General features: G+C 42.3%; 2 protein-coding genes across 4 annotated transcripts; one reads left to right on the top strand and one right to left on the bottom strand.

The window, feature by feature from the left end:
* Positions 1-1993: 1993 nt before the first annotated feature.
* Pitx2 (paired like homeodomain 2) lies at positions 1994-16779 on the top strand. Of its 3 annotated transcripts, none has more exons than XM_035451926.1 (4): positions 1994-2039; positions 2537-2635; positions 13606-13811; positions 16216-16779. In XM_035451926.1, the coding sequence occupies exons 1-4, from the start codon at positions 1994-1996 to the stop codon at positions 16777-16779; spliced, it is 915 nt and encodes a 304-aa protein (XP_035307817.1). The 3 variants fall into 3 exon arrangements, with proteins under 3 accessions (XP_035307817.1, XP_035307816.1, XP_027251219.1); XM_035451925.1 differs by having other exon boundaries at positions 2498-2635; XM_027395418.2 differs by lacking the exons at positions 1994-2039; positions 2537-2635 and adding an exon at positions 12513-12717.
* Positions 16780-63660: 46881 nt separating this feature from the next.
* On the bottom strand, positions 63661-136250 carry Enpep (glutamyl aminopeptidase). Its single transcript, XM_027395690.2, has 21 exons — positions 136078-136250; positions 135558-136004; positions 126734-126875; positions 124691-124822; positions 112241-112361; positions 109883-110037; positions 109074-109187; positions 105242-105376; positions 103072-103137; positions 98294-98359; positions 98037-98188; positions 92376-92455; positions 81750-81883; positions 81571-81626; positions 78941-79091; positions 77201-77274; positions 76984-77088; positions 76722-76892; positions 73515-73655; positions 65427-65505; positions 63661-64450 (listed from the first exon to the last, which is right to left on the bottom strand). The coding sequence occupies exons 1-21, from the start codon at positions 136233-136235 to the stop codon at positions 64298-64300; spliced, it is 2832 nt and encodes a 943-aa protein (XP_027251491.1). The 5' UTR covers positions 136236-136250; the 3' UTR covers positions 63661-64297.
* Positions 136251-144179: the final 7929 nt, after the last annotated feature.

Here is a 144179-nt window from a genome sequence, read left to right as displayed (position 1 = left end):
GTATCATCAGATAAGGCTTGAAAATCCCTCTTTTAAAAAAAAAACTCTTCCTCAATTATTTTGACTGGACTTATTTATTAGGCCTGGCCATTATATGGAACATAAAATTAAAGTCTCCCGTCTCACATTGCTGCAAAATGCATCTCAAAGTGACAAGGACATGTAGCAAGGAACTAAGGGACACCGACTTGGTCTTTTCATTCCTTGGGCTGAAGCCTACCAGTTCTTGAAGGTTTGCTTCCTATTGCTTTGTTTGGTCTTCAGCACCAAAGCATGGGGGTGGGGGAAATGTGTAGTAACCGACTTTACACCCAGGGATCAGGTCTTTCTCTTCTGTATATTTCAGTCCTTAAAAAATAAATAAATAAATAAATAAATAAACTATTTGCAGTTACCATCTGCAATGCTGTGGCTACCGGCTAATCATGCAGCCAGTTCAGAGATATAAAAAAAAAAAAGAAAGAAAAAAAAGATTATCAAAATGATGATGACATGCAAATTTCCCCCGAAATTATCATAAGTAAACATTTGAAGTCTGGACTAATAAAATCCCATCTGTGTTACTTCATATCGAGTTAGTAGAAAGCTGTGATAATGAATTTTGTAATATCTCCCGAACAGACATCTCAATCAGGGACTAATCCTGTGATTTTACTGCAGAATCGCTAAATCTGGAGCCGCCAAACTGCTACTTCTGGGCCCACGGGTCCACAAGGATCGGCAGAGTCCCCACCCCGGTGCCCACTAGCTGGTGGGGGGAACTGTGTGTGGCTCCCGATTCTTGGATCCCTAGGCCACCACACCGGGCGGCCCCTCCTCCAGCAGTGCCACCTTGGCCAGAGTCGCCTGGAGCTTGGGTTGCTCCAGGAGAGGCTGAGGAGGGCTTGGAAATGCAACTCGGCCCTCTGCTCCCAGGCCTGCTTCTGCCCCTCGACCAGCCTGGCAAAGCCGGCTCCCACCTCCAAGCCCTGAGCTCTAGGAGAAATGGACCCTCCGATTGCAGGCATACCCTGGTTAGCAAGAGTCAGGAGCAGAGATTCCAGGGGCCTGAGAAGCCCAGAGCCTTCTTTCCTTTCTTGTACTAAAAGTAACCACTCCATCTAGCCCTCCGCCACCCACCCCACCCGGTTTGCCTGTGGCAAAGAAAAGGGGCCTCGTCAAAAGCCTGGCTGTCTGAGCTGCGGTTGGAAATTTGAAAAGGATCTAGCTTGCCTGAGACGGGAAAGGCAGAAACTGGAGGAGCAGCCTCCCCAGTGCTGTTGCTTTGGGCTTGGAGGCCCCTCCACAAACGCTTGTCCGGGTCTCCCGGCTCGTTCAGCCCGTCTCGTATCTCAGCTCTGAGATCTTAAATCATACTTTAGGGTAAATAAACGGCTGGATGAGTATCTCCAGGGAAAAGCGTGGCTAAATATGGAAACGCAGCTCCTGGTGGATGAGAGGCCTTAATTCAGCTCGCTCCTGGAGCACCCTTGGCCGAGATTCCCTTTCTTTCCGAATTACAGAAAACGGAGGGAAAGTTGCTTTGTGGGACGGGGCGAGCTGTTTCTGGCCTTCTGCAAATGTTTGCTGAGCTCAAACTGACTAACACGGCATTGAATGCTGATCTTTCTAAAGACAAGTCCATTCTACCCACCCACCCCCCCCCAATGGCGTATAAGCTTAAGGTTGTTCCCGGGCCTAGGCGCCCTTGGACGTAGTCCCCACAGCTTCTCCAGAAGCCCTCCGTTTTAATGGCCTCCTAACCTCTGGGCCTTTCCCCCTGCATCTGGGGATATAAATCCCTCAATGTAAACATCGGCGGGAGTCCTGGATTCGAAGCTGGGAAGAGCTGCTCTGGGGCGGGAGAAGCGTGCGGAACCCCAGCACCTAGTAGGCGGTTAACAGCTGGAGTTGATCCTGACCTCCCCACAAGCAGCCGCCTTTGAGCCTCTTGCTCCCAACCACCGCCACCTCTCAAAGTCGTGCCTCTCTTCTGTTTTGCAGGTAACGGGGGATGGAGACCAATTGTCGCAAACTAGTGTCGGCGTGTGTGCAATTAGGTAAGAGCCCACTTCTCCTGCCCGGGTCCCTGGAAGGGAGACTGCGCCAAACTAGGGCGACAAGAAGGCTCCGGCTCGGCAGAGAGGCCCCCCGCAACTGGAGCTTTCTCGGGGGAGCAGGGAAGTGGCTATGCAAACAGGAAATCAAAAAACTAGTACATCCGCGGCCTTGTCCTTTGGGGGAAGTTTGGGATCAGGTGAACCAGCGACGACTGCCCTGACGCTCTTCCCGGCTGCCGAACGGGTGGCACAGGGACAGATCACCGCCCGCACTGAGTTGCTAGGGGTCCCGGGGCTGGGCCTGCGGTCGGTCCTTCTCTAACGGGGTCTTTGCTCTCTGTCCCTCTTTCTCCTTCGTCCCGCCTCGCCCCCAACCCTGGCCCTTGCCCGGGGCTCCTTTCCGCCGCCCTTTGGCGTCCCCTGCCACCGCACGTGGGGCGGGTGCACTCGCGGCCCAGGCGTGCAGCCGGCGGCCGTTGAATGTCTCTTCTCCAAAGACTCCGAAATCAAAAAGGTCGAGTTCACGGACTCTCCCGAGAGCAGGAAAGAGGCAGCCAGCAGCAAGCTGTTCCCGCGGCAGCATCCCGGCGCCAATGGTAAGGGGGAGGGAAGCGCAGGCCGCGCGCCGGGCTCCCGCCTCCGGGACTCTGGGCCTCCTGTGAAACACTGGAGGGCGAAGCCGCCACAGCCTGTGTCCCCGCTGCAGAATTTAGACAATTGGCTTCTGGGTAGAACGCGAAGCAGCCGTCCCAGGGACTTTAATTCCTTTCCACAAATTATACTGCACTCCTGAGACCCAACACCTCTCCCTTTTCTCTCTCCCTGTGGTCTGATCCCCTGCGCACGGCCCAGCCTACCACGACCTCTCCAGCTGGCGTGCAAAGTGGTCCAACAGCGACCTCTGTCGCTCGCCCGGTCCCACTGCACGCAGCACCGCCAGGTCCCTTGCAGCTCACAGCCATACCCCACCCAGGCCGGTGAACGCAGTTTAAGGCGTCAGGCAAACCCGGCAAAGCTGTGTTGAAGGCTCGCTTCGGAGGGTCTGGGTTCGGACAACAGCCCTGCAGAGCCCGAGACAGCAACTGTGAGCAGCACACAAGGGCCGCTGGGATTGTGAGCTTCTGTCAGAGAGCCCCAGCTGCTGTACTAGCTACTAGGTCTTGCTTGGGCTTGGATGATGTGGTTCTTTGGTTGGCTGATTTCATCCTAGACCAGCTAGTCTGCAAGCTTGAGCTAAAGGGGAGAAAAATGTCTCTGACACACAGCCAAGGCCTTGGGAGAAGTAGAAATTTGTCCTTGGACAATGTATGTGTGTATATAAGAGATGGGGAAGCCTTCATTTGGAATACATGTAAAATTCCAATTTACGATTTTTCTATTCTCCGGGTTTTCCAGCCTCCGTACTAAGTGCCCAACCTTAGGAGCTTGTTGACCTTTGATAGTGAGAGGAGATAAAACTCCCCACAGCTCTAGGCCCCAACCCCCTCCTTCCGGATTAAAGTGTAAGGACACAATGTAATGTGTGCCAGAGGGGGTAATTTGGAACTCCCGTGAAGTAAACAAAAAGTATTACTAAGAAAAGAAGCAAAGGCTTTCTGTGGGTTTCTGAGAGAAAGGCGTCATTTGTTGAAATAACCGGTCTAAGACAGGCTGCTGCTTGGCTGCCGGACACTGCGCACATCCGCGGTCGTCCTGCTGGGCCAGTTAAACGCTCACTTGTCCGGGATTAACCCCAAGGGGTTAAATAGGGGCAATGCAGAGATAATGTCGGGTGATTTCTGTCATTAAGATTGTGTTAAATTCTTCTTCTGTTTGATAATAGGTCGTAAAAATAAATTATTAGACCGGAGAATGTTTGGGATATGGTTAAAAATCAAGAGCAGCGATGACTCCCAGGCAGAATTCTTTGTGCAAGCTCGGCCTCGGCTCTGACCGGACCAGGGGAGCTCGAATGTGACTTCGCAGGGGGCGGGCCAGCCTTTGCCTTGCGTGGGGCAAGTTATGTCCTGCAGGCTGTGACCCCAGGACTCGACCCCACCCCCAACCCTGATTTCGTTGACCCAGAGAATTGTTTCTGAGGCTAAATGGCCTGCCTTCTAGCTGAGAGGCGCAGGACCCCTTCAAAGAGTCCCTGGTGGGATAAGAACCTTGTAGGTGGGCAGGATGCGTCTGGAGTCCAGTCCCCATTGTCAAGTGCCCTGGAGTTCGCTTTTGAGAATAGGAAAAAGAAAGGAAATAGAAAATGGTTGGTGGAGAAAATGGAGAGAGAGAGAGAGAGAGAGAGAGAGAGAGAGAGAGAGAGAGAGAGCCTTTACTTGCAATCCTGGTTATTTTAGAGCATATATGAAAGGTTCTTCCCCCCACATTGCCAAACCATATGTTTTCCTATCCTTTGGACCAAAGAGGAAAAAAAAATTGCTGTCCAAACGTGTTTGATAGCATTGATTTAAAAGAGGCATGTGACGGGAAGAGATACTGAAAACCTTGATTTTACTGTGTGTGTGTGTGTGTGTGTAAATTGATATATTTTTAAAATGTCATACACTCATACACAAAGCAAAGGCAGGAAAGTCACCAGAGTTAAGTACCTTTCAGAGTTAAAGTACCTTTAAGTACCTATTATTTAAATAGTTTATGGAATATGCAAACTTCTGATTAGGATTTATTTTCTGTACTTTTGAGGTTCCTTTTATTTTAAATAGGAAAGCATGTTTTTAAATGCCATGCGATGACAAAGAGAGAGCCATGATATTCAAGGATAGCACCTACCTCTCCTCCCTCAAACACCCTGCCTGCTCCTTAAGGGAGACCTCAGTTCTATCCGACATAAGCCAGGTTTCTCAATAACCACCATCAGGCAGTGTAGGGGTTGAGAGAGTTAGTAGAGGAGAGAGATGGCCTAGCAAGAGGAAAGCATTTTGGCCTATCCTTCAGAAAGGAGCAGAGGCCAGCTGAGGACTCCGCAAGTTTTTTAGGAACTCTTAAAATGGTCTTGACCTTCAGGAAGAGAACAGAGTGCAGAATGTTTGGGAGTTGCTTCTGTAGAGTAGGGCAGAAAGCCCACAGCGCTGCTACCCGCTTGGCCTCAAGCCTGTCCAGTTTGCCCTGTGACAAGGTGGCCAGTACGTCACTCGCTTCTCCCTACCCCCAGCCATGCCATTAATTTTTAAATAGCTTTGACAGAATGGCTGGGCTGAAAGTATTCTGATCGCACCAAGTCCCAGATTTTCCCCGCCTAGGAAGAAAAGTAAGGTCCCTCCTGATACCCTGGGTTCCCTACAGGCCCCTTCTCCCGCCTACCAGCTCAATACTCCTTGGAGGACATGGGTAAACTCTGACCCTTGACTGAGCGCAGTTTCCCCAGTCCCTTAGTCAGAAAACGTTGGCGAAGCTCGAGGACTCCTAATTTCAGCCACAAAGGAACACGATTTGGTTTTCCGTCGCCATTATGAAGCCAATTAAATGGGAGACCTACTAACAGCACCCGCTTAAACCTTCTATAGCAAAATGCAAATTGGTGGTGCCTGGGGCAGGGATCTGAGCCCTGAGAAAGAAGGTTACATACATGTAGAAAAGTGGAGAGATCTTGGCTGTGACTAGGAGGCAAGGTACAGGCGCTAGCTGAAGGAGAGTTGAGGCCTGCAAAAGCAAAGCCCCGCAGGAGAACTGGGTGGTGGCAGGTATCTATTTTCTTTTCCCCACTGAACACCACCTCCACCACCGTTAAACCTGCAGTTTATTGGCAGAAGCTGCCTCTCTACCTGTGGTTTCCAACCCCCAGTCCCAGCGGGAAATTGTACCAGATGTCCAGGTAGTTAGTCCCTGATGATCGGCGGCAGCGAGCATTCTTTGCAGGTGGCGTTCCTCCCGACTGCCTCCCTTCTCACTCAAAGTTTCTTTAGACTGCCTAGGCTGTTACTCCGCGCAGACTGCTGTTAATATATGCCGCAGTTGTTAGAGCGACTCCGGGGAAAAGGAAATGTATAACGAAAGCTTATTCGTGAGCAGGAATATACTAATGGAACAATCTGATGTCTTCTTAATCCTATGTAAAAAGCTTTGTCGTCTTCCTAATATTGACTGAATGGGTAATTAATGGCTCTTCATCTAAGCGAATACCCTGTAATCCAAGATAGGCAAAAGACAACAAGCCCAAGTTAGAAGACAAAAGGCTGAACTGCAGCCGCAGGCCCCTCCTCAGGGACTCCAACTGGGAAAGTTTCTTCCCCTGGGAAAGAAGGCAGGAATGGTAGACAAGACCCACCCTTTCTGGGTTTCGATACCCACTATACTTGACCGCTCAGGATGCAGCTTTGCTCTCTCTAGCTTTTCTCTCTTCTAAACTGCTTTAAGATGTACCCATCCAAAAGCCATCGAAGATCACCCACCCCCAAGTCGATTAATACCCACGAGCAACACAAAGGGTCCCTAAAAAGCCTCAACAGAGCACTCCCTTCTTTGACAAACCAGTGATTAGAGTCCATTAAGACTAAAGTAGTTGAGATGGAGGGAAGAAAATAGTATAGCAAGCATATGCACAAGTGTGTGTGTGTGTGTGTGTGTGTGTGTGTGTATTGAACAACCATTGGGAGTGATGGAGTCAACTTCTTTGTGAGGATCTGATGTGGAGTGCCCAAGATTCTGCCAGCATGTTTTGAACAGGCTGACATTTTAATTTAAACCTTTAGAGTAATACATTACTAAGGTTACTACAATGAGGTGGGTTCCTTTTTTTGTCAGCTGACAGCTTTTAAAATATTATTTCGCTAGGGAAATAAAAGCTTCATCTCAGATTATAGGTGGGTATTTTTGGATTTATGTGATTTATGGTCACCATGGCAACTAATGCCGAATGTTAGCTACCAGCATGTCTGGGAGAGAAAAAACAGAAAGAAGGAAGAGGGAGAGAAATAGGAAAAGGAGGTGAACATGAGCTGGAGAGAGGATTGATTTAATCCAATTATTTTTTAAGTGACTTCAGTTAGCCCCTGCACCTCCTTTTCTCCAAACCTGCATGTCTGTATTTATTTTCATTTTCGTTTTCTTCCTGCCCTTGCTTTTCTCAGCTTCCTTCTCCTCTCCTGTCTCACTGTCTCTATTTCCTTTTCTCCTTCTCTCTCTTCTCCATGCCTCTAAGTCACATTTAACTACACCAATCTCTTGGTTAAGTAAAGTCATGCTTTCTAGAAATGAAATGAGTGCCCAGTGAACCTGCCATGCTCACAGGCAGATGTGTGAGGGGACATTAGCTGCTCTTGGGTTAGTAGTGTCAGCACCCCGCCCCCATCTCTTTCATTTTTCTCACTGGGCAGTGGGAGATACCTCCCGGTGGCACCATAATGCCCCCTTAGGTTATCACTCTAAACCACTTCAAGAGGTTGAGCAATTAGAATAGAGATGAGGAACTCTACCAGCTCTTGTCTACTAGGTATGTTTTTTATAGGACCGCAGTGTTGGTTGATCTTCCGCCTTCTGATTCACAGCAGAATCCTCCCCTTTAGCAAACCTGAACTTTTGTTGCATTTAGGGAATGAAAAAAAAAATTATCCACACTGAAGAAGCTTTTAATTTGGGAGGGGTAGTCACTTTCATGAGTGTGTGTGTGTGTGTGTGTGTGTGTGTGTGTGTGTGTGTGTGTGTTGGGGGGGTGTCTTTTCAAGCCTGGTATGAAAAAAAAAAAAGCCCACTCAGTTCTAGGTACGATGCCAGGTCTCCTCTGACCTCTGTGCCTCATAGCACCCATGCACACACTCACTACCCATCACGTGGCCAAGTCCTGGCCAGGCCTGGTCATTGAGACACCTGAGGCTATGCAGCACCCCCTACACACACACACACACACACACACACACACACACACACACACACACACACCTCCTTATGAACTGACAGCTCAGGGAACCCTCTAACTGAGCCATCTTCCAGGTGAGTTCTGAGGGCAGAAGCTTTACATTTGAGGATTGGTTAAGTCCCAGCCCATACTCTGCAACTACTGCCCAGATAGACCTACTGCTCCCCGGGATGGAATAGCTGGAGGGAGTTTGCTCAACTAACACTAAAGAGTGTGAAATTAAATAAGACTTTAAGATGGGTAATCGGTGGCAAATACCAGCTCAAAATACGCCTGACCCTGCATCACACACTTCCCTCCTGGAGGGTCTTTCTTTGAAGGAGTAAGCAAGAAAACCCAGTTGATGGGACCACTAGTGCCTTCTAACACTGGGCTTCCTTTCCTTGGCCCCAAGGAAAACACGTGCCAGAGCCCAGCACATGCCTTTCTTTCTTTCTTTCTTGCTTTCTTTCTTTCTTTCCTTTTTTTGTTTGTTTCTTGAATAGAAGACTTCTCTGATGAAGGCTGTAGCAACCATCATTTCTAGAGTTGACCAAGAAGAATCCACTTGAGTTCACAGTAGTACCAAACTCATTGAAAGTATGATTTGACTTCCGAACATCTTGTTCTGTCTGTGTCATCTGTGATTGTCCACAAATCTCAAATACTTGATTACAACTCCAAACTTGGTCACCACCCTTGAATCTTCATTTCAAAGCCTTTCTTGGTCTCCATCACACACCTCTACAACCTACTCTGGCATGAACCCTTTTGGTCCTGAGAAGGCTAACATCCTATCGGGACTGATAGCATGTACACAGCAAGTAGGAAAGAGTCAGATGACTGTGAAAAAAAATTAAAAATATATTTGCATCAGTTGTTTGTGTATGTGTGTGCCCACATATGTACATGTGTGTGCACAGATGTATATATGAACATACCTCAATGATATTAGATTCTGTTTTTACTTCAATCAGCATTCTCCAAATACTGCTTGGATGTCTTTATTCTCGTGACCTCAGTGGTTCCATGCAATCTAAAAATTTGTTTTGTCTATTAGACTTGGCTGTCTGTACACTTGTGTCTTTCCCAAATCTCCCATAATTTGGCACTATGGGAAGCAACCACTTACCCTTGGGTTTTCCATCCATGTGGGGTTCTCCTGAGCCCCTCCCTCCCTGATTTTCCATATGAATGTTCTGCTAGAAGAGTGAACCTATCAGAGCTTAAACTGAAAGTCTCTGGGTTGAATGTGAAATGATCTTGAAACTCTATGTGGCTCTTTGCACCTGCTCAATTCTGCAGGAAAAAAAAAAAAAAAAAAAAAACAAGCCTTGAAAAAGATTTCTAGCCTCAAAAACAAACAAACAGCAAAAAAAAACAACTGGTTTTGACACTTCAGCATTCAAATCTTAAGGCAAAGAAGAGTATGCCCACCAAAGTAGAGACTTTCATGCTTTGATGCAATGGAGTCTATCATGAAATGAAGCACTCTGGGCTATGGTATTGTGACACCCACAGTGATGGTAAGGTTTCAAAGAAGAAACTAGAATATGACTAGTAAACATATTGGCAGGAAAGAGTCGTATTGGCTTAGTAGTAGGTCATTCGCTGGCAAGTGCACAGGAGAAAATATTTACTTTACACATATACTTTATGATCTTGAGGGAATTAGAGGAAATTCAATAAGAAAATGGCTAGAAACATTTAAAACCCTTATTTAAGAGACTTAAGCAAATTAGAGTCTTATCAGATTAAAATCCACTACAAATGTAAGAACATTGTCTTCAGTGAAACACTGTGGGGTCTGAGAAGGAGATTGGCCCGCCAAATCTCAGGGATAAAATGCGTCATCTAAGCGCCAGATAATGAGTAGAATGTAAATTAATTTAACCTTCTTTACCAACAGGCTGATGGTGTAATGTGTATAATTTAGTGATAAGGTTGGAGGACCTAATATAGCTGGATGCATGAGCCTCAGTTAGTGCAGACCTGTCGCAAGGGCATGTGTTCTGCTCTGAGCAGGTGTGTGTGTGTATGTGTGTAATGAGATGAGTTAGAATAAAATGTTAAAAACTAAGAATGCTGACCTAAAGCTTATGAAGAAATACCTAAATTCTTAAAATGGCCCGATGGTAGTGTGACAAGACTGGAAGCAATTCTCTGTTGGTCCTTTGGATGGTCTTGTGTATTTAAGATGGGAGGAATTGTTGATAGCGTGTGGGGGTTTGGGGGAGTAAGAATAAGAGAGACAAATGTTATAAATATGTCTGTAGTCGGCTTCATCTGCTTAGTGCCAGGCTAAGTCCCCCAACCTTGTGAAAAAGGGCTAGGAGGGAGTTTGCTGAAGATTCCTTATACTGGTGTTGCAAATCATTGACTGTAACGTCAAACAAATTACGTTCCATGATGATAACACTAACTCCACAGTAAAACAATCACCAATGCAGAGCCCAGAGGAGAGGGTAGATTACTTTGTGTTCTTCTGCTGACCTAGACTGGGGCACAAAAGGTGTGTGTGTGTGTGTGTGTGTGTGTGTGTGTGTGTGTGTGTGTGTGTGTGTCACTAGATCTCAAACCCAGAACCTCCTGAGAGCTAGGTAAGAACAACTCCAAGACTGAGCGAACTTCTCCCTTCCAGTCCCACAACAAATTCAGAAAAAAAAAAAAAGTGTTTAAATTTATTTCTTTGGAACTTACATTTCCTTTCGAATAATGCTGCACCATGCTGATTCCTCCATGAGTGATCTGTTTTGTTTTATATAAATGAAAAAGACTTTGCTTGTCCTGGTTGGGCAGTCCTCTGGGCTCCCCCCACCCTTAGCGCAAACCTACTGTTTCTGCCTATGTTTTAATGATTCAAGACAGCCTTGAGCTCCCTAGGAAAAGAAAATGACTGTTAAAAATTATCCTTGAAATTGGTCATTTGGCAACGTCCTTAATTGTATGGAAATTCATTAAGGCATATTTTCTATATAATTAGCTCAAGGTTGTTGATTCTACGGGCTAAAGCCTGGATTTGAATCTGATTGATAATAAAGTAAACAAGGGAGTCGAATTTAAAGCATAGCTCTCTCTGGCTAGGACGAACTTAATACAGTGTACAAGGAATTTGAAAGATCTAGGATGTGTCTTAATCAACGTTAAGTAGAATGGATAAGCTTTCAGCATTTCGAAAGCGCTGGGTTAGGGTTTCTACTCTATTGTGAGTTTTCTGTCTGGGGACTAATAAGCATTACAGCGGACGTGATTTGAGGCGACTTTTTATTCATGTATAAATCCAGAGTGAACCACCAAGCAGTTGTTCTACTAAAGTCAAGGTAATTTCCTTTTGACGGGTCCATTTTCTTCTCGATTTCTAATTTATTAGCCTGCCTTTTCAAGACTCTGTCTTCTTTGCAATTAAAGTAAAGCTTCCTCAGATTAGCGCGACATTCACCTGACAGGCGAATGGGGTGGGGGGCGGAATTAAGACGGGAAAGGTGATTTGCTGATGTTTTTAACTTCATAGCTGTAGGTAGCGCATCTCCTTTCTGTCCTGGCCCGGGGTGGTGGCGGGTGGGGGGGTTTGGGGGGGGACTTTGATGTAGAAATGGATGCGATGAGACACAAAGGGAAGGGTACCGGGTGCTTGCTGAACCTTATACCTTTCGGTCCTCGACTTCTCTTCCTTTTCCCCAACCCTCCGGCTCCAAGCCTCCTCTCTCCACCTTTCTCCACCAATCCTAACCAAAAGCCAGGTCGCCTTTGGCCAGGCGGGAGCAGAATTCCCAGGAGCGCGCCTGTGTAGACCGGGTGGGCACAGCTAGGAATTAGTTGGGCCTCTCACTGCTGATAGGTGCAGACAGAACCATCCCTGGGCCGCGGCTCGGGGCCTCGCGATTGGTGTGGAGCCACGTCACTCCGACCCCGAGAAGGGTCTGGGAGGAGGCGGAGGCGGGGAGAGCTGGGGAGGGCCGCCGCAGAGTGACGTCTCTCCACCAGGAAGCCCGCCTCTGGTTTTAAGATGTTAGGCCAACAGGGAAGCGCGGAGCCGCAGAGCTTGCCCGTCACTCGCCGGGGTGTCTGGAGCTGAGCTGCGGCGGGGCCCGGCTCCAGCTCGACGGCCCGCGGGGGTGTGCGTGCGCGCCGCGGAGGGTGTGTTCGGAGGCCAGCGCGGTGGCCGTGGCGGCTGCAGCCGCCGCGGGGGATCTAATATCAGCTACCTGTCCCTGTCACTCTTGACACATCGCTGTCAGGGTTGCAGCGCCGGGGGCGGGCAGAGCGCGCCCTTAACTGTCCTTATTGGAGGGGTATCTGGGGGAGGGAGGGAGGCAAGAAAAGGGTCTTTGCCCATTCTTGTTTCGCTCTGGATCGTGGAAGTCAGCTCCCTAAAGAGGCTCGCAGCGGTTCCCTCCTGCCCACGTCCCCAAGTCTGCGTTGGCTCCCTGACTTTCGGCTGCCGAACACTTTTGGCTGGAACCTGCAGCTAGAGAAGACAGGGGGAACTTGGCTCGAGGACTCGGCTGGGGTTTTGTCCCCTAGCACTACCGTATCGGCTAACACGGGGACACTCGGTGCCTAGAGTGCTACCCAGAACCTGCGGCTATTGGGGCACTGCGGGCGCTAGCCCTGGACTCCTAGGGCGTCACACTCCCTCGTCCATGAACTGCATGAAAGGCCCGCTGCCCTTGGAGCACCGAGCAGCCGGGACTAAGCTGTCGGCCGCCTCCTCACCCTTCTGTCACCATCCCCAGGCGATAGCCATGGCTTCGGTCCTGGCTCCTGGTCAGCCCCGCTCCCTGGACTCCTCCAAACACAGACTGGAGGTGCACACAATCTCTGATACTTCCAGCCCTGAAGCCTCAGGTAAGGCGCCGCGCTGCCCCACGGACACTTGAGCGCAGCCCCCCGGCGCCTCCTGGTCCTCTTGATACCCGAGGAAGTCGCCCCCTCCTGGGGGAGGCGTGGTGGGAGTGGTCGTTTCGTTAGCTCAACGCAGAACTTCCGGGAGCCCGGATTCTAGTGACCCTGTCCCTTCCATTTGGTCTACATCGGCTTGGTTCCTGTGGCTCAAGTAATCCGGCAAACGCCACCGTGCCTACCTTGGTCTTCCTTCAGTTTCTTAGATCACAAATGCCTCCGCATTTCGTTCCAAGGACGTTCAGAGGCTGCCCCACCATTCTATCCCTAGTCTCTTGTTGGCCTTTACCTCCCAAGGAGCCTCGCTTCTTGAAAAAGTATTTCTAAAACTACTTAGAAAGACCCTTGGCAACGAGGCTTACCTCCCCACCCCGTGAAGAGCTGGCCAACTTGCTTTCCTACCTGTATCCCAAAATCCACTTTCCTGGCCTTCCAAAACCGTAAGGAAATCTGAGGTTGGGGGGTGGGTTGTCTGTAAAACACGCACATGTGCGTGTATTAGAAGATACGTATCTTCTCAAGGCTGTATACTTGTGAGCAAAGGCTATAAAAAAATGAGTGTATCGCCTCGGTGAGATAAACGTGTAAATAAAACGTGCAGCGCTGGGGGAGGGGAGGAAATGGGGCGCACACACCCACACTTCCACCGCTCACCCTCAGACACAACGCTCCCTAGGGAACTGAGCCGCAGCTCACAGCCCTGTCCCGGTCCTTCAGCAGCCTGGCTCTTTCTACGGTTTCTGCTACCCGATCCTGTTAGGAGCTCACGTTTTGCAAATAGGAATCTGACCGAAGCTGTGTTTCTTTTTGTTTTGTTTTGTTTTGTTTTCTCAGAGAAAGATAAAGGCCAGCAAGGAAAGAATGAGGACGTGGGCGCCGAGGACCCATCCAAGAAGAAGCGGCAACGCCGGCAGAGGACTCATTTCACAAGCCAGCAGCTGCAGGAGCTGGAAGCCACTTTTCAGAGAAACCGCTACCCAGACATGTCCACTCGCGAAGAAATCGCCGTGTGGACCAACCTTACGGAAGCCCGAGTCCGGGTAGGAGCCAGCACCCAGTCTGGAAAAAACTAGGGGGAAGGCCTTGCCAAGCTTCAGACCCTGCAGATCGGGGCTGGTGGTAAGAGTGGTGGTTGGAAGGCAGTGTCGCCCCTCCAGGGCGCCGGTGGGAAGCAGTTTTACAAGAAGAAAAGGCCGAAGGCCTCTAGTCGGCAAGTGTGCCCGGGGTTACTGCTCCGGGTTCCCAGGCAGAGCGGCTTGCCTGGCGCAGGCGCCGAGAGCTTCACCCGCTCTCTGCCCGGCCATCCGGCGCCCTCCCAAGCTGAGCCGCGCGGGCATTCCTCAGCAAAGGGCATTGTGTTCCCGGCTTGCCGTCGCCAGACGAGCGCCAATAAAATCCCTCCCCGCCAGGAGCTGTGAACAGGCTCCAACCTGTGCGCCTAGAACAAGAAACCCCTCCAGAAACACGCAAGGGTTGGCCTCACTGGAGAACCTTCGCGCCCAGCCCGGCCCAGCCCTTTCTCCCTTTGGCTAGCAAGAGTTGCTCTCGGGTCTTTTCCCGGGCGGGGTTTTCAGCCATTCAGACTTCTCCCGCACTCTACTACCTAGTTTTGTAATCCTTGGAAGTAACGACTATTCTGCTAGCACTTTTAGAAAGAAAGAAGAAAGACGTTTCAATTTGGTTTATTTATCTTCTCGAGGAAGTTCAGCTCTTTGAAAGCTGTACTCACACCCCTCGCCTAATTATAGTTATAGGTTTATAAAGAGAGCTTACCTTCACTCTGTAGCAAATCTGCCCCTTTACGGATTGGCGAAAAAAATAAAAAGCTTAAATTACCCAGTAGCATCATCCTGGTTTAACACCGGTCGGTAGGCATTTCCAAAATAGTTACGATCCTGAAAGAGGAAAACAGAACCCAGCAGACTCAAGAGACCGCCGTTTTAAAAAGAGGCGGTCTGGGTAGAAGTGTAAGAAGGCAAAGGTGGGAGGGGTGGGGGCGGCAAAAAGAAAAAGAAAGAGAATATTAGACAACAAGGAAAATAAAAACTCAAGTGCATTCCCAAAGCAAAGAGAAGGAAGACACTGTCCGTGCGGCACAGCTGCAGGCTAGGCTATGCCAGCAGATAAAGGAGCCCGGAAGAAGTAGAGAGTGGTTTTAGTTTAACTGCGAGGAGCCAGAGCTCGTGCAGGGGGCCGCCTGGTTTTGAGCAAGGTCAGTCTTTCTTTAGCTTTCTTTAGCATCAGGGAACAGTGGGCCTTGCACGTATTCTTCTCTCCTGGTCAAAGTTTAGAAGGCCTGCAGTAGAAATGACAATTAAAATAAAGACACAATTTGTCTTTCACTGAAATCCCCAGGGAGAGCCCTCCCACCACACCCGCTTTTCTGAGGCCCTGTTCCTCTGCAGCGGGTGCTTGCTCCAGTTGCCTCCTTCCAGGCGCTTAGTTGTTCAGCCAAGTGCGTAAGGCTTTCTTTTTATAGCAATCGGGTGCAAAAAGGAAGGGGGAGAAAAAAGGAAATCAGGACTAAAAGGAAAAAGAAAAAAAAAAAGCGGATTAGACGGCTGGGCGCGACAGAGATGTGTAATGTGGAACATCCTCAGTGTCAGCTCTGGGCTGCTGGGCCAGGCCTCGCTCCAATACACAAAAGCCGCTGTCTGGGGCGACCGGCGGGGCCAGTGTGGATTGGAAGAGGGGTTGCGGCGGGGCCACCGGACGCGGGCTGGGGGCTGGCCAGCTTGAGTAGCCTCCCGCAAAGCCAAAGGACTGCTTCGGTCTCGTCCAGAGCTGAGCCGGTAGCTGGTGAGGCCTGGGTAGGAGTGGGGTGCTGCAGAGCAAAGAGAAGGGAGGTGCAGGATTCCCAGTTTGCCTAGCGCCTAAAATTTAATGAGCAGATTAGGAAGGTGGTCTTTTCCGTTTTATTTGGTTGTTTTTCTAGGAGAGGAAGGGTATCGCAACCGGGTCCTAGCGCGTTGGGGGATGGGGGGAGCGTGGAGGTACTGGAGGGAAGGGAGGGGCTGTGTGGGAGGAGAGTGGATGCCCTCTCAGTCCCTCTGGTCCTCATCACCACTTCTGTGGCTTTGGAATGGAAGCAAGTTTGCAAGGTTCGGGAAGGGTCCCGTTTATCTTACAGTGTGTTTGGACCCCAAATAGGCCTTAGGTTGGGGGACCAAGCGACCTATAGGCGGTTAGGCGTTCGGCTGGGCTTTGTGACACAGCTCAGAGCCCAGGCTCTCAAGCTGGAGCGGACTAGGCCTCAGAGCTTTGCCAAGGCCTGGGACAAGCACCGCTACTGTTTTCACTATTCTCAGTGGCTTGCGCGCCATGTAGACTGCAGGGAAGAGGGACGGCCAGGGTGCGACCCGGGTTGGCTTCTGGTACTTTGTGTGAACGAGTTTTTCACTGCCTCTGTGTCATCTGTCTCATCCTTTATCCCCACCACCCCAGGTTTGGTTCAAGAATCGCCGGGCCAAATGGAGAAAGCGGGAACGCAACCAGCAAGCTGAGCTGTGTAAGAATGGCTTCGGGCCTCAGTTCAATGGGCTCATGCAGCCCTACGACGACATGTACCCCGGCTACTCCTACAACAACTGGGCCGCCAAGGGCCTCACGTCGGCGTCCCTGTCCACCAAGAGCTTCCCCTTCTTCAACTCTATGAACGTCAACCCCCTGTCGTCACAGAGCATGTTCTCCCCGCCCAACTCCATCTCATCCATGAGTATGTCGTCCAGCATGGTGCCCTCCGCGGTGACCGGCGTCCCGGGCTCCAGCCTCAATAGCCTGAATAACTTGAACAACCTGAGCAGCCCGTCGCTGAATTCCGCGGTGCCGACGCCCGCCTGTCCTTACGCGCCGCCGACTCCTCCGTACGTTTATAGGGACACTTGTAACTCGAGCCTGGCCAGCCTGAGACTGAAAGCAAAGCAGCACTCCAGCTTCGGCTACGCCAGCGTGCAGAACCCGGCCTCCAACCTGAGTGCTTGCCAGTACGCAGTCGACCGGCCGGTGTGAACCGCGCCCAGCGCGCGGGGATCGGAGGACTGTCGGAGGGGGCAACTCTGCCCCAGAAAGACTGAGAATTGTGCTAGAAGGTCGTACGCACTACGGAAAGAAGAGGAAAAAGAAGATATCGGAGGAAAAGAAACCACTGAATTTAAAGAGAGAGCGCCTTTGATTTCAAAGGAATGCCCCCAAGTATCTGACATCTTTCTCTGAAAGAATTTCCAACAGTTGCAAGAACGCGTACACCAACAAATGTTTGACTGGATATGACATTTTAACATTACTATAAGCTTGTTATTTTTTAAGTTTAGCATTGTTAACATTAAAATGACTGAAAGGATGTATATATATCGAAATGTCAAATTAATTTTATAAAAGCAGTTGTTAGTACTATCACGACAGTGTTTTTAAAGTCTAGGCTTTAAAAGAAAGCATGTTATACAGAATCAGCTAGAATTTTTCGCTTGCGAGCAAAGGAATGTATATACTAAATGCCACACTGTATGTTTCTAACATATTATTATTATAAAAATGTGTGAATATGTTTTAGAATAGTTTCTCTGGTGGATGCATTGTTTCTGAAACTGCTATGTACAACCTATCCTGTGTATAACATTTCGTACGATATTATCGTTTTACTTTTCAGCAAATATGAAAAATGTGTTTTATTTCTTGGGAGTAAAATATACTGCATACAAATTGGTCTGGATTCTTTCTCCTTTTCTCTGTCACCTGGCCAGGGTGTCTCAGTCACTGCCTCCTAAACAAACCAGTTTCCTCTGCCTGCCTAGTCAAATATACAGGGTAGTATTTAAATTCAGTCAAGATAGTTTCTAGCCATTCATCAGAACCTAAAGGGGGGGGCACTGGGGAAATAGGGAAGCTGTAGCATGTTTTGTGCCTAGGATTTTTCTTTGGCCTAAATCCACAAAATGTCATAGTTGTTAGCAAATAGTACCAGAGAAAGAAGAAAGGTGAAAGAAATTTTGAGGTAGTTCAACCAGCTTGGAATGATTCCGCAGCTTACTCAGTCAGAGAGAAACCACACCTCCAGTAAACTGTTCCAGAGAAATATGGGAGTGTATACATATGTACAGTTTATACACATAAACTTCTTAGAAGGGACACAGCTATAATAAATTTACAAGGAAACACCTCAGTTCAAAATATTTAGGCCTCGGCGTTTATCTTGGAGGCTTAAGTAGAGAGATCCTTCATTTATATTGTATTACTATTTCCAAGTCCTTTGGAGACATTAAAAGAAACAAAGCCCATTTCTAATAACTACAGCCGTTTCAGTGTGTCAAAGAACCCAGGGGTCGAGGGTTAGATTGGAGTTTCCTGAGCCTTGTAGAGCAATATGTAGTTGAGGCAAAGGTCATGCTCCCTGTGTTTTGTTTTAAATAATATTGACCCATTAATTCTAAACCTGCTTGTTCCTGAAATTATACAGGATTATAGTTTGCAAACTGCAGGACAATGAAGCAAATCAAGATGAATTACAGCTTGGGCCCTCCCCCCCATCCTCTGACATCTAAACAGGGAATGAGGTCCATGTGAGTGTTTGAAAGAACCTTAAGCCCCAGCCTCCTCCTTCCAGCACAACGTTTTAGCTCCTTTTTGTTAAACGTGAAATTTGATTTCGTAACCAATAGTAGCGAATAAGGCTTACTCCCCAGGACTTCGCAGCCTAGGCGCTGGGAGGGTCACCAAAGGGTGTGCCGAGGTCTTTTGTTATTCTTCCCCCACCCCACCCCCACCCCGACACAGTATGCTAGGACAAACACCAGCCAGGGAACTGGTAGAGAAAAGTGGCCTCCGGTTTTCTGAAGCCGAGAAAGCCGGCGTTTTTTACGTTTAAGTTCTTTTTATCTCACCGAAACTCTACCTAGGAGCTTTCGGAGCTCAGACACCGAGCCTTTGTTCTGCGAGGATCTGCTGCTGCCACTTAAACAGACCGCAAATAATATACCCGATTTAAGATCAAGTGCTTCGAGCACATTAACTTTCTTTTTCTTTCTTTCTTTTTAAAGCTTTGCTTCTGTCCCGGGCCGGATTCACGCAGCGGTGGGGGGCAGATAGAAGGAGGCCTTTGGACGAGGGTCACCTCCGTCCTTGTTCACTTGAGAGCAGTGGAGAGGAAAGCGGTCACCCAAGGCGGACTTTGCCTTCTGGAACAGGGAAGGGGGGCAAGGGTGCCTCTCTGCGCCTCAGTGTGGCAGGGGAGAGCGGAGAGGGCTTTGCAAAGTGGGTGGAAGATTTGGGGACCCTGCCTGCAAGTGCGGAAGAGGGCAGCTGGCCCTTTTTGCTTCTCTAGTTGCTGGACTGACCCTGGGTGACTTGGGAGCCCACGTTAAAAAGGTGAATCTTGGCCTAGTTTGTTGGCTTAACTAGAGGAAATCAAAGTGAAAATAAATAAATAAATACATAAATAAAAGAGTTATCACTTCCCTGACTTTAGAGGTTCAGACTAGGGGCGGAGCCTTGGGACAGAAGATAGGCCTTGTCTCAACCACCTCAGCTACCTCTCTGGACTTCCATTCCGCCTTCATCCAGGATTCACAGGCAACACACTCTCCTGGCAGCTCCTCTCTTTCCCCAGGAGCAAGAGAAGACTAGTTCCCGAGCGAGTGGAGCCCGCCCCCTCGCCCCTCCCGCTCCTACCCAAATCGCCCCCCCACCCCCATCCAGCCATCGCCACCTCCACCACCTCAGTTCCACTCAATCGATTTTTGCTGCATGTCAACACTTATTACCGGTGAGTGTGAGGGTATTTTTTCTCCTTCTCTAGGTCTCTTAATGATTTCTGAGCTAGTTGTGTATTAAAGTGCTTAAAGGAAACTTTAAGGTAATCTATAGCATGAAGATCAACCTCCCCCGCGTGGGTTCAAACATGGCGAGCGCTTAGAGGGAGAGTCAGGCATCGGTGGCCTGGGTGCCCAGCAGAACACCTCCAGGGAAGCCAGAGCAAACCCAGCTTAAAGCAAAGGAGGCCTTGCTTAGACCCGCAGTCGAGTAGGCTCTAGTTCCTACTCACCCATTTGCTATAGACTAGAACTTTCACCCACCTTGATGGCTACATTCAAACTGGGTTTTTATTTTATTAAAAAAAAAAACTTTAAAAATCTTCTTAGGGTCTCCAAACTCACCATTCTTCTAATACGGAATTCGGGTTGGTGAAGGCTGGGAGAAAGGTGTATACAGCGCGCACGTTCCTCCTCATCACTTCCCAGTCCCTAAATCTCAAATGCAATGCCCACAACTTACTTACAAATGTAATTGTAAGGGAAATACGGTGGCAAACCCCAGCCCCACAGGCAAGCTGAGCAAGAGAGGAGGCCGCTTCTCCATGACCTGGTTTTTCCCTCCCCACGAGGTACTGAAACCCGGAGTCCTCTTAGGAGTGTAAGAACACCACCAACAAATTAATGGGGAAAAACAGTATCTTTAAAGTCCCAATATTCCTCGAAAGCCCTCTAAATTAACCCATGGAGAGCAACGAGCCCTTTCAAGGAGCGTCTATAAAACTCCTGCGCGTTCAGGAAAGAGGACAGCCTCCCCGCCCCCTGTCACGGAGGTGACCAAAACAAAGGTCTGTCCTGCAATCCACATCCAAATCCACGAGTCTCTGAGTCTCCGACGCCTGTCGCCTGTCGTCCAGCTTAGTAGGCCCTGAGTCCCGGCTGGGAGGTTTAACTTTTTTTTTTTTTTTTTTAAGAGGTGAAGAGAGAGCGAGGGGTGTAACCAGATCAGAGTCTTTATGAATATAGACTTCCCATTGATTGATTTATAAACCCCCAGCGAACTGCAGTTAACACAAGTAAGCACACTGATATGCAAGAGACAGGGTGGGCTTAGTGAAGCAGGTCTGAAAAGAAATGGACAGGAAAAATCTCGTAGCAGATTTTTCAGAAAAAAAAAAAAAACACCTCCACCATCCTCCCAGACTATTGTGTTTTAATTTAACGTGGAAACAGATAATTCTAGAGGAGACTTTTTTTTAATGACCTGTTAGAAATATCTCTGTGAACACATAACTGATTCACCTAGTCAGATTTTTAGCAGATGAGATGGAGGAGGGTTCACGCTGGTCTTCAAAGTTGTCACTTCCTCCTTTCTCCTGGTCTCCCTCCCCAGACCTTTACATTGTTGATTTTTCTATCTGAAAAGATGGAAGTAGAATTTATTGTGTTCAGGATTCGTACCTTCATTTTTGTACTGAATATTTTATGTTTTATGTAAATGTTGGTTTTAGGTGTTGTTTGAGGACTAAGGAAGTCCTGCAAGAAATAAATGCCCCATTAAAGTAGTTAATTCTACTTAATTACTCTAAAAATCACAGCCACTCCTTTCCTGAGGATGCACTGTGGCAGTTGTGGAAAAAGTCAGATACTCAAAGCTTAAGCTACTTAGCTCAAGAATGCCTAACAAAACCATCTAGCTTCCTTTTAATTTAAAACACGCTTTTAAAAACATTCAATGTCTGTGTGGAGAAGGTATTTACTTTGGGGTGATAGTGTTGCAGGATTGCCTTTCTTCTTCTGTCTTTTTAAAAGGAGCCTAAATGAAGTTCAGACTAATTAGTTGCTCCCCAACCACTGTGTGTGTAAGTGGGGAGTAGTCTGTGATTTTGATGGATCTTTTCCCATTCCTCCTAATCTTCTGGTAAAAATGTTCAAGGTCTCTTTGTTTTTTGGTTTTTGTTTTTGTTTCCCCACCCACTTTCCTTAGACACTCGGCCAAAGCTTTCTTTTTCAAGATTTAGCATGGCTTCTTTGCTTCCTTCAGTGAGTAGCAGCGCTAACTGTCGGGAGCTGGAACCCTTCTGCTCGTCGCCTTGACATGACAACATCTAGAACCCTCCTAACTGTCCCCAGTAGAACAGTGGAGCAGGGTTTCAGTTGTGACTCGGAACCCAATTCTCCTGGTCTGCCTCTGTCAACAGCCCCAGCAACTAAGTATCACCGCTGGGTTCATTCCTGCACAGGAAAGAAAGAAAGAAAGAAAGAAAGAAAGAAAGAAAGAAAGAAAGGAAGGAAGGAAGGGAAGGAAGGAAGGAAGGAGAGGAGGAGGGAGGGAGGGAGGGAGGGAGGGAGGAAGGAAGGGAGGCAGGAAAAAGGGAAGGAAAAGAAGAAAAAAACTTCGATGGCATCCTTCCCTATTCTTCAGGATGGAGAGGCAGGGCTTTCTGGGGCGCCACTGATGCCTGCGTTTGGTTGACCTCCTGTCTCCCAGAGAGCTTCACCTCGCTGTGTGCGGGCCCGGGGGGCGGGGGAGGGGAAGTCTGCGGACAGAGGTGGAGACCCTGCAGGCCATCCTCGGGACAGGGCTTTGCCTGCCTGAGCCCAGGCTACAGATCTCTTTGAAAATAAAGTAAAATCAAACAAAAGAAAGTGAAATAAAAGCCTTCCGCATGCTCTGGACCTCAGGCGAGTGTTCATTCCCAGGACTTCACCTTCCTCCGCGCCTCGGGTCACCGCTGAAATCCAGAAATGGAGGGGGGGGGAGTTGATCTTATCTGATGAGGTGGTGTCTTGTCTGTTTCAACGACAAAGGGGTGGATCCCGTCTGCGACTGTTGGACTCCCCTTCCAGCCTCCAGCTTCCCCGCGGAAAGTTCCTAGCTTCGACCTCCTTCTCCTGCATAGCTGGACTTTGCCAATTACCAGACACCAGGCCCTGGGCAGCAGAACAGGACCTTTTGGATCCTCGAGTTCCGTTCTGCCCGACCCACTGAGCTTGGCTCTTCGGATGATCCCCAAGCCGCGGCTCCACCTGAGCGTGCCCTCAAGGCCAGCTTCTAGAGCCCCTGGACCCGGTGGCTCGGTACAGCCCAGCATGGTGGCTGTCCGCCAATCCCCGCAACCGCTTTAGTTCAATGCTCTGGCTTTTTTGTTTTATTTTGTTTTTGCCGGGAGGTAAGAACAAGGGGCTGTGGTAAGAGGTCGGACCTCCCTTTAATTTTTCTGATACTGTAGGAGGAGAATATGGACCCCTGAGGGCCGCCTATGCACGTCCAGTTTCGCTCTATTGGGTCTCAGTATGGTTTCCGTCTGCCTCCAGATAACACAATCTGACCTAATCGGTAGCGGGACCCACTTCCCTGCTTCCCTCCCGCGTCCGCAGCCAGTAGCCCTGGATCCGGGGTCCAACACCTTTGGCTGGGGCACTTAGGGTGACCTCAGGGTACAGCTGTGGAGGTTCGCGGACCCTAGCCCTTGCGCCTGGATGGCCCTGAAAACCCAGAGGGGCCGGGACCGCTGCCTGGCAGGCGGTTCCCAAACAGTCGGGGACCTTGTAGCAGCCACCCCAGAGGCTGAGGTCTGGGGCAGAAAGAGCCCTCCCCTTTACATCCCTTCTCACCCTCTCCCGGCCTCTGCGTCTTCACTCCCGAGCGGCCATATACCTTCAGTGGGTCACCCTTGCCTGCTTCCTTCAAGATGTCTCAAGCCCGAGGGTTAAATATTAACCGTCCAGAGCTATAGAGTGAGGTAAAACGTTACATATAAAAATGAATCATCTATCCGATCCCAGGACAGACAGCCTATAGCCAGCTCTGCATCTAGGAAAAATCTGGCCACATCCCATGTACCCACTCCACTGACTGCTTCGACCCACGGACCACTCTGCCGCAGGTGGCCAGGGACAGACACCGGACAGCCAATCATTCTCCTCGCGGAGCCTGAGGTTAATTGAGGGTTTTGAACACAAGCAAAAGTCCTTTCGAGAAAGGTCAGCGACAGCATTTCATCTCTTATAAGAGTCAGTGGAGACAGCCTTTAATTTAAGAGCACTCCCTGGCCTCAGGGTGAAGGGGGAAAGCCCCGTGGTCGCTTCTGGCATAGCTGGGAGACTGGGCTGAGTGGGTATCAGAGTGGCAGGCAGAGGAGAGCAGAGGCCAGCGGTGGGTGGCTCCAAGTTTATAGGGCTGGCCTGGGCCAAGTGTCCTGGCCTGAGGTGCCTCAGGAAACGACTCATACGCCCCCCACCCCTACCCCTCATCCTCCAGCCTCAGGCTTTACCTTTTCTTTCTCTGACCTACTTATTTCTATTAACAAAAAGTAACCAACTATGCTGACTTAGGAGGTAGGCCAGACATCCAGTCACTCAGAACACATGTAAAAATAGTCAGAATTGAAAGAATAAGGGACTCTGCTCTTTCTAACTTCTTTTGCCCTTACCTGGGAAACACTAATGACTCTGGCGATGGGCAAATTCAAACTAATCCTCCCTTCCCCTCCCAATTAAGGCGGGGGGGGGGGGGTGCTCCATGAAGCTCCCAGGCATTGCCAAGAAACTGCATGAAAAGTCCCTGCCTCCTTAGAAAATTGAATCATTCCTACCCCCAAATACTGCCTTGATTAAGAATGCAGTGTCTGGCCTGGCTTGTAGTAATTGTTTAGCATCTTTGTCCTGGCAGGTGGCAATCTGCATTCTCCTCAACTTGGACCCTCCTCTGACCTAGTCACTGAAGCAACCCCATTTTCACTGAAAGTATTTACCTGAGTCTTTGTACTTAGTAGGTACCAAAAAAAAAAAAAAAATGGCTTTAGTGGTGTGCCTGTCTAATCTGAACCCAGCACCACCTCACGTCCTCAGATCCCCTCTTAACCTCTTCAAAGGCGGATACTTCTTCACTGTGTTCACAGCCTGTATCACTAGTGGTCCTGTGTATTTCTGGAAAGGTTTAGAGGCTGGCAGCAGGGATGTCTAGTTAAGAGGGATTTTCAGAGACTCCCCAGGTGTACTCATCAAGCTGGTGATGAGTCCTGTGTACATACAAGCATTAATGGGATGTCTCCATTCAGTTAGTTCTTAGCGAATATGGCTTGAGTTTAAAATGTGGTTCCACACTTAATCTCGTCACTCATGGCCTGTCACTGCTCTTACTTCATTGCACACAGTGTTCTATGTCATTCCAGTACAGCCGTGACAGCCCAACTTTGTCATCATCCAATTTTGTGTTACATCTCTTCCCCAGGAAAAATAGAATTGACTCAAATGTTCCAGCAGTTTGCTCCAGAAAGATAATGAACACATCAAAGCAAATAAATAAAAGGAGGTATGAATCATGCACTTGGTTGCCCTTCTCAAAGTGAATTTGAGACTGAGGAATAGGTCGGGAAGGACATTTACTCTTAAAGGTACCTGATGGCAGGGGAAGGGGAATTACGGAGGGCATAATAGCCTCAAACAATCTTCTTCCTCACCAAACTACCATGTTATCTGACACCCTAGATCTATTTGTGTCCCGGGCAACAGAAGGTTTGACTGATAGGTCACAGACTAGAGGGCTTGGGTGCCTGGAAACAAGTTTGACAAGTAAGGAATCTGGGTGGGGTGCCACCATGGAGGTGGAGAAAGGATGGGCCCGGAGTTCCAGGAGCAGTCTGACAGCCCGGGTTTGGCTGGATCCTGATTTGCACAGAGCTTTTCCTCAGAGAATAGTTGCAGGTACAACATCACGGAGGAGAAAATTTTCCATCTCTGTGGACACCTTTACCTTCCCTTCATTTCCCACTTCCGTCTGACATCCCCATAACCTGGGCTCCTCCTGGTTTATCCTCTGCTTGTCCCCTTTTAAATTAGACTTTGGGTTAGTTTCAGTTTTCTTTCTTTTTTTTTTTTTTCTGGATAAAAAGTTGTATTGTGCAAATAGGAGTCTACCTGTAAACCGTTCCTTGTCAAGCACGTGGAGAGCTCAATGGAACCACAGAACTTTTGGGACGAGCAGGCGCTGCATACACTATCCTTGTCTTTTAAGAGCTCAAGAGGGACCATGGCTGTTCTTCAGTGATGCTCCCTGGCATACTGGGCATCCTGGGCAGTCGTGAGCACAGTCCTTCCAGGGGATGTTGAGACCCTTCGAAAGAACACCAAAGTGAGACATCTGCCTTCAATTTGTCTTCTTTATTTCAAAGAGCAACAATAACAGCAAAAGCACATATCTGTGTGTGCCAGTGTACATGTGTGCACATGTGTGTGGAGGCCAGAGGACAACTTAAGATGTACTGGTTAGGAACACCACCCAACTTTTTTTTTTTTTTGAGACTGTGTTTCTCTGTGTAGCGCTGGCTGTTCTAGAACTAGCTCTGTAGACCAAGCTGGCCTCAAACTCACAGAGATCCACCTGTCTCTGCCTCCCAAGTGCCGGCATTAATGGCATGCACCACTACTGCTCAGCCCAACTTACTTAAAAAAATATATTGCTAGCGTGTCTTCAGCCATGCATGTCTCGTCATGTATGTGGAGGTAAGAGGACAACTTTTGGAACCAATTCTCTCATTTTTCTCTTTCTACTTTTTGGTGGGTTCTGGAAATCAAACTCAAGTTGTCAGGCTTCATCGTTAGGCCTCAAGTGCCTTACCATTGAGTCATCTCTCTGTCCTAGCCTAACTTATTTCAGACACAGGGTTTTCCATTAGCTTGGGACTCCAATTAAGATAGGCTAGTGGCTAGAGAGCCCCAGGTAACACCTATCTCCACCTCCCTAGTTCTGGTATTACAATCCTGTACCACCACACTTGGCATTTTCCCAGGGTTTGGGGCAAGCAACTCAGGTTCTCCTGCTGTCAAGGCTGGCACTCCAATGACTAAGCCTGTCTCTCAACCACACTTTACTGTCTTACCTTGGAAGTTTCCTCCCTAGAAACTACCACCTGTGGACTTGTACGTTGTCTTCCAGCAAAGCACACACAAACCTTTGTTGAGCTGATATGTGCTCATCAGTTCCTCTCTCCATCTTCCTGTACAAAGGCCCTTGGTTTGTAGTGGTGCAGGCTTATTGGATTCTGCTTTCTTTTGTGATTAGAAAACCCTTTCATCTTCATGCTGTAACTCTTTCAGACTAGAACTTGGTTAGAAGATACCCTTCCTCCATACACAAGTTGTTCCATTCCCCTTTCTTCTGATCTCTTCTCTGCTTTTCTAACCCTTCCAAAGTCTTAGCTGATGTCATCTCAAATCAGTCCCATGCTCCTTTTGTTAAATCTAGTTTCTATAAAGTTACTGTTCTCATACCTCAAAACTACCTTTTACCTGAATGACTCCTTTGGTAGTTAGTTCCTATATAGGGCATTGTACTGTGAGCTAAGATTTTGGAGGTCATTTTTTAGCTTTTTTGTTGGAACTTGGCACAATACTTGACATGATAGTAGATGTTCAATAAATGCCTATTGATCAAATGGTATAATTAAAACCTTTGTGCACAGAAATAAAACATCAAAGACATTAAAATCTATTTGGTTGCATGAATTAAATCTCAGATTAGTTCTAATTAATTTTTAAGCTTTTTCTCGAATCAGATGTGTAAAAGAATCCTGCAGAAGTTTCTCCTAAATTTTTCATCATCTTCATGATGCCAGAGTGTTTCTAAGATATTGAGTCATAGTCTGGGTTCATAAGATGCCAGACAAATGCTAGCATATTGACTTTATCTATAAAGATGTTTCTAGAAAATTTAGCTTGAGAAATAGATGTGATGGGTAGAGAAAGGGTGTATGACTGGTTTGGAGGGGGGTGGCTCTTGTTGGTAATTGCAGGACTTAGGAGGCTGAGATAGGAGTGATGCTACAAATTCAAACCCAGCTTAGGCTATAAAAATGAGGCCCTGCCTCAAAAAGAGAGGGAAGGGAGGTGTTAGAGTGGGAGAAACAGACTGAGAAACCCAGACTATCTGCCGGTAAAGTGAGGAGCAGATGAGGCAGATGTTCTCAGTTTGTCCAGGTAGAGGGTTATAATAGCTAATCCCTATAATTATTTTACTATTTAAGCAATTTTGCTATTTAAAATAGGATGAACAAATATGATGATTCCCAAGAATATAAAGACAATTCCATCAACATAATTGGTCCTTCTCTGCCTTTTTTCTTCCTTTTTCCTTTAGTATTTTGAAGGAGCCTTGGTTTTTTTCTTTAAGGTTTATTTATTTATTTTTTACTGTATATAATATTGTGTTTTATTTATTTTTTTATTTTAGAAACAATCTTATTTTACATATCAATCTCCCCTATTCCCTCACCTTTCCATTCTCCCATCCTCCCATGCCCCCCACCTGCGCCCCCACCCACCCTGTACCCACTCCCACAAGGGACCATCAAAGTCTGTCCCATCATTTGGGGGAGGGCCTAGGCCCTCTTTCGTGTTTCTGGGCTGTAATAGTATCCCTCATTAGGGAATGGGCTCCCAAAGTCCATTTGTGCACTAGGGATAAATACCAGTTCCACTGTTCGAGCTCCCATATACTGCCCAGACCTCCTAGCTGGCACCCACATTCAAAGGGCTTGGTTTGGTCCAATGCTGGTTCCCCAGCTTTACAACTAGGGTCTCAGTGCTCTCATTAGGTTAGGTCAACTGTTTCTGTGGGTTTCTCCAGCCTGATCTTGACCCCTTTGCTCATCCCTCCTCCCTCTCTACAACTGGATTCCAGGAGTATGGCTCAGTGTTTGGCTGTGGGTGCCTGCTTCTGCTTCGATCAACTACTGGATGAAGGCGCTAGGAGGTTTATTTATTTATTTTATGTATATTCATGCTTTGTCTTCATGTACACCGGAAGAGGCAATCAGATCCCATTACAGGTGGTAGAAAGCCACCACATATGTGCTGGGAATTGAACTCAAAACCTCTAGAAGAACACATAGTGCTCTTAACCACTGAGCCATCTCTCCAGTCCCCAAGCCTTTGTTCCTTCTATATGTTAGACAATTGCTCTTTCACTTAGCTATGTTCCAAGACCTTGATTTTTCATTTTTATGATTAAAAACAACAAAATATGTGTGGTCAAAAATACTGGCAAGAAAAGAACAACATAGATACTTTACTCAATCACTTTGGAATTGCAAATAAAACTAATCACATTTTATTTTTGCTGATCCAAATATGTATCGCATGTAGTAGGACTCTTTGTTCTCGATTGTTTGATATATGGTCTCTTCATGTAGCTAGCACTGGTTGTCCTAGAACTTGCTATATAGAACAAGTGACTAGACCAGCCTGCCTCTAACTCCTGAGCGAAATGAAAGGAGTGCACCACCATGCCCTGCATACTCACATACTTTTTATTCTCTTACTGGTGGCAAGATGCTCCTTGGACTAACTGTATGCATTCCGACTTTCCAGAAGTTACCATGAACAGTAAACAATTGACATTGCCAGAAACATGGGAACATTAATGAACCATCTATGAAGCTTTGATAACTCTTGATAGTTACCAGAAAAAAAATCACCTTCTCACTAAATAAATGAACAAAAATACATACATAGATAAACAAGTAAATGGTAAGGTCCAGAGTTGTAAAGAATACAGGGAAACGCACCGTTTCTAATAATGAATCCATCTTGGTCATGATGTTTCTTACAGGACTCTGAGAGAGAACTCACTGCTAGAGAGTCAAAAACCAGGAAGATAGTTGTTGGAAAAGCAGAAAAAAAATTGCAATCTTGTGAAGTAGGTACTATCATTTTCTTATCTGTTGGATTGATGTTGAGGATTAGTTTGCTTCAGATTGCTTGGTTAATCAATGGTAGACTCAAGCCTAGAATAGAACTGGTTGATTGACAACATGATTCCCAGTACACTCTTCCAAGAGGTGTTTCCAGAGATGATTAACTAGGGGAGAGACCTATCCTCCCTGTAGATGGTGCCACCCAAAGTATTGAAAGCCCAGATGAAATAAAAGGGGCAGGAAGAAAAGAAGCAGTACACTAATATGGGTATTCTCTTTCTCCCTCCCCCTCTCTGTCTCTGTCTCTCTCTGTGTGTCTCCCCTCTTTCCCTCCCTCCTCTCTCTCTCTCTCTCTCTCTCTCTCTCTCTCTCTCTCTCTCTCCCTCCCTTCCCTACTTCCCTTCCCTTTCTCCCCCTCCCTGTTTCCAGGTTGCCATGAGGTAAGCAGCCTCTGCCATATGCTCCCACTCTCACGCTGGTCTGCCTCACTGTGGCCTAACCCTGCAACCAACTGTCCTTCGAAACCATGAGCTAATATGCATATGTCCTCTTTAAACTATCTCTTTCAATATTTGTCATAAGTTGAAAGAGTCTAGCGCAGGTATTAAACAATCTTGCAACCCTGGAATTATCACTATTTTTCTCTGTTACCCTTTGATGCCATGATTGGAAAATGCCACTTATAAAATCAAAGAATGATGTTGAAAGTGATGTGAACACAACAGCACTTACCTATCTTCTGAGAAGAACAAGGTTGGAAAAAGTGATGGTTTCTTCTAGCTCCATCCATTTGCCTGCAAATTTCAAGATTCCATTGCTTTTTTCTCCCCCGCTGAGTAGTACTCCATTATGTAAATATATCACATTTTTCTCTATCCATTCTTCAGTTGAGGGGCATCTAGGTTGTTTTCAGGTTCCAGCTATTACAAATAATGCTGCTGTGAACATAGTTGAACAGATGTCCTTGTTATATGAATGTGTTTCTTTTGGGTATATGCCTAAGAGTGGAATTGCTGGATCTTCTGGTAGCCTGATTCCCATTTTCCTGAGGAATCGCCATACAGATTTCCAAAGCGGCTGTAAGAGTTGGCACTCCCAACAGCAGTGGAGGAGTGTTCCCCTTTCTCCACAACCTCCCCAGCATAAACTGTCATTGGTGTTTTTGATTTTAGTCATTCTGACAGGAGTAAGATGGTATCTCAAAGAGTTGTTTTGATTTGCATTTCCCTGATGGCTAAGGATGTTGAACACTTTCTTATGTGTCTTTCAGCCATTTTAGATTCCTCTATTGAGAATTGTCTATTTAGTTCTGTACCCCACTTTTTAATTGGATTGTTTGATGTTTTGGAGACTAACTTCTTGACTTCTTTGTAAATTTTGGAGATCAGCCCTCTGTCAGATGTGGGGTTGGTGAATATCTTTTCCCAGTCTGTGGGCTGTTATTTTGTCTTGTTGACTGTGTCCTTTGCCTTACAGAAGCTTCTCAGTTTCAAGAGTTCCCATTTATTAATTGTTGATCTCAGTGTCTGTGCTACTGCTGTTATGTTCAGGAAGTGGTCTCCTGTAACAATTTGTTCAAGGGTATTTGCTACTTTCTCTTCTAATAAGTTCAGTGTGGCTGGGTTTATGTTGAGGTCTTTGATCCATTTGGACTTAAGTTTTGTGCATGGCAATAGACATGGATCTATCTGCAGTCTTCTACATGCCAACATCCAGTTATGCCAGCACCATTTGTTGAAGATGCCGTCTTTATTCCATTGTATAGCTTTGGCTTCTTTGTCAAAAATCAGGCATTCATAGGTGTGCAAGTTAAAATCAGGGTTTTCAACTCAATTCCATTAGTCAACCTGTCTATTTTTGTGCCAATACCAAGCTGTTTTCAGGACCATAGCTCTATAATAGAGCTTGAAATCAGGGATGGTGATGCCTCCAGAATTTCCTTTATTGTACATGTTGTTTTGGCTATCCTGGGTCTTTTGCTTTTCCATAGAAAGTTGAGAATTGTTCTTTCAAGATTTGTGAAGAATTGTGCTGGGATTTTGATGGGGATTGCATTGAATCTGTAGATTGCTTTGGCAAGATTGCCATTTTACTATGTTAATCCTACCTATCCAAGAACATGGGAGATCCTTCCATTTTCTGGTATCTTCTTTACTTTCTTTCTTTAAAGACTTGAAATTCTTATGATACAGGTCTTTCACTTTTTTGGTTAGCATTACCCCAAGTTATTTTATGTTGTTTGTGACAATTGTAAAAGGTGATGTTTCTCTAATTTCTTTCTCAACACATTTATCATTCATATATAGTAGGGCTACTGGTTTTTTGAGTTAATCTTGTATCCTGCCACTTTGCTGAAGGTGTTTATCAGCTGTAGGAGTTCCCTGGTAGAGTTTTTCAGTTCACTTATGTAGACTAACATATCGTCTGCAAACAGTGAAAGCTCCACTTCTTCCTTTCCAATTTGTATCCCCTTGATCTCCTTTTGTTGTCTTATTGCTCTAGCTAGAACTTCAAGGACAATATTGAAGAGATATGGAGAGAGTGGACAGCCTTGTCTTGTTCTTGATTGTAGAGGAATAACTTTGAGTTTCTCTCCATTTAGTTTGATTTGGCTGTTGGCTTACTGTATATTGTTTTTATTATGTTCAGGTATGTTCCTGTTATTCCTGATCTCCCTAGGACCTTTATCATGAAGGGATGTTGGATTTTGTCAAAGGCTTTTTCAGCATCTAGTGAGATGATCATGTGGTTTTTCTTCTTCAGTTGTTTATATGGTGGATTACATTGATAGATTTTCGAATGTTGAACCAACCCTGCATCCCAGGGATGAAGCCTACTTGATCATGATGGATGATTTTTCTGATATGTTCTTGGATTTGGTTTGGCAGTATTTTATTGAGTATTTTTTTCATCTATGTTCTGAACGAGGTAACCCAGTCACAAAAAGACAGGCATGTATGTACTCACTCATATGTGGATTTTAGACATAGAGTAAAGGATTTCCAACCTGCAGCCCAGGCTGCCAGAGAGGCATACATGGTCCCCTGGAGAAAGGGAAAGGGACAATGTCTCCTGAACAAATTGGGAGCATGCGGGGAGGGAAGAGGGAACTAGGAGAATGAGAAGGGGAGAAGGGGAGGGGTGAGGAAGCCATGATGGGGCAGGGAGGGTGAGCTGGGGGAAGAACAGAAGAGAGCAAGATAAGAGATAATATAATAGAGGGAGACATTATAAGTTCAAAGAGAAATCAGGCACTAGGGAAATGTCTGGAGAGCTACAAAGATGACACCCACTAACAATCTAAGCAACAGAAGAGAGGCTACCATAAATGCCCTCCCCTGATAATGAGATTGATGACTAATTCATTTGCCATTGTATAGCCTTCATCCAGCAGCTGGTGGAAGTAGAAGCAGACACCCACAGCTAAACCTTGAACTGAAATCTAGATGCAGAGAAGGAGGAGTGAAGAGCAAAGGGGTCCATACCAGGCTGGTGAAACCCACAGAAACAGCTGACCTGAACAGGAGAAAACTCTTGGTCCCCAGACTGATAGCTGGGAAACCAGCATGGGACTGATCCAGACCCTCTGAATGTTAGTGTCAGTGAGGAGACCTTGGAATCTATGGGGTCCCTTGTAGTGGATTAGTACTTATCCCTAGCATAGGAATGGACTTTAGGAGACCATCCCACATGAAGGGGTAATCTCTGAACCTAGACACAAGGGGGTTGTCCCCATCCCAAAGAATATGACAGACTTTGAAGACCCCCTTATGGAAGGCCTCATCCTCTCTGGGGAGCAGAAAAGGTATGGGATAGGTAGGGCGTTATTTGGGGGGGCAGGGGAGGAGAGGAGGGGGAGGGACCTGGGATTGACATGTAAAATAATTTTCTTTCTAATAAAAAAGGAAAAGAAATACTTAATGCAGTACACAAAACCAAAAAAAAAAAAAAAAGTGATGATTACAATGACTGAGCCAAAGATTAAGCTTTACTCTTTCTTGTGTATTTCAACACACATCTTTCTTTTTTTTTCTTTTTAAAATTTTTTTATGTGCATTGGTGTTTTGCCTGCAAGTACATCTGTATGAGGGTGTCTTATTCCCTGGAACTGGAGTTATCGACAGTTATGAGCTACCATCTGGGTGCTGGCAATTGATCTGGAAGAGCAGCCAGTGCTCTTAACCTCGAAGCCATCTCTCTAGCCCCTCAACACACATTTCTTAGGGTAAAAAAAAATACACACAGTGTCTCATGATATTTGAACATGTAATATTCTAGTGGGAAAATCAGTACACGCTCCCTGGCATCTATCAATCAATCTATCTATCTATCTATCTATCTATCTATCTATCTATCTATCTATCTATTTATCTATGTATACATATAATTGCCTATCCCTACACAAATGTGTAACAATCAGAAATATGGTATATGATAGTAATTTTTCCACTTCATTTTGTATGTATGCTACATCTTTCTTGTATGTATGTCCCACTTTCTTGCTCTTCCTTCTCTGTCTGCACTGTCCCTTCTTAAGGCTGTCTGAAGGTCTTAGCTTGTACATCCCTACCCTGGGAAAAGCATCCCTAACATCCTGGCAGTAAACTTGGACCAGCCTACCTCTCCTTTGTCTTCATGGTGTTTTAGTCCCATGTCTTCTTGCTATGACAAAAGCAGTTTAGAAGATAAATAATTTGTTTTATATCACATTTTTTCCATGTTATAGATCATCATAGCAGAGAAGTCACAGTGGTGGGGCTTGAGAGAACTGGTCACATTTTGCATTCATAGTCAAGAGCAAGGACCAGTGAATTCATGCATGCATGCTTACACTCATCTCTCTTTCCTCATTCCTATATAGCTCAGGATCCCAGGCCTAGGGAATTCTGCCACCCATAGTGGATGGGTTTTCACATCTTAGTTAACATAATCAAGACCTCCACCACAGACATGCCCACAGACCACCCTGACCTAGAGAATCTCTCATCAAAGTCTCTTTCCAGGTGATTATAGATTGTGCCAAGTTAAAATATGTGATCATATCAAAGCAATTTCATAAACTCTGAACTTTTGAAGAGCATAAACTGAATGATGAAGTTTAGAATGTCTCATTTGGGACTTTTCACTACTCTCACATATTCAGATTACACATTTTCTATGACGTTCAGGATATCAACACTGGCCTGTTGCCAGTGTCCTGTTTGGGTTAGTAGGTATTGTCTCTCCAGGAAAATTCATCCAACAAACTATGTTATTGAGCCTGGGACCATTCTTCAGCTCTTTAAATATATGCTGCTATGGTCAACAGCTTGACTCTCCTCAGAACGCCAGTGAACGCAGTTCCCAGATTCCTGACTCTAAGACACTGGATGGCGTAAATGAGAGTAAGCGACTGCTTCTTCCTAGCTGGGTTTAAGGCCTACAGAAGGGAACTAATGTCGGGCACTGTAGAGTGTGTGAAAAGCCCAAGGCTGGAGAGGTCAGAGGCCCCAGTGATAAAGCTATTGCTGTTGTTTTGCTAAATGGACACAAAATGCTGGTCAAATTACTCTCTGAATATGTATGCTTATGCACACAGATCAGTACCAATTTCAGCTTTGGTCAGAGAAGCTGCTTTTTTAAAAAATTAACTTTATTTATTCTTTATGTCTTTCACATCATGCATCTTGAACCACTCATTTCCCTGTTTCCTTTGCTTCCACCCTCAGCCCTTACAACCCCCCAATAAAATAAAATTTAAGAGAAAAGGGGGGAGGAAAAATCACTTCATGGAAGCTGCTGTATGACACAGTGAATCACACAGTAAACCCTTTTGTCCATATATCTTTACTTGCAAGTGTTCAATAAAAGAATCATTGGTCTGGTTCTAGGCTCTGGTTTCTGTTACACTAATGAAAATGATACTGGACCCTCACTAGGACTACTCTTAGATAGTCTGTTGTTGCCCTGTGTCATAGAGTCCCTGCAGCTTTGGGTCTACAGGACCAACCCCTTCACATGCTCCCGAAGATCATAGGTGGGATGGACGTTGGAATGGGCTAACTCATAACCGTGCTTCTGGGTCTAGGTAGTTGCAGGATTGGTCAGCCCATCAGTTCTACCCTGTGCTCGCCACCAGGGTGAGCTATCCAGCATTGCCCTGTCTAGTTCACCCCTTGCAGTGATGAGCAAGGGGCAGGACCAGTTCCCCTGCTTTCATGCCAATGCATGGACCGACAGGGCCAGCTCTACTGTGTTGCAATTGGTGAGGGACAGGGATAGCTCTCCCAGTCTTATGACCTCAGGGCCAGCTCTCCCACTCATTACAGGCAGCAGGGGTGTGTGTTCTCTCCCACTACCACACCACCATATGGCAGATGAGGGGTGGGGCCCCATCTCCTGCTCAGGTTCTCGAGGCTGGTTCATGGGTAGCCTTGTCAATAGGGTCAGCTCTACTGTGCTGCCCAGGTGGGGTGCAGGGCCCACTTTCCTGAGTGCTGCAGTTGGTAAGGGGGAGGGTCAGCTCCCTTGTCCTCCACAGGTGGCAGAAGCGAGGGAAGAAGGGCAGATTTCCCTGGTCCTCTCCACCACATGGCAGACAAGGGAGGTTCGGCTAGCTATCCCGCTCTGACACCCTCAGTGCCAGCTCACCTGCCCCTCTGCCAACAGGATCAGCTCTACTGTGCTGCCCAGGCAAGGAGCAGGGCCAGCTTTCCTTAGTGGTACAGGTGGTAAGGCAGAGGGTAGGCTCCCTGGTCTTCAGAGAGGTTTCTTTTGCAGTGAGTGACAGCTATTACAGAGACATATAACTGTCCAAGTGTAGAGAATACAAGACTGCTGAGTGCTTAGCCCTAAAGCGGATGTCTGTACTGGCCCCTCCAAGGCTCGGAAAACGTTGTGGAAGGGGGTCTGGAAAGAATGCAGGAGCTGGAGGAAGTCACGGAGTGTTGTAGAATGCTCCAGAACATGCCATGTCCTTTGCACAGAAATTGTGTTTACCCTCATAAGAGATTTGAGCCATCAACATTCTCTCACAGAGGGAGCCAGGACTTCCTGAAGACTTACACATAAGGAGTTATTGGTTACTGGGGAATGGGGACAAGAATTCTTCAGTGGTATAGCTAGTGGCAAGTTGCCCCTCCTACTATAGATACCTGTCATTGAGACCCCTGTAAGCAACCTTAACTAAATTCACTGGGTAGCCCTCTCAAACTCTTAAGAATAAAAAAATTAAAGTAGAAACAGGACTAAATGGGAAGAGGACTGGGGCCATTAGGAGTGGAAGGGGAAGAAAAGAGAGCCATAGGGGGTGAAGATGATCAAAATTATTACATACATGTATGGAGATGTCATAATGCATCTCGTTATTATGTATAATTTATATATGCTAACAAAAAACTTTAAGAACTAAATTCGGAAAGCCTGATGGGATAGGCTTATAATCCCAGGTACTCAAGAAGCTAAGACAGGAAGATTGCAAAGTCAAGGTCTGCCTGATCTAGGAAGCAAGTTCACTGCCAGCCTGAGCAATTTAGTGAAATTCTGTCTTAAAATAAAAAGTAAAAATAGTACTGGTGACAACCTCAATGTTAGAGTACCTGCCTAGTTCATGCAAAGCCCTAGGTTCAATTTCCCAGAACACACACACACACACACACACACACACACACACACGCACGCACGCACTGGATGAGATAACTTTTTAAAATAATGTTGTATTTTAGAATAATTTGTTATGTTACAATAGATAACTAATACACTATATATCTACCTTTTATAGTGAAATATTTGCCACTTTTCATCTTTTGCAATCTCCTTTACACTTATTGTGCTACTTTAAAAACATTCTAGGGGCACTAGAAATAAATGTACTCAAGTAACCACACTTTAAAATATGTCAAGGAAACACATCTCAGGCAGAGTCAAAATGGGGAAGAGATGGGAAGTGGTGATATTGTGCTTGAGACGAAAGAAACACAAAATCAACGACAGGAGGCAGAGTACCAGGACATTTTATAGACAACAAAAACGAGCTTTCAAAAGGTGTCTTGATTTCAGAGTTGGTAAGACTATCTCTTACAGTGCCCAGATTGACCTTTAAGTCCTAAGCTCATGAAATTCTCCTGGCCTCCACAGTTCAGAAGACATTGTGAAAGAAGGGGCTGAAAGAGTGTGAAGGTTGAGTAGCTGGGGCTATAAGAGTGCCTCACCACCCTGGCTTATTCCTGACTTTCAAAACTATAATTTTAACAGTACTTACTTTTCTCAATGTCATTGATTTTTTTCTGCAGATAATCATCTTCCTCTGGGGTAAAGCTGCCCTTCCCTTTATTCCAACCATATTGGTCTACTGAAGGCTGCCCATTAGAGTGGCTCCCAAGACTAGGCAAGTAACCTCAGTGGCCCCTGTACGTTCCTCACAATTTTTCAAGTAGAAATTTAAAAAAGAGAAGCAGTTCATGTTGAAGAGATGAATTTTCAAAATCTGTGTCCCTGAAGAGCAGAAGACTAAAAGGGTCCTGATCCCTGCAGGGCAGAAGACGGAAGCATCTTGTAAGACTGAGAGCTGACTTTGAGAGAAGCATACATGGAAGGCAGAAGAAGACAGGGTACTGGGGGGAGGCACTGTTGTTAGGATGCGTGTGGTCCCTTTAAAGCTGTGCCCTTCCTAAGATCCTGCTACTTAGGTCCATATATATTTGCCGGAGGTAGGACACAATGAGTCTCTGCCACTTGGAACCACAGAGTTCCTGTTTCAGTAGACACAGCCCTTCCCCTTATTCATGCATTTCTCTCTTAGAGAGAAGAGGACATTTTTGGAATCAAAATTTGACACTATCTGTTGGGGTCCTCAGAGTTCAACAGTAAGTAGATGAAATATCTTCTAGCGACTTTCGGCTCATGCTGCCTGGGTGGTTTTAAAGGGATGAAGGAGATCATGAAGGAGACACATATATACACAAACACACACATACTAACACATACATTCACACACATGAATACTCACACACCAATAAACATACACATATGCACACACACAAACATGCCTGTTAAGCTACTTTTCTTTTGTTTTTGTGATTTCTTCTCTGCTGTAACACTTATTGAAGGTTTATTATGTTTCCAGTACTTGCAAAAAACGTCTGCTCTGCATTAGTTCAAGACACTAGATTTTCAAACGATATCTAAGTATAGATAAGATAACATCTTTAAAAATGAAACAAACTGAGTATTATCCTTTACAAAACTGGAAAATCAGGGGTGAAGGTCCTCTGTACCTCTCCACACCTTATCTGGGTTTGGCCACTGCTTAAGTGTCTTTTCTGGAGTTTTAGGGAAAGATTATCCCAAGGAACTTGAAACATGATCTTACATGTGAAGGCTGTGCAGTGATACAGCATGGGGGGGGCTTGGTTCTAAAGACATTTTGGAGAAAGGTTATTTCAAAAAAAATAAACTCAAACTCTGAATTAACTATAACTAAATAGCGTGACGTGCCCTGAAACTCTAGCTTTCCTCATGGGAAGTTTTCCTCCTCCCAAGAAGCAGGCTGATACAAGCCAGCCCGAACCTATACACAGAGGCCTACACTTAGGAGCCCAGCGGTGTTAAAGGTTTTAATCCCAGCTTTGGTTACTGCCTTGAAACAAACAAATAACGTTTGTCCAGTAGTTCCTCGGGTGCCTTTCTCCGGGAGACTTCCTGAAGGCAGATGGTTACAACCATTAGAGTGCTGAAAATACCGATGTGGACAAGGAGCGAGACTAACGTTCGCTTTCGACATGGGTGGTCCAGCACAGCCCTGTCCTGTGGCTGAGCTCTAGAGCTGCCTAGCCTTCCCATAAGCCCAAGTGTTTAAACATCTTAATTTGTAATTTAATATGCAAGCTCTTGGAAATAATAATAGGTAATTGGCTGTTTCCCATTAGAAAAATGTAAGGACGTCTCATCCTATTCTGTAGTTAAGACTGGGCTATAAATTTATACAAGAAGTTAGAAGGCAGAGGTGGCAAGATGGCTCCGAGGGTAAAGGTGTTTGTGATCGGGCCTGACAACCCAGGTTTGAGCCCGGGGACCCGAGGAAAGAACAGATGATCGCTGCCAGTGCCCTCAGGTCTCCACCAGCGCACCCTGTGCTGGAACCCCTGTTTTTGGTTTCATGAAATGGTCTCATATTAGCCTTGAACTTACTGAAGTCGCTGCCCTGGTCTTAAATTCCGACTCCCTCTGCTCGTTCCTCTTACAGGCCTGGATCACAGGTGTGGACCACCAAACACAGCTTAAAAAGCAAACTAACAAGCAAGATTAAATTTCTTCATGCTTACTTCTAAAAAGTCTTGTGGCTTGGGATCAGTGGTTAAGAGGACATGCTGCTTTTGCAGAGGGCCTGGATTTGGCTCCCAGAACCCACAGAGAGGGCTCACAAGCATCTGTAACTCCAGTTTTAGAGGATCTGTTGCTCCCTTCTGACCTCTGAAGGCACCAGGCACAGGTGGCACACACATATACATGCAGGCAAAACATTCATAAACATAAAAATAAACTAAAACAATTAAAAATAAATTTAAAAAATCTTCATTCTTTGCCTTGCTCTACTGTCTTTATGTTTTCCCCATATGTTTCCAATATTTTTCTTAGTTGTTCTACAACTCAGAATTCTTAGTTTGCTCTTACTTTTGAACAATTTGGTTTATTTTATAAATTATTTATTTGTTTGCTTTTTGAGACAGGGTTTCTCTGTGTAGCCCTGGCTGTCCTGGAACTTACTTTGTAGACTGTCTGGCCTCAAACTCAGAGACCCGCCTCCCTCTGCTTATTCAACACTCAGATTAAAGGCGTGTGTCACCATGCCTGGCAACACAAATTTTATTTTCATTAATTGTCATTTTATCAAAATATATTGAGAGCTCTTACAAGATTTCTGCTAGGTACAAGAAATGAAAAGAAGATAATTACTTTTTAGCACTGTTTGTTTTGGAAAATAACTCACTATGTAGCTCAGGTTGGCCTTGAACTTTCAATTCTCCTACCTCCTAGTACTGAGTACCGGTGTTACTGGCATGTGGCAGGAAATCTGGCACAGAAGTGCCTTACAGAGAGCATGTTATTTAATTGTGATAATTATGATAAGGCATGCTATTCTAATTTTGGTAATGAAGAACCTGAGGTGTAAAAAGATGAATTGATTTACCCACGATCGTCCAGTTTAATTAGCCCTAGGATCGTTCGGACTCCAAAGATTTTTCTCTTAACCACACACAGTACTGCACTACTACCCATCACCCAAAAACAACAGGTGAGGCTTATTTAATTAGGCCCATTCCATAACTCACGAAGAACCTCTACACAGGGTAGATGTGCTAACTCCTGTACATGGAATGTTGCTACCCACGTCCTAAGAAGCTAACAATATACAGGTGAAATCACGCAGTCCAATGACTGAATCTGTTACAGCATGGTTCATATTCCATGAACCTTCGAGGGGAATAAAAGCAACACTTTTTAACAGTAAAGATTATGTTTCAAGTCCTTCTTCCTTTTTCATTAAAAGTTGAGTAGAATTTTAATGAAAGTGGAGAGAGAACATTTGAAGCAGAGGAGGAAAATGCAAACTAGAGACTTGATGGAGTGTAGGATGAATTTGGTGAACCAAAAATAATACGGTGTGGGGAAGATGCATTTTTTGAAAGCTAAATTGTGGCTAGAATGTGGCAGACACTGAAATATAAACTATATTGGCAGTTGATCATAGAATTGGTGAGGAGTTGGGACTGAGGTTTTTGGGAAGCAAGATGAGTGTTGATTTTGTGTTTTAAAGTGGTGAGGATATGTGGCCGGATGACCTTCTGTGAGAAGTAAGCTAAATAATTTAAACTGGGGTCACAGTAGGAAAAAAATACATAAATTTTAACTGAATAGAGTTTTTCATTTCAAATATTTATTTTTATTATTAATTTTTGTTTTTTGAGACAGGGTTTCTCCTTGTAGCCTTGGCTGTCCCAGAACTCACTCTGTAGACCAGGCTGGCTTCACACTCACAGAAATCCACCTGCCTCTGCCTCCCAAGTGCTGGGATTAAAGGCATGCAAGCACCACCACCATCCTGAGAATATGATTTTTATTTAAATTAAAAACAATCTTATTTTACATAGTATTTGTTATTTTATGTGTATGTATTTGTGTGTGCCTGCATGAGTTCATGTATATCATGTTTATGGCCCACAGACACATGGGCATAGAATCCCCAGGAATTAGGGTTACAGCCATGACGGTTGGGGGAACAGAACCAGGGTACTATGAAAGAGCAGTAAGTACTCTTAAGTGCTGAGCCACCTCTCCAGCTCCAGAGTGGGGTTTTAGGAGATACCCAGGTTAGAACACCAGGGACAGGCTTTGGGTATCTAGGGAGTGTCCCTAGTGATAGGAGAAATTGGGTACCAAAGGGGGATTTATACCTGTTAATAGTTTATTAACCAATTTAGCACTTAAGAAGCATCCATTGGGTAATAGCTATAGCTTCATGATGGAGCACTTGCTTAGCCTGTGTAAGGTCTCAGGTACAAGTGGGGAGAAAAGTTAAGATCTGTGGTATGTCAGTCATAAGGCAAAATCTATTATGTGTGTGGTCTGTGTATGTGTGTGTGTGTGTGTGGGGGTCAGAATAACAACAAAAACACTGCCTCTGCTCTTAGAAAGATTAATGGGCAAAGGATAATGAATTTACCAGACCTTATAATTTTGTCAGAGAGTATCTATGTTTACAGATCCCAAATTAGAAATCATTACTTGTAATCATTAGTACTCATTTGTTGAGGGCTTTGGCAGCCTAATGCAGTCTTTGAAAAATGTGTTAGAATTCGTAAAGAAGTTGGGGCTATGGCGTACATGGCATACTATAATGTAGGTTCATTCCTGCAAATTATTCTCTGACTTCTACACATGTACCTTGCCCAGTGTGTGCCCCCACATGCATACCCCTACAAATACAATAATAAATAAATGGATTCCACTATTTACCATACTAATAATTCAAAGTTCAAGAATGTTGTTCATATAACAGAAACACAGTTCAAAAAATCTGATTAGGTTGGAATATGAAAGTGAATTTGATCAGACTCTAGTGATTGACAGCCAGGAAAGGCGTCAGTGGTTGAGTGCCTGCCAGCATGCATGAGGCCTTAGATTCAATTCACAGAATTGCACAAAGCAAAATAAATAAATGATAAATAAGGGTTAATTTAAACAGTAAAAATCCATAAGTACCTAAAGAGATGAAGCTGGATTAATCAAAGCATCTAAACATTAAGGTATCAGTGATTTTACTGAGCATGGCCACTCATTTCTATGATAGTGCCAATGATTCCTGGATCCTATGATTGACATTCTTCTGTAGCCTTCTTTCACAACAATTAAGAGTTGATCGAGTACCTAGAAAACAGTGAGGGTGGCACAGGTATGTATTTTACCATAGAACACATGTTTAGTATGTACACGGTCCTCAGTTCAATCCCTAACATGTTAACTGAAAAAGTGATATTGAAGAAATGATGAAATGTCACTGCTTAGGCTAAGACATAAGAGACACACAACTTTTACTCAGCTTTCCTGTGACTAGATCTCTGACAATGACACAGGAAGTAGTTGTCACGTCATGCGGTCACTCTGACAGTCCTATGAAAAAGTCCATAAGATTTGAGAAGTAAGACTGACTGACAAGAACCAGCAGGAGCTTACCAGCCATGTAGGAAAGTGTCTGGGAAGCAGACCTACAGCCACTATCACTTTATAGATGGTTACAATGGCAATGAAATTGCCAATGAAAGTCCCTAGAAGACCTTATGAAAGACCCTGAAGCAGAACCACTTGGATAAGCTGTTCCCCAATTCCCGACTCTCAGACACTGAGATAGCAACTCAAGGAGTTTGGTAATTTGCTGTGTGTTAATAGTTAACTAATATATCTGGAGGTGGGTTGCTGCCAAACAGCATGACAATAAAAGCAAACCAAAAAAACAAACCAAAGACAAAGCAAGACTGGGGAAGAGTCAGCGGTAGAGGATTTCTGTCCCTGCTCCCCACAAAGTTGAGAGTTCCATCTTCAGCATCACAAGGAGAAAAGGGAAAGAGGAAAAAAATGGGTTGTTTAGGTAACAGATTTCCAATTAGAGTTTTGAAGATGTTCCTTGGCTTATTTTGCAGTTCATAGCGAAATGTGAGAAGAGGAAGTCAAATGAATGGAAGAATTGTCAAACCAACACAACCCAAGAATTGTTGACTTTCAAAATGACCAGGCTTTCCAAGATGGAAAACAATGCCAAAACAAAGAAGTGGCTTCTAGACCAAGATTCAATGCAGGACTGCCAGACAATCTTGGCCTGAAAGTGAAGCTGAGGATAGGGTTGTGAAACTCTCTGTGAAAACCTTAGGAAGGTCCATGGTAGTGCTTCAGAGAACCTCTGAGTCAAATGTGGTGTACTTCATTAGTTCATTGATTTCAGCAGGATCTCTAAGTAGAGAAGAAATGATGCTGAAAGTCCTTGGTGTGTGTGTGTGTGTGTGTGTGTGTGTGTGTTTAAATGGAATCAGCCCTAGTAAAACTCACAGGATACCCATCATGTTTCTCTGAGCACAGTGTTGTCAGAAAGTTGATAGGTTATATGGAATGGAATGGAGATAGCATAAAAAGGAAAACTTCTGGACTGTCGGTTTTCCATAGGCGGGAACCAGACTTAGAAAAACAAGCTTCACGTCATTGAAAAGAAGTTCCCTCCAAAGTGGAAGCATGCGTGTAAAGAGCCAAGAGTCACAGATGGATAGTCAATCCCAGGAAGCAAGAATGAGTGTGCATGAAGAACGTCTGATATTTGACCAGCCAGATTCCAGAATTTCTATGAACCAGTGACTCCAGCATGCCCAGCATTCACTGTGTTTTGAATGGGAGTGTATATATAGTGGTTATTGCAATTCTGTCCCACAGTTGTGTGGTATATAATATATATATATTATATATATATAATATAATATATGGGGGTGCATCTTATCTATTTAAACCACACTGAAAAACCTTCATCTACATTTAGACCTGGTTGGCATGTAAGATTCTAGACTTTGGGATGCTGTTGCTAATGGGAGGAGGCTTTTTGGAGCATTGAGAAGATGAAAGGATACTTTACACATGGATGATGGTGGTGGTAGAGGGTAGTCAGCAGGAGAGGGGGGAATATAGGACTAACTCTCTTGTTAATGAGCAATATGTTCCCCAAATAATTCTCTCTCCTCATGCTCCTGTATAGTTTTCTCCCACAGTAGATAAAACTGGCCTGTATAACCCATGGTATAGGATAGGGAACGGACAGTGTGTGACTTCTAATGTTAACACATAAAAGATACTGTGGTTTCTTGATTTTTTTCTGTTGCATCACCTACTCTGAGGAAAGCCAGCTGTCATACCATGTCATAAGGACCCTCAGCACTGCTGTGAAGTCTGTGTGTAAGGATCAAAGCTAGTGTGCGTCAGTCAGTCATGTGAGTAAGCTATCTTAGAAGAAAGACTCCATCCCCACAGCAGCTCTTTCTTGGAAGCTGAGAGTTTAACTTTAATTTCATGAGAGTGGCACTGATCCAGAATCACTCACCTAAGCTGGGTTCAAATTCCTAAGCCATAGAAACCATGTAAGATAATAAATGTTTGTTGTCATTTTTAGCTACTAAGTGTTGGGGTGATTTGTTATGCAGCAATAGGTAACTAATACGGCGAACTGCACTCTCAGTATGTGGCTGGAGTATGACATAATTGTTTAAAAAATGTGAAATGTGTTTTGCCTGCATCAGTTGAAGACTTTCACATTCTTTTGTAGACCTACACAATATGAGATGATGTGTATACTTTAATTCTTACACTCTGAAAGGTACTGTTCTAAAAACATTGAAAGAGCCAAGGGACTATCAGAATGGTGAATAATCACTCAAAATACACAGGCTCCCTAACTCATGATATTTTGACTTAATGAGTTTTTGACTTTCTGATGATGCCAAAGATTATGCACAATTAGTAAAAACTATACTTTGAATTTTGATCTTTTCCTGAGAAAATAATTGTGCTGTGATAACTCTCTCACAGTGCCTGGAAGCAGCAGGGAGTTCCCCATCAACCACACAGCAAGTAGGGGAAGCTGCTAACACTCTCCTGTGTGCGGTGTGGCTGAATTACCATGGCTGGGAGGCTGGGTGTATTAAATGCGCTGCTGACTTGCATTTTCAACATGCACTGTTTTCAGTGATATGTGACCCTATTGTAAGTTGAGGAGCATGTGTGTACCACGTGGAATGCTCCAGACAACTGCAAGGTGTTTGTCCTTGAGTAGATTTAAGAGCGGCATGCCTATCTGTACATGTGTAAACTGGCAATTCCAGGTAGATGTAATTGATACTTCCTGTGGATCCCGTGTCCTGAAGAACAAAAGGGTGGATGTGATGAAGTGGTAGAATCCAGCAGGCCATATGGAATCATTTTGTGGTACTTCAGATTGTATAGGAAAATAATGGCTTCCTCATTGAAAGAGTTACAACATAGGCAGAGTTACCACCTGCAAAATATGTATGCAGAAAAATCCTCAACTGGAATATGGTCCAAACTTAAAATAACTGCCTTAAAGTTTTTGTCTAATCTGGTCTAGCCCCTTTATTTACTAAACTATAGCAACCAGATTCATAGGACTTCTCTCAATGTTAAGTTCCAAAATTTTATGGAAGTGCCACCTTAGGTGATACTGTAGACTTTCTTCAGATAATTGGTCTATATTACCATTTTCCAGATACACGAATATGTAGGCTTGCAGCAAAGGATCTTCCACCTTGTTTTTTTAGAAAGATTAAGACCTGAAAATGTGCTTTCTCTAGGGTAGGTGTACTTTCTGAAAGCTAACATCCATGTTAATCTTTATCTTCATATTAAAGCACAAACCCAGTGGTTTAGAGCAATTCATAAGATTTAAGATTAACTTGCATATTGTAAAGTACAAAGAAGCTAGACATAGGCTGCCTGCTTCACAGAAGTCATCTTGTGTTCCACCATTGGAGGCCTATACAGAGGCTCTTTCACGTACCAAACATGTAAGTGATAAACTGTCAATCACTTAGCCAGTGTCTCCTAATTATTGATAAAGCAACGGGGCAAAGGAATCAGCGTTTTTCATTCTCAAGGTGACAGTCACAATTTGGGGAGTCGCATGTTCTACAGTTTAATTTTAGTAAAAAAAAAGTTGAAAAGATTGACATTGCCATTCTTGAAAAAAAAAGCTTAGAAATTATTGTAAAATGATGCTTACAGTTATAAGAACAATGGTTTATCTGTTGCACTTTACTGCATTTTGCTTGATGTGATATACTTTTTAAGAGAAATACAGAAAGAAAACCATAGGTTTCCTTGTCTAATTGTCTCTGAAGTTAATTTTTTTCTATTTTGCCATCCATATGTTGGAATTAATATTGGTGAAAATACATGAATGTTTTAAAATATTGATTTGTTATCTATTGTTACTTGAATATAAAGAGTCGGATTATTGTGGAATAGCTTTTAAAGTTTCATATTTAAATTTTACTGAGATATCAGCCACATTTGTCTAGAAAATATATAATCAAATATTGGTTAGAATGTTAATTGTGAAGTAGTTTTTCTTTTCTTTTTATATCACAGAGCTCAGTATCTTGAGAGCTTTCCCAAGAAGCTGGACTATGCAAAAAGCCCATTGTTAATTGCCTTCTTGGGGAAAATCTTATGTTCAAAATCTCCCCTTTTCCATTTCTTTCCTTTCTTTCTCTCTCTCTTTTACACCTTTTCTATTTATTTGTTTGTTTTAGATGTGTGTAGAGGATATTTTCAGGTATGACATGTGAGTGCACACTCCCTCATATATTTGTTTCCATGTGCACACACTCAATTATGTAAGTGTGGGGGTGCCCATGGGCCCCTGGATGCAAGTGGAGGTCAAAGTACAACTTATGGGAGGGAGTCAGCTCTACCCTTCTTCATCCATCCTTCCAGGGATGGAACACAGGTCCTCTGGCTTGATGGCAAGCACCTTAAGTCACTGAGCCATCTCACTGTCCCTCAATACATTTTTCTATTGCCCTCCCAGGTAAAAATTTTTGAGTTGTTTTGGGGTCATTACTACAGATTATAGGTTAGCTAGAAAAATACATAAGGCAAATTGTACCCAAATGCATCAGTGTTCTAACTTAGATATTTGCCTTTCAATTTCTTAGTTATTATTGTCCTTATTGGTATATGATAGTTTAAAGTTTTTAAATTCTTGACAGTATGATGAAAGGGAAATACCTGCTTTTAGATTTTCTAAGAAACTTGTTCCTACCCCGTGAGCCTTCACTATTCTCTGGAATCCATCAGGATTAACATTTATAAACTGCAAACATACAACGAGCCAGAGGCCCAGTATTTGTCAGTGGATGTAAATGCAATTTTCTGGCAGTGGTAAAGCGAGGAAATTCTATTGGCACTGAGGAGAATGCACGCCCCTCACTTCCCATATACCCTACAAGTAAATTTAGTTTCTCTACAAAACGAATGGGTCTGGTTTTAGAACCTAGAAAATTTATAAGAAATTATGTTACTATAAGGACAAGAGTACCCGCTTGTCACACCAGGTGGTTATGTGTGCCTACTTCTAAGCATTAATCACAACAAAATATTAATATATTTAATTGCTGTCTAAGAAAAGCTAATATCTTTTTTACTCTAAATCCACTACTGTTAAATATACCTGAAAATTTAAGGGCAATGTTGTATAAAGTAGGTAGAATACTACCAGGACATCTCTGAACGTGAACATGGAGTGTGAATTATAAAGTCTTGAACTTATTTTCAGTCATGGAGACTTGTTTCATAATATTTAAAGAGAATGAAATTTAAAACACAAAGTAAATGGCTTTTCTTTCTCCTACTGTCTTAATAAGTTAATTGCAATATGAAAATATTTCATTGTTAATGGCTTGCAGAACAGTTTTTAACATCACTAGAAGTGAATAATCAGGGTCTGATAAAAGAAAAGTTAATTCGTCTCTAATTTGGGTCATCCTAAGACCCAATATATCTTAGTCATGACTTTTTATTTAATGTTCTCTATATATTTTTAGTTATAAAGTGAAATATTGGAAACGGTACAATCAATGCAATAAAAAAAAATACACATCTCACCACCTTTAATCCCAGCACTAGGGAGGTCAGTCTCTAGGTTTGAGGCCAGCCTAGTCTATGGAGTGAGTTCCAGGACAGCCAGGGCTACACAGAGAAACACTGTCTCAAAGAATATATATATATATATATATATATATATATATATATATAATATATATCTGTGTGTGTCTGTGTCTGTGTGTGTGTGTCTGTGTCTGTGTGTGTGAGCGCGTGTGTGTGTGTGTGTGTATCCATAGTTTGGAATATCATTTCAGAAACTTTGATGCACTATTAAATTTTATAAAAGTCTGTGCTTTACTCAGTATACAGAAATCCAGGACTGTATAGTATTTTACAAGTAATGAGAAAAGGAGAAAAATTTAATGAGAATGTGCTGGTGGCAAAGAATTGCCCTGTCAGCAACAGTCCTCTTTCTTCATTCAGAAGAAAAGCATCCAAACCATCATTGCAATAGCACAAGTATTCCAATCGCTTTCTTATCCCAACCGGTATGAGGGGGAGGGGATGCACTCGTGTGTGTTTCAAAAAATCTGGTGACTTGTAGCCCATTCACATATAAATAAAGACTAAAAAGATATGAGTCAGAGCTGACAGATTTGACAATTCAAATTCTAAACAATGTCTCATAGGCTGCAAGACGAAATTGTTCCTTCAATTCTCAGCCTTTGTGGCAATGGTGGGTATCCAATAGACAGACCTGCTCCTTGCTTGTTTTCTAGCTGTTTTTCTCCTCAGATAGCTGAAGAAAGCCCTAGGGAAAGGTTTGGAATCACAGCACGTCTACAATGAGCTGTCACAGGTTCTGCACATGTGTACTCTCAAATTACCTAAAATGTCTAGTAGATCCATTTTAGGGTTAATAAGCCTAAGAGCAGACACCAATCTACTGAAGGGAATTGCTGCCTCCAGTGAGCTCCAGCACAACTGCACTCGCTGGCGCGTCTGCGTTGAGTCATTTAATATGTTATATAAGTGATGAAGATGATTATGCTGATGATAGTGGTCTGGCCCACTTTTGCAATATTAAATTTTAATGTTTTCTGTGCTTGAATATAGAAAAGTTTCTCAATGATTGATTAGAGCTGCTCGCTGGCTATTTCAGAACATTACTTTTAAAAGCCCTGTGTTGACAAAATAATTTATTACTAAAACTCCCGAGATTACTGTTGAAACACAATCAGTACCATGTGATTTTGAGAGCTGTGTCCAGTGGACATTAGTGAAGCTAAGAGGGGGAATTAAGGCAATTGTTTTAATATTTAAAGCCTGTTCCTGTCCGGGAGCCAGAAAGTCTATGTAACCAATAGCCAGGGTAAAATATTTGAAATTCTCTGGAGTTTTATTTTCATTTCTATTACAATAACTGAGCAGCAAGGCTTCCATGAAGGGAAGAAAATGATCTAACCCTCGTTTATTAGTGAAAATTGAAAACAGTTTATTTCAAATCATTGGAAAGATAGCATGGGAAATCTATTCATTTATAAGTGATTAAACATGATGGAGACTATCATAACAATAGAGAAAAAGGAAACTAAATCAATCATGAGACTCTCTGTGTCTAACAAATAAAGCTTGCCTGAAGATCAGAGTGCAGAGCTAGCCACACTAGTTAGCAATAGAGGCCAGGCAGTGGTGGCCCACACCTTTAATCCCAGCACTTGGGAGACAGAAGCAGACAGATCTCTCTGAGTTCAAGGCCACCCTTGGTTACATTAGAGGGAATCAGTCTAAAAGAGAAATAGAACTCACCCCTTAGATCCCAGCACTTAGAGTGACAAGCTTTTAATCCTAACACTGGGGAGGTGGAGATGGGTGATTTGGCTAGGCTGAGAGAGGACTATCAGGCAGGGGGAGACAGAACTCATTGGAGTCTGAGGTTTTTGGTGGATCACCCCTTCTGCCTGAGCATTGGTGCAGGTAAGAACTCTCTAGTGGCTGGCTGCTTTGCTTCTCTAAACTTCAGCTGTCTCTGGGTTTTTATTTATCGTGCTACAACTTTCCCTCAAAGTAGTATCCCCCCTTTTTTTTTCTGGGTACTTGAATTTACCTGAGTAATTATTCCTGAATTCTGCCATTGGGCCTGAATAGGCAAAGCCAATTTCCAACAGTAAGTTCAATTAATACAGCAGATGGCACAGGGTTACCAGTCCCATCAGGTGATTGTCTTCCTTCCATCATGTTTCCTGTCGTCTTTAGTTCCAGGCACTCAGCAAGTACTAATTCGTCGTTGCAGCACTCCTACCCAAGTGGAAAAATTTTAATAAACAAAATATAAGAAAAAATAAAATTGAGGTTAATTTATTTGAAAGCACCTGTGTAAGACACACAGAGAAATTAAAACTATTGCATGTTTATATTAATCATATAAAGAAAGGTAGCACTGTTTTATTGTTCAGTCTCCCTGGAACAAAAGGATTTATGAGAAGGGTTTCCGTGGGAGAGGAGGAGGGTGGAAGAGGGCCATGGAGGGTTGCCAAAATAACCAAAGTTCACTCTATAGGTGTGTGAAGTTGTCAAACAAAAGGTAGACATACTCAGGAAACTTCTCCGAGGTTCATCCTTTCAAAAGCGTGTCAATATGTCAAATAGGTATTCTCTCAATCCATGTGCCTGCCTTTCTCATCTCTCCAATCTATCACCTCAAACCCTGGCTTCTCACCAATTACACAACTGGAAATGAAGGAATAAATAAAATGTTCTTCCTCATCCCTCAATAAGGGCTGCCGGTGAGCTACCTCGGGAAGCTTGAGAATCGCAGTCCAGACATTTGTTTCCATAAAGAATGGTGCCAGGAAGCTGGAACCACCTTAGGAGACAGCAAAGTGTCTCACCTCCCTTGGGCTCTGGACTCCTCGCACCCGGCTGCATCCTTGTGGAAGCCTTGCGCAGCCGTAGTCCTCCGCCTCCAGGGCGCCCCCACCCCACCCATCCAGTCCAGCTCCCAGGGCCACAGAACCAGGGCGCAGCGCCATCCAGGCTGCATTCCATCCTTACCGGGCGTCTTTCCCGGGTTTGGGCCTGTGCAGTGTCTGCCCAGAGAGGGATACATCAGAACATCGGAACCGGAGGGGAGAAGGGGCCCCAGGGAACCCCAGGGGGCATTCGAACCTGAAGAATCTCTCTCTGCTTAGCATTACTCCACTAGAGAGGTAGACAGAAAACACTCTGCTGGACCCTTTCTCCCCGATCCCTCCTACTATATCTTCAAGAATAAAGGCACTGGAGGAGAGGGTTCATGTTGAAGGTGGTCAAGCCTTTCTGTCTTCTGTAGTCTTTGTTCTTAAAGTAAAGCCCGGGTTCACTGGCCCCACCAGGCTTCAAATCAGAGACCACTGGGTCTCCCCCCTCCATCTGCAACGTATTGGGAGCTTTGGCACTATGCGCACAAATCCAAACAGAAGTAAGTATTAAGGACAGTTCAATGTGTAACTGCCAAGGCTGATTAGCTGTTTTGGCTCAGCGCTGGCTCAGTAGTAAAAGTAGAAGGCATTTTGGTTTGGCAAGGTCACTGCAAAGTCCTTAATCTGCCACTAGAGGCTGCTCTGAAGTCTTAATACGTGAGGGCTAACGTAGTGAGAGGAGACCCTCCCTCCCCCAAGACAGAAACTGGAAAAGTCTGGAGGTGGTACTAGTTTGCAATTCATTGCAATATTTTGCCCCCACGGATAGCCTTTTGTTTTTTCCTTTCTTTCTTCCCATTCTTTTACTCCAGTCCTCTCTCTCTTTCTTCCTCCTCTCTCTGCTTCATACCAGTTTGATTCTCATGGGCATCCAAGTAGAAGATAAAGAAATTCTTACTTTTGCTTTCATGGGTCTGTATTTCAAGGTAGTATAGTATACACTCCTGGGATGCTTGTGACCTCTATTAATAAAGTTTCATTTTGCTATTAGAAAAAAACCCTCTTGCTCAAAAGGCAGAAATCATGATCAAAGTGCTCTGTGTCTGCTGCTATTCCCACAAACCATTAAATGGACCTTCTCTTTTTAAACCCAGTCCCCATTCAACAATGCAAGGGATGTTCAGAAAGGGCTTTTTAAAAAAAAGGCATGACATAATTAGATCTCAAATAAGCAAATTCAGGATGACTCAAGGTGAAGATTTATGAAAGTTTCCAGTAGCTGATGGAGGCTTTCTCTCTTATCAGAAGAGTATTGCATTCGTGAGACCCACCCCTCAGTGTCAGATGGGAAACTACTAATCTAGCACATGAGGCTTACATGTGCATGCAAATGGTGCATACAAAATGCACTATTTTGCATGATACATTAGTATCTAGGAGTGCTGTTTGATTTTGTTTTAGATTTATTTATTTTGCTTTTGGTTTTGGGGGGATTTTCTTTTTGAGATTTATTTATTTTATGTGTATGAGTGTTTGCCTGTGTACATCTGTGCACTACTTGTAGCCTGGTGCCTGCAGAGGCCAGAAGAGGGCATCAGATTCCATGCGAGATGCCATGTGTGTGTTGGGGACCAAATTCAGGTCCCCTGCAAGAAGGTTCCTAACCACTGAGCCATCTCAGCAGCCACGTGCTAGATGTTTTCTGTGCCAGTATTTAGTATTCTTAATGGTCTGATGAAGCAGATATTATAATCTGTTTTTTAAATCATGTATGTATGTGTGTGTAGGGGAGTGGTGTGTGCCTGAGCCTGAAGAACTGTGTAGTTTAGCTAGGCATGATGGTGCACACGTTTAATCCTAGCACCTTGTGAAGCAGAGGCAGGTATATCTCTGTGAGGCTAGCCTGGCCTATATAGCAAGTTCCAGGACACCCCAAGAATATAGAGGGAGTCTGTATTTCAAGAAGAAAAAAGCACAGTGTTTCGTGGATCACCCACAGCCTCCCTAGTGTCATATCCCTCTAGGCTTGGGTCCTGGAACACTGACAGAACCATAGATACCTAGTATCCATAGATACATAGTACAGAGAATCTGGGATCAGGTAGGATTCTCTCAATTCTCTCAACCTGGAACTTCCATGTGTTTATTATGTACAGCAAAAGGGGAGAGTCAGCTAGTCTTTGCAGGAGATCTCTGTAGTCAGCAGTTTTAGGTTGTAAACATCTGGAAGAAAGGTGTGTGTCTCTGCTTATGTATGTCTGTGTGTGCACAGAGGCTGGAAGAGGGTGCTGGGTGGACTCTGCTGTTACTCTCTGCCTATTTCTTTGAGGGGGGTCTCTCCCTAAATCTGAGGTTCATGTTTTCTTGGCTGGGCTGGAGGCCAATGGATCATAGCAATGCTCCAGTCTGGACTCCCTCAGAGCTGGGGTGATTGGCATGGATGGGATGCCCTGCTTGTGACTGGGGTGCTTGGATCTGTCCTCATGGCTTCACAGTAAGCACTGCTGACCACTGAGTCATCTCTCCAGATACAGATGCCTCCACTTTTAAGGACACAGTCAGAATTGGGAATTAACTCATTACTAATACCTGCAGAAGGAAAAAAAATGGAAGGATTTCTTCCAGAGAAAGTTCCTTAGGGTCTCACAGCATTGTTTCAGTATTCTAGAAAAATTGAACAAAATCCCAAATTACTGTCTCTAAAATCTGCTGGAATATCAGTCCAGTTGTTGAGTTTTCTTCGTGGATAGCTATACCCTTGCGCTCATATTTGATAATTCCCCTTGTTAGCATCAGGTTTATAGAAGCCTGGAAGTTGACAGAACAAGTGTTGTCATTTAGATATGAAGAGTTTCCCCCCCAAGGCACAAGTGTAAATGCTTGACAGCCAGATGGTAAACACTGGGAATTCCAGAGGGCTCTATCTTCATCAGTAGATTCATCCATTAATTGATTCTTTATTTGATTGCTTTATTGGGAGATGAGTCCTAGTTAGAGGAAGTAGGTCACAGTGGGGCAGGCCTTTGAGGAATGTCTTGTCCGTCACCATCCAGCCCCGCCCCCGTCACCTCCTGTCCACTGTGAGGTAAGCCACGTAACCACATGTTATGCACATATTCTACTTCAACATGCATGGAACCGTGGCCTGAAACCGTAAGTCAAGAAATGCGTATTTCCTCCTTTCAACTTGTTCCTTTCAGGTATTTTGTCATAGCAACAAGAGTTTGACTAGCATAAAAAGTTGGTATCATAAAGTGGTGACACTACTGTGGCTATGAGATCATAAAGGGTTCAAACTCTTTGCTATTGGTTTGTGGAAGGAATCTGGAAAACGTTTGGCGATGTGGACTAGTGGAACCCTAGGCTGCTGTAAGCAGAGATTAGAAGACAGTCTTGATCTGTTTTCAGAAGACCAGAATGCCAATATGAATGGAGACAGTAAAGATGGCCGCCATGAAGTTTTGATGAGAACAAAGATTCTGTTGGGGGTTAGGTTAGAAGCCATGTGTGTTGTGCTGTGTCAAAGAATTTGTCTTCATTGTTTTGATGCTCCAAGACTGTATTTGAGACTGGTTTAAAGATATTATTAGCTAGGTGTGATCGTACAAGCCTTTAATCCCAGCACTTGAAAGGCAGAGGCAGTGACCTCCACCAGCCCACACTTGGGACAGCAGACCCTGCACCTCACCAGGACAGCACAATAGAACCAACCCTGTTAGTAGAGGTGTGGGTGAGCCAGCCCTGAAGTTATGAGCATGGGAGAACTGTCCCCATTACTCATCTGCCTTGCGGTAGCATGTACAGGGGAGAGATGCCCCTCTGAGCCCATCACCACCTAAAGCAGGAAAGCTGTAGTCATAAGAACAGGAGAGCTGTCTCTGACCCCAACCAGCTGCACCACTTGGGAGAGCAGGCCCTGCACCTTGCCTGGGCAGCTTAATAGAGTCAGCTCTGTTAGTGGTGGTGTGGGTGAACCAGCCCCCAAACTGTAATCATGAGAGAGCTTTCCCCACTACTCATCTGTCATGAGGCAGTGTGAATGTGGGAGAAATTATCTCTCCTTACCCCTCACCCATTACCCCCTGCCTGCCACAGATGAGAGAGCTGATCTTCCCCTATAGCAGCTGCAGCTCTCAGGAAAGTGGGCCCTTCTCCTTGCCTAAACAGCACAGCAGAGCTGGCCCTATTGTTGGAGGTGTGGGTGACCCAGCTCCAGTGTTGTGAGCAGGGGGAGGCTGCACCCAATGTTCATCTGACATGTGGAGGCATGGACGAAGGAGAGATGCCCTCCACCCCTACCTCCATCGACGCTTGGGACAGGTAGAGGAGCTGGTCCTGGGGTCATGGGAGCAGGAGGGTGGCCCTTCCCCTCACCATCTGCAGCACATGGGAGAGTAGCCCCTGGACCTCACCTGAGCAATACAGTGGAGCTGGCTTTGATGGTATAAGTGTGCAAGAGTAGACCCTGAGGGAATGAAGGCAGGAGACTTGGCCCTGCCCCTTGCTCATTGCTGCAAGGAATAAATTAGCTGGGACAGTGTTGGAGAACTCACCCTGGTTCTGCTGCCCAGGCCCAGAACCAGGGTTATGAGCTGCCCGCCCCATCCCCCTCGAAACATCCACCCCATCTGTGATTTCTGATGGAGCAAGTAAAGGAGCCTGACCCACAGATCCAAAGTTGCAGGATCTCCACAATATAGGGCAACAACAGGATATCCAAGAAGAGTCCCAGGAAGACCCCTGCTTTGATAGTGTTGTAGAAACCAGAGGCCTCTAACCAGACCAATGACTCTTTGCAATGAACACTTGTAAGTAAAGATATATGGACAAAAGTAGGGATTTATTACATGACTCGCTGTGCGACACTGCAGCTTCCATGAAAAGATTGTTCATTTTTTTCCTTTAATTGTGATTTTTTGGGGGGTGGAGCTCAGGGGCAGTGGACAGATGCGAAAGTATGGGAAAATGAATAGAATCAAAATGCACAATGCGAAAGACATACAAAATAAATAAAAGAAAATAAATTAAAAAGAATGAAAGAAAAGTAAAGAAAGGCAGAGGTCTTGTCTACATAGCAAATTCCAGGACTACCAGGGCAATATAGAGAGACCCTGTCTCAAAGAAAGAAAGAAATTGGAGAGAGGCGGGGGCACTATCACCTGATTAATCTGTGGAAGATATTTTGTGGTAGTCCAACATCCAGGCTGTTGTATGGGTGGAGTTGCTCTTATCCAGTTTAAAATGGCAATTGAAGAGAGTAAAAATCCAAGTAGAAAATTTGAAAACCTTGGTGTTTCATCAGAAAATCTGGAGTAAAGCTAAAGAATACAAAGCTTCTGACAACTTTATCACAAAATGACAACAATAAAACTCCAATCTTTTTCTCAGGGATAGTAGAAGAATTTCTTTGAAGGCATTTCTAGAACTGGCCAGACCCAACCCATTTTCAGCTCAAGAGCATTAAAGAATAAAGTCACTGAAAGACTCCCTTGAGAACAGCATATTTCTTGTGAACCGTACTTGAACAGTCGTGCCTAAAAAGTTATTTCTTCAGGGTTCATTTCACTGTGTTTAGCTGTCTAGATAGTCAGAGGTCACTAAAGCCATGATCCAAATGAATCTGTTTATTGCTTGATGCTAGATCTTGTCATTGTTCATGTGATATTGACTTTGTTGATTTGAAGAACTCTGGAGTTTTGGAGTCATGGAGGCTTACACCTAGTTTTCAGGAGGCCATGCAATGTGTGTCAAGGTGAGGATTCCATTAGGTAGCCCCAAAGACAGTGACACAGGAAGTGACTAGAATGAAGACAAAGATGTAATGGAGACCCCAGGGAGATAGAAATGCCAGGGATGTGGACTCTCTACTGAGGAAAGCAAAGCCAGGGAGGAGAATAGTATAGGAGAAAAGCTATAGTGGCAGAAATGGCAAGCCCTTTGGAGCACACATCATGCTACTGTGTACCCCAGGTGCTGGACTGTGTGATTTCATGTTTGTCCTTTGGGTTTTAGCCTTGCTTAGATCTCATCTTTCTTTCCTACGAGCCAGTTGTTCCCTTCAGGATGCAAACATTTTCTCTGTGGCATTGCACTTCTGGCACCTATACATTGTTTAATTTCTCAGAGACTCACAGCTTAGAATTTGACTTGAGTCTTGGAAGAGCTCTTCAAGCAATGTTGGAATTGTTTAGGTTTGGGGACTCTTAGAGAAATAATAGAGACACTTCTTATTGAGATAGGCACGGACCGTTGGGGGGAATTTTATGATTTTGGATATGAAATGCTCTTCAAAGACCCAAGTGCTCAAGGCTTGCATGCCAGCTGATAGGATTTGGCTAAGCATTTGGACCACATAGGCACCACCTTCATCAATGTCTATCACAAAGAGAACTTCTTTACTATATGCTATTGGCTATGAAATTCTGTCTTGCCAGGTTTAGGGCCAGAAGCAATGGGGCCAAGTGATTGTGGGCTGAGACCTACGAAACCATGAGCCAAAATAAACCTTCCTTCCTGTTAAATTATTGCCCTCAGCAATGTGACAAAATTATTTTTGTCACAGCATTGCATCTTTGGCCAATATAGAAGGTGTAAATCAAACAGGCCAAGTGGCATGTGAAGCCAAAGCATACACGTTAGGTCATATTTAAGTTGTGCTCCTTAATACCCCCAAATAAAATACCTCTTTCCTCTAATGCCAACCCACACAAAAAAAGAAAGTATCCATGTAAATATCTTAGCTTGGAAATCAAGATGGAGATGTAGGATATTCTGGGATTCAGTAATTTGAAGCATGAATTTAGTAAGTTCAAAGAGTTGATTCCAGTTGAACAGTAGGTCTCAGCTACACAAACAAGGCTAACTATTCTAAATGTTGCAGATCGTATGCTGCTCTGTTCTGCTTTAATTTTGTGAGTGCACATTTGATTTTAAAGTTAAAGCTAAACTTTGATATTTTATGTGCAATTATTGACTAATCTTGGTTGGATTTAGAGTGTAGTTTATCGTTTACATTTAAAAGAAGACCAAAATCACAGTCTGTTTAATTACCCCCAAATTATGGCCCTGTTAGTCTATTTGATGCTTTGTCTAAACTTTTATGGCTTCCTTCTCGATAAACCTCAAGTTTGGATGTTTTGAAAAGTTGGAGCATCATTTCTCATTACAATGCAAGTAAATATTTTACAAAAGCATGCATTTATTTGAGCCTTTATTGATACTTAGACCTTTAACTCTTTGGGTGAGAATCAGTCATGCTGCTCAGGCATAACCACTGTTACAATTTTAACACAAGAACCTCCAATTAGAGTACATATCCAATTGATCTTGAAGAGTTAATTGCAAAGATACATCGACTAAAGTTATAGATTACATATTACTCTATCAAGAGTTGTTTCATTTCTTCCTTCTAAGGGAAAATGGCCAAGAAGAAAGCTTAATTATGTTTTGTAAAGTTTTTTACAAAATTGAAGTCCTCCTCTGTGTCCTATAATTTGGGGGACTTTACTAATTGTTCTACAAATTAGAGCAAATGGATGCAGAATTATTTATGTGGGACACCCTTACCTTGGCACAACTTTTAGAATGATTTCTATCTAGATAGCTGCCTTTGAACTTTGGTAAGTATTTGCCAACATGGCCTCTAGTTCATCAAGTTATTAAGTAACAAGGGAGAATATCTGTATTCAAAGTAACTTTGGTTTGATAAAACTTTCGAAACTCCCATTAAATTAATATTGTAGTCAGATTTTTCTGAAGACTATGTTTCATTCATTTTGACATTCTGAATTTAGCTTTGTGTTAGTCAGTTGTCAATTAACTCTGTATGTGTAACTTTGACTTTTTGTACAATTGTTTCCTCAGGAAATGTAGTTTTAGTGGGCCAGTGAGATCAAAGTCCTGGTAGAATGTACTCAACAACTCATTAGAGAAATGCTGTAGTAAAGATACAGCAAGACCTGGAAACATTGTTTTGTTTTTCCTTTTGGCATTGCCCTACCAATAAGAAGAGGAGAGGAAAACCAAATATTGATGACAGAAAATAAAGAATGCCTCATGGAGTGGAATAATTATGGAATCCAGCACACAAGCAGAAATCATCACCCGTGTCATTAAGCAGGCACTGGCCTATTGCTGGTGAACACTTTTGCCCCTGACTGTTATTGGCCTCCTCCTTCAGGGACTTTGCTTTTGTTGTCAAGGAAATGATGAAGTGAGAAAATTGAAGGAGGCCACTCTGGTCGAGGGGACACTGGCTAGATGAGACATGCCTGGCAAACAAGAGTTGTAACTATTTCCAAAAAAACTATGCTGAACATATCTTTACCCCTGGACTTTATGCCAGCTAAGAACAGTGGATCATGTTCTTGAACTTGGATGATTATGTACATTCCAGAAGAGAGTGTGGATTCAGGGATATACAATGTGGCTTTGCAGCTGACAGCCTTTCTCTTTCTCACTGAAAAGTAACATACTGCAGATTAAAAAAAAATTGGTACCTGTCATTGAAATAAAAATTCTCCCTGGGCATTTCAAAATACTTGATTTAATATGACACATAGTTAAATGAGTCAGCCAGTCCTTTAGGCTATGTGCTGTCTTGCTTGATTGTGTTTTCTCTCTGTCTTTCCTGTGCTCTGTTTACTAGTTTGGGGGACAGAAGTGCCTTCATTTGTTTTTCCATGGAATTTCAATGATTGATAGACTGTGTTTTAATGATAACGAAATAACACTGCTCTTAGCTAACAGTCTGCCATCTGTTATGATTGGAACCTTAAATTTTTCCCCACAAGCTCATGTGTGGAAAGTTTGTTTCCCTGCTATTGGGAGGCAGTGGCAACTTCCAGAGGTATGACCCAGTTGGAGGAGGCAACTCGTTGGGACATAAAGAGGGTCTTGGGATCCTGGCCATCTTCCCTGACCTTGACTGTCCCATCCACATTGACGTAAATAGCCTCCTCCACCAAGCCCTTCTGCCTTGCTATTCTGTCTTACCACAGCCCCCAAAAGAACGCAGCCAGATGACCATGGACAGGGAGCTAAGATAAATCTTTTAAGAAGATTTTTTTCAACTATGCTGCCAACTATGCTACTGGAAAGTAGACCTTGAAAGTAGTCCTTCTCTTGGTTTTCAAATAGAGGGAAAACCAAATGTTTCCTAATGGGAAACAAATAATTGGAAAATAAATGAAATGTTTCATCATATCCAACACAGATACATTGTGATAATTACAACAATATTCTCAGTTTCCTTTCCTCCCCTCCTACCATTCTTCCTCCCTTTAATGCTTATTGGGACTTTCTTTTATCATTCAGGATTTCTTTAATATTGTGTGTGTGTGTGTGTGTGTGTGTGCACGCACATGCATATATATATGCAATAATATATATATATATATATATATATATATATATATCCATATTGCATAAGGGCAGCTAGATCTAGGTAAAGAATAATGTGACCAGACTCTGGCTAAATTGTAGTCCACTTTATGGCTAGGCTGTCTTGTGTTTATTAATTGATGAGCATTTGGGCTAATATCTGCTTTTTGGCAATTTTGAATAAAACTGCTATGAATATCCATGTATAAGAGTTTGTGTGGAGCTTGAACACCACCCCCCACCTCCAGGAATATTCCTAGTAATACTTCCTGCCATTTGGTGACTGTACATTTGCAGAGCTGGGAAGTCAGCATTGAAGGCATCTCAGGGATGCCTATCAAAAAGAGATGTATCATGATACTGACGTCAAACGTTGCTCTGGTTCTTTTTCCCTTTTCCACAGGGAACAATCTTTGCTCCATATTTCTTAAATGTCTCTATCTTCATTTCTTTTCTGTTGCTCTGATAAGACACCATGACGAAGGCAACTTAAAAAGGAAAAAGATTTTCTGGGTTTGCTGTTCCAGGTTAGAGTCCACAACAGTGGAGAGGAGACAGCAAATGGCAGGTGTGGTGGCTGGAGCAGCAGCTGAGGGCTCACATCTTGGACCACAAGAATGAAACAGAGAAAGGAAACTGAAAGTGGCCTGAGTCTTTAAACTCTCAAAGCCTACCTCCAATGACACACCTCCTCCAACAAAGCCACATCCTCTGAGCCTTCCCATACAGTGCCACCAACTGGAGACCAATTATTCAATTACCTGAGATGACAGGACATTTTTTTCATTCAAACACCATAGTGTCTATATTCTAAAGCTTGTTAGAATTGAAGCAGAAACTTTGGGGAGTCACCCCGGTCCATCAGTCTTCACCAGACAAGGTCTACTTGCAGCCTTTATGGGTGAAGAACAAAGAGCCTCAAAACAAGCACTAGGTTAATGGAAACACAAAACAAAATAAAATTCTGTGATTCTAATTTGTATATTTCAGGGTCAGCTCAAGAAACACTCTAGCTTCTCCAAGAAGAAAAGAATTTAACAGAGGGAATAAAGAACTTGTCTGCCATTAAAGGGATTTCAGTAGAGCAAAGAGATGAGCACTAGGCTCTTGGCTTTAAGAAAGTACATCCTTGGACTGGAGAGATGGCTCAGAGGTTAAGAGCACTGACTGCTTTTCCAGAGGTTCTGAGTTCAATTCCCAGCAACCACATGGTGGCTCACAACCATTTGTTATGAGATCTGGTGCCCTCTTCTGGTGTGCAGATATACATGGAAGCAGAATGTTGCATACATGATAAATAAATAAAAAATCTTAAAAAAAAAAGAAGCTACATCCTTGCCTTGTCTTTCTGGTCCAGAATATGAGAGATCACCCAGGAGTCAGTAAATTAGGTGTCATGCTGGCAATGCTCTGAACCACAGAGGTGTTAAGTGGGGTGGGGGTGGGGGACTGAGGGGGTGAGAGGAATAGGGGGGTGGAGGAGAAGTAGCAGGGTGGGGAGTGGGGGTGGGAGTAGGGGGTGAGAGTGGAGGGTGGGGGAGACTGAGGGGGTAAGGGGAGTGGGGTGAGCATAGGGGAAAAGTGGGGGTGAGGGGAGCAGGAGGCAGGGGAGAAGTGGAGGGTGAGGGGGAGACTAGGAATTGAGGGGAGTGGAGGTGGGGGTGGAGGAGTCAGAGTTCAGAGGCTACCCACTCATGTTGACCATTGGCACCCCTTTCTCCTCACCACCACAAAAAGAATGGCTCCTTCGATTGCTGTCTTTCAAACTCCATGCAGGGTGGACACCAACCATGGAGCCTAAGCTTCGTGAAGACTCTGAAGTCCTAACCCCATCATCTGGGCTGTGAAGAGCAGGACAGGATATTGCAGTGTGTGAAAGGGTAACCCAGGGTTGACAGACAATATCCAACCCATCTGGAAATCACACACTCTCACTTGCCAAGAGGGCATAAGTGCTTTACATTTACCAGTGGCAGTTCAATGTGTAAGGGTGTTCCAAAGAAGCGTCAGCACAAAACAATGCTCTCAAGGCAGTGAGCATCCCTTCTGTCCGGCTCATTTTCCAACTTCTTTTAAAGCCAACTTTTTGGTCACAGACAACTATCAGTACAGCACTGGCGTGCATGCTTGAGGCACATTGTGTAAACAAAGTTAAGGCCAACATTTTTTTTTTTATTGTGCACATGGGCTCCAAACCAATCCCTAATTTTCCAAGTCAATTTAGAATTTTCTAAAAGGAACAGGTGACAAGACAGGAATTCTATCTGTCCTGGCTCCTGGACTGCCATTGTGATCCACTGGACATCAAGGACCACTGTCAACATACCCTGGCCACCAGCGTCTGTGAAACCGATGCCTTTCCTCTAGACACATACATAAATTCAAATTTGTGTTTATTAATGTAGTATGTGCATGTGCTCACATGTGCGTGGACACACACACACACACACACACACACACAGACACACACACACACACACACACACAGACACCACAACACATGTCTGAAGGATAATCTGCAGATATCAGTTCTTTCCTTCTACCCGTGCAATCTGGGGATGGAGTACAGGCTGGCGGGCTGAGCCATCTCATTGGCCTACATATATAAATTTTATCAGTGGTTTTCTATATGGCTTTGGATTTAAAGGTTTATAGGTAAAATTTCTATGTAAGAAGACATCCTTAGATATGCATCTATGCTGGAGGCAACCTCGAGTGTCTCCATTTTCACACTTTTGTTGCTAGGGAGGCCAAAGCTAAATCTTAAGCCCTTTTACTTTTATAGAATAATCCGCTTCTCTCCTTCCTGAACAGTTTCCAATTACTTTCACTTTTCCCTGTAAAATCCACAGAGCACAGTTAAGCACTCCATCCCCACTAATTTCATAGTGCATTTGGAGGAACTTTGTATGCATCAAGACAGACAAAGGAGCATCATGCGTGACCAAGGCCAGGCTCCTGATACGTACTTACAATGTGCTAAATTATTTGGGGAATGCTGCCATTATGTTCCCTCAAGAGTAAGGTGACACTGGGAAATAATTTTTTCAAGGTAGTAACTTAAATTTATTTTTTTTAAAAAAAGAATACAGCATTGTCCGATTGGTTTTGTAAGAGCAAAGGCAACAGTCAATCATTTCTTTGGCTCATTCTTTAATCCTTGAACAAAACTTAAGCCAAGGTTACTTTGGTAGGATTTAAAGCAGTGAGACATATGTGAATAAAATGATATTAGGTCTATGTAATTCTGAATAATAAAATAAAGATTAAGATGGCAATCTGTCCCGCAAGTACTGGTATTTAAACTTTAAAAATCAATCAAGAGAGAAGATTAAGTGGTGTTTCTTTGGCGCTAAAAATGTAAAGCTAGGACCAAATTGTTCTATTTTCACAGATTTAAGATACAAGGAATGATATTTAAAGACATTAATGTGACTATTAAACCTTTCCGTTTGTAAAGACATCCCTGTGAAGTACACTTAGCAGAAATCCCTGAGGATATTAAATACTCTATTAGTATCTTCCTTCAAAAACAAAGAGGAATAATTTAAAAGCTTTTCGAGACATAAACACAGTACTTAGCCCAAGCAGAACCCATTTCGAAGGCTCCCTCTGCAGTCTGTAAAACAGGCCTCCTCAGGCGCCACAGCACAGCAGAGTCACAAGACGAAATACCTTAGCTGTCCTTCGGCAAGCTAGCAAACCAGTCTCGGATGGTCTCCCTGTTTTGTTTTAGCCACTCAATATTGTTCTTCACTGTTTCCAAAACTTGCTGTCTGGGTTGTGCTCCCGCTCCAGCATTTGGATATTTTGCAAAAAAGCTCTCCATCTAGAAAAGAGAAGGAAATAATTAAAAGAACCATTTGATTGAGGCCCATCTCTTCAGGAATTCCATTTGGAAACTGGCTTTGTTTCTTCCCATGGGGAATTTGTTATGACAGCACCTCCTGTAGCACTCAGAATGGGCCTGCCAGGCACATGAGCAATCACCCTTCTGGGCTTTGGGCCCCTGAGAGCCAGTTTAACCACAAGAGGCTATGACAGGGAAGGAGGGCATGATGCCATGGTTAGCATGTCCACGTCTGTGGATTTCTCTACTGTCTGTGCATTTCCCAAGGTGTCCCGTGGACATTGTGGCCTGTGGAATGCTGGCTTTTCTCCAACTTTTTTTTTTAACTCTAGAGGTCTGGAGAATTTCCCATACTTTCAGCTCATTTCCTAAAGGCTTGTAAGAAAAATCTCTCTTGAATATAGTTCTATGCTCTTTCTACCTTCCAAACTCCTTCCGAAAATTCAACCAGAGTATTATCTGCCATTTTCAATACTAAGAATTATTTTGTTTCTTTAACATGCAGGAATCTAAGCATCTCAATATCTATTGCACAGACGTGGAGACATCTCTCTTTGTCCTACATTAAGGGACATAAGTTTTCCTTCACTGAGATTTCAGTGATTTAGGATTCATTTCAAAATTCCCAAACTATCAATTCGGAATGGATTCCGATCTCAACCAACTTGTCCCAGAGACACCGATAGCTACGGGGATAGGAGAGACATGCTGCAGTCACTTCTGTCAGCCAGTCCCAGCCTTCCTGGGCCTTTCATTTCTCAGGGTTTAAACTTCTTCATCATTTGAATCATTTTTTTCCAGTTAGTAAAAGAAGCAGTGTATAATTGATTAGATATAAGGGGTTTCTCTCTCTTCTTGTGTCTGGGATTTGATTGGAGAAACCATCACATCTCTTTGGGAGAACAGCTTAAGCTTGTTCCTTTCTAGGCAGGTCGAAAGTGACCTGGTTCCCTACCTCCCAGAGCTGCAGCTCGGTGTTGAAGGGCTCGGCGATGGTGACGATCCGGCCAAGGTTTCTGTCATTGATTGTGAATCTGTAGCGGTGTGGAAGGGAGGAAGATAGGGATATTAGTGCCCTAGTGTGACCTTCTTCCTACATGGAAAGGGTATATGTGTTGGTGTGGATGTGAAGGACTTTTCTAAAGAAGACAAACACAATAATAGAATATGACGGCTCAGGTAATGAAAGTGCCTTCCATACAAGCCCGATGCCCTGAGTTCAACCCCCAAATCCCACAGTGGAAAGAAAACAGCCAGCTCCTGAGAGCTGTCCTTTGACCAGCACACACACACAACCAATAAAAATGTAAATGTAATCATATTCAGGAGTAATGTCTGTAAAGTCCATACTTCTTGCAAATAGATTTCATGTCATTTCTCAGTATGGCAGGCTGCTTGTGCGCCCCAAATACTTTCATTCCTCTTGGGTACAAGGGCACACAGATAATGACAGTACTTCTCAGCCTTCCTTAGACCCTAATTCTTATCAACAAAACACAAACTAAGTAATAGGTCTGTGTCTATTCTTTGTTGCTGTAATGGGACACCTATGACTAGGTTATATGTAAAGACTAGCACTAGCCTATGCTTGGCTTCTGATAAGGGTCTTGCAAGTGCTTCAGCTCCTGGAGGAAGCAGCGTGGAAGCATTGCATATGCTGAGAACCTGGTGCTAAGTATTAACAATACGGTGCTAAGTGCTTCATGACAATCAATCTCTAGTTACCTTTGAATTAAAAAACAAACATTTTGGGATAGGATTTCATGTAGCCCAGGCTGGACCTGAACTTTTCATATAGCTGAGGATAGCCTTGAAGTTTTGACCCTCCCACTTCCTCTTTCTGAGTATAGGGATTACAGGCAAGCATCACCTTCCCCTGGTTTGTGAGGTGCTGGGGAATTGAACCCAGGGTTCTGTGTGTGTTGGGTAAGTATTGACTGTACCAACTGAGCTAATGATTCCCTAATAGCCCTACTATCTTTCAGCATGGAAACCTCAATGACCAGTTTTAATAGGTGTTTTGGTGGGGACAACCTCTAGGTACGGCTAACTCATGTCCATACAACACATTCACTTGGGAATTCATCCACATAGGACTTCTTTCACTCCTTACAGACAGAAATACAAATCTTGTCACAACTAATCACACTGTAAAAAAAAAAAAGAGAAAGAAAGGAAGAAAGGAAGAGAGAGAGAGAGAGAGAGAGAGAGAGAGAGAGAGAGAGAGAGAAAGGGAAAAAGAAAGAAAGGAAGAAAGGAAGAAGAAACCCCACAATTATACATAAAATTTGACCACTGAAATACTGGGGTAGGGATCCAGCAAAATATACCTATATATAAATCAATAGGAGAAAATTTGTACTCTATTATATTATATACCAAAGACCACAGTGGAAGATAAAAGCAGATAAAGTTGGCTTTATCTTTTTTAAAAAAACTTTATACTATAAAGGAGAACTTATAAACAAAATTAAAAGTAATTTGGGACTGGACAGTAGTGGCGCACGCCTTCAATCCCAGCACTTGAGAGGCAGAGACAAGCAGATCTCAGTGAGTTCAAGGCCAACCTGGTCTACAGAGTGAGTTCAAGAGCAGCCAGAACTGTTACACAGAAAAACCCTGCCTCGAAAAACAAAAACAAAAACGTAATTTGGGAAAAATAGTTGTAATACACAGAGAAGTGGAATCTTTTCTTCTATGTAAAGAACCATTGCAAAGTGTTAAAAGTGAGCAGTACGCAAGATGGAATTCGCAGAGGATGAAAAGATAAAAACTCGGCACACTCAGCCAACACCCAGCCTCACCACAGAAACTCCAGCTACCGCTTCTCAGTCCTGACTCCTCAGTCACTACCCAGAAGGTGACACCCAGACACAGAGTGACACTGCCTATCTGCCTCACAATCACTTCCGCCCTTGGCAGGAAATACGGCCTCTGGATTCCAGTGTTTGTTCTCCAGACCTTTTCTCTGTGCCCACTCTATACGAGTCCATCCCTCCGGCTTATTTGCTTCCAAGTAGGACACACATTTGCACCAATCTTTCTGCTAGTCTTTCTCTCTACTCCAAGCTGTGCCACCACGCTAAGTCATTCCCATGTCACCGAAGCCAGTATGTTATCTCCTTAGTTCCCTGAGAATATTTCCAGTGATGTTTTCTACGCTCCGCTTTAGCCATCCAATTCCCATAAAATGCCTTGGAATCACTTTAAACCTGCCTCTGAATTATTCATTTGTGTGCTGTCTACCACAAAAAGGGCTTTTCAGTTTTCACCCTGACCGCTCTTAGCCCAGCCTGGATTTCTGGTAGTTGACTCTCCAATGCCCGCTTCTACTGGACCGTAAGTCCTTCCTTTTATGCTCCACATACTTATTTATGCCGTTGAGACGTGATGGCTTTATACTCAATCACACTTTTCATTAATAATTATTGTCTAGCAAAACTGTAACTTGGGATGAAGTCAGCTGTTCATCTTCTCAGGTTGTTTTACGTTCTGGCTTGAGAAGTCACCAGACTCACCCCATATTGGTTTTTTGTGCATTCATGGATTTTAATATCAAATGATATTAGTAGTCCTCTTCCATTTCCTCAGTCAACAAATTCATTTTCCTTCAATCTGTCCTTTTCAAATGTTTTCTCTCTCTTCCAACCTCTAAATATTGCCCGTCTTTTCCCCCTCCCTAAAGATGTCTTTGCCTTCCGATGTAGAGAGAAATACAAAGTAACTACATCCACCTGTCTCCCTCCTAATACCTGAGCTTTGACTGCTTGTTTTCCAACTTAAAAAACAACTTTACTTAAAAAAAAAAACTTTATTTTGTTCCACATACTGGGACTTTCTCATCAGCATTTAAATATATTAGGTACATTCCAATACCTTCAACATACAAAAGAAGAAAAGGGGGCTGGAGAGATGACTCAGTGGTTAAGAGCTTCCAGAGGACCTGGGTTCGATTCCCATCATCCACATGGCACCTCACAGCTGCCTGGAACTACAGCTCCAAGGGTTTCAACACCCTCACACAGATATACATGCAAGCAAAGCATCAATACATGTAAGATAATAATAATAAATACTTTCTTAAAAAAGGAGAAAAGGAAGGATCCTCCTTTTTAATCTGGAATTTCTCTTAGCTGTCTCTCCTTCCATACTTGTCAAATTTTTCATGAAATTTTGCTGCAGACTCTGGTTGGTGCTGTTCACTTAGAGTCATTCCCTATCACTCCTCTAGAATATTCTTTTTCAGAAAGTTTCATTTTCACTATTGTTAATTATGTGTATGTGATGGGGGTGGCATGCGCATGAGTGCAGGTGCCTGTGGAGGTCAGTCGTTACCTCCCTATGGAGATAGAATTATGGGTGGTTATGAGCGTCTTGGGGTGAATGCTAAGAACTGAACTCAGGTCCCTGGCAAGAGGAGTAAGTGCTCTTCACTCTGCACAGTTTCTCTACCCCTAAATATCTCATTCCAGAATTGCTAATTTTATATCAGTAAGTCTAGGTGACATATTTTTATCTTCAGTTTACTCAAATTTTAAGTAGCATCTGACAAGAGAACATCTCCCTCTTGAAAAGAAAATCTTCCCTCTTGCCCTTAAAGGAAAACCATAAACATATATGTAGCAAGCAGAACCCTGCTAGAAACCCAAGCATTGCCCTTATCACCTCACTCTCCTCTTTTATTTTCAACCCCCTCCACGTTCTATGAGTCTTTTATAGTCTCCATGGCGCCATGCTCCAGTTTATCACTGTCTTTTGCTGCCAGTTGGCCATTGTCTTTGCTGGGACTGCTGCAGAAGTTAACTGTTTCCCAAATCCACTCTGATCTTCAGGTGCCCAAGCTTCTCCGTGAGCAGCAGAAGTATTCATTTTCAAAGTAAACCCATCATTTTATTTGATTACAAACCTCTAGTGACTGACTTATCATTGCTATCAGAATAAAGGTCAAATTTTAACATGGCTATACTCCTAACGGTTATCCCTTTCTTTCCTGGCAGCCTCAGCCAAGATACTTCAGGTTCTGTTTGCCTAAATCATTCCTTCAGTTCAGCCAGTACTTCCTTAAGGAGACCTCACCTCCAACTGCTTTCAAGTTGGTTAGTTTCCTCTGTGTACTATTTTTGTATACTCTGAGTCTCTTTTCTGAAACAGTGCTATAGCTGTATGCATGTATTTTCGAAATTCTTGGTTTACTGTTACTCGCCTTAATAATTCTTGGCTTAATAGTGCTCTCACCAAAGTCGTAAGTTCTGTAAGTTTCATTTCCATTGCAGCCCCAATGCCAGTGGTGGAACCTATTGCATAATGCATGTGTTACATGACTAACTAGACAAAAGAATTACAATTTAAAATGAGGTTTTAGGGGTTAGAGAAGTAGCTCAATGGTTAAGAACACTTGGTGCTCTTCTAGAAGACCAGGTTGTAATTCCTAGCAACCTCATGGTGGCTCACAACCATCTGTAACTGCAGTTCCAGGGGACGTGACACCCTCATCTGACCTCCCCAGGCACCAGACATTGAATGTGTTACATATACGTACACACAGTCAAAACACTCCATACACATAAAATAAGAAAAAATTAAGGTGGTAGGGGAGGAGGGGAGGGAACTTGGATTGACATGTAAAGCAATCTTGTTTCTAATTAAAATAAAAAATGGAAAAAAGAAAAAAATTAAAATAAGAAATATAGAAATAAAATGAGATATTAACAAGGGTATTTAAGAACAACACTTAGTAAAGGAAAACACTGGGGAAACAGGCAGTTACTATAAAATGTCATTTATCAGAAATCCTAAAATCCTTTCATAAATCATAAATAAATCATAAAACCACATAGATAACATGACTCCATGTATATCAAATAAGCAGCCATAGAGAAATGACTCAGGAACAAACCCTGATGTGATAGCAGAAATTACTCCTGATTGATTCCATTATAGGTTATTTAAATGTTCTTATTATCATCTGCAGCTTCTGAAAATCACACATATCAGTTCTGTAACAGGAAGTTGGGAATTTTAAAAAAGGAAATCTATGTGTTGCTGCAGTGAGAGTCTATGAGTCCCAAGAACAGGTGCTAACTGCAAGTCATAGTTATTTGAATGGCCTATGATTTCTGAATTATTGTTGTTTAAATCTTAGTGACTAAACATTAAAAGAAATATTTGGGAGCTATCAACAAATACAGTGAATAAAAACTGCAAATACTTGTGTAAACACTACCTACACATGAACAAAATATGTTTGTCTCGTGGGCCCAATATCATATGAAATGCAGAAAATAAGGGGAGACATACTGTGCTTTCATCCAAGTGGCTAAAACTCTTGTAAGAATTTAAGTATATCTTTAAGTAGCCTGAAAAAGTTAGATGAGGTAATCATCTTTGGTTTCATATTTATATACCTAATCTTACATCATATAGAAATCATTTTGATGTATTCAAAACTTATAATTGGGTGTTTATTAAGTTATTCTGAGATAATTTAAATGTTCACATCATGTTCATTTTCTCAAAATTGTTGAATTTTTTCATCTGTAACAAGATAAAATCAAATTTGGTCAAGCCCCACTACAGACTTACTGAACTCACTGTGATTCAGTTTCACCAAAGGGTTTAGAAGGTACAGGGATAGCGTCATCTCCCACAGACATTGGGGCTTTGTGGCTAACGCTCAAATTGGAGATCATCGTAGTGGCCCAGCAAACAGCAGTTATAAAGGTCACATGAAAAAAGCTTGATAGAAAAAAATGGACTATTTATTTGAGGGCAGTAATAAATAATTCAGAAATAGAGACAGTAACACCACTCAATCGAAAATTTGGAAATCCTTCAAGAGTTAGGAAATATTTGAATAAAACTTGGCTCATTTCTATTTAACTTGTCTCTTATTAGTTTTTCATAGGGAAATTCTATGTCTTCAAACCAAACATAATTGACATTGCCTTTAGTGTAATAGACATGTGGTTACTGTATGATCTTGTGTTGGGTCCATCTTTAATAATATCTCATAAAAGTTAGAGTATCAGACAATGAAGAAATGTTAAAAGCCTTGAGCAAGGTTTGCGGGCAGAGCTCTGACAATGGTTAGTCAACTCATTGTCCTTGCAAAAACAGTTTAGTTTATAAGATCTATTATGTTTACTTTAAAGACAGATGTTTATGGTCTCTATAACAAGAAAAAACCCTATTTTTCTTACTTATTAATTGCTAAGGTATAATAATCTTTTCACAACAATTTTAAAGTAAGCATTGTGCTTCATTTATCTGAATTTCTTGCAGCATACATAGACTTGTGGTCTTTCAGCTAACACAAAACACACAGTAGACATCATTAGGTATCCATCTTTCTAATGGAAAGTACTCCTCACACAAGACGGATTCAGAGGCCCAGATAGCACATTCTTGTTCAATAAATTTACTCAGACCAAGCCAAGCCTTTCACTGAAACAATTACAGACCAATGAACCATGGATATGAATTCATGTGTGCGAATGTCCTCAGACCAATAGCCAGGCGCCTTTAATCCCAGCACTCGGGAGGCAGAGGCAGGTGGATCACTGTGAGTTCGAGACTAGCCAGGTCTACAAGAGCTAGTTCCAGGACAGCCTCCAAAGCCACAGGGAAACCCTGTCTTGAAAAAAACAAAAAAAAAAAAATCCCAGCACTTGGGAAGCAGAAGCAGGCAGATCTCTGTGAGTTTGAGGTCAGCCTTGTCTACATAGTGACAAGGCAGAACAGCCAAGGCAGTTAGTTACACAGAAAAACCCTGTCTCGACAAAACAAACCAAGAAATGGATGGACAGTGACTCTATCTAGTCACAAGAATGGAAAGGGCAAAACTCTATCATAAACAAGCAAAAGCAATGCAGGAAACTTTAGTTGACAGCTAGAGATACAACGTGCATCTCAGAAGGAAAGGGAATAGAAATACTCGCAGCGGCAGCAGTGAATTGCAGAAGAGAAAGGAGGTAAAAGTCATCCGAATGGCTATGTTTCTCAGAGGATCGTAATTACCAGGAAAGATTAAGATAGACAAGGAGACTTCCTAACATGAGGCTTCAGGTGGAATTACCTTTCATCAATGTGTACGCATTTATTTGGGAAATGTATTTAGACTGTATTCTATTTTATATTCAGCCAAAGAAATGCCTTTTTAACAGAAATTGAGCATTGCATTTAGAGGTCTAGAGCCAAGACCAGCAGCACATCTTCTGCATGGGGCTAAAGAAATAAGAAGCCTGGGGCAACATCTCTCATCTGTTCTGTTCTTCTTTTGTCATCGGTAGTTCCCATTTCCCAAGCTGCACGAGGGCAGGTCAGTCATAGAGTGTGTGCTTTGTGCTTTGCAGACAGAAGGCCCTGGATTCTCTAGTCCTCAGCACCAACAAAACACACACACACACACACACACACACACACACACACACACACACACACACACAGAGAGAGAGAGAGAGAGAGAGAGAGAGAGAGAGAGAGAGAGAGAGAGAGAGAGAGAGAGATGTGCATATGCCAAATCACCCATCCACCCCCAAAGTACTATTGCCTAAGAAATGTAGCTCTCTTTTAAGAAGCAGTTGGAATATTTAAAGTTTGTTATCTGGCCAAGGAAGATGGAAGTTGCTCTACCAATGAGTTCTGGAGACATAGGGTTCTGCTTGGAGCCCAGCTCCAGGAACTCTCACTTTGCCTTCAGCAAATAGTAGTTGAGAACTAAACATGCATCTGACATTTTGATATGTATCAGTAGAGTGGGCAGAAATATATGAACTTGTTTTAATTAAGCAAAAAATAATGCGATTTAGTTCTCTTTCCACATCTCAGACTCTTGTTGATCAGCTGGAAACAGTAACTTTAAGAAAAAAAGAATTATGCCTAAAATCAGCAGAGTTGGATGGACAGTATTGTGATTCTTTTGCTCTGGCGATATGCCATTTTGGTATGGTAGAGAAGTCAGAGAAAGTTCACCAAATATAAAAAGAAGGCACCTGTAGAGAGTGCCACACAAAGAGAACAAGAAGCCATTATCTGATTGTCCTACCTGTTGACCAGATAGTCCCAATTGAGTTGTATCCAGTTCCAGGCCATGCTCTTCCCGTAGCTGTTGTATGAGATGTAGCGAATGACTGTAAACACATCCTGACTTTTAATAATATCTGGGTCTTTGAGCATGTCCAGATACCTAAGTGAAGGCAGAAGAAAACTTCTTCAAAATGAAGTAGGAATGTAAGCTATCATCTAAATTTTAGGTCCACACAGCTTTCATCCCAGCAGCTCAATTCTTGAGTACTAACTGACAAAATGAATTAAGTATGACAAATAGAAAAAGAAGTTTTTATGAAATTAGTTTATCTAGCTGTTTTTTAAAGAACTGATGTAAGTCTAATAATTTTAAGCTAGGTAATGTTAAATATGTTAAATATTAAAACTATTATTGAAAATTAAACTAATTCTAAATTTAAATTATTTTGGAAGCACCAAAACAACTCAAACTAAATTTTAGTGATTACTCTAATAAATGAGCATTTATTGAATTGAATACACATACTTACTTGTCTATTATTCCACTGAATTTAAAAAAGTGTATGTTAAAAAAAACTTTAGGTCTTATTCTATAGGTCAGATCTTAAACTTGGCTTGCTAATGTAAGCTACATGGTTAGATTAGCTAGCTATAGTTATAGTGTAATACAAATAAGTTCAGGATGAATTAAAGAACAGATGGGTAGATGTCCCTCAATGTTATACTGCGGTGTTAACTAGAGTTGACCTTCTAAGTCCCTATTGCTATTGGAATTATTTCTATCTGAATGCATCACATACTTTGTTTACTATGAGAATGGCACCTAAAAAAACCTATATCAGACATATTTTCATAATCTGCTTGTCTTGATCCAGGGCTTCCTACCTGCTGGCTTGGACCATTCCTATTTTTAGGGGAGATTAAGGGTTAATAACTACCAAAAAGGATCACTGTTCAACTTGAGATGTTAGGTAGATTAGAGAGATACATCCTTCATCAAAGAGGAAAGAAACATAGATTTTTACATTTCTAAGCATATCAACATCAGGCACACTTAATATTGGGGTCTACATATAAAGTGGCCCCAAAGATCTGGAGTTGAAGGCCTGGTCCCCAGTTGGTAACATATTAGAAATAATTGGATCATGATGGTGCTGTCTTCATCAATGGATTGTTCCATTGTAACGAATGCCTAACTCAATAAGCTGGGAAGAGGTCCTGCTTAATTGAAGCAAGTAGATCACTTTGAGGAGTGTATGTTGTCAGCTTCCTTCTCTGCTTCTCCCTGTTTCCTGGCTGCCATGTGGTGAGCAGCCTCCTTCTCTTTACTCTTCTACTGCCATGTTTGCTCTTTCTGTCAGGCCTAAGAGCATTGGAACATGAACTCAGATCTCTGAGACATAAGCCAGAATTAACCTTTCCCTACTTTAAGTTGTTTTCTTGGGTTTTCTAGCACTGTGATAGAAAAGGAAGACATTTGACCCCAGAAATTTACCATTAGCAACACTGGAGAAAACTCAGGCTTTAAGTTAAACTCATACGCTGTGGGACATTGGAATAAATTACCATATCCTTTCATTCTTCAGGGGAAGGTTCTGTCGATCAATATCTAACTTTGTGAAATTCCCATTTGTGGAATGGAAGCACAACAGTATGTCATAGGCAAGATGAGGTGACTAGAGTAACTGATTTAAGGAACACCCATGCTGCTTTGGCTTGTTGGCTGTGCGGGTGGGGTGGGGGAGACCCTAGACATATCTTCAGTCTCAAAAAGAAATGTGTGGGGACTCTGAAAAAGCCTCAGGGCAAACAAGTGTTACACAGCACAGTAATTCAGGAGTGGAAGACATGACTGTGACCACAGCGTTCATCTCCACAAGACAGCATTCTAGAAGGTAAGATGTGACCAGATAAAACCCAACAGACTTTGGCCCAGGACCAAAATAGGTAAATACCTTAGGGAATTGAAATATAGCATCCCTTTCTCCATCACTACAAAAGGACACACGACTTCCTTATATAAAAGGAAAAGGTGCAAGGGAGGAAACTATGGGACACTTACTTTAATATACTACATGGACTGGGGTTTGCATTTAACAACTTATTTAAAAACCAGACTTTCAGATGGACACAGCCAGTGTCAATGGTTCCTCATTGTACTGGCTTATAGAACCAATAGGCTAGAAAACAAAGGTGGCCACCTTTTTAAGCACTTGCAGTTGTACAGATAAACCTAATTCCATGTGAAATATAGCACATTTATCATATGCTTTGGATAAGCAAGAATTCCAAGGGACCCCTCACTTCACCCCAAACTTGCCACCAAACCTCCTTGAGTTATGGTCATCACTTAAGTTCTGGAAGACTCTGTAGATGCTTGGATTTATTGGTCTCAAATATGAATATTGCTTCAAATTCACAGCTCATAAAGACCACTAGCCATAAAAACCACTTTCTATGGCAGATGGTGCAATGTGGAGCAACTTGTCTTTCACAACAAATGTCTTAGAGGAATATTTTGTCACACTAGGCCATTGCAATTCAAGAAAATATACTTATGTGGTAGGCCCTGAAGGCTTGTGTGTGTGCGTGTGTTGTATATGTGTGTGTGAGTGTGTGTAATTTTTCTTCTATACCTGCATCCGCAAGAGTCTTCTCTAAAACATCTAAAGTAGTTGCTCAATTCTTTAACAAATATAATTAGCACATGCCATCTAGTGTAATGATTTGACATGTGTCAAGATGACTCTGGTCTCTATTTAATCTAAACCAATTTTGTTTTATTTATTTTAATTTTTTATTATTTTATGTGTATGGACATCTTTGCATGTGTGTCCGTGCCTCACTTGAGATCCTGGTGCCCCCAGAGGCCAGAAGAGGGCATCAGTTCCCCTGGGACTGGAGTTAACAGGCAGTTGTGACTCACTATGTAGTTTCTGGGAATCAAACTAGGGTCCTCTGAAAGAGCAGCCAGTGCTTCTAACTGCTGAGCCATCTCTCCAGTCTCCCAAATTTATTTTAAATTACCCATTAACATGGCAGTCCTGGTGGGAAGCAGAGGCAGGAAGATTGCCTTAATGTTAATCTACAGGGCCACATAGTGAGACCTTGTCTAAAAACAAATTTTAAAAGGAATACATGTTAACATTAGAAAATTTGCCTGGCATGGGCAAAGCATTGTTTGGATTTAACCCCCAGCACCACAAAGCAAAGAGAAAGAGCTTGCCTTGACAGAAGAGTAACATTCTTCACAGAAGCTAGCCCATAGAGCAGTTTTTCTTTTTCTTGTGCTAGGGATGTTTTCTGGTATTGGTCTAGAGTATAGTTCCATGAAGTCTCATTACCAGAGTTCTGCATGCCATAGCGGTAGGCCAGAAGCCTGAGATTTACAGGAATGCTGCAAGAAGAAATAAAGTTTTAGGAATTTCATGTGTTAACTCACAACTCTGTTAAAATCTTCTAGACAGACAAACAACACAAATAGTCACTTTTCGTTCTTTTGGAGCCAGTTATCAAATAACTGGGAAGCGTTGTTCAAGGCTTCTCTGTCTCCCATCTTGCATGCAAATCCTAACACAGAGGCACGGAGTAACCTTAAAAAACAAAGGAGCACAGAGCCACAGCCTTAGCAACTTTTCATCATATTTTAAAACACAAACACACAAATGTTAAATGAACATTAGTTTTTAAAAGGTAAGAAATAACTTTTCAATGTGGGTTCCGTTATCCTGCCATCCCAGAGAATCCGCAATGGGCTTCACTCGACCTTGGAAGTACGTCTGAAATAGAAGCAGAGTAAGAACTTGTCATTTGTCTGTCTCTTGTGTCACCTAGAATCCCCATTATAATCTTTGCCATACTAGTTTTCAGAAGTTTGGGCCAGCGCTTAGAAAAAGAAGGTGGTCACATTTTATAATGCTGAGTTTTCCTTCAGTCCTAAACATAGAAACCACTCTAGATCTTTCTTCAATGTTTTCTAAAAATGCTGACTGAGCTTTGTTGCTTTGATTGTCAACTTGACATAACCTAGAATCACCCAAAAACGGATTCTCAGTGGGAAAGTGTCTAGATCTGGTAAGTCTATGGGGATTTGTCTTGATTCCATTATTTGATGCAGAATGACCCAGGCCACCATGGTTGGCACCATTCCCTAGCAAGGGGATTCTAGGGTAAGGGTGGAGAAAGTAAGCTGGGCAGTCACAAGCATGCATTAGTTATTTGCTCTCTGCTCTTAACTGTTGATGTAAAGGGACCAGCTGTTTTAAGTCCCTGTCACCCTGACTTCCCAGCAACGGACTGTGTTATAGTTTGAATGTAATTGGCCTGCATAATCTCACAATGTCTCTCTTAGGAGGTGTGGCCTTGGAGGAAGTGTGTCACTGTGGAGGCAGGCTTTGAGTTCTCATATATGTTCAAGATACCACCCAGTGACACAGTCTACTTCCTGTTGCCTTCTGATCAAGATGTAGCCAGCACCATATCTGCCTTGTGCCCCAGCATTATGAAAATGAACTGAACCTCTGAACTAAGCGGTCACCTCAATTAAATGTTTTCCTTTGTGAGAGTTGTTGAGGTCATGGTGTCTCTTCGCAGCACAGAAATCCTGTCTAAGAGACTGTAACCTGTAATTGTGTACTAAATAAACCCTCTCCTTTAAATTGATTTTATCAGGGTATTTTTATCACAGCAACAGGAAAAGAAAAAACAACTATTTCTTCATTATAGTATAAGTAGAAAAACACCTCACACACTTCTGATACTAAGATGACTGTTTAAGCATTGATGTTATATTAAAAAATGACAGCTATTTAGATTTACAAAGACCATTTAGGGGGCCTCTCTATCCCATTACCACATGAAAGCAAGTAGCAAGTACTAACATTCCTATTTCACAAATAAAACTTACACTTACAAATATCAAATCATTTTTCCAAAGGTCTTTCATTTAATATACAAAATTGCCAGATTTGGGCCCAGAATCTGTTTAAAATTGTAAGCAGCCTGCCCAAGTGTTATTGAAATAACAAAGAAAAGGTAAACAGAAATGATAGACTTAAAACAAAATCCCAATGTGGAGGTGAGAGTAAGAAAATATAATATTCTTATTTTGTTATACTTTGTTAAGAATAAACTTATTTTTAGCAGCTAAATCCATTTTAAAGTAGGTTCTAGTTTGCAGTTTAAAATACTATAAATTTAAATAAAATAGTCATTCATTTTGATACTAAAATGGATACCTTTTTGAGATATACTGAAACACAAATATGAAACACTTCAAAGTGGAAAAGATCAGACAGTCTGTCTGCTTTGATGAGTCAAGTCCTCGAACATCTCTTGATTTCATGTGATGGACAGATATCCCTCAAGGGCTCCTTCCGTAGAAGCCCCCCCCCCCCAGTCTACTGAACATTTGCATTTGTGGTATGCTCATAGCATTAGCATCACCTCTATCATGGGGTACAGCTCTCTGTCATCTTCAAACATGCTGATGATGTAGGTTAGAGCTGAGATGGCTCTCTGCCATGGCAAGAAATCCTCTTCTGATTTGAGATAACTGGTCAAATTCAGAGCTTTCCCATAATTCAGAAGTTGAGCTCTGTGAGAGAAAACAAATAGAACAATGTATTGAAAACTGGACTTTCAATTAAAAGGACCAGCATAGTGACTCTAGCATCTCATGTTAGTGACAATTCTCCTAAACAATTAAAAAAAAAAAACTGAACTTAGGAGCTGAAGAGATGATTTAGTTGTTACAAGCAATTTTTATTTTTGCAGACAACCAAAGTTCTCAGCATCTCTGTCAGGAGGGTCACACCTGTTTATAATACTAGCTCTAGAGGATCAGATGCCCTCTTCTGTCCTCTGTGGGCTTCCCCCAATATCTATATCTATATCTATATCTATATCTATATCTATATCTATATCTATATATATATATATGTGTGTGTGTATACATACACATAAGATATATATATATATATATATATATATATATATATATATATATTAAAAAGAGAAAGAAATTGCACTTATTGTTGAGACTCAACTGAAAATTTTTTGCTAAGGGTTGGGGCCAAAGCTGAGTGATGGAGTACTTCCCTGATGGCATCACAAAAAAATATGGAAAAGTATTTCTGAAAGTTTGGTTTAGATACATTTGAGAAGAACCTTGTCCTCAAAATTGCCCTTAACATTTTGAATGTTGACACACAGAAAATGCTACTCTCAATCTTAACCAGAGAAGTCTCTCTACATGGCCACCAGTGGTGAATAAAGAAGAAGCATGGCTGCTTTAGGAGCTGAGATTAAGTGATGGTTGAATGTGCAGCCCTAAGTTAGACATTCCTACCTCTCCCTGTGAGGTTCAGGAGCATTGCTGAAAAGGTCCAACTCAGGAGAGCTTTGGAAAACACATCTTTGCTGTTAATAAGCCAAGGTGGCTGCACTTTGGTCAAGTAATAGAATCTGATGAGAACTTGTAAGGAAGATAATCTTTTATGTTCCATCTACCTATTCTCTCATTTATTTCTTAACGATAGTTTTATGTAGTCACCTCTAGTTTTCTGTAAGGATTTTGATCCAGACCAGGGTTAAAAGGTTACTTCAATTTCTACAGAACCAGAATTTCAGTCAGGTTCAAAGCCTATAACCCTTTGAAAAATGTCAACATTTTTGGACTTCCGATGTCATCTAAGGAATCCATGTAAAATGTAAAATGCTTCAACTACTAACCATCAGTCTAGCCATGAATTAGATTGGTTAGTAGTTATTAAACAATAATTCTAAGTAACAGTCACATGTTAGTTTGGATGGCCATAATGATAGAGGATTTCTTGGGCAGTATGTACACTAACAAGCAATGATGATACAGTACTGTGGAAAAAAAATTAGGCACCTAAGAATAATGCCCAATTCAGGCAAAGGAGGTAGAAAACACTTCCTAAGGAATCCACATCTACCCTCATGCTTAGAAAGACTACTGAAAAACATAGAAATCAAATGAGCTGTGTATCTAGCTCCTGTAGAGGGTCAGTATGGTGTCATCTTGCTTAGCTAGCGAACTTGTGGTGGCCACACCCTATAGGCGTGGCTTCAGGTGAGCAGCCATGACCCCTTATAAGGTAGAGGAGGGGTTGGCTTACTCATGGGATGCAGTGAGAGCATTGGAAGGGCAGAGACTGCATCTCCTGGAGCAGGAAGACTGTGGCAGTTATTTACTATTATTTGTGTAATGCTTCCCTAATAAATACCTGTTTATCATTTATCTTGGGTCTGGTGGACTCACTTAAATCCCCCCTTCAGATCAGAAAAAAATATCAACATGTGCCATAGTCACTGTCCCTCTGTTCCCCAATAGATTGCTTCTTCCTCTAAGTTCAGATTACTCCCAGATCATGAAACAAAAAAGTCAAATTTTCAAAATAGTTCCAAAACGCTAACCAGTTTGAGAGGACTGTGGCTTATTCTTCTTGTCCCAAAGACTTAGACAAAAACTCATAATTCTAGTTAAAAGATCTAACAGTAAGTTTGGACTCACAAAACTGAAACACTGGGAATTTGTTAAATCAAGTTATGAAGGGATATTTTAAAACTGTGTCATTTACATTTTACTTGCTTATTTTTAGGGTGATGGTCCTATCACTGTGCATATGTGAAGGTCAGAGAACAGTATATCAGAATTATTTCTCTCCTATCACGTGGGTCCTGAGGCCCAAAATCAGGTCATCAGGCATGGCAGAAGCCACCTCTACCCTTTGAGCAATCTTATCAGTCTAAGATGCAATTTTGATCATTTTAAAATACCACTAATTAAGTCAAGGACCCTGATATGGAGTATATCACATCCCATGCCAGCAGGAAAGAAGGCAGAGGTGGGAAGTTTGTATGTCTATGGATAGCTTATATGTGAATTCCTTTAAAAGAGGGCCAAAAATAACAATAATGATTAAAATACAGACTTCGGATGTTTTCAATTAAAATAAAAACTGATACCTAAATGTAGTTGTAATTAATTTTAAAGATGTATAGGAAAACTCATGGTATTTTAAATGGACCAGCCACATGTCAAGACATACCTTGCCAAAGCAAATGCATCATCAATAAAACTTGTACGGTCAGCAGTGGAGAAGTTCTGAAAGAGGAAGGAAAAAACCAAAAGCCATGATTCTCAAAAGAGCACTGAAAAAAATTAGTATCTTTAAAATGCTGTTCTTGGAACAAAACTACAATAATTCATAACCACACTGTCTCTTACCAAGTGGTTTGAGGACAGAGTCTCGGCTATCCGGTCCCAAGTTTCTGCTTCATAATTTACACGATAAAACCCAATGTGATCTGGGTTTATTTTGAGAAAAACATCTCCACCAAGACCAGAATTCAAAGTGATTCCTGTGGTAGTAAATAAACACTAATGAGAAACATGTTTGCATACACTGTAAACACAGAAATTAGACCCAGAGGGCAAAAGGAAAGAAAAGCAATATTAGCTCAACGAGTAGAGTTTGATTTGGACCCAAAGCCCCTAAGCCTAATTCTTATTTAGTTGCCTAACTTTAGAATGTCACCAGAGTGAGCAAGATGAACAAGAAATAAGCAATGTCAACAAGCATCTCACCATTTGTAACTTACACTCCTCCCTGGCAGAAGCATGTCACACGAGTACAATAACCCTAAGTTGGTCAGTCCTTCAGTAAAGAAAATAATGCCCAAGGACAGAGAAATCCATGCCTCCTAGGAGGAGCCCATACATTCCCAAGTGTAATGGATAAAATATGCAAAAGTTATTCACTAGGACAGCCTGCAGAAGGGCTGAGAGGCAAACATTTAAAGAACACCTTCTCTAAATCATCTCAGAAGCTATTGGTATATGTTCATAATTTCAGCTATTCGTGGGGCTGAGACAGATTATAGGCTTACCTGGACTACAGTGAGTTCAAAGCGAGTCTGAGCAACCTAGTGAGACCTTGCCTCAAAATCAAATTAAAACAGGTCTTGGGATGCAGACCAGTGGTATAGCACTTGCCTAGCAGGGAGGAGCCCCTGAGTCATATCGCCAGAACAAAAACATTCAGATTATAGTTAGTGGAAATAACCATCACTAAGCAGAAGAGTAGCGTGAGAATCATGACATATTTAAGGTGTCAGGATGTGCTGAAATTGACTTGGAACCCAAATACAATGTTCTTACTTGGCAATTCACTTCCTACTTGTACTTTCAATTTTATTTGTCTTCGCAAGGTCATCTATGTCCTTATCTCAATTGACAATAATAGTGCTTTTTTATCAGTGGAGTTAGCAAATTAACTTTCCTACCAAAGTACCATCCAATACACACACAAGGTTCCAGCATCAAGCTTTTAGAAGCCCAATGCTGAAGAGACAGAGACCTAAATTTTAGGTCAAACGTACTCCTTAAAAGTAATAGCTGTACTCGGGAGGCAGAGGCAGGCAGATCTCTGTGAGTTCAAGGCCAGCCTGGTCTACAGAGAAAGTGCCAGGATAGTGTCCAAAGCCACACAGAGAAACCCTGTCTCAAAAAAAAAGTAATAGCTGTGCTCAGATACCACAAGTATTTGTCAGCATTACTTCTACACTTTTCCATTAGTGTATATTTTGTCTGCATTCAAATAATGGTGTGGGGACTTAGACTATGTGAGAGATTTCCAGGAGTTTAATATAGTTTAGGAAATAGTACTGGAAAATAGCAGATGAGGCTGGCAAGGGAGACCAGTGTTCATGGCATGTGCCATGTGAAAGATTTCATCCTTTGAGAGGGAAAAACACAGAGAAGACTGTCAAACAAGGAAATAACATGCCTAAGTCTATTTTCTAGAAAAAGTAATTTTTGACAGGGATATGGAAGATATTCTGGATTAGATTCTAAAAGCAGGAAGACCAACTTCAAACTCAGCTGTAATATTCTAGGACAAAGATCTTTTCCCAAATTCCCAAGCTGTCATTTTGTCTTATTGACTCTGTCCTTTGACTTACAGAAACTTCTCAGTTTGGGGTGGTCCCATTTATTCATTGTTGCTCTCAGTGTCTGTGTTACTGGTGTTATATTTAGGAAGTGGTCTCCTGTGCCAATGAGTTCAAGGCTACTTTCCACTTTCTCTTCTATGATGTTCAGTCTATTTGTTTTTTTGTTGAGGTCTTTGATCCATTTGGACTTGAGTTTTGTTTGACAGAGGACTTATCTCCAAAATATGCAAAGAACTCAAGAAACTAGACATCAAAAGACCAAATAATCCAATAAAAATGGGGTTCAGAACTAAACAGAGAATTCTCAACAGAGGAATCTCAAATGGCCCAAAGATACTTAAAGAAATGCTCAGCATCCTTAGCCTTCAGAGAAATGCAAATCAAAACAACTATGCAATACCATTTTACACTGGTCAGAATGGCCGAGATAAAAAAAAACAAACAAACAAACAAAAAAACAACAACAACAAAAAAAAACAACAACTCTGATGACAGCTTATGCTTGTGCTGGAGAGGATGTGGAGTAAGGGGAAAACTCCTCCATTGCTGGTGGGAGTGCAAACTTGTACAGTCACTGTAGAAATCAGTATGGCAGTTTCTCAGAAAATTGGGAATCAGTCTACCTCAAGACCCAGCAATACCACCATATACCCAAAGGATAACCAATCATACTACAAGGACATTTGCTCAGCTGTGTTCATAGCAGCATTATTTATAATAGCCAGAACATGGAAACAACCTAGATGACCCAACCAAAGAATGGATAAGGAAAATGTGGTACATTTACACAATGGAGTCCTAGTCAGCAGTAAAAACCAATGACATCTTGAAATTTGCAGCCAAACGGATGGAAAGACATCCTGAGTGAGGTAACCCAGATCGAGAAAGACAAATATAACATATTCTCACTCATAAGTGGATATTAGACATGAAACAAAGGACAATTAGCCTACAAGCCACAAACCCAGAGAACCTAGGTAACAAAGAGGACCCTAAGAGAGACATACATGGATCCACCTAGGAAGGGAGAGAAGACACAACCTGCTAAGTAAATTGGGAGTGTTGGGGAAAGGGGGTGGGGCGGGTGGAAGAGGAAATGGGAGGAGGGAAGGGGAGTGGGGAAAATGTTTAGCTCAATAAAAACAAATAAGCAAAAAAGAAATTAGCTGATTTCTCAATGACTTAAAAAAAAAAAAAACTAGGACAAAAAGGGTGAGAACTTGGACTGATGCGGCCACAATGAGAAGAGCAGAATCATGTTAGAGAGAAAGCCGGCACAGCCCTCCTTCTGCCTAGAGGAGGGGCAAAGCCTCGCACAGTGAGGTGAGTGATGATGCTGCAGTCAGAGAGGAGAGGAAGGCAAGTTTGGGAGGAAAGATGATTTAAATTTTGGAAGCATTTGCAAGGTCTGGAAGACATCCAGGACACAGTAGTTTTTCATTGTATATAAGTAAATTCTTCAGCAAGACAATAAGTTTCCTTAGGAACCTTTGGAGCAGGTACTTGACAGATTATAAACCCTTACCTCACTCGTGCAGTGTTCATCTTTCTTTGTCATTTGGCCATGAAGAAGTTGTTGAAAGAAGCTAATCTTTTGGCAACCTCACTCTTTGAATGTTTGTACTGGGAGGAGAGTTTCTTGCTCAGGGTAAAGCCATATGTTACTGAAGATAGAACAGGAACTTCTAAGTTTGACAGACCTGGGATAAAATCCTTTCTGTGAGACTGGCAAGCTGTGTAACTCTGGCCAAATCACTTGACCTCTCTGTGTTACAATTTACCAGGAGGAAAACGGGGATCAAAATCCCTCTCGGGGCTGTTGTGAAGATTAAGTAAGATAACGCACATAAAGCAGGGTCACATCGTTAGGTGTTATGTGACCAACAGATGGTAGCTGTCCCCATTATTATGAAACGGGATAGGCCGCCTGGTCTAGAAATAGCCAAGCAAATATAAATAACATTGAGAAGTTCCTGGCAATCCATCTAAATACTGCAGTAATTTACTGTGCTTTCCATGTGCCCGGCTAAGCCTGTCTAATGTTACCGTGATTTTTCTCACTTTATGGATGAGGAAGTTGAGACCCAGGAAGTCAGTAGTTAAGGACTTTCCAAGTTCATGCTACTTTGAGAACAGTTGACAACAGCAAGCAGTAGGGCTGTTCCATGACGTGGCGAAGCAAGCAGAGACGAACAACCAAGGCCTGCTTATGGGTAGAAGAGAGTGCAGCTGTTTGTAGTCTTTTTAATGATTAGAACACCAGCGTGTGTGCTTTACAGGATCCCTGGGAAATAAAGTATAAAGAATGCCTGGCATATGCCAGGCAGGGTGGCACATGCCTGAACTGTATATAATTCCAGCACTCAAGAGGCTGAGGCAGGAGGATTGCTGCAAGTTTGAGGTCAATCTGTGCTGCAGAAACAATTTAAAAAAAAAAAAAGTACATAGTAATATAAAAGTTACTCATCCAAGGCCGGGCAGTGGTGGTGCATGCCTTTAATCCCAGCACTCAGGAGGCAGAGGCAGGCGGATCTCTGAGTTCGAGGCCAGCCTGGTCTGGAGAGCGAGTGCCAGGACTGCTTACAAAGCTACAGAAAAATCCTGTCTCGAAAAAAAAAAAAAAAAAAAAAAAAAAAAAAAAGTTAACTCATCCAGCTTTAAGTTTCTTTGTGTGTTCATGTGGGAGGAACTTCCATGTGTATACACAAGCAAACACAAACAGGCACGATGACACCCTACCTACTCTTTCTATGATTAGTAATCTTGGCCATTTCAAATTATTCTCCGAAGCCTTACTTTATATTTTGAAAATGGATGCATAATGACCACAGGGGAGTCTTATCACCCACTTTTATAAATGATTCCATGCTATTTCAATTAGTTCCACGCAGCAAATGTTGAATAAGTTATCACTGGATGGGGCTCTTTCTTGCGAACTTCACTCTCAGGGCTGGTGGGCCAGTGAATGAAGGATTGGCCACACAAATGGAGACTCAAACTGGGACCTCCCCGCCCCCGACATCCCCCTAGTAAGCACATACCTGTAACCAGAGGGAAAACAGAGGTGTATCTCCTGGCCTTTGGCCAGCCAATCAACCCCAAAACTGTGAGCTTCAGGTTTAGTAAGATATCTTGCCTCAAACACTAAGGTGAGAGTGGCTGAACTCCTATTTCCATGCCCATACACATGGTTGAGTGTGTGTGCACTATTGCACAAATATGCCACAAATATGCCTACAGCATGCACATACTCACACAATAAAAAAATTCATTTAAAATTTTCACTCTCTAAAATCAAGCATGATTCCCTGTAGAATGGACTTTTTAATCCACGTGTGGTAACATTGTTTCAACAACATTGTGTGGCATTTGTAATCCCAGCTATTCAAGAGACTGACTTTAAGAGGATCAGGAATCAGGAGTTGAAGGTTGAAGGCTAGCCTGGAAAACTTGGTGAGCTTGCAGAGCGGTGGAGGGGAGAAGAGAAGAGAAATGGGGGAGGAAGGGAAGAGGAGGGGAGAAGTGAGAAACTGAGTCATGACTGTGGGAGTTATAACTGCAGGGCTTCCCCCAGAGCTCAGCAACTGACAGAGCATTTGCCTGCAAAGAATGTTGCTGGCAATTGTTTGTTCTTTGGTTTTTGAAACAAGATGTTGCTAGATGGCCCAGGCTAGCCTAGAGCTTACTATATACTGAAGACTGACTTTGAACAAGTAACTCTCCTTCCTCAGCCTCCAGCTACAGCTTTAGCACATACTATGCAATTCGAGGAAGTCTGTACAAAAAAGCAACCTACCTACCATGAGGAAGGGTTTTCCGTAACATTGATTTGGGTGGTTTGGAAGAACACCGACAAAGGAGAGCTGGATAGTGAAGATCTGTCTGCTGGTGTGTCTCTTCCCATCTGCCCAGGAGGGAGGTGCTCACCTGAGCCTGCACATGCATTCTCAGGTTTTTAATTTGAGAGATCTGGTTCTACAGACAATAGCATATGTGACAGAAACCTATTAGTTGTTCCCTTTCACTAGGTAAGAACTAGACTACTTATACTGGTCTCCTTTACTGCTAAGTAGCATCGTGCTGTTGAGAACTAGATGTAAAAAGTAGACAGAAGTAATCGCTGTTTCGGTAGTCCTGGTCCCCCTGGTATCTTTCTGTGCATACCAGTTGAAAAAGGCCCATGAAAAGATTCCAACATCTAGGTGGTATTGGAACTACAAGATGGAAGAAAATAGACTTTCCAAGTTGTTATTTTCTGGACAGTCGCTCAAAGATATGGTGAGTCAGCAACACTTCCTTTGACTCTTGTGCAAATGAGAAACTTTCATGGCATCAAGGCGCTATTGACAGTTTCTAGGTGCAATAACTGGGCTCTCCTGGACAAGGTTTTGTGTCAGTATCACTGATTACATCTTTAAAATGACCGCTTTATCCCATGATCCTCTGATCCTTACTTAGTATATGCTCACTGGAAAAAGATATCTAATTAGCCTACACAGGTGCACTGTGCATTAGTATACCAGTATACCTGATTAGTACACACGACAGTCAGCCTTCTTGCTTCATCTCCTTGATTGACTGGGGCTGAGCTGAGAAACTGAGGTTCTAAGCCAGCACAACTGATTCCACATTTGCATGATACATAAGACTCAGTGAGAAAACATGGAGAAAGTGCTTCCTCCTTTTACACATATAAAGTTATGCACGTGGCATTTGTTTGGTAGTAGATATTTAATCACACCCATTTGAAACATTTTCATACTCTATTTCTATGATTCTGGGATTTGCTCATTTAAATTCTTACAGTCCAGACGTGAAAGTCATAAAAAATCATCATCCCCAAATCTATAGTTGCCCTAGGTCTTAGACCTTCTTTTAGATTCTGCATCTGGAGGAACAACTTAGGCCCCCTCCAAAACCTCACTCCTGGAATAATGTCTTAGGCCCTCTCCTGTAGTAATGTCTTAGGCCCTCTCCTATAAAGCATAAAGGTGGTGTCCTATTAGATATAGCTGCATTATTATAAGAGAAATAGCAACTGATATCAAAGCCAAGGATGTCACTAACCAGAGCACAGCTAACATGACCAGAGAACACTCTGGGCAAGCAGCCCTCTGCTAAGCAACTGCTCACCAAATTCTTACCATGTGCCTAGCAGTTGCTGATAATTGATGGGGGACAAGAGATATGGTAAGTACTTTGTATCTTCCAGGAGCTTATCATTTAGTTGAAAAAGAGAAGAGAGCAAATGGAGTTTCAATAACTACGATTTCTGTTTAAATACCAACCACTAACATTAAGAATAAAAGGACTAACAATGCTGCCAGCATCAGCTATATAAGAAAAAAGTATTTAGGATAATAATCTTCTAATAACATCCCAGTGACCACAAAGAGCAGCAGTAAAGATAAAGAAGCATATTTTGGTAAGAATAAATTCACTTTAGCGGGGTTAAGACTATTCAAATGAAGGTGATTTTCTGTCTAGGTTCTAATATCCAGAAAACATTTTGTTTGAGATTTACTTCTTTGGTGAGAAAACAAATATTTTTCCCCACTGCTTAAAATATCATGTACAATACTAGTGTAAATAAAAGATCCCGGAAGTCCTATTACTGCTTGGGGCATTTCTAACTCATGAATCATCAGAGTGGCCGAGGGCAGGGACGAGAGACAGGTAACATGAGCTGGTTGCCCATTCAGTACACTCAGGACACAGTCATCATCTGTGCCCTGAGCTCAAAATGTCCTCAAACAGGAAACAGGAACTCGTGGCATAGCCTAAAAATGGAGCAGGCACTTTGAAGAAGGAAGAGCTGTCCAGTGGTTTTTCCTGGCAAGGAGACCAATCGTGGTTCTAAAGTTTCTGATAAGGTAGGTTTGTTATCCTAGCGTCTTGAACACCCGAGCCCTTTCTGAATTCATTTATTCATTCATGCATGCAATAAACAATTACAGAACAGCAGCAACAAACAGAAAGTCATTCATTCCATCAAAAAATATTCTGGAAGGAAGAGAGACACGGGTATGGCAATAGTATCAGAAATGCCATATTAGACTTGCCTGAGAGCTGGAAGGGATCAGGTACGCCCCCTCTCCTCTCCATTTCTTATATACTCCCTGTCTGAGGTACAGACCCCCTCTGTACTTCTTCAGTCCGATTACCCCGAAACTCTCGTGAGCCCATGAGTTTTGATCTAGGAATTTTTTCCATAGCAACCTTTCCTGGACCCATAAATTTGCACTGGTTCTTGTCCTTTGGGTGCCCTTTACCACCTGCATCATGGCAACAGTTATAACTGAATCTGTCTGTCTGCTGACCTGCCCTAGACGGCAATCTATGAGATAGGAAGGGTTGAACTTCACTCACCTAGTGTTCATTCCCAAACTGCCCCCAAACTACTTTTAAAAAAATATTTGCTTGAGCTAGGAGTGCAGCTAACTTGGTAACTACAGTGCTTTGCTGAGCAGGCCTGGAATCTTAGATTCCATCCCCAGCAAGGTATAAAGCAGGTGTATAGGCTCATGCTTGCAATCCCAGTACTCTCTGGTGGAGCAGAAGAGTAGGAGGCTAGCCTGGCTTACATGAGACTCTATCTCAAAAAATAAAACAAAACAAAAACTTGCCAGACAGAATGAAATAATGAATTAAGGATTGTGTATCCAAAAGATTCTTTCTAATAAATAAATAGGTATTTAGAAAAATAATTTATTCTGAATCCTTGACATGTTTTCTAAAGTGCTTTCCTGAGCTTTCACTACCTACAACATTCTCTTATATGAAATCCTCATTCCATGAAAACACTGGAAAATTATGTTAGAATGGATGAATTATTCATGTTTTTAAATCTGTAAACAGTGAATCAAGCTGCTGCAGACACAGTCTTCAGACCCTCAATTAGACACAGCCGACCAACAGGGAACATATGTGGTGATGGTTCAGTTGAAGGCATTGAAACCCTAACCTTCTTTTACTGTCTTTTATTTCTTTTTCTGTCCTTTTCATTTTCCCTTGGCAAACCTGCCTGTGAGTAGGAAAATGGACAGTAGACAGACCACAAGACATTCAGCTAAGAACTCAAGAACAGCATAAACATGTGGAATACTGGGACAAAAAGGCATTGATCTGGAATCTCTGGAAGGATTCAGAGTCGTTGGCTACACAACAATCATTAGCATAAACAACGAAGGGGAAGTTTTCCTCCAATCATATTTTCTGCCAGAAATAGCCCGGAGATGAGTCTTACCTTCATAATAGCAAAGATAATAGCAAAGAGTTGTCAATACAGCTAAAAATGTAAAAGAGTTTACAAGAAAAGAAAAAAGAAACAGCAAAGGTGAAAACACCTAAGGCAGAAATACTACTATACAATTGATTCTAGCGTGTTCTGTGGGATTAAAAAGGCCCAAAGAATATGACAGGTAAAGAAGAGGTGACATATTCATGTGACATGGATGACATATAACGACTATGGAAGGGAATGAAGCATTGACCCTTGCCACAACATGGAGGAACCCTGGAAAACCCTATTATCATAAAACAAATTTCCAGAATAAGTTAAATCCTCACGGGCATAAGTTCAGCAATTGTTTAAGGCCCGGGCATGTGGAGAATGAAGGGGAAATCACTACAGGTATGAGTCTCTTTCTGAGGTGATGATATCACTGAGCTGCAAACTTAGCCAAAAGGATTGGGTGATACACTTTATTTTTTAAAAAAATTTTTGAGACATAGCTTCATGGAATTCAAGCTGCCCTCAACTGTAGGCTGACTTTGAATTCTCTAGGTCACTGGCAATAACTCTGAGTTTGTGATCCTCTTGCTTCTGGCTCCTGAAGGCTGGGATTGCAGCTGCTTACCAGCACATCTGGTTATATGTGGTGATGACAACTGACCCAGGGTTTCCTGAATGCTGGATAAGCATTCTCCTGACTGAGCTATAGCCCTAGCTCAGGGAACCCACTTTAGATGGGTGAATTTGGGGACAAGTAACCAGGTACAGATAAAGGAATGTAGGTTGCTTTTAGCTTCAAGAATCCCCAGGGAAAGCCTATAGAATATGCTGTTCTAAGACCACATTGTCATTGGACAGAATGAAGAAATTCAGTCTGTCTTAGATAAGAAATGTTTTGCAACACAAAACAACTACAATGGTCAAATCATAAAAAGCAAGATTATCCATGGTTTAATTACTGTGATAAAAGATGTATTAAGATGGTCTTTGCTCTCCAGTGACTTGAACTCTAGCTAGGATGACAAAGTGCACAAATAAAATATCTCAAAAAAAAAAAAAAAAAAAAACAAGATTCTCCTGGGATTGATGCTAAAACCTCTCTTACTTATTGGCCTTTTTCCTCAGCAATTTTGAAGTTTGTGATAAGACCTTGATTCTAAAGAACCCTAAATTTTTTCAAATGAGAAAAAGAAAAACCAATGGAGAGAGAACAAGAAACACATTGCAAGCTGATTGTTGTAATTGAAAGAGAATGTTTGAAAAGCAGGCCATTCCCACGATATTCTAAGAAACCTGATGTCTTATTTGATATAAAGAGCAGAAGAAGAAAGAGGGAGGAGGAAAGGAAGCAAGAATAGAAGGATAAATTGGAGTGTGGGGAAGCTAGGAAAGCAGGAACCTTCTAGCTTGGTTTTCCGATGACTGGCAGGTAAGTACCATTCCTTTAGCCCTGGTGACGTGTTTCTGTGTGCCATGGTAAGTCACTAGAAAGATCATGGAGGTGGGAAAGTTCTCGTTGTAGCAAAAGTTATAGAATTATTGGTAAGTTATTTAAGAGATGACTTTTAGCTGAAATTTACAAGTTTTGACTTAATTACTGCTCCACTCTATATTCGTTTACTGAGTGCATCAATTCAAAGAAGAAATGTGTTAAATAATATTTACCTTCTTTTTCTGATCTGTTGTAGACGACAACATTTGAATTGTCATTTTCGGCCCATTTAATTGGAATATTCCACGTGTAACTAAAATTTTTAAGAAAGAAAACATTTAACTTAATCACGAAAAGCTTAAATGTCAAAATCAACAGATGAGCGCATTTTTCTTTATAAGTGATTGGCCAGGGTGTAGTACCCAACACACACAGTTTGCAAAATGGACTTTGGGCTTGAAGATGGGCCATGCCACCGACAGTTCCCAGTCTCTACAAACCCACAAAATGTAGAAATTTGCATAAAAATTAAATAAGGGTGAAGAAAGGTATTCAGTAAAAAAAAAAGTTTTGAAACAAACATCTTGCATTACTTGCACACATGTAGCATTTGACAGCATAACACAGAGCCTCTGCATTCGAGCATGTGTAAGTTCTAGCATGGTGTGCTTTCTTCAAATGACACCGAAACTCCACTATCCTACCCGCTGAGCATAGCTTGCCCGGCTCAGGAAATCACTTAATGATTCCAACCGTAAGGATCAATGCCGAAAAGGAAAACCACCAGATAAACTTGTTTTTGAGGTGGCCATGTGTTCTCTTTGTCTCTTGTTGAATTAGAGAGTTGAACTAGGGCCTTCTGCATGCCAGGGATGCCTTTTAACAATGGGCCACTTTTTAATTTTTTATTTTGAGACAAAGCCTCTCTAAACTATGCAGGCTGGCTTTGAATTCACTCTGCAACCCAGGAAGGTCTCGAACTTGCCACCCTCCTGTCTCCAGCAGAATGTGAGGCCACATGTTTCGGGAGACTAGTGTATAAAAGGTTTCCTAGGTCCTACAGTGCATGCCATGGGTGCTTCAGGCTTAGCCAATGTCATCAACTTGCAGCCCCCGCCCCCAATCCGGGTAAGCTAACTGGGAGCTACCCTCAGGCTGCTGGAGCCTAAAAGCCCAGAGTTCCAGGAAATTTATTCTTCTGAATGTGGCCCTTTGCCATGGTAGATGGTAGCGACAAGCCGTCTTGTCTAATCTGTCAGGCACATCTGTCGGCTACCGAGTTTCGCTGACGTTGGCAGCCAGTTACTCTCTACAGGTGCGTCTTCATACAGCATCCCCGCTGCGCCCTCTCTTTCCAGCTGCCCACTTTCTCTTGCAGAGCAATCTCCAGGTCTGTTTTTAGTCAGCTTTACAGGTATTTGCCCCTCAGAAGAGGGGCAAAGAAATGTTGTAAAGAGCCCCATTCTATACTCTTGCCATGCTGCTAGTTTGGTGCCGACCGGAAGACAGTAGACACTTGACTCTTCTCCATGTTCCACAGTGGCAGCCTGGCCCGACACGGAGCAGCCAGGGGCTTCGTGATCTGTGTGTACAGTCTTCACAAATGGTGGTGTCCTCCCTGGGACTATACCATACTAAAGGCTGGCAGAAACTGTGTGACTGAAAACAGACACATAATATACTATCCCGAGGTGTCTAAGAGTGTCATAAGTCAAGATGATAGAAGGCAGGGGCACTACTGCCTTCCAATCTTAACTTCATGGTATCATACCTAATCTCCTGAGTAAAGGGAAAGATTTAAGAACATAAAATGCCAAGAGTGGAAATCACACAAATGAAGTGATAAAGGGTGTTACGGGTTATCTAAATTCAGGGGTATTGGGGATCATTCCTGAAGGTGTAATTAGTGCTCCGGCCTTCTTACAGGCTCCATCGGTGTTAAATAAGGCTGCTCTAATTTTCTTCGCTGACACTGACTTAAACATCTAAGATGGTGTGCCTACTCCCTTTCTTCTGCCTCTCAGTGTGGAATGGGCGTCCAAGGTCCCATATGAGGAAATCCCACTGACAAAGATGAGAAATGACTCATTTGAAGAGATGGTGAAGGCCACAGTATGAGCTACATAGGGCTCGTTCCAATGATAAAACTTTCTGTTTACTAAGTTTCTCCTAATCTTGGATTAAGCAAAGATAAATGCTCTCAGAAGTGTCACTCAACTCACAGAATAACTGTGAGTGCATTGTCTACCAAATCAGAGCAACTCTGAACAGACAGCAGCCAGCCTTACTGCAGGAAAAGAACCAGTTTTGTATTTTGTATTTTCTGGATGATGAAGGTACTTTTTTAGACATTTTTATTAGTGTATGTTAAGCATAGTAGATAATAGTCTGCCTGAAAGCATTTATTGTAATCTATTTTTCTTGTTGTTGTTTTCAAGATAGGGTTTCTCTGTGATGCCCTGGCTATCCTGGAGCTCATTCTGTAGACCAGGCTGGCCTGGAACTCCCAGAGATCCACCTGCTTTTGCCTCCCCACTGCTGGGATTAAAGACAAGTGCCACCATTGTCTGGAATAATCTAACATTTTAATAAAGTAAAATTTAAGGAAGGCTTGCTCCTGTTTTTAAGGTTTCTTGCTCTCTTGTTCAACTGCTACTGATTTTTAACCAATGTTCTCAATGTTTATTTTCCTGTGACTGTATAATTGTGTTTTATAAACATGAGACAAATAAATCAATTTTATGGTAAATGATCTCTAAGATTCATGCCTCCAGAAATAAAAAAAAAATGTGTAACAGTATCTGGTTAAAACCTCAAAAATATTAACATAAATGTTTAGTTCACTTGGCTATAATATTTGGGGGAGGGGGAATCTGCATAGAGAGGACTTGATAGCCAAGGAGTTTTTTTTGTTGTTGTTTTGTTTTTTTAACTACAAATCCGCCAGCTCAAACAAAGCCAGGGCTGACTGTCTTTGGTTTAATAAATCTGTGGCTACACATGACAGGAAACAATTAATGGAAAACTTGCCCAGTAGAAGCCTGTTTTGCAAGACAGAAACACACTGTTGTTTAACATTTTAATATTCACATTCAGGCAAAACTATATATGGCCAATGTAGTTTGCTAAAGCAAAAACACCAACTATAATTGAAACAGTCTAAAACTGTTAACAGGACCAAGGCAAAAACAATTAAGTTGACTTTTATAATTGAATTATCACCTGAAAACAAGTCAACCTATACTTTAATTCAGGTACAATGAAATAAAGAGTGAAAAGCAACTGGCTTTCTCATTATAGCCCCTTCTAAAGTAAAGATAGAGAAGTGCAGGCCTCTGCTGGCATGGGTCGGGGGAAGCGAATGCCCCAGTGATCCACACTGGCAGCGGTGCCCTGCTGAAGAGAACTATGAGCCTTCGGAACTTATTTTACAGCAAGACTCCCAGTTTCTCTAGACTATGTTCCCTGTGGGAAAGCCGAGTGCAACTTTCAGGACAGGCTGACAGTGGGTCCCAGTAGAGTAAGCAAAACAGGCTTTCTGGATTTTTCTCCAGTCCAAGTAAGTAGCAGTCAGTATCTTAGAAGAATCTAATTGAAAAATTCTGAGTGTTTTCTATTCGCTGATGCCTTCCACAGTTACAGTGCCTTGGTGATTTTAATTTCTGAAATGCCCAAATGTGTTGCTAGTATGGTTTAATTCCCAAAGTCAAATTCTAGACATAAGTTAGACTCTCTCACCCAATCTAAGTTCTATGTATCATATCATGTGTTTGCAAAGACTTTCAGTTCTCCAGAAATACGGCTAGAGTGTCCTGTAGGACAAGAAGAATATTAGATAGCCAGGGGACTTAAACTTGTGCAATTTGTTCATAAATTCATCATTCATCAAAACTTTGGAGATCTGGTGATGAAAATCCTCCCTCAGGCTAAGGCTTCTGGTTTTAACTCTGCAGTTTAACTGCACTAATTTATTTAGCCAATGTGTTCTAATTTGTCCATGAGAGGGCATGAGTTAGCTCCTCTATATTCCTTGCCCTTCTATGTCCCTTGAACAATAAAATTTAATAAAATAAAATCATTTCTAGACTTCCTTATGGATCACAAGTGGACCTCTGAGAGTTTCACCCCACCTTTCTTAGCTCGTGGATTTTGGTGTCACTGATGTTCTGTAAAATGAGACTAGCTACCGAGAGCTAGTTGACCCTTCGCAACCAGCTCTCTGAGGAAAATTCATCGTATTTGCTCATTTCCATGAGATATACCAATGGTACCCAAGGACAAGCTACAAACAGTATCCCTGGCACTGGAAAAAGAAACAGGTCCTGCCTATTTCAGTCCCTGGATCAATTCCTAACTCTTTTTTACAGACTCTGCCACCATGCCTAGCTGTTTTCTTTTGAGGGTCACCTCTGACTCAGGCACAAGCTTTTCACGTTTATCTTCTCTTTCATATTTACCATCTCATTGAGTATGTTTTATATTTTTGGAGAATTTCTCCCAAATTTACTTTGACTAAAATTCTAGTCTTCCTTCTGTATTCTCAACTTGCCTTTCTGGGACACTCTGTCTTAGATAATGAGCAAAATAGCTTTTAAAAAATCTTTGAATATATCTCAAATTTTTCTTTCTTTTCTTTTCCTTTCTTTCTTTTCTTTTTCTTTTTTTTTTTTTTTTGGTGTTGTTGTTCCTAAATTGTGTCCATAAAACCAGGAGTTTTTCATTTGTCTGTCCCCATGGGATTTAAGCTTTTATGTTTAGAGATTTTTTTTCATGTGCTCTGATCCTCCGCTGGCTGTTGATATTTTAAAAAGAGAATTGAGTTGATCATTGCTTTGTGTCTGCATGCATGTTACATGTTTGTGTGTAGGCATGTACATGCTATGGCACTTGTGTGGAGGTTTGTGGATAACCTGGAGTGCTGGTCCTCACGGTCCACCTTATTTGAGACAGGTTGCCTCTATTATCCCCCTCTGTGTTTGCAGACTAGCTGGGGATTCTGGGGATCCTGTGTCCACCTTGCATTTTACCACAGAAGACCCCGGCTTACAGATGCACCCTTGGTCCTAGGGATTCAAACTCAGGCCTTTATGCTTAGATGGCAAGTTTGTTGCCAGCTGAATCATCTTCCAAGGCCACACTGATTATTCTTGGGGGCTGGGACTTGGGGGCTTGAGACTTGGAGGGAGACAGGCTTTGGAAACAAGTGTCCCTGTGTCTTAGGGGAGGCCAGCCGACTGCCTCGCAAGTGCTGTGGCAAGGAAGGCTTTGCTCTGGAGCTTCCACCCCGGGAGGCCTTGGCTGTCCTCTACTGTTTTAGTCTATCTGTGAGGAAACAAGCCATCTGGATTTCTGCCTGCTGTCACTGCCAGACTTCTGAGAGTGCTCTGCAGTGAGGGCAATGGCGACAAATGGGAGCAAAGTGGAGGGTATAGGTCCAGTTGGCACAGTCTGAACTCGTTCCTCGACCTATTTTCAGCCTCATTTCTCACTGCTCTCTGCACTCTTCATGTATCTTTTGAGTGCAGCGCCTGTCTCGAGACAGGGAGACCCTTGTCACTCTCTAGCAGCATCTTTCCCTGTTCCTTTTGGACCACTGTTTGTCCTTTAGCCCTTCTCCCAGCATTCCACACTGCCTACAGCTCTGCCCACTCATGTCCATCCTATCACGGCTTTATTTCTTTTATGGCTTCCATTCTTCTATCACCCGAGTCTAAGTAGAAGAAATGCAGATGTGTGTGCTCAGCCCGTCACTCAGCTAGCTCTGAACTCTTCTGTCGCCTCTATGCTGTCAGATAGCAATGACACAATGCTAGCAGAGCCTAAGCATATTACCAGTATTTCTGCTGAATAATTTCTACCATTCTTTGAAGTGTGTCATCATCACAAAGCCTTACTTAAGCATTGATGGTGGCTCGTAAGGGTCAGCTGTGGAATCCAACAGGAAGCGTTTCTGGCTTAAGTTCTTCCGTTCTTTCACAGTGATCACAGGATAGCCCATCTGGCTAGTCCAGGAGTCCATAACTTCTTTCACTGGTTGATTACTTGCCTGTTGTTGGGGATAACAGAGATCCATTAGTTTATCCATAAGGGGAAATTAAATACTAGTGATAAAGTTGGACAAAGAAACGTTTAAAGGTATTGCCTTCCTTACCTCTTCCAGTGACTCCCAAAAGTCTGAAGTTTTTGCATTACGGAACTGGAATTTTTTCAAGTAATTCTGTAAGAGAAGAATGCTTTAGATCCTAACCTTGGCTTTCCTTGTACCTTCACAGCCTCCGCTGGACCTCCCTCAATGGCTCATCCTGTGTACATGCCACGACATGAGACGAGATACAAAACAGCATACAAGACACAGGTGTGGCTTCCTTGAGGTAAAGCATCATTTACAGACACGGGCATTTCAGTGCTATGTGATTTCATAGCATTAACCATTCCTTCCATTATTCAGCCATTTAAAAGGTGGACACGCCTTTAGTGCTTGAACTCTAAAAACAGCATTGGCCAAATTTGTTGTGCTAAGGAAATGAAGACGCACGTAGTCTTTTGAATAGTGATAAGGCTGGTTATGAGTGAGTGGGAGAAATTATTCACTACGGGGAGCAAGTCTTTACTCTTCAAATACTTTTAAAACATAAATCTTTTATATAGACGGCTGCCCTTTTGTCAGTTCTGTCTTTAATAGCGCTCTGCATGGGGAGATAGGAGATATTACCCCCCCACCCCCGCCAGAACATTCCCAGTCTTTTCCCAATCCCACAATTGGCCATTGCTGGGGAGGAGTCTTCTACAGATTTGCCCGTGTTTCTGCCCCCCACTCCCCGCACCCCAGGCTTTCCAGACCTGTGCTATTTAACATGTGGAAATCTTACCTAGAAATCAAACTTCAACAAGGGCTCCCAGCGCTTAACTTTGTACGTAACATTTAATCTCTATATTGCTCTAATGTTTCAGGAGGTCCTATACCTAGGTCTTACTATCTTCTGGATTCCTCTTTATTTCGGGCACTTAGAGATAAAATAAACTTAGAATCCCAGAACAACTCCAGCATGCTGTGGCCGGTTTGGAATACCTCCCCCATGTTAACTCTTTTGGTTAATTCACTTCTCAACACTACCACCAGAGGGCAGGCGAAGCAAGGCAGAAGTGTGTCTGCTTCTGGTCTTCATTCCAGACTTAATTCTGGTCTTCATTCTAGACACTTAATATAATAACAACTATAATTGTAGCTATGGGTTCATGTAGCCTTTTACAGAATAGTGCTCTCTGAAAATCATCTTGGAGGAGTTCATTTGTTCACTGGGTATTTTGTTATTGTTTCTTGTTTATTCTTGTGACAGGATTTCCCTGTGTAGTAGAGGCTGGCCTTGACCTTGTGTCTAGTCTGCTGTTAAGTGGTTGTTTGTTTATTTGTTTGTTTGTTTTGTATACTTACAGGATCTTGATCTGAGAAATAGGCAAGCCACCTTGGAACTGGATAGGACCTTAAATATTATTTAATACAATGCTCCTGTTTTTGAGGTAAAAGAAATGGTCCTGAACGAATGTCTGTGTCCTTGGAGGAAGAGGGATGTCTGAGACTCCTGGGCAAAAATCCGAATGCTGTATCAACGAATCAGGCTGTTTTGTTTTGTTCTAACTGCTGTTTATTGTTCCTCATGAACTAGAGGCTGAATTGAAATTTACAGAAACACTACTAAAAGGTACCACTTTTATTTTAAACACTAAAAGATACCACTTTTATTTTGTCTAGCTCAGTGCTTCCTAATACTCCATACTAAGAATGTCTCTTCTTCCCCTTATCGCATGACAACCCAGGCCTTAGCCCACTTGCTAGTCGGTCCTGGTGAACACAAAAGAAAAATGAACGGGGTGTGTTGTTAGTGTCCGAGGAAGGAAAAGGCCTTCCCAGCTCAGCCTTTCCCAGCTCAGTATTTCCAGGGATAATACTAACTACTTATAGTAAAACAAGGAAAGATGGATACATTTCTCATAGCAATATATCGTTACCAATGCCCCACCATCTACTGTACTTTTAAAATGCATAATTGCAGCCCAAGGGTCTTCAATGAAGGAAAGCATCATTTTGTGGTGTGACGTTGTTCTTGGTGGGATGAGCACCCAAAAAAGAGACAACTGGTCTACTCAGATTCTGCACTGGCCACCTTTCCTAATGGACAACCAGTCTGGGCAGAAAGCTAGAATTTATAAAAGAAAGTCTTTGAACTCCAGTTTCCCAGACCATGGGACTTTGAGGCAACAGCCACAGTGTGACAACAGCAGTTCAGGAGGGATTCTGGCGAGAGGTTCAATGTCCCCGGATAATCTGAGACACTGTGAGAGAGAACGTCATGGAAAACTTGGGTGGCACAGTCCCAGCATTATCTCCCCAAATTTTAGTGACTAAAAAATGCCTTGTCTGGACTGGAGAGATGGCTCAGCGGTTAAGAGCACTGCCTGCTCTTCCAAATGTCCTGAGTTCAATTCCCAGCAACTACATGGTGGCTCATGACCATCTGTAATGAGATTCGGTGCCCTCTTCTGGCCTGCAGGAGTACATGCAAGCTGAACACTGTACACATAATAAATATGCCTTGTCTACTGTACACACAAACATAGTTATCATTAACTCACACTATATAAATCCATTCCATAGCTCTATAATCTTATGAAACATATTGCCTATTATCTAGGTTAAATTTTTAGGGTCATCATGATTGAAGACTATTATAATTTGAGGAGTATTAGTCTCCGGGAGACTTTAAATACTAGTGACAACACATCAGAGTGAGTATTTCCTAAATGATTATCTCAGCAATTTATTTTTAAGGACATTTTTGATAGTTCTCTACAAAACTTGATCTGAAGGACCATTTCATTTATTAGCATATGTTCACAAGGGAGAATCTGTTAATATTGGTTTTTTTTCATATGATCTGCAAATCCTGAGGGCCAGTTAATTACTTTGACTGGTACATTTCTACTGTGTATTTTTTAAACATTTATTTATTTATTATATATAGTGTTCTGTCTACATGTATTGCTGCAGGCCAGAAAAGGGCACCAGATCTCATTACAGATGGTTGTGAGCCATCATGTTGTTGCTGGGAATTGAACTCAGGACCTTGGGAAGAGCAGCCAGTGCTCTTAACCTCTGAGCCATCTGTAAAGCCCCCAGGACCATTTAATTGAAAGTAGCAAGAATGTGTTATTCTAAGTGGCAATTTAAAATGAAAACTATGCAAATCGAATTGTAAGAGTCTTTGAAAGCAAGTATTCTTTTTTTTTCCTTTCTTTTAGAAAGAATTTTTTGTTGTTTATTTTGTGGGTCTCACTGGATAGCCCTGGCCTAGAACTCATTATGTAGATTAGGCTGGCCTTGAATTCAGAAATACACCTGCCTTTGCCTCTCAAATGCTGGGATTAAAAGTGGACCCCACCATGCCTGGCTTTTTTAATTTTCTAGTTCAACACTATATATTATAGATATTCACTAAACAAAAACCTAATGGATCACCTAATTGTGAAGAATTGTATAGGCATGCCTGAGGATATAGGAGACAAGGCCTTCATAAAGGTGGTCACAACAGAGATGTGGTAGGCACTGAGTTAGAAAGTTCAAGGGAAATTATACAAATCCATAGCTCAATATTTTATTAATGAGCAAAATATTCTTATGTGTACCCTAAATACTTCCTAAATTCTACTTTTCTCTTGCTTTAGTAGGCACATAGGCATTGTACTACTGCCCCCCAAAAGGGACCACTTCCTTTTAGATTATCATAGAGATGCACAAATGCCACCTACAAAGACAGAGCAACAGTGAGAGTTCTAGGGGTGATGGTGGCATTGTCCTGTAGTGGCATGGTCCTGGGAAATACATGACAAAGAACTGATAGTCAGTGTGAAAATTTCCTCTCTTGTGCTATATGGGCTGGAATCCACTAGAAACAGCCATATCAAGTTTCTGAGCTAGCACAACTGAAGGCTGGAGAGGAAAGGGAAGCAGTTGGGGTGTTATTCCACTTCTAGGTTGAAATGGGCCCAACCAGAAGATGGGGCAGTTATAAGGACACATTGTAGTGACTTCAATAAAGATCAGGAGACACCAACCCTGAGATAACTGGCATAGGGTCTTCTAGAAGAACAGAAATGGACTGGAATGTCCAGTGTAGTGACATACTAACCCAGGACTGTGTAGAACATCAGGAAATGATTTCTTGTTTATCTTCCCGAAGGGAGCAAGATCTCCTTATTCGCCGAATTCATGAGAATATGATTATCCATATTCATCATTTTCCAAATCAGTAATTGGAAAAAGGCTTTATACTTTGTTTATGGGAAGACTAGTAGAGAGAGATTTAAATGTCTATGTCATGCTTCTATGAAGTAAATTATGTCCCCCCCCCCCCCCGAATTCATACTTGATGGCCTCAGAAGGACCATCTGAAGGGCATTATGGTTGGTAGGAGGTAATGAGGATGTGACCTCATGGTAAGATTTGTGCTCCTACAAAAGATAACAGGACTGCATGTTCTCTGTACCATGTGAGGACATAAGGGGCTGTCTACAGAACAAAAAGACCCTCTCCAACAACTGAAATGGCAGCACTGTGACCCTGGACTTCATTACCTCCAATGTTGTGGGAAAATACTTTTCTGCTGTTTAAACTCCCCGGTCTATGCTATCTTTTCATGGCAGCCCCACCCATATACCACACATGTAAAGAGTATCTAGTATCACCAAGTAGTCCACTTGAATTTCTCCATGACATTCCTGGTAAATGATCATTAACTTGATATATGGGCACCCATTATCTCTTACGTATCTGTCCATGTACAGGGAAAGTAAGAAAGCAATTATCTGTAATGAAACACATTTTTAAGCTGCATATCAGTATCCTTTACTTTTGCTAGCACTAAGAAATCGTACCTGACACCCTTTTTGAAATTTCTCTGGTGTGATCCAGTCTTCAAGCATTCTCAGAATGGAAGCTCCCTAGGATGAGAAAAAGAGGTCAATTAAATTAATGAAACCGTCCAAGGATCAGTGATCAGTTGCATCACTGCAACATTTTATGATTGTATTTGAGTGTTTCTTGAAGGTCATTCTGATGAGTTACATCTGTATAGTACTATGATTTAGGGCAAACAAACAAAAACCCCAACACTTGGCACCCTTCGGTGTGTGTGCTTCCAAATAACCAAGTGGTAAAGAGAAATTGCTCAAATTGCCTTCATATCAGTGACTCAAGGACGAAATGGTTATTGCATTTCCCCAAGTTAGCCAGCAGGTGGCGCTTTGTTAATGAAAGAAAGAAAATGGTCCCCACAGCACATTCTTAGATGAAGCAATAATTTCAAGGTAAAATTATGGCAAATTATTAAGTATGCCTCCACATAGGAGACAATAATATATTTAAAAGAAGGATGTAGAGAGTGAAAATAGCTTATTAAGTAGTTTAGTGTGGATAGATATAAAATGTAGGCACAAAACCTTTCTCATCAAAAGTAGCTAGCTTCATTTGGTTTTATAGATGTCAAGAATTTGAGGAACACCCCGATTTCCAGCCTCTCCCATGTGGGTTAGTAGTAAGGCCCACCACTTCTAAGATTTTTAAACCAGTTTTCAACTAATGTACACAAAAAACATTACCTTCCCACTTAACTTAGTAGTTATTACTATATTTTCCAAGCATTTTAAATTACATTTGGACATCGTAAGAGTAAGGCTTAGAAACATATCTATTTCTGACAATATTTTAAGCCTCTGGAGGACCCGGGGCTTAAAGAATTGAGTCTTCCTTTGTGAGTTACTGCGACAGATAATCAATCATTTCAAAGAAGCCGGAAAAGATGTCATGGGAACGAGAGGAAAGCTGAAAATTATGGCATCAGCACCAAATAATTATTTTTCACTTCAGCTGATTTTGATAAACATTCATTTTAATAATTACAAATAAAAACAACTAAGTCAGGATTCATCCCAGACAACAGTAGCTTTTGAGTAAGGGAATAGAATGGCTGCTCCATGGGGAACTGAGGTAGGATGTTACTAAAATAAAGATTTAAATTATACTACTACAAGTATGAAACGTGTGCGGAGGAGATATTGTAGGAGACACTGTGAGAGAGAACGTCATGGAAAACTTGGGTGGCACGGTCCCAGCTTTATCTCCTCAAATTTTAGTGACTAAAAAATGCCTTGTCTGGGCTGGAGAGATGGCTCAGCGGTTAAGAGCACTGCCTGCTCTTCCAAATGTCCTGAGTTCAATTCCCAGCAACTACATGGTGGCTCATGACCATCTGTAATGAGATTTGGTGCCCTCTTTTGGCCTACAGGCATACATGCAAGCTGAAAACTGTACACATAATAAATAAATTTAAAAAATGCCTTGTCTACTGTACACAAACATAGTTATCGTTAACTGACACTACACACACACACACACACACACACACACACACACACACACACACACACACACACACTTGGTAAAGGTTTTCCCCCAAGTACGCTGCATTTGAATATTTGTTCTGGACATTAAAGTGCTCTCCTACTAAAAGTGCCCATGTAGATGGATTTCCTCATGGGCCACACAGCAGAAAAGTAAGATGTATGTAAGATGTATTGTCTTTCAGAAAAATCGAGTAAGAGCCGGTGGGATGGTTTCGTGGGATAAGGGTTCTTGCTGCCAAGCCTGACAACCTGAGTTCGGTCCTCCTGACCCATACAGTGAAAGTGGAGAAGCTTGCCCTGGTCTCCCTACACATTTGCATATGTGCTCCCCCAGCATAAAATTTAAAAATTAAAGAAAAAAATAAATTGGATGTTCAAGGTATAATTGCTTAATTATCAGAATGAAAGTTGCTTTAACGGAAAGTGGGGGGGGGATGACGGAAATTAGTTCCAAAATCCTGTGGCATTGATTCCTTCGCCTGCAAAATATGAACTATTTAATATCCAGCCCTGACTGTGTTCTCTCCTCTTCCCAGAGCTCATAGCAGAATCTAACTGTCACTTAAATACAATCCTTTGGACAATTTGTACTAAAAATCATTTAATAAAAAGACATTCAGAAACAACGCCGCGCACCCCCTACCTTGCTGTATGATATACCATCAAACACCGAAGTTATTTCAGCAGGCGTTGACACTGTGACAACCACTGGGTGTGAAGACACCAAGGAGTCATCTTCTTGCACAGGTAACACGTCTTCGAGCAGCACCTGACTGCGCTGGAATGACAGAAAGCACGTCAGACCATCGCGTGTCATCAAAATGGTGGGGAAAGAAATGGAAATGACTCCAATTATGGAACGTGGACTCTAGTTCTTCAAATGAAGCCCATTACAGCAACTGTCGAGCACTGACTTTGGTCTTCTAGCTGTAACTCTCTTGACTTCTGTAGGACAGATCCATCAGTATCTCTGTATTCTGCCACTGTGCTGCACTTTAAACTGGACCAAACTTTTCAAGCTTCCCTGTCTGTGTCATGGGAATGATGTCACCTCACAGGGTTGTCAAGAAAAATCTACTGAGGCAGAGAATCAATTGGCCAAACTTGTTGCTTTCTGTTACTTGTCATTGAAATGTGGACAATTCCTAATCAATCAAAGAAAACACTAACTCATTCTTTAGTCCCAGTGATCAGATATGATTCGGTCTTGGGTTTTCTCAGCCAAGTAAAGTGGCTATGATCTCAAAGCATGATCAACCTTCCAGGTTGAGAGCACATCCTTTCCAATCTCTTGAAACATAAGTTAAACAAGTTCCCTGACTCACTAGCAGTGAGAGCAGCTCCTCTTTGGACTTGTGCTTGGGATTCAAGTGCAGCCCTTGACATAGTACCTGGAACTCAGGGAAACCCAACAAACTGGCTGCCTTTGTTATTTTAATTAATATATTATTTTAATTAATATGGAGTAAGAATCTGAAAACTAACCCCGTTAAACTAGTCCTAATTTTAAAACAATCAAAAGTTTTATTTCTTCGACTAACATAAAATATTTCTGAAAGGGGAGCTTCTTAAATTAACATGTTTGCTAGTGCCATAGTTGCCTTTCTATCAGACAAGGTACTGTGGTTGAGCGATGGCTGCAATCAAGATAGTTTAATACAGGTTGGTTGGTTGGTTGGTTGGTTGGTTGGTTGGTTGGTTGGTTGGTTGGTTTGCATATCTAAGAGGTTTGGGTGAGAAGAAACAACTATGTTCTTGGCTTCAAGCAATGTGAGTGTAGTCTGGCTTTTATAAACACTGGAAGGTGTTATCGTCTTCAACTTCAAAGTTTTCACCGATGAAGTAAGTTACAGTGGTGGTCATGTTATGGGACTTCCTAATTTTTTTATCTGTCCCTTCCGACACAAGACCTTAAACTGGGAACTCAGAACTAAAAACATGTTTTTAACAAATGGTTTGATCGTCTGCTCTTAGCTAAATGTCAAATGAATAGATGGGAAGAAGGGAGGTGCAAATTACAGCTGTATTATGGGATTATATTCCAGAGATCTCAAGAAGAGAATAATAAATTCTCCTAGAACACACTAATTTTTCTTTTCCCTGGTCCTGAGGATTGAACCTAGGGCCTTCCTTGCACATGCTGACAAAGTACTCTGTCGAGTTACATCACAGCCCTTGGTTTCTCATGCCAGGGCCTTACTAAGAAGTATCTCAGGCTATCTTGGAGGTCTTACCCTGCTGCCTTAATCTCCCTAGTGCTGGGATCACATGCATTTGGAACAAAACTGAGCTTAACCAGGGTGTTTTTGAAACACCAAAATTGGAATATTAACTAACACTCAAATGTTATAATTTCATATAAGAGTTTGATATAAAAGGGACACCAGGGTATGTTAGTAGACAAAATAAGGAGCAAAATAATTTGCTATTTGTACAATTTATTTTTAATAAATTGTAAAGTCACCAGTTTTTACTGTAGATGATAACAGACAAGTCGAGATTTTTATTTATTGATTTTTGCCTTCATTCCCAGCCTTTGTCACAACTGGGAAAAGGCTGCTGGTAGATGATGGGCAGGAATTAGCTAAATGACTGACAGTGCTTAGGACAGCCCATGAAACAAAGCATTGCCCCAAATGTTAAAAGTTCCAGGGTGAAAAAACCCTGATGCAGATTAAATGTTGAAAGAGGCAACTTTGCAGAGTAGCTTCCTCACCTTTCAGAGAAGGTTAAGAAAAGTGTAAGCATTTACTTTAAAAGGCACATTTCCCAAGGGCCATGATGGTGTATGCCTTTAATCCAAGCCGAAGCAGACAGGGTCTCTAAATTCAAGGCCAGCCTGGTCTACAGGGCTTGTTACAAGACTATCAAGGCAACATACAGAGACCATGTCTCAGAAAGAGAGAAAGGGGGAGGGGCAAGAAAATTTCCAGACCAGAAGTGCCTCAAATAATTCCCTAACCTTCTTTGAAAAATAGCAAAGCTGATTTGTGACAATTGTTTCTTTAAAAATTAAGTCTATATCAGAGCTGTGACTACATGCATAAGATCAAGCTAACCAAAATCCCAGCATGGATGGGGCAGGGGTTATGCTGCCCCCCACCCAGCTGAGCAGCCATTGGCAATTGATGGCTACGAGGAGAGGAAGAGCAAGTTTTCTTCAGGAAATGTGGCCACAAAAAGCTACCCAAGCTCCAGTAGCTCATTCTGTACCCACATGTTGTTTTGTTTAATTTAGTTTACTTTCATTTTGTTTTGCTTTGTTTTTTAAAGGACATAAAATTGTGACGGGGATGTGAGGGCTGGAGGTAGTGGAGGAGACGGAGGGGAGAGAGCAGGGGTAGAAAAAGTGCTTTTTAAAGATGAAAAAGAAAAACAGTCAAGACTTCTGAGCTCCAAGGAAGTTAAACTTCTGTTAGATGGTGTTTTCCTTCATTTTTAAATTTGCCTCTAGTAGACTGTCTATGCTACTTAAGAGACTTTAAAGTTTAGGGGTCATTTAACAATATTTTCAAAAGTCAGAAAAAGATAAAAATAACTCCATTTTTTTGTTAAGCAGTCTTGTTTATTCTTTATCAAATTCGCGTGGAAGGCTAAACCCTTTTGAATGCACTTTACTGTTCCCCTTTGCAACAACCTAATGAGGTAATTCTTACTATGTCCACCTCTTTAAAAAGGATCCAGACAAGGTAATTAAGCTACTCAATGTCAAAAACAGTTATTCCAGTAGAGGGCAGTATTCTACAAACTTCACAGCTATCTACCTCTATACCGAGCTAGGTATACACATCTACAGTTTGTACATACATGCATATATACAGTCACAGACAAATACACACATGATCTAAAGACAATCAAGAAAGCCTAACTTTCCTAAAAAAAATTTGGTAGCATTTCTGGAAATGTTTATTCCAGATCCCTCAAGGGCACACTGTGAATGTTCACTCTGCACACGGTTTGGGAACTTGGAAGCTTACTTGATACCAAACAATTCTCTCATTGGATGTTAAAGGGAGGCCTGACTCAGAGAAGTCTCCTTGTTCGTGGCCACGTGTCCTGTTGTGCATCTAAGAGATGACGTGTTTAGGGTTTGCTCTTGTATCGGACGGCTAAGCACAACCATCATCTCTTTACCACATTCCAGCAACATGCTTAGGTCCAGTAGCCAATAAAGTAAGCCTACTTCAGAGGGCAGCACTATGCTTCCCTGAATGCAAGGTGGGCCTCTTCTACACTTCCTTACCCCACATCCCTCCCTTCCCGACAGGTGTCTGTCTATGACTCCCAATTGCCTCGGTGACTGGGTAAAGTTTCCTGGCAAAGAACAGCTCAGGGAAGCCACTGGCTCCATTCTACTTCTCGATGGATGTCCATGATCATCAATGTACTTGATCCTGGCCCTAAACAGTTGTCAAAGGCTTCGGCTCAGTTTCCACTAAGAAAATGGATTTCTAGAGTATGTGTGTCTTACTCACCATTTGCCAGTCTGCTTCCGCATGGTCTACTCCCAAGAACTCAAAGAAAGAAGCAAATCCCTCATTTAGCCACAAGTCTTCCCACCAGTCCATGGTCACAATATTTCCAAACCACTGAAATGAGAAGCAGGGAGGAAGTTAGATGTTTACCCTTGTGAGAGAGAGATTCGTAGTTGCCACAGCGAAGATTTGCAGCTGACCCAGAAGTGGCCAGCGTTGAACTTAACGTACATTTCACACTTTATCTTCATTTGAGAATGTTAAACTCTCCAGTTTATTCCCACATTGTAAGGAATGGATAATGTTACAGGAAGGTGTATATTAAAGGCCAAACAGTCTAAAGCAGTGGTTCTCAATATTCCTAATGCCGTGACCCTTTAATACAGTTCTTCATGTTATGGTGACACCCTCCATAAAACTGTTTTCATTGCTACTTCCTAACTGTAATTTTGCTACTGTTACAAATTCGAATGTGAGTGCGTGCCTGCGTGTGTGTGTGTGTGTGTGTGTGTGTGTGTGTGTGTGTGTGTGTGTGTGTGTGTGTGTTTTCTGATGGTCTTTGGCAACCCCTGTGAAAGGGCCACTCAACAACTCCCCCACCCTCCTTCCCCCCAAGGGTCTCAACCCACAGGTTGAGAAACACTGGAAAGTTTCTGTACAGGTGAATGTTAGCTAACACTAAGATTGGTTTCCATGCAGCATCTTCTGAGTAGTCTCTTTTCACTTCTTTATGTATCCATACTTTGTATTATTAATACGGAAACAAGCCAGTTTTAAAAAGCAAGTAGATTTGCTTCAGGACCCTCTACCTGGTGTACAAGTTCATGGGCAATCACACTGGCTACTCTTTGTTGGTTGGATGAGGCTGATTCGTTGGGGTCATAAAGCAGGTTTGTTTCTCGGTAAGTGATGAGTCCCCAGTTTTCCATGGCACCGGTGCCAAAATCTGGAATAGCGATTTTATCTATGGAAAAAGACAGTCCAGTGAGAAATGAATTCTTTCCATTTGTTCATAGCATTTCTTACCAAATTAAGTTCTTTGGATGACTTTTTTAAGGCTAAAAATAATCCTTCAGAGTGAGAAACAGGAATCATTTGTGCAAACATTTTGGTCCTAAAGCACTCAACATTCCCACGGAGCAGTTCCTGTAGGCTCCAGACTTCAATGTGTCCCTCTCCTCCCCCCTTTTCTGCTTAACGGTTACGTGACTTTTTTCCCCCAAAGCCTGTATGATTTTATGTCTTTTCTTCTCTGCACAGTATTTCATTTTTATTAGCTGTCCCTATCTTTCATTTATCACCTTGGTTATAAACAGCATCTGTTTGGGAGGGACAGTTGGGCAAAAGAGAGTGAAGCCTTTAAATGAAGATTAAGGGAGACAGAACTTGTGAGTTCATAGAAACAGCTCACACACCAAGGTCATAGACTTAGAAACCCCACTGCCTTCGGGGCTGTACAATTTGAGGACAGTGGTTCTCCACCCATCTAGTGTCCCTTCCCTTGCCACCATCTCCTTTTACATATTAAATACATTAGAGGGACATGGAATTGACTGGTGTGTCTCTAAATTTTCTTCCAGGTCTAAAATGTTGTATGCCACAGGAATTTCTGTCTTTGTTTTCTCTGGATTTTAGACATAACACCCAACAAGGGGATGCAATGGTGGGCACTTCCACAGTAAATCTGCAAACCAGAAAATGTTGATTAGAGTGGGAAATCCAGCTTCCCCAGCTAATGAACTATAACCCAAATGTAATTTTTTATTACTACTGTGATTTAAATGAGGCACAAAAATGCAAGCAAGTTAAATTTCTTTCTAACATGTAAGAAAGGGGACTTTCTGGTTCAAATAAACTGTCTTAAAGATTTTTATGAAAGAATACAAAGTATACATATCTTCAGTAGAAATCAAGTCAACAGTAGTTTTCTTGTCATGTTTTCATGCTAGGGTTTGGTCATTATGGTCATATTAAGAATATCCCTAAAGATTGAGAAAGTGTTTCCCCCACACCCAACAATTTTCACAGTGTTGGAAAGTATAGTGTGCACAAATCCTTGAGCAAATGAAAGTAATCTCTTCTCTAATGAATACAGACATTATAATTAATTTACATCAATTCAATTATCTTTTGATAGAAATGAGGACACCATTTCCAAAGACTATTATACAGCTAATTTGGAAAGTGTTGAAGATGTACAGAAAAACGTAGGGCGAGGGGAGAGAAGAGGGGGAGGAAGGAAGACACTGGTGTGCTTTCTCACCAGGTCCTCTCAGGTCATCCTGGTCACTACAACCGAGACAATTTGGTCAGATCTGTGTGGATTTGGGTTCTCCAATCTCTCACAATTTCTCTTCTAACTCTGGTAAAAAATCTGCTTGTCTTTCATTCTTCTCTGATAATTGCTAAATGATGCAAAGGGTCATTGAAGAGAAAATGAGGCCTGTACACACGCCGAGTCACAGAGCCTTTGGCCTTCCATGGGATTTATTAAGGCAATCGGAACTGGATGAGGAAAGTGAACTGACACCTTCCTTAGAAGCTTCTTCAGGTTACTTAAACCAACCACGCAAGCTTGTTAATAAAGTGCCCTGCTGTTGATAGAGAAGGAGAAGGACTATGGTCCTTCTGGGTTTTTTTCACAGAAAACATGCTTCTATCCACATTGGAGATAAGAAAACTCTGGAAGAAGTTTCAGAGTTTCATTTTCAGGGCCAGAGAGTCTTGCACAACAAGGGTCAGATAGGGAGCATGTGGGCCTCTTACAACATCACCGACCCTTATTTCCCAGCTTCCTCAGGAGGCCATGCGTGTACACCAGCAGAAGAGTACTGATTTTTAAATCAAATGATGTAGGCAGCTGTTTTGGACCCACTTCGAGCAAGCTCTGCAGTTTTGTGTACACACATTCATCTCAATTTGCAAATCCAAGACTGTATCTGCACCATATGAGAGGAGAGAACGCCTGTCATTTTTTGGAGCAACCTAGAATGGATCTTTGAGCTTGTGGTAAACATCATACCTGTCGTGCAGGCACATAACTAAAAAGACTGAGGGACGATCAGTAATTAATGGTAATATAATTAGACACACTATGCTAGCTTAGGTAAAACAAACAAACAAAACCAAAGGCGACTTGAAATGAAGAAATCAAAGTATTTTCTCACCCAGTTTAGGAAGAGAATAGTTCAAAGCGAAGTATTCTTCAAAATAATCAAATACAGCTTTAGTTATGTTTGCAGCATACTCGGCTGTTTGCTTTTGCTCTGGCTGGACATAAATAGTGAGCTGGTAAACAAAACACAAACAATCAAGAGATGAGTCTTCATTTGTTGAAACACACATACACAGAGTGAAACATGGCATCATTCAAAGAAGGAAGCCTCCAGAGTCAGTGCATACAGTTTGAATCCCAAGCCTGCTTCATTGTGGCTTGTCCCCAATAGCCTTGGACCAAGCATGCCACTCCTCTAAGACCTGTGTAAAAGGTCTTTAAGATATAACTGTGTGACATTAGCAGTTAGAAACAGCATAAGAAACAGTGCCCGGGACATTAAAAAGCGTTACCACTTTTTTGTATTTAAAATTTGTATTGTCTGGAGTGAAGAGATGGCTCAGCAGTTAAGAAATAGAACTGCTCTTCCAGAGAACCTAGGTTCATTTCCCAGCACCCACATAGCAGCTTAGAACCATTTGTAACTCCAGTTCCAGAGAATCTGGCACCCTCACACGGACATATCTGCAGTCAAAACACCAATGCACACAAAATAATAAATAAATCATTTTTAAAAAGACTAATAAAACAAAACAACTTGCATTGTCTATTTGGTATCTATGGATCTATGGATCTGCTTACCTTTCCCTGTACCCATTGATTTGTCTTGTGTATGGAGTTCCTTGAGAGGAAACAAATCCATTTCTTTCTTTCTCATCTACAGTGCTATTGATTACACATTTCTCCTTTGTGATATTCCACTATGCTTTTCTAAATGGCCCTCAACATGTTTCTACTTTACTCCCAGAGCCTAAAATATGATGACCCAAACTTTTGCCAAGAAGAAGTGAGTAGGCTGAGTCCATTCTCTGAGCTTCCCGGGTATTATTTTATGTCTCTGTGACCTAATTTACAAATTAAACCGAGGGCTTAGTGCAGATTTTTTTCCAGCTCTAATCATACATGACTGTATAAAAAAGTATTAAGAATCCTTCTAAGCAGACGAATAAATGCCCCTGGATGCTAGGGTTTGTGCTCAGGAACCTCCTGGCTGTTTAGTAATTTTTAGTGTGTAAAGGAGAGAACAGTGCTTCAGACAACAGTCTGATAAATTTAAGAGAAAGTCAAATGAAATATGCATGCTGACCCTGAGACCTGATCCGAAAACCTCCAGCAAAAACTGATGCCGGCGTTTTAGTAAGTTCAAGACCGTTGACCTCACCAGACCAGATGATTCAAGATTAGAAAAACAGAGAGAGAGAGAGAGAGAGAGAGAGAGAGAGAGAGAGAGAGAGAGAGAGAGAGAGACTACTCATTTCCTGTTCCCACTGCGTTACTATAGGTGATGTTCATTTTGGCACATGCCTCCAATCCTGTTTCTTAGAAAAGAACTCTGACAATATAAAGGATGAATTCTAAAAGAATGTCCCTTAAATGACCAGTGCTGACTGACTACTCTGCATCCTAGCTAAGTGACATTCTTGCCTCATTTGCATAAATAGAAATGAACTCCCACCACAGTCAGTGACCCCGCCCCCTCACATTCCTTGAGGCTTTTAAGTTTTTACTTGCCTGAAGAGAGATGATCCATTTCTACTGCCCTCCCTATCCTCCTGGTAAGCAATGCCTTCTCCAAGCAATAGCTGGACCTAAGGATCCAGCTGGTAGCCACTGAACAGAACAGCAGAAACTGGCCATGAAAAATGGAAGCCAGCATGGTTGCATGGCATTGGCTTATTTTCAACAGAAAGGCTCACAACCTGTCAACGTGTCAACAACTTGGTGTGACACGGCGCACTCGGATTTTCTGCCACACTCATTCTCCATGAGACGTTCCAGGGAGAGCAGTTCCTCTTGTCGTTGCACCACTGTCTACGTGCCCTGTGCGCTGTGCTGTCTGTCTGGAGAGGGAAGGTGAGTTGAGAAAATTCCGACGACAGTGAACCTCTGTGGTAGGTGAAGTGCAGGAGGAGAGAGGCTGGGCCCCCTCTGCTGGTGCTTTCCTATTCCCCACAGAAGGTGGGCTCTTTTTACTGACTCCAGGATTTAAGAACTCAACTATGCTACCATTGAGCTGGGTCCCCGGCTCACAGAGACGTCTTTCAAGCATGCTGCTGAAGCAGTATTGGTTACTTTTTTTCTTCTCCTCATTTCTCTTGGTGACAGCAACAGAAAAGACTGCTATCAGCATTCATTCATTTGGAATCAGAGCAATTCCTTTCTCAGTCCCACACCCATCTGCACACAGAAGTGTGCAAGGTCTGCACCCAGCCAGATGCAGATTTCCCATCACTTAGGGCCCTTCCAGACAATCACCACGGGTCATATTCTCTTAAACACAGATTCGGTCAATGAGCTGAGGAATCGTAATAGAACAGCATGCTGGCCATTCACCACAGTCCTTGTCCTGATTCCACAATCCCTATCTATAATCATAAAATCTGAAGAATTTTGAAGGTTTTGCAATTAGACAGTGTATGCATGAGTGTATCCTCTCTGCCACATGTTAGGAACATAGGTCAACATGGAAGACACCAATGCAGTCTGTCATTTGAAGCCTGTGTGTAATGTATGTGCCACCCTCAACTGCAGAACACCTGCGGTGTGTGGCCTGGAACTCAGAATGACACCGTCCACTCTGCAGATACCCTCACTCCTGCCCTGTGCTCTATTTCCAGCTCCCTGGTGGTGGCTCATTGAGCCCCATTCCTGTATCCCTCTCCTTCCTCTCCTTCCTCTGGTCTCTTAGCATTCCTGTCCCTCACAAAGTCCCCCTGCATTGCCATGACTTATACTAATGATTACCCTCTTTCCAGTTCTCATGCTTGCTTTCAAGGAACTTTTTAGTGATTAAGTATGAGGTTCATAAACTTAACGTATAAATGTAAGGATTCTAGAGCCTAACTATTATACCTGTTTATTTTCCAAAGTAGGGTATCTTCTCAGAGGAAATTAAATTCCTGATACATACCTCTACTACAGAGGACTAGCCCTGCCTCAAAACACTCAGTCTACCACACATTTTAAATTGGTTCTTCATTTGGAAGCCATGACACATCTGTCCTGTCATTATTCTAGTTGCTTTTCTCTTACCATACTGGTCCCACTTACAAGGCAGGCTTAATATTTTTAATGTTTCATTTGTTTTATTTTATGTGTATGAGTGTTTTGATTGCGTGTATGAGGGGTTTGACATGGTCCGTGTGCTGTGTGTATGGCATGTGTATCGGAGGAGAATGTTAGATTCTCCAGAGACAGGTTGTGGTGAATAGCCACGGGGGTTCTGAGAATCCAGTGTGAGTCCTCTCAAGAGCAACAAGAGCAGCAGGTGATGGTGCACACCTTTAATCCCAGGACTTGGGAAGCAGAGGAGAGTGCATCTCTGTGAGTTTGAAGCCAGCCTGGTCTACAGAGCAAGTTCCAGGGCAGTCTGGGCTACACAGAGAAACCAGGTTTCAGAAAAAAAGAAAAAAGAACAAGTGTTCTTAACCACTCTCTTGGCCCATAGAGTGGGCATTTCGATTTTTTTTTTTTTTAATACGATGCCTTTCCAGTGTCTCCAGCAGTTTGAGGGATGAGACACAAACCCAGGAGGGTTGATACCTAGTTGACTGCTGCCACTCACTGCGTGTGTCTCTTTGTTAGACTTGATCATCATGACTGAACAGTTTTTCCTAGAACAACTTAATGCATCTTTATACCACTTCCCTCCTCAGTGCCTATTTATGTCTGCAAACCACAAACTTTGTACAAACCTCACCAGTGTTTACTTATGAGTGTCACTGCAGGTGATATTGTCAGGCCTTCTGCAAGGAGCTTGTCATGCTACATGTCAATTCTATGAATGTTGAACTACTGCTAATAGAATGCCATGTTTTATGTAACTGATGATCATTTTACAGAAACTCTTAACCACAATTAGAAAATCAAAAGCTTTCTATTTGTCTAAATTTGGTAATATCGTCTAACCTGAACTGATACCTGAGAGGTAGATTTTCATACCTTTTATTTTTCCCATTTATATATAATATGTATGGGAAATATATCTAATTTTATATACACATAGCTGTATGTATAGACACAGATAATTAAACTGTGTATATCCCCCCCACACACACTGTTTAGTTATCAAGTCCCATGAAATGCATCATTATTTGGAAGACCAGCCTTCACACAAATCCTAACAGGTGTGATTTCTAACATAAAACCAGCTCCAAAGATACAGACATTTTTTTTTTACAAAAAAATTTGATAGTTCAAAGGGGATTTAAAAGTAAAAATTTGAATATATGCCAGCGAAGTGAAGTGTATGATGGTTTGAGTGAGAATGGGTCCCTTAGTGTCATGTTTGATCCTTGGTCCTCAGCGGAACTGTTTGGAAAGGATTAGGAAATGTGGCCTTGTTGGAGGAGGTGTGTCACTGGGGGCGGGCTTTTTCACAAGCCTCCTGCCATCCCCACTGTTCTCTCTGACTTGAGCTTGTGGATAGAGATATGAGGTTTCGGGCACTGCATTCACTCAGCCATCAGACATCCGGAACTACAAACCCAATTAAACACTTTGACTTGTAAGCTGCCTTGGTCATGGTGTGTCATCACAGCAGTAGAAAAGCAACCAACACAAAGTGCAAGACACAAACAAGAGCCCAATTCAGAGACAGTCTGGCTCCCACGTCATCACACCGACTCTACTGGTAAATCTGAAGCTTCGCTTTCCCCAGCTGCACAAAGCAGATAGCAGCAAGATTTATGTCACAGACAGACAGCATAAAGTGGATAAGATCACGTTTCCACAGTGCTTGACACATCAAAGTTCTTAGGCTCATCGCCGGGATCAGTGTCACGGATAACACGTTCAGTTATTAATCTTGGTGACTCTCTTTGTCTGAGCTTCCTTCTGTGTGAGTGGCAGCACAAGGTGGTACCCACATTGCTTTTAAGAGGAGTGGAGAATGAGGGGGTAGCAGGAAGTAAATGAACTTTATGCTTTTGAGATACAAAATAATAGGTTCCTGGTATCCACACAGTGAGCTCAAAAGACAAGCCATTTGATTTGCAAGAACTTGGTTTACAAAGGCTTTCAGAAATAATTTCAGAAAGTCAGGAACCAAGCAGAGCAGAGTTTTCACTGTGATAATGGGTGGGACAGAGAATGGACAGGAATCCAGAATGACCTGTCTCAAAAGACAAGAGGAAAGTTATCCATGCCGGAAAAATCAAGAAGAGTGATGGAGCCAGACCATGAATTGTTCAGAGGTCTGACATCAGGACACTGACCTTGGGAAGACTCTACAAATAGAAAGAACTGGCTTTCAAGATACCAGATATTATTGTTACCATTATCAGTGTCAAAGACAAGGAAGGAGCTGGATTCCACCTGAGGATGCTGCAGCCAGCTCTGCCTGGGTTCCCATATTTATTGCCTGTTGACTATTTTCCTCTTGAAAATCTGACCATACATCCTAGTTTTCCCAGGAATGTCCCAAGAATGTTAATCTGCAGCTGACCTCTTGATCATATCACTATCTATGTTGCTTATATTTTATTGATGGTAAAAATCTATGGTCATTCTCACTATTGATAGGCCACAGCCTTATTTTCCAGTGTCATTCACTTCTTGGAGGTTTTCAGGATCTCACCCAAGAAGTGGCCCAGGACTATGCAGGGCAGTAAAACTGAGGGAGATAGCCATGGCTCTCACAAGGAAATCATCAGAACATATAGGAATGCATATTAGGGTGTCACTGGGTAATGGTGGATACCTCTGGCTCCCATCTCAGTCTAGAGATAGTTTTTAATATACCCCCTTCTTGGGGATTAGCACCCTCTTGAGTCCATGGGTGTTCCATAAAGACATAAGATAACCTGACTGAAGAGTCTTCTGTTTCACTATCAATACCGAGAGCGCCTGAATGAGACAGAGATGTCTACATGGCTTTCACTCCACACACCTATGTATGTTACATGATATTATTGAAGATGACACTGTTGAGTGACCATTGCCTTCAATGGGTGTTCCCTCTCCAATCTTCCCCTTTGCTAGAGAAGCCAAGGGCACTCCCCAACAAGGTAATTACTCCTTTTTACACATACATCTTTACAAAAAGACATCAGCCAACTGCCCCAAAGAAACTTAACCTAGCCTGGATTTGATTCCTTTGAGCTGGATGCAAAGCTAATATGTTCTGGAGACGTTAATGCAGCTCTAATATTTGAGAAGGCACCACAAACCTATTAACAGGAAATGGTTTTACATGTAGTAATTTGGAACTTTTAATTTTTCTCAGTTTTTGTTTTCTTCTAAACTTTCTATTAAATGGGTGCTTGAGGAAAACAATGACAATATATTTAAATCCAAATTGTTCTGGATTTGAAAATGAATTGCAATATATCCCAGTGAAACCCTGAAACAGAAATGTTGCTTATAGCATTAATAATAATACAGTTAATGTATGTAATTATGATGTAACTCCTGAAAGGACTGTGATGGGATGGCAGTTTTTACACCCATAGCTGCACAGTTACTTCACACTGCTAAAACGTCATGTAATTACTACGTGGTTCAGGGTTAGTTGGCTGGTTGGTTGGTTGGTTGATTGATTGGTTTTCATAAAGTTGAATTTAGAGGCATCATTTGCTATAAACTCCATATAATTTTTCTCATGCATAAGGAAAAAACTTTCTTTACAATAGAGGGCTCCACTACTGACACCTGCTATGTCCTTTCTTCTAGTTACAGTAAATAATAGACCTCAACTTGCTGATAACAGGTGGGAAGGAACTCCTGTCAGGGGGTCGAATATCTACACTTCACCAAGTTTAATGAGAGTGTCACAGATTCTTGTATCATATAGTAGAAACTGATTGAATGGTTGACAGGGAATTAATGTGCCAGAGCTATATTGTCAGAAACACTGTAGATAAGAATGGCCGTTGGCTCCACTCAGTTTCTATGAAGGATGCTGTGTGCACAGTAATGATACAGCTCCATCTTTACAGTATCTACTGAAAAAGTAGCAGGACTTTGGGTTCAGATGGTGCAGTAAATGATGCTCTGCTGCACCTTCCCAGAACCAGCATGTAGCAATGGTGGGTAAAACACAAAATGGGAAGCCCATTAGACAGAACAGGCTTTAGCATCTCTGTGGAATTTGTGATAAGAGGCAGGGGGTGGAGTTAGAGCAGTCAGTTTGCCAAGGGGATACAGGGTCCCACTCCTAACCCTGGGTAATTGATACCCACTGGCCTAAGGAAAATCAGTTTTTTTCCAATGGATTATTACTGTATATATCAACCATACCCATGCCCCGTGCCCAGGAGTAGTTGGCCAGCACAATATGAGTTCCATGGTGTTTTTTGAAGGGGAGAGTTGACTCTGTGTGTGTGTGTGTGTGTGTGTGTGTGTGTGTGTGTGTGTGTGTGTGTACCTTTTGTTTTGGGGTTTGGCTTTTTTTTCCCTCTTATTTGTTTTGGGCTTGTTTGTTTTAATTTTCATTTACATGTTTTGTTTTTGAAGGTGAGAGTGGGGAAGTGAGAGGGAGATGATAGGTATAAGATAGAAAGATAGATAGATAGATAGATAGATAGATAGATAGATAGATGAATACAATTTGGTGGGCAGGTAGGGAAGACAGTGGAGGTATTGGTGGAGGGAGAAAACATGATCAAAATACATTGTGTGAAAACAAATTTTCTTTCTTTTTTTTTTTTTTTTTTGGTTTTTTGAGACAGGGTTTCTCTGTGTAGCTTTGGAGCCTATCCTGGCACTCGCTCTGGAGACCAGGCTGGCCTCAAACTCATAGAGATCTGCCTGCCTCTGCCTCCTGAGTGCTGGGATTAAAGGCGTGCGCCACCAACGCCCAACGTGAAAAGAATTTTTTAAAGAGGTTTATTAGCTTTGAATTTGAGACAGAATTAGGAGACTATGGGTGGGGTTTAAGGGAGAGGACATGGTAAGGGTCTGAGGGAGGAAGGGGAATGACTTAATTATATGTAATTAAAAATTTTAAATTATTTTTAAAATACTGAATTATGTGTAAGATGTTTTAAGAATGTGTAATGTAAAAGAGTAAAAATTTGAGGAGTGAGGAATAAAGAGGTCAAGACCATGCTGGGAAAACCCACAGAAGCACCTGACCTGAGCAAGTGGGAACTCATGGACCCCAGTCTGACAGCTGGGGACCCAACATAGGACCAAACCAGGCCCCCTGAACATGGGAGTCAGTTAGGAGCACTGGGAAGTATATGGGGCCTCTGGCAGTGAAACTAGGATGTGTCCCTAGGGCACAAATGGACTTCGGAAACCCATTTCCCATGGAGGGATACTCTGTTAACCTAGATGCACAGGGGAGGGCCTAGGCCCCTGCCCCACATGACTTGGCAGATTTTAATGATCCCCTCATGGAAGGCCTCACCCTCCCTGGGGAGTGGATGGGGGAATGGGATGGGGAGGTCAGTGAGGGGCATGGGAGGATGGGAGGGAGAGAGACCTGGGATTGATATGTAAAATAAGATTGTCTCTAAACTAACTAAATTAAAAAAAGAAAATAGTACATGAGGGTAGATAGGAGGTTTTAAGTGGAGAACTCTTTTTTAAAAAAATATATTTTAGACAAAATATTTTAGATAAATTTCAAATGATAAATATCTGTGCCCACGATCCAGGAAAGCCCATATGTGGGAGAGCAAGTCAGTGTAATACAGGAAAACCAGCATGTGAGCAATTCGGTCAGTGGGGGTGAAATGAAGTTTATTCACCTCTGTCTGAGAACCACGGGAGAAGACTGGAAGAGAGTCAGAGAAACGCAGGATAGGAACCACCAGGGCAAGATATCATTCATGGCGCTGGACTGCTAAGTCTGCCTGTTAAGTCTTAGCTCATTCATGACGCTGGACTGCCCAGCTGCCTGTTTTGTCTTCCCTTACTAGGTAACTTTTGCAACAAATTGATTATAACTTTTTTTTTTTTTAATGGTTACAAGACTTAGGTGGGTTTCCTTTCTGTCACATTTCAGTGGATCTAAGGAGGCTGATTTTCTTATGTTTCTCTCTGAAGTGAGTGTCACACTTGGAAAACGTTCTTCTGGGGTGCCAATATTAGCCTTCAATTCACAGTGAACATACAGAGTGGGAAGGGGCTTCCAAATACGGGAAGAAAAGGAAGCCTTCGGGAAGTATTAACATGAACATTAGGGCTTCAGATCCTTATGAAGTTCTGCTCAACTTTTAGGGGAGACGGCCCCAGAGTATAGGGGAAGATGAGGAGGGAAAGGCGCCCCCTAGCTTCAGCTCCAGGTCACTTGGTTGAATTCTGACTAGAGAGGATCTGGGGAATTTCAGAAAGCAATTGAGTTCTCTTACGAAATAGGAGATCAGAAAGGAATGTCATGACAGGATATCCTCGCTCCCCTTCCAAAGTATAGAAAGTGATGCTGGTCTCAAAAAGAGCATCCTGCCACCAGCTTTCACAAGAGAGCCACTTTGTGAAGTATTTACTACTGCTGGGATCTTTGGCAAAAACAGTATTTTCCACTACGTTCCTTCATTCCTTTACTTGAAATTCATCCTTAGAATCTAGCCAAAAGCTGATCCACACCGTAATGACTCACCAGGCCAGAAGAGCTGCCGGGGGGGGGGGGGGAGGCGGGGTTTGATGGGACTCAGCAAGGGAATCTTCCAGAAACTCCAGCTCACTTACAGTTGCTATTAGAAAGTAACTAAGAGTCTAAGAGTGTAATGTCTTTTGCTGGCTGCTTGGCTGCATACTGACTCATAAAACTATGAGGATAGAGGAATTGCTCAGCCTTCCTGCTATGTCTTGATGTTCTACTGAAAACAGAAAAAAAAAAAGACATGCCCAGAATGTAATCATATTGTAAAAATTTAACATGAAAAACACCTGCATGTGATGAAGTGTGGGTTCTAAAGAAAGCACTCAATAAATATTGCACATTTGCTATGACAGTGGAAGAAAAACAAGAACTAATGGACTCCACTTTGTGTCAAGCCAGAGGTACACCACCAACTATGCCAAATACAGAGTAGAAAAGCAATTTCCTCTATCAATGCCATCTCCCCCAATGCTCAGCATTACCTTTAGGAACTGGTGGTGCCCTCTATCAAAGCATCATATATGGCATGAGGAAGAGTTGGGCTGGACCAGTCCTCCTGAGTCCCAAGTGAAAGGTCTCTATGTTCCCCCTCTCACTATAACTTGGATACTGGAAACCCAGTTTTAGTGTGTCTCGATAGCCACTCTATCAATACGTAAATGAAGGTGTTCCTTTTTTTTTTTTTCCAGGAGCATGCTTCATGGGAAGTAAAACCATCTGGTCCTTCCCCTGCAGTGACTGATGACTAGCTAATGATATTTTCTGAACATCCCATCTCCAGACCTTAGCAGAGCATGGTGTTTTAGAAAGAGTATGGAATCGAGTCCCTCCAACTCCTCAGATGGCTCTTCAGCAAAGCATTTGAGTTCCCTTGGCTCCAAGATTCTCATCTGTAAAATGGGTAGTGACTTCTTCCTTATAAATGCATACTGTGGGGGCTGGAGAGATGGCTCAGAGGTTAAGAGCACTGACTGCTCTTCCAGAGGTCCTGAGTTCAATTCCCAGCAACCACATGGTGGCTCGCAACCATCTGTTATGGGATCTGGTGCCCTCTTCTGGTGTGCAGATAGACATGGGAGCAGAATGTTGTATACATAATAAATAAATAACATCTTTAAAAAAGTAAATAAATGCAAACTGTGAAGAGTGCCATTGGTTACATATACACACATATATATATGAATATATATGTTGATATATATGGATACACACACATATATACATATATACATATATACATATATACATATATACATATATACATATATACATATATATATATATATATATATATCAAAGAGGTGAATTGACTTGCTTTCTAAGCAAAATAAGAATTTAAATAATAGCAAAATTGGGGCTTCCAAAACAAACCATTTTTTTCAATTTTTAAATTTTTTTTATTATTTTATGTGTTTTGCCTGTATATATGTCTGTATATTATGTGCATGCCTGGTACCTGAGGTAGGCAGAAAAGGGAGTCATATTTCCTAGAACTGGAATTACAGTTGGTTGTAAGCCATGTGGGTGCTGGTAATCAAATTCAGGCTCTCTGGAAAAGCCAGTGCTCTTAACTTTTGAGCCATCTCTCAGCCCCCAAACCAAAAACCTTGTCGGTAAAAATGGTTTTGTGTTTTCAAGAGGAAGTCATTGTGATAGCAAGATAAATTATCAGGTAAAGGGAATTGGCAACACTCTGAAGACCCAAATTCAAACCCCAGATTTTACTTGGTAGGAGGAAAAAATAAACTCCCACAAGGTGTCCTCTGACCTCCACACCATGCTGTAGTGCACGTGCACACACACACACTCACTAACACACATGCACACACTAAATAAATAATTGCAAAAAAGTTTAAAGGGAGTTGTTGAAGCTGTCATTTAGAAACATGTTCAATGAGACTATGGGACAGACTTAGTAGACTTCCTAGGGGAGGCCTTACCGTCTCCGAGGAACAGATGGAAGGAGGGGAGAAGTAGGGGGAGAGGGAGGAGAGGAGGGAAGGAGAACTGGGATTAGAATGTAAAAAATAGATTAATTTAAAAAGAAACATATGCTCATACTTTCAAATATACTTCTGATATTTTGTTCACTTTTTTAGGTTTCTGTATCAATTTGTTGATTTAAAACTTATATACTTTGAAATACAAGTTTGTTTTTTCTTGAGTCAGGGTCTCAGGAAGGAGCTGACTGATGGTAATTACATATAGAGTGGGACAGTGGTGGTGCACACCTTGAATCCCAGCACTCAGGCAGAAGCAGGCAGTTCTCTGAGTTCAAGGCCAACCTGGTCTATAGAGCATGCTCCAGGACAGCCAGGTCTACACAAAGAAACCCTATCTCAAAAACAAGCACATTAACAAAAATGACATATAGAAATGGTACCATAAACTGCTCAGCTCCTATGGCTTCCAGAATATTCTCCTCACCACCCCCTCTCTACCTAGACATGCCTTCTGACACGTACACCTGGCGTTTCAATGAAGCTGAGTAGGGCCACATAGTTGACGTACTTGTGCTGGTCTATAGAGGAACCAGCTTAGGTTTGTCAGTGGGTTTTCTCTTGAAAATATTTCAAGGCTGTGCATATTTATGCCTGTCACCTTTGTTTATCACCCATGTCCTTGTGTCTTGCACTTTTCCATCTTGTTTAGTGTGTTACTGAGCTCCCAAAACCCAGTGGCTAACAAGGGTTCTTGCCTGTTGAATGGAACTAATAAGCAATTATTTTCAAAAGCCAGAAAGTTAACCACAAATGCATTGGTGCTGAGTTTTTGAAATCTACTAAGACTCACTGGTTTGCCGCTGTTGGACATTCTCTGTACAGATGTGAACTGGTGGACAGCGAAGCACACCAGGTAAGTGCTCATGGGGACAGACTTCATAAAAGTGGTTTTTTTCCAGTTGGTATCCAGTGTCTCTTCTTTCTACAGGAAACAAAAGATCATCTTTTACTTATCACAAGACCAACCATGAATAAGACAAACAAATGGGTACCCCAAAGCCCACTCCCTACTCAGAAGGTCATTTTCAAAGTTCAGAGGTCAAATGACAAGTGGTAATGTTGAAAAGGCTATGAGAAAAGTCACCTTATCTTCAAGACTATAGAAGTGACCGAACAGCACATGGTACCAGATTTCTCAGAAAAGTAAGTTTTACTGGCATATCAAGTGGGCAGATGTTTATCTTTCAAAAAAAAAAAAATCACATAACGCTAACCATCTTTTAAGGGAAACTTGATCCCTTAGTAAAGAATAGGCTGAAAGTCTTTCGGAGGGAAGAATTAATCAGGCAGAAGCTTGTTTACTGTGTGTAAAGGAATAACTACTGTGTGAACAATCAGTGTGGGCTTCTCTCTTCTAATTCCATTTGTCTACATCAAAGACCCATGGTATGGGCACTAGTCAATGCCCTGGTGACTACTGTCAGAGAGGACTCCATTGTTTGACAGAACTACTAAGCCATCTGGGATTTTTTTCATCCATACCAGTTCTGCCACTTTGCCATCAATCAACTACCAGCCCTAAGCACCTGCCATGTTCTTGCTACTGTAGCTTAAACATTTGCACATTTCCACATATCCACTTTCTAGATGGGAACATTCTTGCCATTTGTGGGTATGTGTATGCTCCAGAAGAAAAAAAGTTACATCACCATAAAAGTCTACTGGCATCCATTTAGGTCTATATTTCAATGACCCAGAGAACCATTCTTCTCCCAGCCAGTCTCTGAATCCAGCAGAAGTAAAAATCTATAGTCTTCTGAGGTCATGAAGAAAGAGGGATTGGTTTGTCTTCTTTCTCCTTTTACCTTCATTTTCCCTCATCTCCTCCAAGACATTCTGATGCCTCCTGAACTCTGATCACCTGTTTTCAATTGACACGTTAAACTTGAATTTTATCTCTTACTCTTTCTACTCCAATCTGAACGTAAGTTCTCAGATGCCCAAAGGAAAAAATCTGATTAGAGGTTTAGGGTTTCTCTGTGTAGCTTTGGAGCCTATCCTGGCACTCGCTCTGGAGACCAGGCTGGCCTCGAACTCACAGAGATCCTCCTGCCTCTGCCTCCCGAGTGCTGGGATTAAAGGCGTGCACCACCAATGCTCGGCAGTTTGTGCTTTTCAAGGGTTAGTTTATTAGTAGAAAGATGGGTTTCCACTTTAGTTCACTATCTGAACTAATCAGAAAGATGGGAGGTAGAGAACAATTACACTAATTACTTTATGCATCAAATGTGTGATGTGTATAATGACCCTTAACTTCAAGGTAACAAATGGTCTTTAACCATGCCACCCATTATGAAGAGGAAACACAGGAAAGTGTCCTGTATTCACAAGTATCCAGACAGAATTATTGTAGCCTATTATTAATTCAATGTTTGACAGATTATTTCATCAGGAAAATCTATGGTCATGGCACTCTCTGGGATTGAAGTAGTGATTTTTTTGAAATAGCTTTATCTGTTTAAAAAAGGGGGGGGGGAATTGCATTGAACTGAAAAGTTTAAATAGTGAGTATAACCTAGAAAACTTTAAGTGTATCATTGATTTTTTTTATGACTAGTGGTTTGTGTAGTTAAGCAGAGCCCCCAGTCAATCTATAGGGATTGTGTTCTTTCTTCCTTAAAAATTTCAATGTGAATTTATTAATTGACTGTAGTGTTATAAGTTGACAACTTCCTAGAGTCAAAGAAAAAAGATTGCTAAGATGTGTTCCTAATCCTTTAAATTGATAGCTCTAGCACATTTAGTTTTAAAATTCAGAGTTCTAGGTAAATCAGGTAGTTCAAGTAATACTGCAAACAGCCCATGTGCAGAAACAAGATTTTAAAGTACTCACCTCCACTGGCATATTTGAAAGTGCTGAGTAAGTTTTGGGGTGGATGATGGATATATTATAAGTTGCCTTCTTGTTGGGTTCATCAAAACAAGGGAAGGACTTCCTGGCATCCGTTGGTTCATGATCAGTGGCCGCTATGCTCCTTAGAAATAAACACAGACAGGATGCATACAGCCACTTTTGACAGTCCCTATGTTTCTATTCCTGTAGAAAATGTGAGTCACATTATGATAGCTATTAACATTTCTTTTTATAAACTCCATCTAAAAGACTATCAAATATCCATCAAAAGGTTTTAGAATTTTGGGGATACTCTACCCAAAGTCACTGAGCAACAAGGAGGCAAACACATGCACACCCAGTTGCCTCTTTCTATGTTGGGAGCTATAAGCAGGTGTGTCCCATCACTGAGCAGAGGAGTATTTTCTTGTAACCTCCTTTTGTCCCAGTGGCATGTTCTTCCATGCTTACGCTACAGCAAGGACAGAACTCCTGTCCATTTTCATCCCAAATGAGTGCTGAGCCTTCTCCCTAGTGAGAAAAATGTCAGCCTGACCTAAAGCCCCATTTTGAGAGCTGGGGCTATATAGCTCAGTGGTAGATCACCCATTTGATATGTGCAAGGCCCTGTGTGCAATCTCCTACATAGCTTTTTAAATTAAAAAGCCCACTTTTGAAAAGACAGCAGCATCCTTGATGGCTACTAGTAGGCATGTGCTTATATTCACTAAACTGTTAATGTTTAACATTTCTAGAATTTCAAACTTTATATATACACGTGTGTGTATCTATATATATATACATATATAAGCATATTACAGTAAAACAATATGATCACATATTTATTTGCTCATTGGAAAGAACAGCAAATAAAAACATTAGAAGCAAGATAACATTGATTGCTGTCACCAACAATCTGTACCAAGGATAACATGGGTTCTCACGAACTAAAGAAGCTGTATCACAAAGACTTTTAAGCTAAAGAACCAGGAGGGGTGTCTCACCCTTATAATCCCAACACTGAGGAGTTTCAAGCCAGGCTTTGGTACATAGCCGGACCCTGTCTCAACAACAACAAAAAAGCTCCCCCCACACACACGCCATACTCATAATAACACACATTGCAGATACCATTCTGCTTCCAGATGACAAGTTCCAAAGGCAATTCTCTACTGAGAGGAGCTGGGGCTCCTTAGAGAAGGGGCTGCTTCTAGGCTGGGCAAGAAGTCCTTGCTGACCAAGATCATCTTGTCAAGAAAGTAAGAAGCACTCAAAGAATCATGGGAACCAGTCAGAAGGACACAGGTATCTTCTTGACAGGAGTACTACTTGCCAAACCTATGGGAATGGGAACACCAAAACCAGCAGAATGGGAAAATAACCCATTGAATAAACTAAGAACACATGAATCCTCTCTTGTTCATTTTAGTGACTTTTTTGCATTTTATTTATGGTGTGTGTGGGGGTGGGGGACACAGTGACAGAGTGTGAAGGTCAGAGGACGACTGCTGGATTCAGCTCTCTCTCCCTTCCCCATGTGAGTTCTAGGGATCAAACTTAGGTCATCAGGCTTGGGGCAACTGAACCATTGTTCTGGTTAGTTTTTTCCAATTTAACAAACTAGAGACATGTGGGAAGAGGGAACCTTAATTGGGGAATTACCTCCCATCAGAATAGCCTATGGGTGTGTCTGAGAGGCATTTTCTTGAGGGCCCAGACCATTATGGGTAGTGTGGCTCCTCAGCAGCTGGTCTTTGGTTCTATAAGAAAGCAAGCTGAGCAAGCTATGGGGATTAAGTCACAAAGTAACATTCCTTCCTGGTTTCCACTTCAGTTTCTTCTTCAGAGTCCCACCTTGAGTTTCTTCCTTAACTTCCGACATGTATGGTTTGTGACATGGGAGCATAAGCCAATCATTCTTCCCCAAGTTGGTTTTGGTCAGTATTTTATCACCGAAGCAGAGAAGCTAATTAGGAAAGCCCATGGACTCTTTCTTTGATTGCAAGTTTGATCTAAATTCTTCTTTAAAAAGATTATAGACATTTTATCTTGCAATGCTAGAGACTGGCCTTGGGGTTTTACGCACGCTAAGCACACACACTATCAATGAAACACATTCCAAACTCTTAGAGACCAAGAATTTGAGAAGGAATACCAGATTCAGAAAGTCTTCAGAAATTCTTTACCCCAAAGAATTGGGTAAAGATACAGTTGCCTGTTTCAGATATTCTCTGGAAAAATGACCTACAAGCCCTGTTACTCTGACTCTGGAGAAAGCCGTTGGAAATTACCTGAAGGACATGGTTTCCTAAGTAGCATCACCAACAATCACTGACTTATAAGCAGTTTTCACCACTTCCTGAGTGCTACACAGCCGTGCTTCCTTGATACTCCTGACAGAAATACTCCGATGACATTTTAAAAAGATCATTGAACAGAGCCAACAAATAGAAACTTAGGGGCATTCCCCAAATAACTGGCCCATCCTCTTCAGAACTACCGGCATCAAGAAAGATGAAGGAAGGCTAGGGGAAAACTTGGATTTGAAGGAGCTTGTGGCACAGGACACACTTCCAAGGTGGGATACTGGGGAGAAGAAAAACTGGCAGGCCATTGCTGGGCTAACTGAAGAAACCCGATTATGAATTCTTGAGTTACATAATTGTATTGATGCTAATTTCTTTGATTTTTCTTTTAAAGCTGCTGTTAGACAGCTTTTGTTTTTGTTTTTGTTTTGTTTTGTTTTGTTTAAATCAAGCCTTAGTCAAGGACCTGTTCTGCAACAGAATAATTATTGTTATTGTGATGTTAACAGTTTTTATTTTGTTTTGTTCTTTGAGACGGGTCTCATTGTGTGACCCTGGCTGCCCAAGAACTCACTATGTAGACCAGGTTGTTCTTGAATTCACAGAGATTCACCTGTCTCTGCCTCTACAGGAATTAAAGGTGTGTGCCACCATGTCCTGCAATAAACCTTAATTTTAGACCTTTTGGAGATTGCACTGGAATGTAAATACATCAGACTATGAAGAACCCATCATGTTTTCCCAGAGTAGGAAGGACTTATGACAACGGGCAGGCAGGGACAACCCTTTCTTGCACAACTGCCAAGTTCGTTTGAATTGTTTTGACTTGTGATTTTTTTTTTTAACCCCCAGGAGTGAAGAAAAGGGAACAATCATGTTGCAGGTTGGTCCACCAAAGAAATAAGCCAGGAAATGTGTGTGTGTGTGTGTGTGTGTGTGTGTGTGTGTGTGTGTGTGTGTGTGTGTGTGTGTGTTGGGAGGGACCTGGCTCAAGTAAGAGCATCACAATATCCCAGAATAAGCAGGGAGCAAAGCTGCCCTTCCAGGCAACAGTCATTCATTGTATAAGTTTTTCCCTTTGTTTCTGTCTTTTTTTTTTTTTTTTTTTTTTTTTTTTTTTTTTTTGGTTTTTCAAGACAGGGTTTCTCTGTGTAGCTTTGGAGCCTATCCTGGCACTTGCTCTGGAGACCAGGCTGGCCTCGAACTCACAGAGATCCGCCTGCCTCTGCCTCCTGAGTGCTGGGATTAAAGGTGTGAGCCACCAATGCCCAGCCTGTACAGGTTTTTCAAAGGTCAACTCTCTGCAAGATGCTAGCGAATAAACTCCTGAGAACCCAGGGTAGAGAAATGTTTAATCCTGTTACTTGCTCCCTTTACAAAGGTCTCTGACCAATTGTTCTCCTAAATAGAGTGTTTTTGCTCTTGCTCTTTCTTGAACACAGGGATCCAGGAGAGCTGCAGGCGTCTCCAGGCAGTGGGTCTGTTTTGCCTCAGTGGCCTTTTCAGCAGTCGCACCAAGTCTAACACAATTATGGAGACCTGATTGTTTAGGGAAAATGAATGATATTAATTGCCAGCAGGCAGGTAAAATATGTATTGCTCCCCTCCCCCATCAAAGTGCTGAGCCATGTGATTTTAAAGGAAAAACTCTCTTCTAAGAGGAAAAATTCTGAGATTCTAATCTTCTTTTGTCTTTCCACATGTGACCTTCAGCAAGTCACAAAACCTGATTTTGTGTCTTCAGGTGGTGTAAAACGTAGTCACCAGAGTAAATATTGCTGGACATACCTTAGGGACCATCATATGAAGTAACCCCTTGACATGTGTATAATAGTGCCAAGACACACCCATGCTATTCCCTAGAAATCTAAAGGACAAACTATGCTTTCTTTGCCTTACTGAGGCAGGACCATGCTGTGTGGTCCAGGTACGCCTTGAACTCCTCATCCTCCTGCCTCAGCTGCCCCAGCGTTGCATGATAAGCATGCGATGAACCAGCCTGCCTCCACTTTAGGCTTAAAAGCCATGTTATAGTAAAGACAAACTAGGTTCATTCCTGTTCATGATTGCATCTCTGTTTCTCAAGGATGGGGCTGTCCCTTGCCTGTAACTGTAACTACAAATGTTTCTGTACTGCCTGTTCCAGGAAACAATAACTGTAACCACCTGAGTGACTACATTGGTATGACCACCTTGCAAACATGTCTTTGTTTTAAGAGGTTGTTAAGACTAATTTGTTGTTTATGTTCTGCTCCTGTAACCCCACTATTTTGTCTGCCAAACCCTCCATTTGGAAACCCCCTACCCCTGAGCTATAAAAACATTGTCTTCCTCACTTCCAATGCTGATTTCTTGAACCCCACCCTTAGAAAGAGAAAGTCCATGTACACAAACTAAAAAAAAAAAAAAAAAAACTTGCTTTAATTAATTTAGCCATGATGACTTGGGTTGGTGGTCTTTCTCCTCAAATCTTTGGGATTTATACATGTACTACCACACTAGACCCAGATTTTATGATATAGTGCTTTCTGCAGTCTAAAACATTTAAAGTCCATTTATTTAGCTGGACTATATACTGGAAAAATATATTGTGTGTAAGTCTTAATGGTAATACAACCATATTTTAAAATGGTAACTTGTGCCAAGCATTGTGATTTATGCCTTTAATTCCATCACTTGGGAGGCAGAGGCAGGTAGATCTCTGTGTATTTGAGGTCATCCTGGTCTACATAGTGACTTTCAGCCAGAGCTACATAGTGAGACCCTGTCTCTGAAAAACCAAACCAAACCAAAATAACAACAATAAGAAAAGGTAGCTTGTTTCTTGTTTTTCCTATTTTCTACTGAAGAACTCAGAAAACTCTGAGCTCTTTGAATTCCCACCAGAATTTGCTAAATGCTAAGCAAATTTGCAAATAAGGTATATAAGACAGCAATATAAAGTGACTTTAGGTCACAGTCTTTATCTGACGATTAAAAGTCCTTTCTAAAATCTTAGCTGGGCTGCAAATGGATGAGAACTGCCTGAGAACAGCAGGAGACACTCAGAAGTGACTGCAGTGTTCTGAGTAATTAATTACACCAGCAAATGTGCTGAGCAAGCCACTTCTCTAGGAGGCCTCCCTGGGCCATGCTAATAACTTATCCACTGGACTTTAAAATCTTGCTCCTTGTAGCTTATTAACTCGCCATCAGTGAGTGCCTCTGTCTGCCTTCCTCAACAGCATGAGACCAACATGCTTTTGAGAAAGCTGAGGAAGGAGAAGCCATGGTCACTCTGAATCAACTTTAGAAAACAAAACCCCACAGGACTGGGTTATCTCGTAAGTCCCTGGCACCATGCTCCCAAGGATGACTCCCAGACTGTGTTCAACGACTTCTTAATGTGAGCCAGCAAGACAAACAGCAAAGCTGGCTAAAATCCTTAAGCGGGGTCAGGAGAGGGGGGTACTTCTGCTGTAGGGGTAGCAACTACCAGTGCTGTGTTTACAGTCTGTCAAGGGTTCCCAAGTCATGCTGCTCAGTTGATGCAGGGTGGTCTCTTACATCTCAGTGGAGCTGTAGGGTGGACTGAACGAACCAGTTCGTTATTTAATTCCAAATTGTGTTGCTTTTTATGCAGAAGATATTAAAGGCCATCTAAAATTCCCTTCCCTCCAAAGTAAACAAAAATCACGAGCCCTGCAACAAGCATACAAGACCTCCTCATAAATCTCACTCTGTACTGATAACTTTCCACAAGCTGAGGATCATCTGACGACAGCTAAAATTTCAAGATCAAAACCTCACAATGGAGTATGCACATTTGTGTGTGCTAATGCGTTTTCCCATATAGACACCGTTTTCACAAAGCTACTAAATCATACCATAAACCTTAGCTTTTTGCTTCAGAGGTATTTGCCCCAAACCTCACTAGCTGTGTCTAAGAGGCTTCACCAGGTCTAAAATTGAATTTCTACATCAACTTCTTCTCCTTCCTTCTACACCACCTCCTTCTGTTTCCAGTATCAACTAAAAGGTAGGGCCGTCACTCAGATGCTACATCTTAGGCATCCTAGACCCATGACTTCAGCCCCCCTCCCCACCATCAGTCCCTCTGGGCGTTTCCCCCAATGTGTACTCTTGTCCCCATCTTGATGTCACCTGCATTGCCTATCTCTCCACCCTGATCTGCAATATCTCCTCTATGCATGGATGAAGGTTTCTGTCTTTGACCTTCTGTGACCCCTGTCTCGCTCTCACTAATTCTGTCCCCTGTCCCCATCGTGACTGCCTCCTTTCTTTCCACAGCTGTCTCCAGTGTCCTCCCACAAGTTATCTCTAACTTGCTTCTTTATATAATAAACCTTACCAAAAATTCACTTTCTTGTTCCCACCATGATTTCTCTGGCTTTTTACCTTCTCATTTGCCTCTATGTAAACCCCACCATAACATAAAAAACCCAGCTTAAACCCTACCAATGGCCAGGCGTTGGTGGCTCACGCCTTTAATATCAGCACTCAGGAGGCAGAGGCAGGTGGATCTCTGTGAGTTCGAGGCCAGCCTGGTCTCCAGAGTGAGTGCCAGGATAGACTCCAAAGCTACACAGAGAAGCCCTGTCTCGAAAAACAAGAAACAAAACAAAACAAAAAAACAACAACAACAACAAAAAAAAAAACCTACCAATGCTATGAAAAACACCAGAAAACTCAAACTGGAGATAGGCATAGGTGATTATTTATAAGCTTGTTCCTTACATTGTGTAGGAGCAACTTAAATAGCCACATGTAATGGAAAAGCTGAGTGAATTACATCATGACTGTACCAAGCAAGGCATGTGTCTGGCATGTCCTTTAGTAGAAAAATACCAAATAACAAGTCATTGATGGGTGTTTACTTTTTTAACCTTTCACTGTTCTGTTTTTCAGATTCTCTGCAATGACTGTGTACTATTCATGTATAAATAAAGTTTAGTGCTACAAAGTTTTTTGGTATGCTGGCACCCTTGACCTGGTAATTCAACTTTTAGGATAGTAACTTCTGATGTGCTTATAATAATAATATTGTGGAAGCCGCACCAATGCCCAGCAATAGGAACTGAGAGAATTCAATGCATTTATGAGATAGTGCGCAATCTTCAATATCAGATTCTTGTAAATATTTAAAAGCAAAAGAAAACGTTTGTGATATTTTAAATTTTAAAATCCACATAGATAGATATAGTTATATAAATGTAACTCACTTTCAACTTTGGTTATCTAGGGAAGTATTAAAGTGCAGATTAACACGTTAGTAGGCAATACCACTGAGCTGTGAAACTGTTATATCTTGCTATGCTGTCATTTTTAAAAATGGAAAAAAATCAAGAGTTTGACTGCTAGCATGATAGATCTATGTGATTCTCCCACCCCACAATGTTTTCTTCCAATTATCTCTTCTCTACAGCTTACTCAGGTACCACACAATAATGTGGAGCTGATTCAACTTTTCCTACTCTCTGAGCCTCTCTGGTCAACAATAGGAAGAAATCTGACCAAGAGATTTTGCTTTGCTCTGTAAGAGTCACAGAGGAGGACTGGCCCCAGCTCCCATTTTAATTGGTGACACCCAGATTTTTTCAGTCATTTGCAGAGTCTGTGTAAGAAAATGTTCAATCAGGTCCATGTCCAGTGACAGCTTAGATATAGTTCAGCCTGGGTTCCTGGCTGTACTCACAGTGTGATGGCTTTGTGAGTTCAGGGAAGGCCCTTATGCCTTTAACCAAGGTCTTATAACTCATCGATTTGTGTGAGTATCAGTTAGAAAGATAATAGGTTAGATTAGATAGAATATATATTGGTTTTATAATTATTATTTATTGTGTACTTTAAACACTTCTGCTTGGAGCACTACAAGGAAGAAAAGCATCTTTTATATTGTAAAGGCTTAGTGTTACTATCAAATGTTTTGTGGCTGGCAGCTCCAAGACGTCTGCCATTCAGGACATGTCTTTAGCATTGCCTGAAAACCTAGGTAGAAACTGGTTCTGGCCACAGAAGGCCACCAGACACAGCTAGGTTTTTCTCCTTAGATGAACACTTACTTGTGCAATTTCCATTAAGACCCTTCTCCGGGAACTTGCACGAAATAACAATTGACATTTAATGTAATTGTCATTTCAAATGAAATGTTTATTCTTATAAAAATTGTCATGATATAGCCCAAAAACATCAGTAGCGAAATGTACCAAATGCATCCATTCATAAAACTCTGAGGTAGTTTGTGTGGATGTTACAGATAGGAGGCAGTGAGTGATGATGTATCCTGGTGTCGTAAAGACTTACTGGCTTCTCTGCACCAGGCGTTCTACTTACGACCTTGAAGCTTGGTGATAGAATTTCAAAATACAATAAGGCAAGACATTTTGCTTCTCAGATGAACAAGCACAATTGAAGCCAAGGGAAGACGGGGATCAGACCAATAAAATAAAAGATGGAAAACAAAGAGGAAAGGACAATAAACATTGCAGAAGCTGAGCTCAGAGAAACACAGCACCTACTTGACTTGCCCATTCTCGGTGTAAGTGGTTCTGTAAAAGCCCACGAGGGAGCCGTTCAACCAGCCGGCAAACTCCATGGTCAGCAGGTAGACACTGTCGCCACTGGTGGCGGGAAGCTCTTCTCCAGCTTGGATCACCACGTACTCCTGCTTCTTGTACTCAAAGCACCTTCGAATTGGTACCTGCTCCCCAGAGGGCTTCCTCAGCTCCGGCAGCTTGGTGATCCTGGTCTCCCTGATGTGCAGCCACAGGTCTCGTGTGGGCTTGCTTATGTTGACGGAGATGGTCACTCTGCCCGTGTACCTGTCTTCCTCCATCAGAGGCTTCACCTCCAGGTCGTAGTGGACTGGATTGATGTATTCTGGCAGCCTGAAGTTTTTCCATTCTCCACTTTCATCTTCACTGGCAGGGCAGATGTCCGGGTCCTGGGGAGGCAGGGCTGATGTGCTGGCCGTGCTGGCCGTGCTGGCCGTGCCTGTGCCTGCTGGCCGTGCTGGCCGTGCTGGCCGTTGTGCTGGACGTGGAAGGAGGTTGGGAAGCAGCCGTGGTTGTGGTCTGCCCATTGTCTTCAGAGCAGTCACAGGACCTGGTTAAGCCCACGGAAAGCCCCACTATTAATCCGACAGCCACCACCACCCCACAGATGATGGCCACATGTTTGCCTGAAATGCAGCTCATTTTCCTCCCGAAGTCAGATGTCACACATGAAAGGATTTCAAATTTAACTAACTATCATCAGCTGACTTCCCTTTTCAGTCGGAAGGAGTACCCGGGTTGGCAGTCTGTCTTTGCTTCCCCACACCTCTCGGGAATCCAATGCCTTTTTCCACTCCTGCACGCCCCCACCGGCCACTCCAGGATGAATGTGGAAACCAAGGAGTGGAATGGAGACCCAGGAGAGAAGCTGACTTGAAGGAGGAGTTCGGATGAGAATGTTGGCCCAGCTCTCTATAAACAGAGTCTCCCCGGGCTGGCCCCTCCTGCACTGGAGCGAGTTAAATATAAAACAGGGCTTGAGCCTATCGGCCAATCCGAGGAAAAGATTTTGCCAAACCTCTGTCAGCAGCCTGGAGAAAGGAAGCCTTTGGCTAAGAGGCGTGCTTACAGTATAAAACACAACCTTTGCCACCAGAGCTTCCCGTTGTGTGCACAGTCCGGCTCTCTCAGCCAAAGGGCTTCTTGAATTTCACTATTTTATTAGGTCGCTTGCCAAAGAAGCTAACTGTTTTGTTTTTCCTCTTATCCCTCAAATTATGTAAACATTCAAATTCTACCCTCTGTGGAAATCATGCCCTGGAGTTGGACACTTGGAGGAATTCCAAAATTTAAGGACCACGTAGCTATTAGGTGACACATTGGTTGAACCAGGTCCCCCAGGCAAGGGGATGAAGACAAAGGGGAAACACAAAGAAACTGGCTGATGAGGGAGGCTGGGGAAGGTGAAAGAGTGAGAGAGAGGATGGAAGAATTGAGAAGATAGACTCTCTGCTTGTCTCAGAGTTTGGTTCCAAGTGAGAGTATGTTCTGGAGACTTTGATATAGTAAGTCAGGTTTGGAGCAGATAAAGGTGCCAAAACTGGCCTATGCTATCCATTGACGATGATCCAATTGGCAGTGAGTGAGGCATGTGTGGAGGCTTACAGTTTCTGGGCTTGGGAGTAGCTTAGGTGCAGACACTAGCCATTCTTTGACAAAAGCAATGCAAACATAATCACAGAAGTTTCAATAACTGTTCACATGCCATGCACTATGTAAGGTACCTTATAAAAACTGGCCTTTAAATTTTTCCCATAGCTCTATGCAATCGGATCTATTTTGATGCCCATTTTAGAGGAGGTGGGACTGACACTGAGGCATTGTCAGTGCTGAGCAACAGCAGAATTGGTGTCTGAAGCCAGGTTGTTTGAGTTGAAGGTCCATATATTTACTGCATTGCACAGCTTTTCTTATCTAAGGAGGAGAAATATTCAAGGCTAAATGGTTATTAAAAGCTTAACACTTTCCAAAGAGCAGTCCTCATGGTTTAGGTAAGATAACACTAAAATCTCTTGCTCAGTCAATAAGTACTTGTTTTCCAAGCACAAAGACCTGAGTTTGGTTCCTAGAACCCACGTTAAAGGAAAACAAATAAAGTAAGTGTGATGGTATAAAACTTGGAATCCCAGTGTTGGGGAGGTGTAGACATGCATATCCCTGGGGCTTCCTTACCCAGCATACCCTACTTGATAAGTTAAAGTCGGAGAGAGACTTTGTATCAAAAACAATGTGGTCAGCTGCCTGAGGAATGGCAGCCACGTTTGTCCTCCTCTGGCCTCTGTGCACACATATCTGTTGTCGTGTATGCCCCCCCACCCCCACCACACACACACATGAATCTTCTCTATTGTCCTTTTTTTTTTAACCTCGGAGTCTTCAAATCCTTACACTGTGAGCTTCCAAAAGAGAACACACTATGGAATATATTTAGCTGATAATGACAGTTTGCTCTCCACCTCCATCTTGATCATCCAGTTTCACGTGAGTTTTCTGTTGTAATTTACTCTGATGTGGATGAGTGCTTTGCCTGTGCACCGCACATATACCTGGTGCCCAGAGAGGCAGAAGAGGATGTGGGATCCTCTGAGACCGCAGTGGCAGACAGTTGTGACTGACATGTGGGGACTCAGAACTGAAGGGTCCTCTGGAAGAGCAGCCAGTGCTCTTATCTGCTGAGCCATGTCTCTAGCTCCTGATAACATCTTTAAAAACTTTTTTTTTTTTTTAGGGAACTTGTATCCTTCCATGGGACACATTCTGAGAAATGCTACTTTAAACTATTCTAATTTTCAAATTTAAACAAATACTAGAAAGAGAAGAAACCCTTTAATGCCAAGATGGAACACTAATCTCTAACATTTGTGGAATTTTCTCATGAAATTATGCTGACACAAAGAATGGAAGAGTTGTGTTTTCTAAATTATAGGTCCATATTGTAACTATTAATTTCATATTTGAAACATCCGAAACTTTTTGAGATCTTTTTCATTTGTTTGTTTTGTTTTGTTTTTCCTTTGATAAATCAACATTTTACCTCGTGAACTCCCCTCTTCCATTTTACTGTAAAAATCCTCTGAGATATCACTAAATGTTTGATGGGTCAAACATTTTGAAGTATGTCTCCAAAAGCAAAAGGCAAAATGGTTATCACATTTCCTTCAACATATTGAAAAGAATGAAGAGAAAAACTATTTGAAAGAACGTACACATAATTACCTTAAGCTGGCAGCATTTTTTTTTTTTAAATTTCAGGTCAGCTGACATGCCTATTTCCTTAAACTCTGCCCTGTCTGGATACATAGTGTCTCATCTCAGGTCTGAGACTGTGCTCTGACCTGTCAAAAATCCTTGACTTTGACGGGGAGGGCACTGCAAGATGACCAAGAATGGCCACTCTGCTTGTAATGTCAAAAGGAATTCATCATGTAAATGTATTTTTTCCTAGAAGAAATGAAACACACTTAACTACATGGTGTGTGTGTGTGTGTGTGTGTGTGTGTGTGTGTGTGTGTTATGTAAATTTCATGCCTAAGGTCCAGTTATAGCCCAAACATCTTCATCCAGTGAGGATCAGCATACTAGGGTTGTCTAGTTGACAGACGTAAAACACAGACCAAGGAGAGCAGTCAGCAGATCAAGCATATGCACTAGACACATCTAGGGGTCAACATGGCAGGGAAGTTTCCATAACTCCACACTCCTTCCTGCTGCAGAAATTCTGGTCTCCTTGCAAGATGAAATCCTTGCACCAGTGGCTGCCTTGATCCTCACTGTGAATGGCATATGGAACGGGGATTTTCATGGTCAAGAACCTCCTGCTATAGACTCAGCCCTCCATTGTTAGCGAAAGAAAGAAGAGACCAGTGAATCATTACCCTTCTAGACTAAATCATTCATATTGGATAACCTCGTGATGAATGGTATAGATGATATGGAAGAACCACCCTGACTAATTCACATTTGTTAGGTCCTAGCCAGTGGACTAAGCTAACAGCCATATACCGTGGGTTCTCGACCAACGCTTCCTGTAGCTTTTAACAATAGAGATGATCTTTTATTTTGAGTACGAAGTCTAGGCTCTGTTCTCTGACAATCAGTGCTTTCTGATTGCTTAATGAATCAATAAATTAAGAAGAGAAAGAGAATACCAAGAATTCATATAGACAAGAGTTTGTAGCTGTAGTATCCAGGAAGTGTTGAAATAAAATAAAGATAAGAAAAAAATCAGTTCAAATTCCAGGGGAGACTGGAAAGACTACTCCAGAGCTGGGAGTCTTATCTGGTCTTGAGCAAGAGAAAGGATTCCAGATAATCCTTCTCACTCTGGGTTGTCTGAGTCCAGACACTCACTGTGACATTGGACACCTAGTGTGCACCTCTCTTTTTCAGTTGAGTTTCAGGTTGGCACTTTTCTTTTAGGGCCAAGAATTTCATATTTCACAGAGGCTTACAGGATCTTTTCTGTGTGGGTGCCACCACCTCACCTGACACTAGGACCATACCCAAAATTCCTAACAACAATGAACACCTGTGTGGCTATTCTGCAGGTTCTTGACACCTATCAGTTAGTCTCAGCCTAACCTATGGCCCAAGAAAGCAAAGACAGAAAACCATAAGCTGGCTTCACCATAAACTAAACAGGATCTGTACACTAGGCTATGTTATTTTAGGAAACAGTTTCCTGACAGATTGCTAGGAGTGTCACTGTTATTAAGGATGTAAGTTATATAGCCCTCGTGGTCAGCTTTAAACTCCTGGGTTTAGAGTTAAGAAGGCACCTCTGTATTCGATGTGGCTGTGAGTTCACCATCTATACTGCAGTGTTCATGGAGACTCTGTGTAGTCACCCTGGCCTTCCCTTCCCTAGTCTATTCTGAGTCTTTTAAAATTAATTTACTTAAGATTTCATGTATGATTGATTACACTGTGTTTGCATAATTTTGTGTAATTTCCATCCTTCCTTGTATTCCTCTAATTCTTCTCATGTCCACCCCTTGAATTCATGACATCTTCTATAAATATAACACACACACACACACACACACACACACACACACACACACCAATTTAAGAAAAAGAGGCCATGAAATTGAGAGAAAGCAAGGAGGGTATATATGAAGGGATGGAAGGAAGAAAGGAAAGGATAAATGATGTAATTATATTTTAACTTCAAAATTTAAAAAAAAAGTTAAACAGAAAACAAAGGAAAATGTCCTACACATTTGCCTACAGGCCAATTTGACTGGGACATTTTCTCAAGTGAAGTTCCCTCTTCTCAGATGACTCTAGTTTGTGTCAGATTGACATAAAAACCAAGCATCATAGTGTGTGTGTGTGTGTGTGTGTGTGTGTGTGTGTGTGTGTGTTGTATATTTTAAAGTTAGCTTATAAAACAATAGATGCCTGTGGTTTTCAAACATCCTTGTTGCTCTTTATTCCTCCTTCTGTCTGTCTGTATTGCCCTGTTTTCCCTCTCCCTAGTTAAGTACCCTTTCCCCCCTTGCCGCTTCATAGCAACTGTGTCCTGTTACCACTCTCTCTAGAGCTCCTTCCCCTCCATCCCCCCTGTATCTCAACTTCAGGGAGCAGTGAGGAAGAAAGATTGTAGGCAACCGAGGACCAGGAAGACATCTGTGAGTTAGCATCTTTCTAAGTGTGTAAATGCAGTCTGCTCAGTTTGTATAATGTTTATTGTATATCATTTCAGGGCTGACCATTTGGTATTGGATAACCAAGGAGCTCCTCCCTGGAGAAGACTATTTCTCCTGCTCTCAGCATCTCTTAGTTGCTTGTAGTTCTTTTTAGGGTTGAGGCCCCATAAGACTGTCCCCGTCAATGTTAACGTATCTATTACTGTACTTGTTCAGGTCCTGTGTAAGGCAGGCATGCGGTTGAGATTTCATGGGTGTAGCTTCTCTGTTGTTTCTAAAAATTCTCACAGCAGATTTCCTGTTCCTCTGGCTCTTCTTCCCATCTCTTTCTGCCCCATCTCCCTGTCTGGTCCCTGAGTTTTAGGTGCATGAGTTGCGTCATGCATGCATCAGTAGGGGCTGAGTGCCACGCAATCTCTTGTTCTCTGCATATGGAGAGAACAAGTGGCTTTCTGTTGTAGTCTCTGCTACAAAGAGAAGTTTCCTTGATAAGGGATGAAATCCACACTGTGAGTAAAGGGTAAGTATTTAGAATAAAGTTAGGAGTTATACTGGCTTAAGTAAGTGGAAGTAGATTCTCACCTAAAATTCATGATCTCAGTAGCGTGGTGTTGATGGCAAAGTTTCCAGTACTGGGCATGATTTCCCTCTGTTGAGCAGGACTTGTCCAAGTAAACAGCTGAGATATGAATGCCACTGTCACACCGTAAGAGATCTCTTGCCATGATGATCTTTGTCGTGGTTCATAGACATCACACCAGCTAGAACTACTGACTGTTTCTCCCTTGAAACTTTGTGTATCACTTTCTGGTACTATAAACTAGTCCCCAAGGAGGAGACTTTTAAGTCAAATCCAGTTCAATTTCTCCAAGTCCTAAGTCTGACGTGTGTGCTGTCTTCAACCACAGGGACTTTCAATTTCTGGGAGGCAGCCACAAGGGCAACAACAGCTTGCAATTTGGGGAAAGTCCCCTGAACTCCCCTGACCAAGAATTCAAAAGAAGGCTTCTCATGCCTGGTATTGGGTTTTTTGGTAGACAGTCTGTGGCTCTTGCAGGGTAGAATTGTCGGTCTAGATGGGAAATTCTAATTTAAAATATATATGTATATATGTGTACTTATAGACTTACATGTATTATTTACAATTTTAGGTAAATAAATAACAATATGATTCCTTATGGCTTATGGACATCTGTACTGTAATTTTACCCTCCTCCCCTCTATGTTGACCTCTCCTCTCCTTCCCTACTTAAGCTACTCTTCATTTTTCCCCTTTTCCCATTGTATCCCACTATTCCCCCTCTCTCCCCCATCGCACGCACCTGGTGATGCTTTTTTACTTTTCTACTTTCTAGAGTTACTCTAGGTTATCTACTCACACCTGAAGTTTTGGAGTTAAGAGCCACAGATGACAGAGAATACGTGACATTTGTCTTTCTGTGACTGGGTTACCTCACTCAGTGTAATATGTTCTAGTTCTGTCAATTTACCTGCAAATTTCATGATTTGTTTTCTTTACAGCTAAATAATATTCTATAGTGTGTTGAACCACATTTGTAGAAAACTCTAAAAAAGCTAAAAACAAATGCACCATATTACTCAGCTATACCACCTCATGGCATATGCCCAAAGGATTTGACATCCTATTCCACGGATACCTGCTTGGCCATATTTATTGCTGTTCTATTCACAATTGTCTGGAAATGAAAGCAACCTATGTCCTTCAATAGACAAATGTGGGGCATTTTCTTGATTGACAGTTGAAGTGAAAGTGCCCATTAAACCAGGAGCAAGCAAGTCATTAAGCAATGCTTCTCCATGGCTTCTGATTCAGTCCCTGTCTCTAGGTTTATGCCTTTAGTTCCTACTTTGGCTTCCCTCAACAGACTGTAACTCTGGATAAGCAAACCAAATAAAACCCTTTACTCCCCAAATTGCTTTTGGTCAGGGTCTTTATCACAATAGAAATACAGCTAACAAATACATGCACACATATAATTTTAATGGCATTACACCTATGATGAAATAACACTCCCTCCAAGAGCCATAATATATATATGATATATATATCATATATAATTCTGATATATATATATATATATATATATATATATATATATATATATATCAGAAACCCTAGTACCAAGCAAAGAATATTTCCCTTTGAGTTCCTGGTTAGGTAGGCCCAAGTGACTCCCAAACAATAGGCTATTACCATTGATCTTGATTGCCTTCCAGAATAGCGAGGTAAGATCCAATTACTCAAGACACCAGTCATAGGACTTGGAAAAATCAAGCTGGTATTAACCTGGAAGCATCCTCCCTGAGGACTAGCTCCGGTAATGTCAGAAGGTGCTATGCAAGCTGCCAACAGAGAAAAGCTATCAACAGTCCCACCCAGATTTAAAGCATATGAACCACAACAATGACTGGCCTGGCCAAGGTATCTCCAATGGTGCAATAGTGGCACTTCACCTTGGAGTTACCAACAGCTTTCTAATTGGACCCAAAGTCCACTCCAATTAGAGAACTCATTCCTGGTACTGTAAACGTATAAGAATCCATGGTTGGAGAGGTCATACACCCTAGAGGAGAACCTGCTGCTACCATGCTGTTGTTAATATTGCTTCCAACTACCTTCTAAATATTTATCTTTATACCCATAGCTAAGTACAGCTCCAGCCCCTTCTTAAACAAGTTTCTTTTCACAACAGAAGTGATTGCAGAGATCCACAGTTAGTCAAAACACAGAGTAAGTGACCATGGAGCTCATTCCCAGTGGTAAAGCTATGGTGCCCTGGAGCATTCATTTACCTTCAGCAGCTCTTGGGAAGGCTCTGTCTACTTTAAGACCAAACACACCAGATAAACATTTCCTAAGAGCTGAAACTGTTGCATGTTCTGCCTGTCACATCTAATTTTTGTAGGTTGGTAA

This window comes from Cricetulus griseus, assembly GCF_003668045.3.
Source record: "Cricetulus griseus strain 17A/GY chromosome 1 unlocalized genomic scaffold, alternate assembly CriGri-PICRH-1.0 chr1_0, whole genome shotgun sequence".
NCBI classification, from domain to species: domain Eukaryota; kingdom Metazoa; phylum Chordata; class Mammalia; order Rodentia; family Cricetidae; genus Cricetulus; species Cricetulus griseus.
Note: the sequence above shows the minus strand (reverse complement) of the source record. Positions and strands in the feature narration are given on the sequence as shown.

What these genes read in the sequence shown, in the direction of transcription:
- Pitx2 (XM_027395418.2), top strand. Translation starts at nt 12,513, where the DNA reads ATGAACTGCATGAAAGGCCCGCTGCCCTTGGAGCACCGAGCAGCCGGG. An exon ending in TTCCAGCCCTGAAGCCTCAG is followed by an intron (nt 12,718 to 13,605) that starts GTAAGGCGCCGC and finishes TTGTTTTCTCAG; the next exon opens with AGAAAGATAAAGGCCAGCAA. An exon ending in TTACGGAAGCCCGAGTCCGG is followed by an intron (nt 13,812 to 16,215) that starts GTAGGAGCCAGC and finishes CCACCACCCCAG; the next exon opens with GTTTGGTTCAAGAATCGCCG.
- Enpep (XM_027395690.2), bottom strand. Translation starts at nt 136,235, where the DNA reads ATGAGCTGCATTTCAGGCAAACATGTGGCCATCATCTGTGGGGTGGTG. An exon ending in GAGCCACCATCAATGCTTAA is followed by an intron (nt 92,456 to 98,036) that starts GTAAGGCTTTGT and finishes TAAAAATTTTAG; the next exon opens with TTACACGTGGAATATTCCAA. An exon ending in AGCTGTACCCCATGATAGAG is followed by an intron (nt 77,275 to 78,940) that starts GTGATGCTAATG and finishes CTTCTATTTCAG; the next exon opens with ACGTACTTCCAAGGTCGAGT.